Source organism: Globicephala melas, chromosome 8 (assembly GCF_963455315.2).
Source record: "Globicephala melas chromosome 8, mGloMel1.2, whole genome shotgun sequence".
Lineage (NCBI taxonomy): Eukaryota > Metazoa > Chordata > Mammalia > Artiodactyla > Delphinidae > Globicephala > Globicephala melas.
Window position 1 is genome coordinate 2,453,295 of NC_083321.1, and position 141,842 is coordinate 2,595,136.

Below are 141,842 nucleotides of genomic sequence, written 5' to 3' on the forward strand. Positions count from 1 at the left end.
AGGCAGCCAGCCCCCCAGGGGGGTCTTTCCTTAGGGCAGCACATGGGGGGGCAGGGATGGTGACCGCACAGACTGCCCCGAGAGCATGTGAAGCCTTCCCTGGTGGCACAGGATGGAGGCGAATCTGCATCCCTGCAGGTTTAGGTCCTCGGAATGACAATGACGGTGACCAGGAAAGAGAAATCTGGGAAATGGGCCCGTTTATAGTGAGAAGAATCATACACAAGGACAGAGGCAGAAAAGGAGACAGGGCTGCTTTGCAAAACTACAGAGATTGCAAGGGTGGGTGACGGGCGGGACGGTCCTTCTAGAACCACCCTCCACCCCCCAGGGCCTCCTCCATCCCCACCTGGAAAATCCTCCTTCAGCTCAGGTGACACTCAGAGGAGATGCTGCACAAGGGCCAGAGGGGCTGGGGAAAGCGCTCGCGTCAAGAAGAGGGTTTATATATAGTAGTCTGGGTGTGTCCATCCCAGTACCTGCTGTACAGCACAGGGAACGCTACTCAGACTCTGTAATGCCCTCTATGGGAGAAGAATCTAAAAGAGAGCGGATATATGTATACGTATGGCTGATTCACTTTGCCGTACAGCAGAAACTAACAGAACATTGTAAATCAACTATACACCAATAAAAATTAATTTTAAAAAAAAAACAGAAAAGGGTTTAAAATCGCATCCTCTTGTATTTCAGCCTTTTTTAAAGAAACTAGACCGAAAAGATCCCTCTCCCTGAAATATGTCAGACGGGGCTTGTCGACACGCCAGCCACTCCTGCACAGTCACCGGCAAGGCAGACGTAGCACGAGCATCCTCGCGGGAGGGGAGCCCTCTGTGCAGGACCCGGGCTCAGTCCACGCCGTCCAGGTCCTGATGCTGTCTGCTCTCCAGCTGGAGAACCTAGAAGAGAAGATGCAGCGTCCCCACGAGGACCCGAACGGCGAGGCCGTCACAATGCACCGATTCACCCGAAAGAGGGTCGCGGCCACGGGACTGAAAACGCAGGTCCTCCGACAGCATCTTCAGTGATGAGACGGGGGTGGATCCAGAGTCCGGAACGATGTGCCTTGGCCCGGGCACGGGGTCGCTGCTGGGCTAGAAGATTCCAGGTGAGTTCCGTCTTTACCCACATGTGTTTTTCTCCATTTGAGGGTCTTGGCACACCCTCTGAACCCCAGGCCTGATGTGAGGGAACCCACTCCTGAGTGCGTACTGGTGGAAGCGAGGCCCCACGGCTGACTAATACTTGGCGGGGGGAGAAGGCTGGGCTGTGCACTACGGGGTGTTTTGGCGGCATCCCTGGACTCCGCCCACTAGATGCGGCAGCACAGACCCCTCCCCAGGTATGATAACCAAAAATGTCTCCAGACATTGCCTGACGACCCCTGGACAAGGGCCACGGCCACGGACGTGCAGCGTTGCTTGCGTCCCATCTGTTTGCACATCATCTCCTCATGGTTGCTCCCCGCTCCCCACCGGCTAGCTCCGGCGCTAGCTCGTCACTAAAGGGATCCTGCCTATAAGCTTAAATTATACAAAATGGCCCACCTCTGGCCCAACCCTGCCTCCCAGGTCACGAACATGAAGCTAAAATACCTTTGTTTAGCTCACGGGAAACATCCTGACCAGGCCCACCTATGAATGGCTGCAGGGAGGAAGAAAAAAACACATCCCCTCTGGGGCCAGGAAATGTTTGACTCTAGTCCCTCCCCTGTTAGGATAAAAGAAGCCTGAATTCTCGGGCAAGATGGCTCTATTATTAGGTAATTAGGGGAGAAAAGGAAGATGTGAAGCCAGTTGGATACCCTGGTAGTCTAGAAACGACAGTGGTTGGCACCACACTGACACAGTGTTGTAGCCCTGAGTTTAGCGTCCTCAGCACAGCCCAAAATAGCTCATGCTCTGATTGACCTGAAACGTACTGGATCCTCTGCAGAAAGACGGACGCTAAAAAACGCCTCCGTATATATTAAAAAGCTTCTCGGTCCTCAACGGAAATGAGCTGATATTCCCTCAACAGACCTCTAACAGGGAGAAGAAGCATCTCTGCCTGATTTACCTGAGCTTCTATGCAGCGGAACTGCCAAGGCCAGCGGGCGTTGTACAGAAACGGCCGCAGGTCGAACCTGTTGTCGTCTGGGCTGTAGCTCTCGGCGTGATACGCGGGGGTCAGTGTGGTCATCTTGTGTCTGTTCATGGAATACTTCGAGAAAAACCGCTTCACTTTGTCGGCCACCTGGGAGGCGAGGGATGCACAGGGCCTGATGCTGGCAAAGCCGGAAAGACCCCAGGCTGGTGTCCCCGGCAGCACTGCCCTGGGCTGTGCGAGCTAACAGCACCCACCCCCTGCAACGCGGCTGCGTCTGGACCCCCCGAAGGCAGGAGTGGACCGGTGCCACTGCTCGGGCTGGGGCTGCGGGATGAACTTTGAAGACGCGGTCTCCTGACTCCAGCACCCCGGAAGCTGCATCAGGAGACCCAGTTAGGGGTCCCGGGAAGATGTATCTCACGAGGCTTCCAGGCGGTTCTGCGGGGACCGCTCTGTCTGTGGGCTTCGGCCCTGAGGAGCCTGACAACTCGCAGAGAAGCAGCGATATTCCGACCTCAGAGTTCGCCCCCTGCCCCCCAAAAAGGAGGAGCTTGCGCGTTACGATGGGGTCCAGCCCCACCCAGACAAACTGAGCCAGCGCAGAAGGAAGGCCTGGGCTGCTGGGAGCCTGAAACTGGACCGTAGCTCCTTAGAGAGAGAGACTGTTCTCATCTTAAGGTCACACCGTGGCCACCTGCTCCTGAGTCAACTCCACCCACAAGGTGACCTTACCTGCCGACTCCCTGAGGACACTGCACATGGCTTACCTGTCTGGGGGTGCAGACGTCCTTCCACACGTAGAGGAGTTTGCAGAACATGCTGTAGGGCCCCATCTTGGCGATCTTCCGGAGCCTCCCGTAGACCGACAGCTCCGCGTAGGTCACTCCCATGTCTTCCTGGGGACAAAGGAGAGGCGTCTCATGAGTGACAGCAAGTCAGCGCTGGGGGACATGGAGATGGAACCGAGCCCCACCCCCACCACTCGCCTCATCACCTCCCTCCCGGCTCCAACCTCGAGAGACCTGAATTGAACACTGAAGGCCAGCCATGGATGACGCTGAGCCCTGGGCTCCCAGGCCGGGACCCAGCGATGGAGCATGGCTTGTTGGGGCAGAAAGGAGGCCATGAAGGAACCCAGCAGCAGGGAGGTGGGGGAAGAAGCACAGTGACAAAACCACCGCCGTTACCTCGTCAGTCTGGGACACCCGTCCGTGGGCCAAGGGCTCCAGCTCGGCAGTGGCAGGCGCTACCAGGATGCTGCAGCCAAGACACGCAGAGGTCAGTCACAACACCTGCGTATTAACTCAACAGATACCATGAAAGCACCAGGCAGTGCTCAGCCCGAAGACGGAGGGATACAAAGACCTCCCGGCCTTACGACAGCGGGAGAAGGGTGGTGAGGGGAAGAGGGAAGCAGCGGCTGCCTGATCTGGCCAGAGCCAGGGCAGCACCGATGGGAAGGAAGGGGGTGCCTGGTCTCGGGACCCCAAGCGCGCCTGCAGGGCAGGACTGTTTCCATCAGGAGATGGGAGCTATGGAAGGTGGCTGATGGGGCGAGGGTGGCCCGGGGCTGTGCCGAGACGCATACCCGGTGGCTCAGGGGCCACGGCTGAGGCCTCGTGGGTGCACACGCACCTCTGCAGGGCGGGAAGCTGGAAGCGCTCCATGCAGAGCTGGACGAAGGCTCTCAGGTCCGTCTTGCTGATCCCGCCTATGGGGTTGATGTCTGCGCTGGAGCAGTCGTACTTGGTCAGGTAGCCGAGGAGGCTGCAGCAGGAGAAAAACGCGTGGTTTCCATGCAGCAGACCCGAGGGGCTGCAGATTCCACGAACCTGGGCCCTGGCCATCCAGCCCCTGGGCATCCGAAGACTCGCTTCTTCCAGGGCCCTGGGGCCAGACCCTGGCAGATTCAAGGGTCTTGGAGAAGCCTGATGTGCTGGGGCAGATTGGGGAAGGGGCAGAGGCTACGGACAGCCAAGGAGGAGGATCCAGCAAGCCGGACGAGACGTCTGGGCCGGGAAGCAGCTTGGGGACTGACCAGCAGCCACCTGCAAGCGGCCCGTCTGGGAGGGAGGGCTGGGGCCAGCAGAGTGCGGAGCTGAGGGATGGAGGTCCTCGGGAGGGAGGGGCAGGACCTCAGGCATGGACGCTGAGTCCACAGAAGCAGGGCCGCCTCCCCACTGCCAGACACCTCCTGCGGTCGGCAGAGTGCCCCCCAAATGCCCACATCCTAATACCCGGAACCTGTATACATACACATACAGGGTGAAAGCAACTCCTCAGATGAGGTGAGGTTGAGGACCCTGAGATGGGTGATTACCCTGGATTATGGGGTGGACCCTAAATGCAAGCACAAGGGTCCTTAAATGTGGAAGAGAGAACTGGCAGGCGGGGGGCGTCAGTCAGCGGGAGCTGTGGCCACAGGAAAGGCGCACAGATTCTGCACCACGGGCTCTGCAGACAGAGGAAGGGGCCACACGCCAAAGGATGTAGGCGCCCCCAGCAGTTGGAAAAGGCGAGTAGCAGCTTCTCTCCCGCAGCCTCCAGAAGGAACCGGCCCTGTGCCACCTTGACTCTGGGCCAGTGAGATCTGTGTTGAACCCCTATCCTACCGCACCCAGAAGGAACCGGCCCTGTGCCGCCTTGACTCTGGCCCAGTGAGGCCCGTGCTGAACCCCTCACCTACTGGACTGTAAGATAATTCATTGGCGCCTTGGAGCCACCGACTTTGTGCCCACTTGTCACCTCAACCCCACGACACTCACCCCTTCGATGCGTCCGTCCCTCTCCACCCCGCCACCACCGCTACCATATTCTCGCTGGACCACTGGATGACCGCAGCTCTCCACCCGCATCCCAAGCTCCCCCCCCACAAGGCCATTGCCGACCTGTGCCGTGGGTACTGTTTGGCCTTTGTCCCACCTGCACTCACACGGCTGACCTCTCCCCACTTTTCAAGAGAAAGACCAAACACTCAGCCCTCCAGGCTCCCACGAGGGTGCAAAGCCGGGGTGTAAGACCCCCTGGGTCCCAGACAGGGGGGATTAAAACCTGCACCGCCCTAAGCGGGGCTCCTTCAAGTAACCCCGAGGTGGGTGTAACATCACTCCCTGTCCCGTTAAACGGATGGCTGACGGAAGGAACAGGGTCCGGTCCGTGGGCAAGGGCCAGGGTTTACAGGCCAGAAGAGACCATCGTTTGCACCTGACCCCTGTGCCCCTTCCCCCCCTCGGCTGCTCTCAAAGGGGCATCAGGAGCTAAGGGAGATACAGACCCGGCCGGAGCAGCCGCGGGTCAACCAGGGGACTCGTGCAGAGCGAGGGCATACACACCTCTCATCCACGTTGGCAGATCCGAGCACGAGAAGCCTGCCTGGGGCGCCCCGGGACCAGAGGCTCAGCTGAGCGAAGAGGTAGGCAATGACCATCCTCACCCGCGCCTGGACCACAGGAGGGGAAGGTCATCCACGCGGGGCGGGGGCGGGGCACGCGCATGCTAACACCGCCTCCCTGCAGCTCGGGGCAGGGGCTCTCCCAGCAACCTCAGGAGCACAGGAAAGTTTAAGTGATGCAGGAGCTTCCAGCGTCCAGAGGGGCCGGGAGCTCGTGGTCCCCTCACCCACACCGTGGGCTCCTGCGCTTAGCCACAGAGATGGAAGGACCAAAGCCCGAGGCCGCGGTGAGACAGGGCTGCAAAGCCAGCGGGGGAGACCGTGGTCCCTCCTGTCACTCCCTGCACTGCTCGGCAAGGTCACCCGCAGAAAGGGGACAGAGAGACAGGACAGACCCAGGCAGCTGTAGCCCAGGCCCCCTCTTTCCCTCCACAGACCACGCAGGGTCCAGCTCCCCTGCAGCCGCCTGGAAGGTGGGGCTGCGTCTGAGCCGCCCCCCAAAGACGCAGAAAATGCACGCACTTGCACACACGCCACGTTCACAAACCCTCACGCCGATGCGCACACTCTCACGCACACGCACGCAGACCCCCATCCTTGTCGCGAGGCTGCACACTCAGGGTCTCTAAGGCAGGCTGCTGACCCCAGTGCCGGCTGTCCCCCGGGTTCCCTGCGGCCCCCGTTGTGGCCCCATCTGGGAGGCACACCTGTACGTTCTGCAGGGCCAGGTTCTCCCGGCTGCTTCCTCCGTGAGCTGCAAACGCAGGGCTTTTACCCGTCACCAGGCTGAAGATGCCCACGACGGCCTTCACGGCCGGGTCGATGTTGAGACGGATGTGGTGGCTGGGGAGAGGAAGGGAAGGCGTGCAGACGGTAAAACAAAAACACAGAACACAGAACTTACCATTTTCAAGTGCCCCACTCAGCAGCATCGAGGACACTGACGACGCCACCTCCAGTTCCAGAGCTTTCCATCAGCCCAGAAGGAAACCCTGTGCCCACGAGCGGTCTCTCCCCACCCCCTCCTCTTCCAGCCCCCGAGGACGCCTGACCCACTGTCTGTCTCTGTGGGTCTGCATGGGCTGGACATTTCAGAGAAATGGAACCACACAAGATCTGTGCTTTCGTGACTGCCTTCTCTCACTCAGGATGGTGCCCTCCAGGCTGATCCATGTCGTAGCCTGTGTCAGCGCTTCGCTCCTTTCTAAGGCTGAATACCGCCCCCTCGTAACCACCTCTTGGTTACCTACTCAGCTGTCGATGGACGTTTGAGCTGTTCTGCCCGTTGTGAATACACTGTCACGGACCCAAACGTGTAAATATTGGTTCACGTCCCTGCTCTCACTTCCTTTGGGCGTCTCCCTGGGAGCAGAAGTGCTGCGCGGGGACAGCTTTCAGCTGAGCTCCGCGTACAGAATGGGCAGACTCTTGTTTTTCCCTTGGAGGCAGAATAAATGGGACGTTCTGAATGGAGCCGAGTCTCCCTGTGTGGCAAGATGCCTTCTCTCCACCTTCCTCAGGCACAGAGGCCTCCAGGTGGAAGCGGGCAGAGGGCTCCCGGGACGGGCGAGGGCCTGCCTGTGCTCCTAGCTGGAGGGGGGTGAGGAGGGAACCCGCTCGCCTCTGGGGTGCTCACTGACCCACAAACGTGGCCTTGGGGGGAGCTGCCCGCCGTCACCGCCACCTGGCCGCGTCCGACGCCACTGACCAGCTACCTTCCGATCTGCTGGGCGAGATCTCTGGCTCTGTTGCACGTCTCCCGGGAGGAGTTCTCACTGGCCATGTAGCAGGTGGTCAGGATGCGGCCGCAGAGCTCCCGGGGGTCCTGGGGGGTGTAGCTGGTCTGGTTCACAATGGTCCGGACATCGGCCAGCACTTCCTGACCTGAAAACCACCGGACAGAAGCGCACGTGCCGTGTGCCAGGTGCCTGCACCACTTAATCCCTTCTCCACTGCCTGGCAACCTCACCAGATCGGCCCTGCAATGCCCATTTCTCGGCCGCGGACACTGAGGGAATGGCCGATGTCACCGCACAGAGCGACAGGGTGTGAACGTGGGTTTGTTCTTTCCTTGGGGCCACACTACCGACACACGGCAGCGACGGGCACCTGTGGCTTGATGGACACAGCCACGCGGGCCCTGGAAGGGACTTTAACGGCCTTGCTGTCCCCAGGCCCTGGGACTCGGGCGCGACGCTGTGACCTCTGAATACGACCTCCACCACGAGGCCCAGGACCTGGGTTTCCCCTCTGCTCCTCCCACAGGCTGACCCCCTGGAAACTGCTCGGGCCCCAGACGTCACCTACTTCCGCGCTTCACAGCCTCGCAGACCTGGTGGCACATGGAGTAGACGACACAGGCGGTGGCCCCGCTGTCCACCCCGCCGCTCAGGGGCAGGAAGAACCCCGCCTGGAACGGGCCGACCAGACGGGGGTGTGAGCAGGGCCTCTGGGAAGCAATGCGCCCCCAGACGCGCCCCCAGATGCTCCCCCTGCAAAAGTGAGCGCCCACAAAATACTCTCCCTGGGGGAGGGGAAAAGATGCCCTGCACATTCCAGGATGGACTTTCTAGAAGGCAAAGGGACCTCCACTGTGGAGGGTCTAAGGCTGGGTCTCCACGTTGAATTACAACAGACACGCACGATCACGAAAGCGGCAGGAGACGGGGAGTCTCGTAACTCAGTGTCATCAGACAGGACCCCAGAGACGGAGCCAGAGCTCAGCGGGACCTCTGGGCTCTGTCTAGTGTAGCTGAGGCTCCCGACGGAAGCAGAGCCATGAAATGCTTGCATTAAAAAAAAAGTCACCAGCCTGCCGCAGGATCAAACGCAAACCAACTGGGAGAAGCAGAGGGAGGTGGTGAGACACTGATGCCTTACCTGTTGGCTACGTCTTAAAAAATCCCAGAGCCAGCATGCGGGTCCGAGGCTGGGGAACGATGGGAAGCATTAGGATGGGGAACTGCTGACCTGGTCCACAGCTCACCTGGGGGCAGGTGCCAAGGTGGGCGCTGTGCCCGTGAGAGCCGCCAGCACGACGCCCAGGTCTCTGTTTTAAGCACTTCGCGTGAATGATTTCATTTGAAATCTCAAAACAGCCCCAGGGGGCAGATGCTATCATTGGCCCGGTTGTGAAATGGCACAGGAAGGCAAGAACAGCGTCTCTGTGCCCAAGGGCCCAGGGCAAGGAGTGGTAGGGCTGGGTGTGGGCCAGGGGTTCCGGCTGCAGCGTCAAGGGCAGGCTCTGGAGACCAGGACACGCTGGCCCCGCAACGCCACCTGGCGGTGCAGCAGGGGATGGGGGGTTCCCCGGGGGACAACAGGACCACCCCCACCCCCAGCTTCCCAAGGGCCCCACCTGATCTCCTCGGCGGGACTGTGGTATTTCCACTCAATGGGCTCAGAGAGCGGCTCCAGCAGGTCCTCGTGGCAGGACAGGGCGAAGTCCACCTTCACGCGGGGGTAGGGGCTCACTCTGCTGGCCTGGGAAGGACAACCCCTCAGCGCTGGTACCCGTACAGGCCCCTGGGATGACTGCAGCCAGTGGGGAACACAGCTCAGAACCCCACTGGGGACCCTTCACGGCCGCCAGGACGGCCAGAACAGAGACGGATGTAGCAAACGCTGGCAGGGATGTGGGGAACCCAGAGCCCTTGCACAGTGCTGGGGGGACGTGAGATGGGCAGTGGCTGAGGACAGCCTGGCAGGGCCTCCTACAGTCAAACAGGGAACCACCACAGGACGCTGCAGTCCAGTCCCAGGTATGTAACAAAGGACACGCAAACACGTCCACACGGACACCCGGGCATACGTCCACAGCAGCACAATTCATCACAGACAGAGTGGAAATGGTCCAGACGTGCACCGACAGACGAATGGACAAACAGCACGTGGTCTAGCCATTTAGTGGAATATTATTCTGCCGTAAAAAGGAATAAAGCACTAACACACGCTACAGCATGGACGAACCACAAAACATTATTCTCAGCGAAAAAAGTCAGACGCAAAAGGCCACATATGATATGATTCCATTTCTATGAAACGTCCAGAATTGGGAAATCCATAGCGACAATGCAGACTGATGGTTGCCGGGGGCCCTGGGGGAGGTGGACGGAGAGTAACAGCTCGTGGGTCCGGGTTTCTTTTGGGTGATGAGAATGTTTTGACGCTGATTGTGGTGATGCTGCTTGACTCCACGAATACACTAAAATCCACTGAACTGTGTGCCGAAATCAGTGAATTGTGTGGTAAGGGAATGACATCTCAATAAAGCTGTTATTAAAAAAAATTCTGGGTCTTTGATGCGCATCCCACGTGTGTGTCTATAAGCACTTACCGCCAGGTTTCGAGATGAAATCTCTGCCCTGTAGCTTCTGACATCCTCCAAATCCAACGTGGCGGTGAGGACTTCCTGGAGAAGGGAGTTTCAAAGAGAAATCGTGATTTCCTGTTCTGTTTTGTTTTTCACTCACACGTCTAATTTGTTTTCGTAGGTGTGCCAAATGGCACCCGATGAGTTATGCCTTCTAAGGCAGGGACTGGGGGTCCAGGGAGAGGGGACAGCCAGTGGTGCTGCCGACCCAAAGCCCTTTCCTCTTGTCGTTGCCACGGGAACGTCCACGGAATTGCCGGCGATTCGTTAATCACGGCACGGGACACAATCCTGTCAATAAATGTCTGCTGGGGCTTCTGAGACAGCTTCTTAAAAAGACACACGAGGAGCAAGGGCCCCTCTTCTGCCTTTGAACGGGGCTGCATGAAGATGCATGGCTGGAGCTCCTGCAGCCATCCTGTGACCAAGAGGCAACTGAAAATGAAGCCCACACAGAGGAAGGCCCAGATGGAGAGTGACGGAGGGGTGGAGCCAGAGCCCCGGCAGTCATCACGTTGGGGTCCTGGCCTGGACGTGCTGCCTGTGCTCTAGGAGATGATGCTTCATTCCTTCGAACCCAGATGAGATGGGGGTTCTGCCACTTGCAACAAATTACAGAAAAGGGAAAAGTTTTAACTCATAGACGTTACTCCTTCCCTTATGAAGAAAAAAAACACTAATCAAATTATATTATGAGGACATTGTCTCATACACACAGGTGCAGGACAGCAAGAACTGCTTCTGGGCACCACTGGGGGACACAGGGTGGCTGGGCCCCCGCTCCTGCCGCTGGGCTGTGGACAGCTACCTGTGTCAGCAGTGGGCCTAACCCAAGCTGGAAACACCCGTGAAGAGACAGAGAGTAAAGAGCTGCCGCGTCCTTTGGTTCTCCTGTCATTTCCCAAGTGACGGGTCACTGAGGCCGCCGGGCTGCCTTGACAAAGCCACAGAAAGTGAGGAGACGCCGGAGGAGTGAGCCCTTCCTGAGAAGAAGGCTCCAGTCCACTTTCCCCAGAACTCGGTTAGCCTTGCACAAAGGCTCGACCGAGGCTGTGAGAAGCATGTGCCCTCGAGAAGGTCAGCTGACCACGGAGGGGGTGGCAGGACAGAAGGGCACGGCCCTGGCCGCAGGGCAGTGATGCCCCCTCTGTCCCCAACACTCAGGCAAAATCAGAGAGTTCTGGCTCGAAAGCCCCCTCCGGGGGGGCGGGAGACAACGGTCCCCAGGTTTCTGTCTGGCGAAGAATCACCTGTGTGCTTGCTGAAATGGGGGCTCCTTGGGGGGCCTGGACGGGGTCCAGAACGTGTAGTGACCTGCACGCCTGCTCATCCTGGAGCACGTGAGCCCCCCAACCCACCTGCCAGTGAATCCTGCCACCGGGTGCCTGAGGCTCTGACGTTTGGCTGAGTGTTTTGGCCAAGCCGACGTGCACTGAAGCATGTTTGGAGCAGATGAACACCTAGCCGTCTGCATGGCCTTCATCTTCCCCTCCAACGCCCTTCCGTCTTTAACATGGTCAATACTGAACAATAGGACGCCTTTGGGGACGCAGCCACTTGGAAAGCAAGGTCTGAGGGACCACGATCAGGACGACTTTTGCAGGGAGACGGAGTGTTCCCGCGGCCGGGGCCCAGACTGCCAAACCTCGGGCTTCCCTCTGGGCAAGAAAACACCATGGGATTCTTTCCAAAGTTCCTTTCCTCGGCCCATTTTGAAACCGAAGTTTGGTTTCATAACCACTTCCTTGCCAACAACCCCAAGGAGACTGCGGAAGGCATGAAACATCACCTCATCTGCGTGGATGCCAAGGAGGTGAAGCGACAGAAGTTACAACAGAGGGTCCTGGAGACTTTCTTATTCTGTGACATCACTTGCCTTTTGCTCCCGCAGAGCAATCCCCGGAGACTTTTTTTTTTTTTTTTTTTGCTACCACCTGCCTCTGTGAATGAGCATTTCCAACACTTGTTTCCAAAAAAAACCCAAGTTGGATCCAAAGACAAGATGTGCGATGCCATGTGAAACCTGTACTGACCGTCTGAGCCCAGTAAGAGTGACCCTTCCCGGCAGCACTGAAAGTTACGCTGTGTTGCGTTTGCGGAAGTGGAATCTATTCCCATTTTTGGGGCAGTAACAGCCATTTTCCTTCTTGGGTGCTTAAAAAAAAAAAAAAACCAACAGGGAGAGCCACACGATTCTCTACAAGCACCTTTTCATCTCATCTTATTCTCTCTGTAAAGGAAACTAATGTCCAATCACATGGGAAAGCTCTGTACTCACGTTAATGTGTTTTCAGAAGCAGAGGGTGTGCAGTTTTCATATTTGTGGCTCCAGTGAGGTTACAACAACGTTGGGGGGACGTGCCCCCCCGCGCGCCCAGCTGGTCATCAGTCCAGTGAGACCAGGGCGCCCCCCAGAATGAGGAGGGTGGGGGTCTCCAATGCTGCTTCCAGAACCCACGGGGCAGGGCCCACAGGGAACGTGTGCTGCCTTGATTTCTGGGGAAAACCCCCTAATGGCCCACCTGCAAGCCCCCTCCTGGATCCGCCCCCACGGACGGGCTCTGCTCTCATCACGGGGACCAGGCTCGGTGTCTCCTCATTCCTGAGGACTGGCTCCAGTTCCCCGCCAGCCCCGGCTGTGGGATTCTTCAAACAAGCCCATCACATCCTCCCGGGAACCAGGGGTCACCCCTCTTGTCACTACAAAGCCCGCTCCTGCAGCTCCTGGCCTCTCCCTCAGCTCCAAGTGCAGCCTCGGGGGGACCCTGCAGGGCACGTGGGGCTGATAAACTGCTGGGGATCCCATCCGTCCAGCGTGCTGTGCGGGCGGTCCCCGTAACCTCAGGGTGAGAATCCCTCCCGAACCAAGGAGGTGAAGAGGAAGCAATCAAAACCAGCAGGACCCACCACGGGGGCCACGTCAGACCCCCCGTCATGGGGGAGAACAGAGAACACAGCCCCTGAACCAGAGACCCTCCCGCCATCCCACGCGGGCTGGTTCGTACCACGTCGTCCAGAGAGAACTGGGACCCCTGGGCAAAGATGCTGCCGTTCATGGCTATCAGGGCACAGCCGTCGTAGTACAGCCGGTCCCCGTCACAGCCCTTCTGATTGGCCAGCAAGTAAATCCCGCCGTTCTGGAAAATGCAGGGGACGGCAACGGTCAACTGTGGTCCGTCACCTTCACCCTCCTCCGGCCCAAACACACGAAGCTTCAGACGCCCCTGAGACTGTGTCATAATTAGCCCCCCACCGCAGCAAGAAAATGTGTGCCTCCAGGGAATGTCCGCAGCTATGGTGCTCTCGGCCTTCCAAGGTACCAGGCATCACACGAACCATTCATTCTCGCCTCCCAACTACCCTTCAAGGCAGGCGCTGTCACCTCCACCAGACAGGATGAGAGATGCAGCTTCAGAGAAGACAACCCCCCCAGGTCACGAAGCCGAGACTCTGTCCCAGGGAAGAGCAAACACGGCCCCTGGTGTCATGCTGCCAGCAAGAGGGGCAAACTCGTGGGCGTTCCCCGTGCCTTGCTGTGGTGCCAACGGGCATCCTGGTTCCCGGTCACCATGTCACTTGTCCTGAGACCAGTATGATATGATGGTCAAGAGCCCAGGAACCGGATGGCTGGGGTGTGAGCCCAGGGGCCACTTGACCGCCATGTACCGAGTGTCCTGCTCCAAAGAGCAGAGGTGTCAACAGCACCTGGCCCGTAGGGCAGTTTTGAGGGTTAAATGAGGTCAGGCAAGCGGGGCCCGGGAAGGGGCGTCACGCACACCGATCGGCTGCGGCTGTGACCAGAAGCACCGAGCATCCTCACGCTCAGGCCCCGCCCAGCGCTGGGCGCTGGGGTCACAAGCGTGAGACAGACACGCTCCAGCATCCCTGCCGCCACCTACCTTGGTGGTGGCCATGGTCACCAAGTCCACCCTGGCGTGGGCTTTGCGTAGCACGTGGTGGCTGCCTGAGGCATTGGTGAAGATCTCCACGCCGTCCAGGCCCATGTCCACGTGTGGGCTGTGGGCAGGGGAGGGCAAAGAGACCGGTGTCCCCAAACCACCCTCCCAGCCCCACAGCTCCCAGGGCATCTCCCCAGCCCCAGGCCATGACACCAGGAAGGCTGCAAACCTCCAATCCTCCGGGGCCCAGCGAGGATGGGATCTATGGCGCAGAGGGCAAGGCTGACCTGTGGGGTGTCCAGAGTTCCTCGCAGACCTCACTCCCGATGCACGTGTCCTGGGTGGAGAGGACAGCATCCCCAAAGGGCACGGTTTCCTGGGTCGGGAGACCAGAGCGCTTGAGACCCCTTGGCCATCCCGTCTGGGCCAGGTACTGAACCAGGACGCCAGATGTCACGCATGAGACTTGCATGAAGGCCACGATTTTGTTTCAAGTACTAATGAATTCCTCCTCGACACGGAGCGTTCCCAGCCCAGGGGCCAGCAGGCAGCTCCTCCGCTGACCCAAGGGCCTCAGTCACACCTGGAAGCCGAGCTGAGCTGCCACAAGCTTGAGTGTGGCTGTCGCTAACTGTGACTCGGTTCCTGAAGCTTCCACGGGCCCAGACGGCCAGCGGCAGCAGCATCGGCTGGGAGCTCTTCCGACATCATCTGTGCTCCTGGGGGTCCCATCCCCATGTCAGAAACGAACGGACTGAGCTCTTACAAAGTTCACGCCAGCCGACGGGTCATCCAGCCCCTGAACGGCAGGGCTGGGGCAGGACGCAGGGTCCCTGTGTCTCTAGGAGCTACGTTCGTGTCCCCCGAGGGGTGGGAGCTTCCAGGGCAGGGACGGAGCTGCCCCTGAGGTTGCCGCACCGGTCTGAGCAGTCACTGAGATGAGCAAGTGCTGACAGGATCACCTGGGCATGGGGCCCACCTTGGCCTCCTCTCTCGGGGACCAAGTTTCAGCCGCGCTGCCATTTCACTGAGCCAAAAAATCATCCTGGCGGGCCTGGACCGCATCCCAGCACTCTTGGTTGGGTCCCCTGACGTGTGTGTTAGTGGGTTCAACTCCCTTTATCACCAAGGGCAAGAACCGAGGGGCAGGCCTGGCATTTCCTGTTCTGATGCTTCTTGCCACGGACACAGCCCTCAGCCAGGACCCCGAGCTGGCCGTCCCGGGACCCCTGCACACCCTGCAACGGGTGCCTCGCATTCCTTATCACAGGGTTAGGGCTGGAATCCTGACCCCACCTTCCTGTGACAAGACCAGGGCTCGGGGCAACAGGGTGATAAACAAGCATGCAGGGGGGCTCTCGGTGACGGGCCCCTGACCTGAATTATCCAGGTTACGGCAGTTACGGGGCTGGTTTGCCCTGTGTCTTGAAAACTCCCCTGAACTTTAATCCACTTGCACCCAGGGCCAATTTCTGCAACTTGCTCTCAACCAGGGACACCAAGCAGCGTCCTTCCACCTGCAGGCGGCCCCCACGCTGGTTTAGGGGGGTCACCTGGCATGTTTTCTAGGATATCAAAGGGTCCTAGAAGAATGAAATGGAGGATTTCTCGCAGCAGGGGGACTGCTGCTGAAATGTTTGTTTCACACACACACACACACACACACACACACACGCTCACTGTGTCTGGATCACGATGCACTTAAATTGTTCCCATTGCTGCAATTCACGGTCAGAAAATTTTCCAGGTCACATGGGAGGCGACCAGACCTGGCTGAGAGCCCCTGTCCCCAACCTCAGCTGTGCCCAGCCCTGACTGCCTCGCGGGGGGCACCAACCCAAGCTGGCCCCCCGGACATCCTCTCTTAGGGATCAGAACCAGTGCCAGTGACTTAATCTGGCTCCTGAGCAGCGGTGATCTTGGCCCAAGGGCCAGGGAAGTGAGAGGCAGGCGGAGACCCCTGGCATAAAGAGGAAGAGGGTCTGGGGGCTGGTGGGATCGGGGAGAAGGGCACTCCTGCCCCCCCCCCCCGATCCATCCCCGAGGTCCAGATGCGTCCCTGCTGACCTGCTCCACTGCGGAGGTTCAGTGTGTCTCCATGAGCCACCTTGAGCGCAACAGTGAGGGGTGCAGAGAATTGGGTGTCATGGGCTAAACCGTGTCCCCGAAATTCATGTGCGGAAGCCCTAAGCCCCAGCACCTCAGATGTGGCTGTGTTTAGAGATGGGGATCTTTAAAGAGGTGATTAAGGTAAAATGAGGTCACTAGGGTGGGGCCCTAATCCAATGTGACTGGTGTCCTTATGAGAAGAGGAGAAAAGCACACAGACACACACAGAGGGACGACCCCGTGAGGACACAGGGAGGAGACGGCCGTCTACACGCCAGGGAGAGAGGCCCAACCCTGCCCACACCTGGATCTCAGATTCCAGCCTCCAGGACTGGACACAGTGAATGTCTGTTGTTTAAGCCACCCAGGCTGTGGTGCTTGGTTATGGTGGCCTAAACAAACTGATACACTTGGCAACCAGAATGGAAACTCAAGCAGGAGCCAGAGAAATCAGGACCCCCCGAAACACCCGCTCTGTGCCCCTGGCTCTCAACGCCCCGCAGGAAGTGGACAGCACCGGGTCCCAGCTGTCCCACCGCAGCAGCTTCCAGGACGAAGGGGATGGTCGAGGTCCCCAGATAAGGCTGCAAAGTCAAAGCTCTTCAGGCCTGGCCAGCCAGGTGCAAAAGATAAGACAGGACAAGACAGATTTCTGGTGCTGAGTTTTCACAGAATGAACAGGCAGCCAAGGAAAGTCCTTCATGAGTTTTATAACTAGAAACCCTCCAAACCCGGCTTCTTGAGCAGTCCCTAAGCCCGAGCCCCAGCCCAGCAGGGAACAGCCGGCCGGCCGAGGTGGGGCAGGAACCCCTTCCCCCAGGCTCCCCTGAGCCCTCTACCCCGTTGAGTGAGCCAGAGGAGAGGAGAGGGCAGGGCCAGGACAGGCATGACACAGGGGAAAGGAGAGGCCCACCGTCCCCCCACCTCTGCTCCCGGGACCCTCCCCACTTGTTACAGACATCACCCCTTTGTCTGTGCTCCTTACACGGGCCATGGTGATGCCCGTTACTTTGACCCGACGGGTCTTGCCCCCACGGCCCACCCCAGAGCGACGTCTGACCGAGAACGGGTTTTCTTCTCTGAGACTCACCTGCTTTGTCAGGTCCTGTATCATCCGGGGGAGAAAATATTCCTCTGTTTGCCTGGAAAGGAAACCACCACAGATGTGAGAAGGACCGTCCAGGAAATACGCAGAACGGCGCCCAGACGCAGAGCAAAACGAGAGCTTGGAACGGATGAGCTGGCAAAGGAACCATCAATTTAAGGCAAAAAGGCAAGTATAAGCCTGCGCGATGAGGCTCCCAGGCCACGTGACAGCGAGACGCTGGGTGCTCTCCTACCATCGGCCTGGCTTCCCCACCCTTTTGTAACTGACCAGGACACCATGGGGGCCTTCCTGGGACAGGCCTTCCCCCATAGCCTCTGCGTTAGCTCCTCTCTGAAGTACCTAGATAACAGTAGTTGATGCCCATTTCCTGAGTTGTTTTACAGATGTGAACACCCCCCACCACCACCGCCAAATGGAAGAACTACTCAGTGACCGTGAACACGTGGCCCCAGGTCTCCTGGAGCCTAAGGACTGATCATATTAACCCTGTGACAGCACCCTGCTGCCTCACCGTCAGCCAATCAGAGAACTGTGCACGAACTGATCGCGTACCCTGCAACACCCTCCTCTCCCGGCCTTTAAAAACGCTTTGTCAGAACCCTTCGGGGAGCTTGAGACTTCTCGGGGCCTGGGCCACCTCGTCTCCTTGCGCGGCCCTGCAGAAAACCTTTCTCTGCTCCGAACTCTGACATTTCAGTTTGCTTGGCCTCGCTATGCCTCGGGCACACACTTGTGTTAACACTTTCACGCGCGGCATCGGAGAGGCATGTCACGGCGATTATCTGAAAAGAAGTCGTATTTCCCCACGGAGACATCCAGGTGGACTTCCTGTTCAAGGGTCCTGAATCAAAATGATCACACCGCATGAACCCAACGTACGGTGACAAACGGATATCATCACTGAAGTAATAAAATAACGTCCCAGATTGTATGAGCTGGACACAGAGTTTAATACACAACTTCAGTACAAGCCGTCCCACGGTCTACACGAAAAGGTAGAATTCGAACAATAGATGGTTTCCAAATCTGACCTCAAATAGGCTGTTACCAGATGCACCATTGAGACATTTAATTAACTAGATTTCTTTTTGCTTTCTTGGAATTCACAAGAACCTTCTGCGAGATTTTTGTGGCTTTTACTTAAGTAAATTTTAAAAGCAGAGAAATGGAGAGGACAGTGCTGTTTCTCCCTCACTAATGAAGGGAAAAGAAACTGTAGACGTCCTCTGACCCCCGAGCTGCCTTGGCATCCCATAATGAGCTCACCATCGGTAGGCTCGGTGATGGCGGTGCCGCTGCGTCACAATTTGTTTTAGAGGGAAGAGCCGCCCCAAGGTTTCTCCCTTCACCCTCGCCTCTCCCCTCAATTTGCACGAAGATCCATTCAGAACCAGATGCAGGCAAGCTCACCAGGGAACGACGCAGGTTCCCCTTTGCTCCTCCCCACGCCCTGCTCCAAAGCCAGCCTACACCTAGCGGATGGCTCATGAGGTCCGCACAGTTCATTAAAGAACCAGAGTACCGACAATAAACCCTCCGGATCGGCGGTGAGTCATTCCGAGCTGGCTTCACGCTGGCCCGACCCGTCTTTCCAGCTGCCTCCACACCGGAGCCCCTCCTGCTCTGCACAGCTCCTCTGATGGGCTGTTCTTCTTCCTCAGCGAACATCCCCTGGAGAAACTCTAGCGGCATATTTCTGCCGAGAAACCACTCCTGGCCATGCTAATTTCAAGTCTTTTCTGGCCCTCTGGGAGCTACAAGAGTCCCCTCGACACCCCCGCCCCCCAACACCCCCGTCTTGCTGGGCTCAGATTTGGGGCATCCACCTAAGAATCTAATGAAAGTGAACCTAGATTCTTAAGTTCTCTGCAGTCAAGAACTGGGCCTTTTTTCTGTTTTCCTACAAAAGCCTGAAATAGCATCTTGAAGCTGTGACGGACTCATTACTAAAGCAGGGACACAGTGACAGAACCATTTTATTGTCACCATTTTGGCACAACTCCCGAAGGGTAAAAACTCTGTTTTAGTTTTTTAACTGCACCAGAATGAAAGCTTCTGGTTCCAGCTCAGTATCCACTGCCACCCTTTCTACAGGCACCATTAAATGAGTGATGGTCTGAAAGGATTCAACATTTCAACATTAGAAATGGAGGAAAAAAAAAGTGAACTAGAGATCTACACTGGCATAGAGTTAGAGACAACAGAAGCCAATGCAAGATAGCAAAGATAATCAGACAACAGAAGATAAAAAGTGAGCTCAAAACTAAGAAAATAATTTGAAAAATTAAGACATTTGAAGATATGAAAACATATTAGGTGCATCAAAGAACAGAACAGAGAGGGAACTCTTGGGTACTGCTGGTGGGAATGTAAGTTGGTGCAGCCACTGTGGAAAAGAGTATGGACGTTCCTCAAAAAACTAAAAATAGAGCTACCATATGATCCAGCAATCCCAATCCCGGGCATATATCAGAAGAAAACAAAGACGTAATTTGAAAAGTTAAATGCACCCCAATGTTCATAGCAGCACATTTACAGTAGCCAAGACATGGAAGCAACCTGTGTCCACAACAGATGAACGGATAAAGAACATGTGATACACAGACACAATGGAATACTACTCAGCCATGAAAAAGAATGAAATGTTGCCATTTGCGACATTGTGTATGGACTGGGAGGGCATTATGCTTCGTGAAATAAGTCACACAGAGAAAGATAAACACTGTATGATATCACTTATATGTGGAATCTAAAAAATAAAACTACTGAATATAACAAAAAAGAAACAGACTCGCAGATATAGAGAACAAACTAGTGGTTACCAGTGGGAAGAGGGAAGCTTGTTTCAGAAGCTGATCACAGGAATCTCTCTTTGGATGAAAATCAGAGGCCCCATGACCTGCAACCAGGGATTATACATACTAAAAAAGTCATCATTTCGGGCTTCCCTGGTGGCGCAGTGGTTGAGAGTCCGCCTGCTGATGCAGGAGACACGGGTTCGTGCCCCGGTCCGGGAAGATCCCACGTGCTGCGGAGCGGCTGGGCCCGTGAGCCATGGCCGCTGAGCCTGCGCGTCCGGAGCCTGTGCTCCGCAACGGGAGAGGCCACAAGAGTGAGAGGCCCGTGTATCACAACAACAACAACAGCAACAACAACAAAAAAGTCATCATTTAAAGGACTCTGTCTCCAACTTAGATGAAAGGACCCTTATCAGGTATTCATAAGTCGCTCAAGCATAGTACAACAAGGGAACTGACCCTTGAGTTCATATTTCCCACTTACGAGGGGTCTCTGCATCAGACTGGTCTACAGAAAGGACTGCTGAGCCAACAGCCACCCCAGGATGAGAAGAAGACAGCAGTTGTAGACAGCTGACCCAAGAATCTGGACCAGACCCATTCTACTAATTCAATTTACTGTTTACCAAATGTCTGTCTCCCTTATCAACATTAAAGTTATTGCTTTACTTCGAACCATACCTTTGCCCCCAAAGTTCAGATGGAAAGAAAATTCTCTAGTGAAGTTGTCACAGAGTATACGTACTCGTGACAGGTACCAGTGCTTGCTTTAAGTCTACTGCTAGAAGCACATGTAAAATGTTTCCTTGACAATTCAGTATAATTGGTAAAATGTATAGCCTATAAAAGGTTTCCTTGCTAGCATACTTCTGTGCTTGTTCACTGAGTCTGATTAGTTTCCCCAACGTGGATAACTAGGCATATATATCTGTTTATATCTATATCAAGCTGCCCTAGCACCGAGTGATATGATGGACCCATAGCAGGCAGCAACCGCCCTGGCATCGAGGGACAAATATTTTGATCATAAATGCTTTCTATCAAAAGATCTGCAGTCAAAAGGGGAAGATGGGGCTTCCCTGGTGGCGCAGTGGTTGAGAGTCCGCCTGCCGATGCAGGGGACACGGGTTCGTGCCCCGGTCTGGGAAGATCCCACATGCCGTGGAGCGGCTGGGCCCGTGAGCCATGGCCGCTGAGCCTGCGCGTCCGGAGCCTGTGCTCCGCAGCCGGAGAGGCCACAACAGTTAGAGGCCCGAGTACCGCCAAAAAAAAAAAAAAAAGGGGAAGATGATGGAGGACATTTTCACATGTTGAGGTATGGGGAAGTCACTCTAGCTTATACATGATTTAACTTAAACTTTATGCTAACCAGAACGACCTGTTTTGTGGCCTATGAAACATGCATTGTACGTCTGCTTTAACCACTGAGGAAAAGAGTGGATTCAAAAATCAAAATAGAGTAACTGTGGTTCAGGCATCCAAAGCAGAGCTGGATGGCCATGGTGGGTGTGGTTTCAGACATGCCCCAGTATCACTGAGAGCTTGAATTTTCTGAACTGTATCGGACTCAAGGACACCACCAGCTGTTCTCAAAACAGTATCTGCTAGCTGCCAATCGCAAACTTATGTCCTCAAGGTCTCCTCTGGTAACTACGAAATCTTTTACTTTAGGAACATCAGCAAACGAGACAGCTCAAGCCATAGCTTCCCAGCAGAGGGCTCTAGATCCTCTAGCCAGAAGGCTCCTGGACAATAAAATTGCTTTAGGTTATATTTTAACAGAAAAAGGGGGCGTGTATGTAGTGGCCAAGAGTTCCTGCTATGTATGTATTAATATCACATCCGAAGTTAAAACCTGTTTAGAGAAAATCAGACAAAAGCCAGCTTGGCTCCAACAAATGTCATCCCCAAAACCTGGATTTGATCTCTTAAGAAATATCTTCTAATGGATCCCAGCAAGAATAAGGTCTATGTTTGAGGGGCTGGTTAATGTCATTTTGTGTTTGCTAGGATTTATATCCCTTTTTGTCATAACTCTCCACTTGCTTTGGGACTTAAGCCCAAAGTCTTGGCCTCATCTTGGGATTGGTGAGTATTTCAATCAAATTCGAAACAGTTTCATTCGTCAAAGCTTTGTTAGGCCTACATCCCTCTTCAGTAGGAAGCAGCCAGAGTGGTCATGGCCCCCTTCCCTCAAGACTGAGGAATGTTTAGAAGGTTCGGGGGACTGAAACCACGCCCCCTAGAGTTCACAGAGTTAACAGAAGCTGACGGCTAAAAGGAATTCTTGAGGTTGTCTCGCAGAGCAGCAGACTGGGGAACAGCTTGTTAAAACCCCTCTGCTTGTAAACCGCCTTTACTGAGGTAGCTCACTTTAGTTATTTTTTTCTTTCTTTCTTTTTTTCCTCTCTTTAATTGAATACGCTCCCAGCTTCGTGTAGCCCAGTTGTTTTACAAGAACGTGGAGGTTGGCTCATCGGTTACCAGGGAAACCAGCAAAGGGGCATGTCCCTCACCGCCCCTTTGATAAACTGTCATAGATAGTTCTGATCTAAAGATTAGAACAGTCGTCACTAGCTGGGGCCAGGGGGCAAGCATGTAGGCATTTACTGATTAGGCTCTATGACTAAGAGGGAAGGTGAGTCAGGTGAGCGGGGTGTAGGTGAGGCAGGGACTGGTCCAGCGGGGATGTACAGAGAGCCAGAGGGCAGCCACCTAGGGTGGCCTGAATGCACAGTTGCAAACCTCAGCATCTCGGCATTTGGTTTGCTGCACGTTGGACAAATGGATGTGTCCACAGCAACAGACTTGTGACTGGCAGTTCAGTGGGGCTGAGCCCTGAACCTGTGGGGTCAGACACTACCTCCAGGTAGACAGTATCAGCACTGAGTTCATTGCCTGCTGGTGGTAGAATCATAGAAAGCTACTGGGTGCTGAGTTTCAGCAAATGAGCGGCTGACAGGGAAAGACAGTCATCTAGGAGGCTGAGCAAACCCAGGAGGGAAGAGAAGTCCCAGAGAACTGTGACAGGGAGGGGGTGCCGGCTGTGCAGCCAGCCTGGGGGACAATAAGCAGACTGGGGCAGGAAGTGCCTGTCTGTCTGTGGGAGGGGTGTTGGGCGAGAACAGAGATTGAAAGCAAAGGAACTTGACACTGGTCGACTCCAGGCAGGAGAAATGAGCGAAGAAACATGGATTCAGAACACAATCTGCGGCTCAGCTGTGAACGCAGATATCGGCCGATCGTGAAACCCTGAGCTGTGACTGGTTAGAGAGAAACAGCAAGCCCAAAATGGAGTCATCTGCACCAACACAGGAAACCAAGACTTCACTGCAGTTTCAACCTCTGAGAACAGTCAGTCTGACGTCCTGCTCACACTGGGGAGGCAGGCTCTGCACGACGAAGACCCTGCTGTTACTGTTCACAAGGGCCAAGACATGGAAGCAACCTCAATGTCCATCGACAGATGAACGGATAAAGAAGAGGTAGTGTATGTATGCAATGGAGTATTACTCAGCCCTAAAAAAGAATGAAATAATGCCATCTGCAACAAAATGGATGGACCTAGAGGTGATCGTACTAAGTGAAGTAAGTCAGACAGAGAGAGACAAGTACCGTATGGTATCACTTATGTGTGGAGTCTAAAATATGACACAGATGAACTTACCTACAAAAGAGAAACAGACTCACAGACATACAGAACAGACTTGTGATTGCCAAGGGGGAGGGAAGGATTGGGATTTGGGATTAGCAAATTAGACTGTTACATACAGAATGGATAAACAGCAAGGTCCTACTGTACAGCACAGGGAACTATATTCAATATCCCGTGATAAACCATAATGGAAAAGAATATATTTATAACTGAATCACTTTGCTGTACAGCAGATATTAACACAACATTGTAAATCAACTATACATCAACTAAAAAAAAAAAAAAAGACCCTGCTTGCTGTGTCCTCCGTAGCAAAGAGGAAGGCCTGGCCTGAAACTTTTCTCTCGCTAATATCTTCTCGTCCTGTCCTTCTTCTGCCTATAAAAACCTTCCATTGTGTACAGCCCCTTCTATTTACTAGTGGGAGGCTGCCCGGTTCCTGAATCATTGAATAAAGCCAATTAGATCATCAAATTCACTCAGATGAATATTTGTTTTTTTAAACAAACTTAACCAGAGAACTGTGAAGTGCCCATGTTAGGAAGAGGAGGTCAGAGAAACTAACAGTGAGGGCTGAATTGTGTGCCAAGTCCTGTCCTTCCAGAGCAGGAGGCCACGAAATGGCAATGTTTGCACGAGTTAGAAATACCAAGGCGGGGGCTTCCCTGGTGGTGCAGTGGTTAAGAATCTGCCTGCCGATGCAGGGGACACGGGTTCGAGCCCTGGTCTGGGAAGGTCCCACATGCCACAGAGCAACTAGGCCCGTGAGCCACAACTACTGAGCCTGCGCGTCTGGAGCCTGTGCTGCACAACGAGAGAGGCCATGATAGTGAGAGGCCCACGCATCGTGATGAAGAGTGGCCCCCGCTTGCCACAACTAGAGAAAGCCCTCGCACAGAAACGAAGACCCAACACAGCCAAAAAAATAAATTAATTTAAAAAAAAAGAAAAAAAAGAAAGAAATACCAAGGCGAAACCCAGAGGCTACAGGAGAAAGGAGAAAAATGGAAAATGGAAATGGACAGCTATGGGGAGCAGGGCTCGGAGACGGGGCAGATTGGGGGCGCGGGTTGTGTATTTCTTTTTTGTTATCAAGCTTATAGAATTATTTATGAATTACAAAACCATATTATTATATAAAAGGGCAAACTATTTGTACTATGTATAAAGGAACAAACCATTGGACGAATCTCAAAAGCATCATGTTAAGCTAAAGAAACCGTTTCCAAAGGAATGTACATGGTGTGACTCCATTTGTATGAAACCTAAGAAAGGAGAAGGCTAACCCTGGGGGCATCACCTGGAGAGGGGCAGGGGTGCCGTGGACATGGCTCTACCTTCTTTAGGGTGTGATTGCACGAATGCACACAACGGTCAAAAAAGAAAGCTCCTAAAATCTGCATATCTTATTGCATGTTATTTATGCCTCACTGAAAAAGTGTAAAAGTAAACACTATTTGATACAACATTCCCAACTGTAAAGAGAAGTTCTGTCATATTATTACTTGATATTACATGATTTTTGTAATATTTAAAGCATTCAGAGCACAGAAAAAAATGTTTTTAACTAACATAACACTGGCATATAAATTTAGAGAAGAGAGGGGCTTCCCTGGTGGCGCAGTGGTTGAATGTCCGCCTGCAGATGCAGGGGACATGGGTTCGTGCCCCTGTCTGGGAAGATCCCACATGCCGCGGAGCGGCTGGGCCCGTGAGCCATGGCCGCTGAGCCTGGGCGTCCGGAGCCTGTGCTCCGTAACGGGAGAGGCCACAACAGTGAGAGGCCCGCATACCGCAAAAAAAAAAAAAAAAAAAAAAAAAAAAAAAAAAAATTTAGGGAAGAGAGGGAAATCCTGAATAGATACTAGCAAACGGAAACAAAGTTTAACATTCCACATCCATTTGGAGCTTATAAAGACATGCAAAGACTTACCATGTTCATCTCAACATATGCTAAGAAGAAATTTGATAAATTCAACAACCATTCTCAATTAATTTTAAATCCCCAAAGTAAAAATAACTAAGGATGGATATAAATCTGAAACCAAATCAGAAACAGGAAGAGCTTTCCAAGTCAAGTTGGGAAAAAGACAAAAATGCCTGTTATCAAAGACATTTGTTCTAGAAATGATCTAGAATATTGTTCTAGAAACGCTGGCCAAGAAAAGTAGTTTCAAAAATGAACTGAGGGATGTAAATATTAGAAAGAAGTAAAATTAGTTTTCTATTATAGAATTTCGACCTGAAAAAAAAAACGAACTAAGAAAATCAACAGAATAACTACTAGACCCAATAAGAGAATGTAGTAAGGTGGCCAATTACAAAAGCAACACACAAAATCTCAACTTTTCCTACATAAAATTCCACTTGTAACAGCAGCAACAATAAACAGACAGGAATAACTCTAAGAAGAATATAGGGCAGGGGTTCTCAACTGGGGAGGATTCTGTCCTCAGGGGACACTTGGCCATGTCTGAAGACAGTTTAAATTGTCACAAATGGACGTGTCTATCAGTGGAGGCCAGGGATGCCACTATACACCTTTCCATGCACAGGACAGGCCCCCACGACAAGAAGGATCCAGCCTAAAGCGATGGGGCTGGAGCTGGGAAACCGTGATATACAGGGTCAGATGTACAATGACGGAGGATGGGTGACTGGTGACTGAGAGTTTCATGTGGTCTCTGATAAGTGGGCTATAAATTAATCGGCAGGGTCAAAGCAGCTATAGCTAAGTGACAGGTACTGCGGGGCAGGGACTCTGCCCGGAATCCTTGTCTATCTCCCCCGCGACCTGCACAAGCTACGCGCAGGAAGACGCTTCACAAGCGTTCGAGGAGCAGTCACAGACCTGGCTCCCGGCATCGGGCAGCGACTCACCGGCTCCGGGACCACGGGGTGAACCAGCGCAGCTCTCGGTAGTTGCCCTCGTTGGCCAAGGCCATTTTGGGTCTGATGAGCAGGATCTTCCTACAGGCAGGGGGACAAGGCCACACCTGAGATGAACACGACCCCTGCCGAGAAGCAGCTGCCGGTCCGTGCACCCCGACAGTCGACGGGCACAGGGCAGCTAAGACCCGGCAGGGGCGCGAGGGGACATGACAAGGCCTCTCTCCCTGGACTGACCTCCCAGCAGTGGGGCCATGTGTCCCCACACCCAACCCCATGGCCTCTCTCTTTCTAATACCTGAAGGTGTCCGTGGTGGCGGAGACCAGGAGCAGTGCCACTCGAGTCACCCGCCTGGTACACCAGCCCCCACTAAGGTAGTTCCAGAAGAAGCCTCCCTGCACAGGGCCCCCAGGGACCGTGCCCCAGGGCACTGGCACGAGTGCCCGCAGGCCCCTAGAGCTCAGCGGAGGCAGGCGGGTCACTGCTCCCGGCGGTCACCTACCTGTTGAGAAAGATCACCCTGCAGTTGTAGCGGACATTTCGGTGCATCACGGGCCTGTGGAGAGAGGGGACCACGCGCTCGTTGGCAAAGAGCAGAGCTGTGTGTCTGCTTCGATGTGAAGCTTCTCCGTCCTTTGTGAGAATCAGAAGGCCCCCCTGTGGCTTTCTCAAACCAAAGTTAACAACAAGCCCAAGTGTTTCCGCCACAGCGTAGGCCCTAAATGGGAGAGCGTCTTCTAAACAGAGCACCAGGTCCCTCCCTGCTCAGGGCTCCTCCTCTCCTTCGGGAAGGTTCTCGGACCTTCCAGTGGCTCCCTCCCTCCCCTTCTCACACCCCTGCTGTCACATCACCTCTTCGTCCCCTGCTGGCCTCAGGCACTAGCCCCTGTGCCTCCCCAATTCTCCCTCCCAGCACCTCTCCTGACCCGAACACCCCCCACCCCAGAATGCAGGCTGCAGGGCAGGGGCCACGGGTCCGAGGGGCCGGGGCTGGGGTGGGGAGTGGTGGGCCCTGAGCAGATCTACTCACCCCTCTGTCTGGACCCTTCTCAGCATAGACATTGTGTTTACATCTCCTCCCGGACCACCTGGTACCCTCCTGCTCTGCAGGGGAGGGGATCAAAGCTCCAGAGGCTGGGGTGCTCTGGGGCCAGTGACTGGGGCAGAACTGGGGCACAGCTGGGTCGAGACGGGGCAGAGGTGGGGCAGAGCTAGGCGGAGCTGGGCAGAAATGGGGCAGAGATGGGGCAGAGCTGGGAAGAGATGGGGCAGAGCTGGGGCAGAGCTAGGCGGAACTGGGCAGAAATGGGGCAGAGCTGGGGCAGAGCTGGGAAGAGTTGGGCAGAGCTGGGGCACAGCTGGGCAGAGCTGGGCAGAGATGGCAGAGAAGGCAGAGCTGGGCAAAGCCCAGGTGCTGGAGCCCAGCTCAGGGTGAGAGCGCAGGCGCTCAGGGCAGAAGGCATCAGGCACCACGGGAAGATGGCCTTAAGGGGTACCTAAGACGATGGGTTGTCAGATAAAATTAATAAGGCAAATAAATAAATGCCCTGGGACATGAGTGATGGAGGAGGAAATAAAACCAGCCATTAATAGTGTGCGCTATCAAGTCAGGTGGCCAGGTCCCAATCCCGCTTTGCACTGGCTAAGTCTCGCTACCCTGGGTTCCTCCTCCCAGAGGGACTGAAGGACGGGATGCAGGCGGGGGTGCCCCCAGTTGTGGCCACGACACACGGATGCCACCAGCAAGGACTCCCACCGCTGTGGTTTCTAATCCTCCCCAGGCCAAACCAAAAACTGCCTGTGTTCACATTTATACAAAAATGTGTTCAAGGGCTTCCCTGGTGGTGCAGTGGTTGGGAGTCCGCCTGCCAATGCAGGGGACGCGGGTTCAGGGCCTGATCTGGGAGGATCCCACATGCCGCGGAGCAACTAAGCATGTGCGCCACAACTACTGAGGCTGTGCTCTGGAGCCTGTGAGCCACAACTACTGAAGCCCACGCACCTGGAGCCCGTGCTCCACAACGAAGGGTAGCCCCTGCTTGCTGCAACTGGGGAAAGCCCGCGCGCAGCAACGAAGACCCAGTGCAACCAAAAATAAATAAATAAGTAAATAAACTAAAAAAAAAAAAAATGTGTTCAAGGCAGGAGGTAAACTTATATTTTAAACAAAACAGAGACCCTCAGTGAATATCCGATTTCCAATTGGAGTAAGCCTCTTGAACAAAAACAAACAGAAAATTGAAAGCTCAACGCATAAAGTTAAACAGCAAACAACATACAAGTAAAAGTATTTTTATCGTATGTGGGGATGGGTTGATATTATTCACACATAAAGAACTCTTAAAATAAATTAGACACTTCAACTGTAGGCTAAAGAACAAGTGTCGCAAACGGCCAAAAACAAACAAGAGAGTTCACCTTCCTCAGTCATGAAAACAAACAAATAAGATCTTTTTTTTAAAAAAAAGTTATTGTGCGTTTTAAGATTCTATTTTGTTTTTTAAGTTTTCTTTATTTTGAGCTAGCCCTTTGTGATCAGCTAAGGATAATACGCCTTCAGAAACAGGGCAGGAAGGAGGCTCAGCACCTTTTTCCTGGAGGATAATTTGTAAAGACAATTTCAGACGGAGAATATCCATGACATCATGGTATGACGGTTGTTTTCTTCAGTGGTGCTTACAGATCCAGATAAATGCTGGATTTCCAAAGAAAAATATGACTGTTAGCACTTCGAGGACAAAAAGCAGAAAAATTATAATCGGATTATAAGTTCAAGGCCAGCAGAGGAAAGTGGAACAAAGAAAACACACAAAAGACAACAGGAAAAACAAAAAAGAAAAAGCCATGATGACTAGGACATTTAATAAAGTGGCCAGAGGTGGGAATGTGAATTGGTACAGCCACTATGGAGAACAGTATGGAGGTTCCTTAAAAAACTACAAATAGAACTACCATACCACCCAGCAATCCCACTACTGGGCATATACCCTGAGAAAACCATAATTCAAAAAGAGTCATGTACCACAATGTTCATTGCAGCTCTATTTACAATAGCCAGGAGATGGAAACAACCTAAGTGTCCATCATCGGATGAATGGATAAAGAAGATGTGGCACATATATACAATAGAATATTACTCAGGCATAAAAAGAAACGAAATTGAGCTATTTGTAATGAGGTGGATGGACCTAGAGTCTGTCATACAGAGTGAAGTCGGAAAGAGAAAGACAAATACCGTATGCTAACACATATATATGGAATTTAAGAAAAAAAAATGTCACGAAGAACCTAGGGGTAAGACAGGAATAAAGACACAGACCTACTGGAGAACGGACTTGAGGATGTGGGGAGGGGGAAGGGTGAGCTGTGACAAAGTGAGAGAGTGGCATGGACATATATACACTACCAAACATAAAATAGATAGCTAGTGGGAAGCAGCCGCATAGCACAGGGAGATCAGCTCGGTGCTTTGTGACCACCTAGAGGGGTGGGATAGGGAGGGTGGGAGGGAGGGAGATGCAAGAGGGAGGAGATATGGCAACATATGTATATGTATAACTGATTCACTTTGTTATAAAGCAGAAACTAACACACCATTGTAAAGCAATTATACTCCAATAAAGATGTAAAATAAAATAAAATAAAATAAAGTGGCCAGAATCAGTCCATGTGGTGGGCTGCGTAAAGGCCCCCAATGATGTCCCCATCCCTATACCTAGGACGTGCAAGCATGTCACCTCATGCGGCAAAGGGTACCTCGCCGATATAACAAAGTTACAGACCCTGAGATGGGAGATTCTCCCGGACTCTCTGGGGCCCTCATCATAACCACAAGGGTCCTTCTGTGAGGGCGGAGGGACAGTTGGAGGGCACGTGGCAGTGGAAGCAGGGGTTGCAGTGATATGATCGCTGGCTTTGAAGAGGGACGGAGGGGGAGGGGCCACGAGCCAAGGGATGCGAGCGGGCCTCCTGAGCTGGACTCTTCCAAGGAAACCGATGCTCCCCCAACAGCCTCCAGAAGCCCAGCCCTGCTGACCCGTTTCAGACTTCTGAGCTCCACACCCACAAGGCAACAGATTTGTGTGGTTCTGTGTGTCGCATCTGTGGTACTCTGTCACACAGCAGCAAAAGAGGACACAAACATGGTCCGTGTGTCAAGAATGATAGTAAATGTGAACAAACGGGGTTAAAAATCTCATCTGTTCACTGCTCAAAAGAGACCTACTACACAGATGTCGCAGCAGGTTGAAAAGGCAGTGCAGCCCACGTGCAGGGCCGAGGAAAAGGAAGCAAACTCGGCCACATCCACACCACGTGACACAGAGTGAAGGATGCAAACAGAAACAACATAAAGGCCCGCCAGTGGGCTCTGGTTACGCAAAGCACATCACAGACACACTCAACAATAGTCCTAGGCCAGAGCCCTACCCACGTGACCTGCACCCGTGGAAACTACACGCTATGGACCTACAGGCAGACCTCGTCTTATCGCACTTTGCTTTACTGTGGTTTGCAGGTACTGCTTTTTTTTTTTTTTTTTTTTAATTGAAGGTCTGTGGCAACCCTGCATTGAGCAAGTGTATTGGCGCCATTTTTCCGACAGCTTTTCCTCACTTCCAGTCTGTGTCACATTTTGGTAATTCTCGCAATATTTCAAACACTCCCCCAGGAAAAAGATTACAACTCCCTGAAGGTTCAGATGATGGTTAGCATTTTTTATCAATAAAGTATTTTGTAAGTAACGTAAGTACGTATATTTTTAGACATAATATTGCACACTTCATAGACTACAGTATAATGTAAATGTAACTTTTATATACACTGGGAAAGCAAAAGCTTTGTGACTCACTTTATTGCCATATTTGGCTTTACTGCAGTGGTCGGGAACCAAACTTGCAAGGTCTCCAAGGTCTGCCTGTACACCACGCGGGCCTACAGCCATGGAACCTACATCATATACATCTATACTTATGGAACCTGCATCTAGGGAACGTACACCATACGGACCTACACTTACGGAACCTACACCTATGGACCTATATACCACATGGACCACATGGAGGAACCTACACCTATGGACCTATATACCACATGGACCACATGGAGGAACCTACACCTATGGACCTATATACCACATGGACCTATACCACATGGAGGAACCTACACCTATGGACCTATATACCACATGGACCACATGGAGGAACCTACACCTATGGACCTATATACCACATGGACCACATGGAGGAACCTACACCTATGGACCTATATACCACATGGACCACATGGAGGAACCTACACCTATGGACCTATATACCACATGGACCTATACCACATGGAGGAACCTACACCTATGGACCTATATACCACATGGACCACATGGAGGAACCTACACCTATGGACCTATATACCACATGGACCACATGGAGGAACCTACACCTATGGACCTATATACCACATGGACCACATGGAGGAACGTACACCTATGCACCTACAGCTATGAAAGCTATATATACCTACACCCCCTGGAACCATATGGTCAGCAGGTCGATATGGAGTGATGTGGAACCATCCCAAGACTTACCGTTAAGTAAAGAAAGAGCTATACATGTGAAAGGGAGACCCTGTGCTCCCAGCTGTGCAAAGCGTGCTCCCACATGCACAGTAGCATCTGGAAGAACATACAAAAAAATCTCCCAGGAGCGGCCTCCGCTGGGGGAGTTGGTACCTGCAGGGCTAGAGAGGGAACAAAGCCCACTCCTCCACAAGAGGCCTTCTGTATCTTTGAACTGTGCAGATTCCACCTCCCTGATGTTAGGATGGCTCCAGACATACGACGCCCTTGAACTTGCCTCTTTCCAAGCCGGCCTTTCCCCATGCTCACGCCAGCACTTACATTCCCACATCACAGATGATATCCTGAGTGACTGGAGATTCCAGAAGGGCAGCCAGGACCTGGAGCGAATGCAGGAGGGTGTCCGACTCGTAATAATGATCCCAACAACCGTAGCCACTGCAGAGGGAGGGAGCAGGACAGTGAACCCCTGAGACACACCGGGTGGGCCCGGGGGCAGGGGTGGGGCAGGGGCCTAGGGGCCTAGGAGTCAGAACATGCAGGGGTGCAACCCAGGCCTTGGTATCTTTTTTTTTTTTTCTTTTTTTTTTGCGGTACGCGGGCCTCTCACTGTTGTGGCCTCTCCCGTTGCGGAGCACAGGCTCCGGACGCGCAGGCTCAGTGGCCATGGCTCACGGGCCAGCTGCTCCGCGGCATGTGGGATCTTCCCGGACCGGGGCACGAACCTGCGTCCCCTGCATCGGCAGGCGGAGTCCCAACCACTGCGCCACCAGGGAAGCCCCTTGGTATCTTTATAAAGCCTCCCAGGAGATTCTATTGTGCAGCCAGACTTGGAATCACTGCTACAAAAAAAACCCCCAAAACGATGCTCTTTATTGGAAATTCATGGACTGGGCCCCATCCACTTCTCAAAGTTGTCAGTTACAATGAGAAATTCTCTCTCATGTCAAAAAGTGTCTGCTCTTGGATTTTTTTTTTTTAACCTTCAATGTAGCCCAAATCCCACTAATCTACAAGAAAGGGATGCGAAAGAAACAAAGCTGGACCCAGAGAAAAACATTCCTCGGGCAAAGGGACCATGAATAATCATTCGAATGCCACTCACACAGCTACTCCTGAGTTTCTTGCTATAGATACGGAAGCTTGTAGGGGGCTGAATGGTGTCCCCCAAAAAGATGTGTCCATGCCTTAACCTCCAGAAGCTGTGGATGTGACGTCATTTGGAAAAAGTGTCTTTAGAGATGTAAGTGAAAGATCTGGAGATGAGATGACCCTGGCCCTAAAGCCAGTGACAAGTGTCCTTACATGAAACAGAAGGAGGAAACGCCATGGAGAAGAGACGGGGCTGCGGCTGGAGGGATGCGGCCACAAGACAAAGAACTGGGAACCAGAAGCTTGAAGGGGCAGGAAGGACCATCCCCTGGAGGAAGCAGGGCCTTGCTGACACCTTGATTTGGGACTTCGGGCCTCCTGAACTGTGAGAGAATAAATTCCTGCCGTTTTAAACCATCCAGTTTGTGAAACTTTGTTACAGCAGCTCCAGAAAAAACTAATACAATGCTCAATGAGGTCCTAACAGGGGAAGCGGGTGGAGAGTAATTTCTGAGTCTGGGAGTCCCAGTAACGAAATGTACAGAATTTGTGAAGTACTATTTTATGTTGTTTTATTTATTTACTATTTTATCTTATTTCACTTCATTTTGTCTTATTTCCACACCGCATGGCTTGTGGGATTTTAGGTCCCCAACCAGGGATGGAACCCCGACCCCCGGCAATGACAGCGTGAAGTACTAACCGCTGGACTGCCAGGGAATTCTCTGTAAACCACTTTTAAATCTTCACAAGGTCCTTCCCACTACGCATGGCCCGGAAGTGATGTTGCAAACGCCGAGCAAACTTTGCACACGTGAACACAAACCCCCAAACTGGCCTTTGCCACCCTTAATGCCTTGAAAAGCATTCCTCTCAGCCTCTGGTTCTGATCAGGGGGAGAGCCTGATTCTTAGATGAAAATGGGGTCCAGACCTGGGATGCCCTTTCCTCTCAGGACAGACTCCTGCCTCAGAGGCTGTCACTTCCGTACCTCCCAGGCCACATGTGATATCAAACATCAATGCAATGCCAGACGTCCAGCCAGCTTTGACATCAGCCCCGGACTGGGAAAAGTCTGCCTCTCTACGAGCTCCTGTGTTACCCGACATAGGAACCTGGGATCACCCAGCCTTGCTGGGCCTGCTCTTGTTCAAGTGTGCCAAGCACGCACACTCACGGGCTTCTGATGGTCTCCTAGATGGGCCTGCATGTCCGCAGTTCTCAAGGCCCGCCACCTCCTTCCTTGCACTTTCGGCGGAGGAGAGCTGATATAGACGCCTCTACCTGCCCACCCTGGGGTTTCTGTGTGTTCTGCTCTCACCATATTTCCAGTTCTGGTCCAAGCCTGTATCTTGCTCCTTTGTGCTTGGCAATTTCAATACCTACATGTACAGAGAGAGAGAAAGAGGGGCAATTTCAGCACCCACAACGGGTCCAAAGGCAGATCCAACTGTCTCGCTGCCATAGGTGTCGTAAAAAACAAAAGGGCATCTCCCAGACCCTGCTGACACCTGCAGGAAATGAGAGACACAGGCAGGGCCTGCAGGGCTGACCCTCAGCACCAAGAAGGAGCAGGGCGGGGCGAGGGGGGAGTCACACACTGGTAGTTTATTAACCAGCAGATGCAGAACACCCTGTGTAGGGAGAAGACGGGACCCAAAGGCACCAGCAGCAGGTACCAGCCGCCTCTGGGTTTGAGCAGCAGGCCGGGGAGGAAAGGCTGGCCAAGTGGAGACTCAGCCCTGGCCACCGAGACTGCCTCTCTTCACTCCAACTAGATTTGCTCTGAGCTCTGATGAGATGAAAGCAGGTTGAGATCGAAAAAAACAAGAAGGATGAAGGTCCGAGGCACATGGCTGCTAAGATGCCCTCACCTGAATCATTATGTTTTTACTGCGGTTGGCAACTCTGCTGCAGTAACCAGCTTAGGACAGCCAGTCTGAGGCGGCCGAGCCTGTAGGGTCGCCCAGGGCAGCCCCACTTCAGGTGTAGATGTCAACAGTGCAAACTTGCGCTTTCAAAGGTGAGCTGGTGCAGGTGACAACTGTATGGGGACCCCCGTCACACACACACAAGGACCACACCTAGTCTCTAAGCTGGGGGGCTCACCCCTATTCCACTTCCCTCTTTGGGTCGGTTTCAGCTCTAGAAATGTCACATGCGACCCCGAAGATATTTGAGGACAGGTTCACCCCAGCCCTCCCACCTCCACCTCCACGGCCAGACTTTTCTTACCACGCGTACGTACCACGTGTCCCCAGGCACTGTAACCCACTCCGCACCCCCATTCATGAGGAGGACCCGGGCACTTACGGGCAAAGGCGTGGTCATAAGATAGCTTATCTTATCTGTCCCCATGCCAACGGCCTAGAGTTTCTCCAGAGCAAGGCTGCGTGTGCGTCACAGCAAGCCTGGCGGCCAGAATGGACCTTCGCCCCTCTGCCCCACGCCGCCCCTAGACTCACTCTTTAAAATCCTTTGCAAATTGCCCTCGAAGTCCAGGGCCCACTGGTTGAGCGCGCAGGTGGCTACGGTCACCTTCCGGCCCATCCTGGCTGCAGTCTCCTGGGCAAAAGGCCGGCCGGACGGTGGGTCTTTCTGTTCTAGGGAGACAGGCGGCCGCGGCTTGTGTCCTTCCGGGTTGCCCCGTCCCGTCCCGCCAGGCCCTGCAGGGACAGGACAGCAGAGCCCCAGCGTCAGGCCCCGCCGCGATCTCCCCGCCCTCGCCCCGCCCCGCCCAGCCCTCGCCCCGCCCCGCCCCGCCCTCGCCCCGCCCCGCCCCGCCCCGCCCGCCGAGCTCTCCGCCGCGCCTGCGCAGGAGGGAGGCCCGCGGAGCCGCGAGTGCTCGGCAAGGGTGCCAGCGCGCTACCCCCGCCCGCGCCGCCCCGACTCTGACCGGGCAGGTGGGACGGTCGCCAAGTCCTGGAGCGCAGGTGGAGAGGGGCCGGCCCGCCCGCGTGCCCCCATACCTCCCCGCAAACTGCATCTTAATACGCTTGTGCAACTTTATTTTCCCCCGTGATATTAATTACGTTCTTTTGGTTATTTCTGCATTTGTCACTGCACTGTAGGAATAAAGCCCACTTCATCCGTTCATTTAAGTTAGCAGCGCTGTGCCAGCACACACGCGCACTGCTATTTTCATTCCTGTAATGCATCCCGTGTGAGGGCAGCTAGTTTCTCTACGCCGCCTACCGTTGCCAGTTTCCCCTGGAGCTGCACTTACCTGCGCCTCGCTCGCCAGGCGTAGGATATGCACACGTGCAACTCTACTAAATGTTACCCAATTTCCTCTCTGAAGCATTTGAACCTATTCACTACCAGCAGTTTTTCAGGTTTTGTTTTCACATTTCACCCTTTAGTCCCCTTAGGGTAGGAATTCATTTTTTTCCCCTTGTGAATAAGTAGCTGGCTGACCATCGTTGATGGAATAGGCCATCCTTTTCTACTGGTTTGCAATGCTGCCTCTGCCATACGTACTGTACACGTTTTCACATTTCAGACAAACGTGTATCCTGTTTATAAAGTAATGCTTGTTCATGAGCTTCCATTTGGAAATTTCAGAAAACCACAAAAATGTTTATATGTTCATTTAATCCTCACTTCGACCCTTTGGGGCAGTTTTCATTGCTAGAAATACCTCAGTTCTTTCCAGTATGCTCAAATATCTCCTGCCAACCATGGCTGATTCTAGGCTTTGGGCAGGGAAGGAGCAAATCCTCCAATGTCTGGTTGGAGCAGAAAATAAGGACGTTCTCCAAAAATGATGGGAACGTGTTATTTGAAAAGGAAGAATCAGTTTGGAGGGGTTCCCACTGGCCAAGTATGGGACAATATGGGAACTTTAAAAAAAAGTAAATGACAGTACAGGATCGTAACTCAATGAGCAAAAAATCTATTCGTCCATTCTGACAAAAAATTAAGAGAGGGAAATCCTTTACAGAAAAATGCCAACAAATAAATATTGAAAGGTTGAGGAAGTTAGATCACCCTTTTTGCATCCAGTAGTTTGGTTCAGGCAAGAGTCATCATTAAATGCTAGATAATTGGACCGAGGGTTATTTGTGAGCAGTGTATTTCCAGTCTCAAAGTATCACTCCACAGCTTACGCGTTAATCATGAAAGGAAAAATGGAGACCTTTGGCGGATACCACCTGAACCACACGATCAAACTTACCATCAACAAAGGGACAAAGTGACAGCATGTTGCCTCCTGCTAGGATGCGTGAAGATACGACATCTGGGTAGCATATCATCCTGCCCCACAATGCATAACCTAAAAGCAAGGACAACAGCCAAACCCAATCAAGAGACTTGCTGTGAAAAGCCAGCCTTGACTCTTCAAAATTGTCAAGGACGGAAAAGAAACAATAAAGCGAACTAGAAAGTACTGCTGGGGCAGTGGTGTAGATGAAGGCAGGCTGACGAGCTCAATGCACAGTGTGGTTCCCCGATTGGATCCTGGGTGTTTTTAATGAGCAACAAACAACATGACTGGGACAACTGCAGGAAGCTGAATATGGGTAATATATTAGACAATAGCATGGAATGGATGTTAAATTTCCAGCGTGTGCTCATTCTATTTTGGTAAAGTAGAAGAATGTCCTTGTTTTTAGGAGCTGGATACTGAAATATTCAGGAGGGAGGTATCATCTGTAGCTAATTAGTGGTTCGGGGAGGGGGGGAAGGAGGGGATACACACACCTACAGAGCGAGCGAGCGAGCGAGCGAGCGAGAGAGAGAGAGAGAGAGAGAAATTAAATATGGCAAACTGTTGACGGCTGCTGAATCTAAGTATGTGGGTGTTCACTTTACTATTTATTCAACTGGTTTGCATGTTGGACATTTTCAAAATAAAAGACTACAGGGGAAAAACATGTCTCTGTGAGGGACACAGAGATGGCCATCCAGATCCCTCTGCCAGTAAACCGATGCCCCAGATGTTGGAAGTTGGGGTCAGCAGCAGACACCTTCAGCTCCCCTCCCCTCCAGGGGCTGCCTGGGTTGCACAGCTGCCCAACCCGAGGTCATGCCCTTGCTAGGGCAGGGGTATATGAAGGAGGCTTGGCCATTCCTGCTGTCCACAGAAATAATCAATAAACCAACCTATAAGAGGAATAGAAGAGTTTTATTTGAGGCAAACTGAGGATTAGAGCCCAGGAGACGCTGATTCAAGAAGCGATTCAGGGCTTCCCTGGTGGCGCAGTGGTTGAGAGTCCGCCTGCCGATGCAGGGGACGCGGGTTCGTGCCCCGGTCTGGGAAGATCCCACATGCCGCGGAGCGGCTGGGCCCGTGAGCCATGGCCACTGGGCCTGCGCGTCTGGAGCCTGTGCTCCGCAACGGTGGAGGCCACAACAGTGAGAGGCCCGCGTACCGCAAAAAAAAAAAAAAAGAAGCGATTAAAACTATAAAATGGGAGAAGCTTCTAAAGGCAAAACCCCCCAAAATGAGAAAAGTTGTTTGTTAAGAATTGAAATTGCAGTTGGCAAGAAGTAAGAGCGCTTGTTAAGCAAGGATTGGTTGGGGTCCAACATGGTTGCATAGTTACAAGAGGAGACCTCGAGCCTTTCAAGGTTACAGCGGGCAGCCAGCAGCTATCGTTCTGAGAACAGCTGGTGGTGTCCTCGAGGCTGACACAGTCCAGAAAATTCAGGTTCTCAGTGATGTAGGAACAGGCCTGAAACCATGTCCACAAAGGCCACCCAGATCCATTTCAAATGCCTGAACCATAGTCACTCCCTTTTGATTTTTAAACGCATTCTTTTCTTGAATGGTTAAAGCAGATGTACAGCACACGTTTAATGGGCCACAAACAGGCTGTTTTGGTGAGCCTGGAGTTCAGGGTGAACCACGTGCAAGCCGGAATGACCCCCTCACACCTTGACCTGTGAACATTTCTCTTATCACTGCCCAGGGGACAACTCTGAGGGGCTGTCTTATTAGGGGGCTTCCCCACGTGGTTGACCTAAGCTGCTGCTCGCATCCCCACTCAGCTTCTCTCTCCACCCAGCCCTGCACACTGTGAGCGCACCCTAAACTCCACCTCCCTGTCCCTTCCTGGGGAAGGCCTGGGGTGGCCTCCTAGCGGCGGGCTCTCCCTGACACGCCTGAATAAAACTGCTACCCACACACCCTGTTTTGATCTCCACACCACTTTCCACCATCTGACACCCTATTTGCCTGCCCGATTGTTTATTGATTACGCACCACCACTACCGCGCGTGCGCCCCAAGAGCAGGGATTTTGGTCTGTTTTGTGGGTTGTTGTGGACCCGGCAATCTGTACACCACAGGCTCAGCGTGGGCTGCGCGCCTTTGAAGCCCCATTGGCAGAAGAGGAAACTGAGGCTGGGGATCTAAGCCGCTTGCCCACCACCACCGGTGGGGACGAATCCTCTCCCCACCCCCCCTCCCCACCCCCCTAGCCTGGGCGGGGCTCCCCGGCCCTTAGGGAGGCTGTGCGCGGGACGGGCCCTCAGCTGTCAATCTCGTGCCCAGCGGCTGCCGAATGGAGCGCGCGGTGGCCCGGAGTCAGCCCAGGGGGTGGGGCGAGGCGCCGCGGCCAATCGCGGGGCGCGAGGGCGCCGGGCCTCACAGGGCCCGTCTCCGATTGGTCATCTGCCATTACGCCACATCTTGGGACGACCGGCCTGGAGCGCGCGAGTAGGAGCGGGTGGGGAGCCGGGCGCGGAGACTGGCGCTCAGGTAAGCGGGCCAGCTGCGCAAGTGTGAGACGCGCGCAGGGGAGCGGGGGGCGAGCAGGTCCGGGGGCGTGCGCAGGTCAGGGGTGGGATGGGTGCGCGCAGGAGCGTGGAGGGGGGCTAGTGCTCTGGCGAGGAGGAGATGCGTGCTCAGGTGGGCAGGGGTGCGTGCGTGCAGGTGAGCAGAGGCCGGAGATCTAGGGGCGCAGGTTGGCCACCCGAAGACGGCCTTTCGGAGATGCTCCGTCCCCCGGTGGTCGGGAGATCCCGGAGGAGCCGGGGCGGAGCCAGGTGGGTGCTTCCTGCGCCGAGTGGGCCGGTTCCTTCTTCGGGTGCCCCGCGTGAGCGGATGCAGTTTTCTGTTGAGGAAACGCGGATAATTTGTCTTTGCTCACTGAGAAGGTGGGAGCAGGTAGCAGGAGACTCTGAATTGCTTTACTAGGAATAGATTAATGGGGGGGGGTGAGGGGGGGTCGATGCACGGCGGGCAGGGCAGGGAGTGCTCACAAAAGACCAAACGCTCCCTCTTTTCTTTTCCAGCTTTCCCGACTAACTTAAATAATGATGTATTGCCTCTTTCCTGGACATTTTATAATTTTATGAAAAAGGTTTTTAAGGGTAGGAATTGCTCTGGTGAGATTCCCGACAAAAGGTAAAGAAAGGAGACAGGAAAGTTGGAAATGAGGAATCGTGTTTATCAAAAGTGGTGTGTGAGACCTGTTATTTACTGGGTGTTTCCTGAGTGTCCGGCACTGGGCTGGGTGCTTAGACCTTAATTCTGAGAACAACCTGTGTACTTGGCATCGCCCCCATCTTACAGATGAGGAGACTGAGGCTCCCGAGAGGTGAAGTGACGTGTAGAGTCGTGTACTTAGCGGCAGAGCCGGGGTTCAAACCCAGAGATACCGGCTACATGACTTTGGTTTGGGGGGAAGAGCCCCGTCGGCAATGCCTGCATTTAGTAGGGGGGTGGGGGTGGGGATGAGAAGCTGAGAAGCTTGGGGTTTGCAGAGGCCAGGTGGTGGTTGAGCAGCCCCAGGCACCTTGAAGGTCCCCAGGAAGGCGGCAGGAACAGGCCTGGGGAGGATGGAGTTACCCCACCTGCAGGACACTCGCCACTCAAAAACCAGGACGGTTTGCCAGGCAGAAACCCAGAAAAACCATGCACAATTAATTCTTGAAAAACTTCCCACAAAATCCTTTTATGTAACTACTGCTGCTAAAAAAAAAAAGTGGCAGATTTATGCAGCAGATCTACCTATTTACATAGAAGATCTACCTAGTAGAAAGCTGCTTTCTAAGATCAGAGAAAGTGAAGAAGCAAACTTACAAAAGAATTTAGAGGTAAACGAATTTTGGGGGAGAAAAAGGAGGGAGAGTGGGTGTGTATCGTGTGACAATCCGGAGAATACACAGCAAAATTCAGTGACCCCAGGGGCTGGATTGAGGGGATTTGTCTGACTTTCAGACTTCTGTTGCAGCGATGGTGTTACAGTGAGTGTATATTTTGCAGCTTTCAAAAAACAGAAACCCTGTACCTGCAGTCAAAGCTGCAGTTTACCCTTTCGAATCAGAGGTCATCGTTTCTGGAATTTCCTTCCAGGGCTCACATGTATTTCTGGAGGCCTCAGAAGCGCCCCAGGAGCGGGTTGCCATGCCCCAGCCAGGACCTCAACCCTCCCCAGAGAAGCCAGGCCAGAGCTGTCCAGTGCCAAGAGCAGCCTCTGCATTTGACCACACCATCGGCAGAGGGCTGGGGGGGGGGGATGCAAAAAAGCTGCAGGTAAACCCAAGAATGACCCCCGAAATCACTCCCCTATGCCTTGAGAGCAGATGACCTCCCTGACCCCGGAGAGAGCCACAGATGTTCCCAGAATTGTGGCTCTAAGAACTCCAAGAGCTGTACCAACAACTCATTTCATCGTTGTTAAATTCTTTTATTATACAAGTGTCCACTAGACAAACTAGGAAAAGGCGGGGCGGGGGGGGAAGCCCACGTGGATGTCCCACACTACTGAGGGTTTGGGTATACGGCTTTTTGAATAGCTTTTTAGTGATAGACCGTCTTGCGGCTTGCCCTTGTGCTGTAACATACCAGGGAACTTTCTGCCACGTTAAGCTCATTCTTTTTAACAGTTGCTGAGTATTCCCCTGCACCGGTGTGTCAGTGTTTCTCTCACCTGTGGGTTTACACAGCCATCTGTATGTGTCCCAGGATAAATTCGTACAAGTAAATGCTGGGTCAACCTGAAGGTCTACCTGGCCTCTGAAATTGTTCTCCCACCAGGAGAGCAGCTGCCCAACTCTCACCGGTTCTGAATTGTATCATTCCTTTAAGTCCAAGTTGGGGCATGTCTGTATTTTTCAGTGTCTACCACTCCTTGGACTAACAAATTTCCAAAACAGAACCCCTGCTGTTCCGATAACATTCCAACTAAATGTTTCTGTATGTATGTTAGGATAGTACCTGATGCAGGACTCAGAAAGGTTGGCTCTTGTCATCACTACTCTGAATTTTACTCCACAGTCTCCCAAGTGTGTCACAGAGGGTGGCGTGCACGCAGACCCAGCTCTGTCCCTGTAGGTCTGTGCTAACAACTTGTTCCGCTTTCCTCGCCTCAACCCCCTCATCTGTAAAATGGGCCTAATGATGGCAACTCTCCAGGATTGGGGTGGGAATTCTATGAGCTGATGGGTGCTTGGAGCTTGGTAGATGCTCAATAAATAGTCGTCACCTATGATAGGTTGTATCATCCAGGATCTCACGTTCTTTTAATACCCTGCGGCTTCCCCATCAGGAGTCAGAGCCTGCTTCCCCTCCCCTTGAAAGCTGGTGGGCTTGTGACTCAGTGTAGCCAGATGAATGTGCTGGGCTGACGCGGGGAAGAAAAGGCAGCTCGGGCACCTCCTCCCACTGCCTTGAGTCCGCCATGCTGGGAGGAAGCCCAAGCTAGCCCACACCGAGCGAGCACGTGATGAGCCGCCGCTCCGGGACACCCCAGGCCATAGCTACTTAGTCAGCCTCCCCAGATTCCCAACCCACGGGAACAAAGGACGAAAGACTGTTTGTTTGTTTTGTTTTGACCACACCCCTCAGCTTGTGGGATCTTAGTTCCCTGACTGGGGATTGAACCTGTGCCCTTAGCCGTGAAAGCATGGAGTCCTAACCGCTGGACTGCCAGGGAAGTCCTGATAGATTGTTGTTTTAAACCACTACGTCGAGGAGTGATGAGCTGTGCAGTGGGTAACAGAACCCTCTGGGGTTGGGCCTTGCAGGTGCATCCCCCTTAGACCTCTGACAGGCCAAACGTCACCCCGATGCCCTGTGTGAGCCCCACTGAGCCTTCCTGAGGCCTGGGTGGTGCTGGTGGTGGTGTCAGCAGTAGCCGACTCTCTGGGGCGGACTCTGATGGGGCTTGGGTGGGGCTCTGAGCACTTGGCCCCGTGACCTCATTTACCCGACAGAGTAAGTTACTTTGCGGATGAGGAAACCAAGCCTAGTGGAGAACTTGCAGCCTTGAGGGTGACATCTGGGCCTCCTGGGGGTTCACCATGCCATCCCATCCCTGCCATGCATCTCCAAATACCAGACCCTCGAGATGCCGAAAGCACTGCCACGGGGCTTAAGCCTTCTGTTGTGTGCACCCCGAGCTGTCGATGGTGATGTTCTCAGCTATAGAACATTGGAGGCACTCGCCTGGACTGCTTTGCTGTGAGGAGCCCACAGACGTCTCCCCCGCCGGGCCATGTAGTGGCCAGACTGGCCCTTGAGGTTCTCACCATGATTGCAGGACGCCTTCAGCAAAAACCACCATGGAACGTTGAGGAACGAGATTTATTGCTCACGGGTCCTGTGGGTACACGCAGCCAGATTGTGGGTAGAAAGAGGGTGCGGGTGTGGGGCTGGGCTCTGCCTTTATGAGGGCGTGAGGGCCTGAGGGCGGGGTGTCTAGGGCTTCACGGGGTCACTCTTTATTGGTGAATTTAAAGCATAGGAACAGGAATTAGGGTGTGGGAAGGGAGCAGCGCGGTTACTCAAGCTGTCAGTCGCTAGGTTACCCCGGACTTCCTGAGTGAGGGCCCTTCGTGGGTTGGGGGACGCCTCGGTCCTTATCTGGTGGTTCTGCTGGTGGCTATGTGTTTATTCAAGGTGGAGGGCTTTTGAAATGGACGCTTACTGTCAGGCACTCACACTACATCATCCCAAACCCTCAGGAGAAACATCCCTTTATCTTTGGCCTGTGGAACTCAAAATCCGGCCCAGGGAGCTGAGCAGGGTGCCCCCCGGCATTTCCCTGGCTCCTTCCCGGGTGTGGACACGAAACCTCCTTTATCCAGCTTTAACAACAAGCGCAGAACCTCATGTGTGTTTGTGGTGGGGGGGGGGCTTTGATGCCCCAAGACACTCAGGAAGGTCCCAGGTCCGGTACGTCTGCTGAGAACCAGCCTCCGAGCCCAGATTACTGTCAGCGGTGCCCTGTATTCTTGGGAGCTCACTGGCTCCTAGAACGTGCGGTGGGAACGTGCAGGCTCTAGCGGGGCGTGATCCGGGTCACTGGCACAAATGGCTTGTAGAAACGGTTCAGAGGCACGTGCGCTGCCTGGCGTGAGTCTGCAAAGAAGCCAGCTTTGGCTCGTTGCTGTTCACCGGCTCTGTGTCTGCCGTGTTAAGGCTCGTCTGCAAGACAACTCCTCCCTGAAGCCCTCCATCCAGCTCTGCCCGTTGTTGATCAGTGCTTACTCTTCGGCAGACGGTGTGGGTGCCAGGCAGAGAAGCTGCGTGATGAGATTGCCTTCTCCTGGGGGATCCCCACCCGTGGGGGCCTCTTGTGCTTTAGAACCCCTAGGCGCTGAGCTTGCGCCTTTCACTTGGTCCCAGCGGCGGGCCTCGAGAAAATACCATCTGGGTCCTTATCTCCCTTTGTTCCCCTGAGTCTCTTCGTGTCCCCTGCAGGACATTGCTCAGCGGGTTGAAAAGGATCAAGCGGGCCTTGTGGAGCGTGGGAATCTAGTGACTTGAAAGGGGGCAGTTCGAGAAGGAAAACCTGCGTTCTGCCATGAAACCGCTTGGTAAGAGGTTGGAGGTAAGCCCATCTCAGCACTGCTGCTCCTGGGCAAAGGCAGGGACTTTTCAGCTTTGGAGAAGTAGAGGCAGCTTGTCCCTCAGCTCCTGGTATCAATTCTCGTCTGACTCTTAGCAAAACAATAAATTACATCCAGAATGCCACCCTGTGCCCTATTTTCAGCCATCTCCTGCCAAGGATGTTACTTACACCTTTATTAAAAATTCAGTGCTTATGACAGAGGGGTGAATGAACGCTATTATAAGCTCAGAATAATTATCTGGGCTTGTTTTAATCCCTAGAAGATACGCTTCTTCCTTTCGGCTTTCCACATTTCGTTCTCAGCCTGTACATTTCTGGCCCTTTTGCAACTTTCCAGCACGTTAGATCAGAGTAGCTGCTATGTACCAGGCTCGGTGTTCTGTGTTTTGGGGCTGTAAAGATGGGTGGTCCCCGCCTATAAAGAACTCTTCAGCCTGCCTTGTACATCGCAGATGCTCCACAAACTAACCTGTGTAAATTAACTTATGTGGCTGCAGTTTTCATTACTGAAAAATTGTAAATGAATACACAGTTGTATTAAAGTAATTCATGTTCCCATTTAGAATAAAATCAGTGTTAAGAGGCTTATATATAAAGTGAACAGTTCCGTGACTCATCTCATAGCCTCACTTCCCAGAAGCGAATACTTTTCATTCCCTTAGCTACTTTCGTGTGGTTTTCACCTGCTTCTCTCTAAACCATTTCCTTTCAGCGCTCCCAGCTTCACACGTTTCCTTCTATACATCTAGTAGTCAGTCAGTCATCAGAGTTTACATGGTTCTGGCAAAGTTATTATTATTTGCTGTTAAGCTAAGTAATGTACTATCATATGGTTTGGGTGTTTTTCCCCCTTTGTATGGCTTTTTGATCTTTCTGGAGTCAATGGTCGCCTCCCTTTTTCCATACACTCAGGTTTCTGTGTATCTATCACTAATTTTTTTTCTGCGTGTTTTAACAGAGCCATCGTACATATCAATGATTGTTCTACACACTCGAACACAACAAAATGTGTCATTTCCTCTCCTCCTCACCCCTGTAGCCGTTCGTCTTGTGCCGGTGTGGACCGGTTACTGTCTGGTCCACTGCACAGCTGTTCTCTTGGGACTTCCTCCTGTCCTTTCACTGGGCATTTCTTTAGCAGCTTTCTTGGATCCTGTGTCTTCTCTGAATAATAGTTAACCTGGGAATAGAACTGTAGGTTGAAATAAGTTTCCGTCAGAATTTTGAGTTTTCCACCCTTGTTTTCTAGAATCCAGCCTGCTGCTGGTGTGACTCTTAATCCTGGATTTTTTCTGAAAGCTTTTAAGATCATCTTTTTTTTAATGCCTGATATTTGGAACCTTGACAATTGTGAACTTGTTCTAGACGTGGAGACGTCACTGCTTCCCGCATATTATGACCACTGGTTGGCTTGTATGTTGGTACAAGATGAGTGGCTATGGGTGGGAGAGAGGAATGGAAATGATAAATTGTGTTGGGAGTATGTAGAAAAATTATTAATATGTATGATAGCTCTGTTAGAGCATTCAGAAAAAAAAGTTAGTGATAGATGCATAGGGACCTTAGAAAATGGAAAAAGTGAGGCAACCATTAACTCCAGGAAAAATAAAAAGTCATATACTGAGGAGGGGACATTTTATAGGAGACCTGAACGAGGAGACCTGTGAAGCGTGTTCTAAGCTGAGAAGTAGCGGGTGTCATGAACAAGATAAACCACATTTAAGGATTGGTAGGGAAATCTAGAAAAACGGTACAGATGAACCGGTTTGCAAGGCAGCAATAGAGGCACAGATGTAGAGAACAAACGTACGGACACCAAGGGGGGAAAGTGGCCGGGGAGGTGGGGGTAGTGGTGGTGGAGTGATGAACTGGGAGATTGGGATTCACATGTATACACTAATATGTACAAAGTAGATAACTAATAAGAACCTGCTTATAACAGATAAATAAATAAAATTAAAAAAAAAAAGATTGGTAGAGACCTCCTTGTGCCTGGAGCAGAGGGTATGAAGGGAGAGTGGGGAAGAGGGGAGGAAGGAGCACATTGTGGGAGGGTTCTGAGCCACAGGTGTCTGGGTTCACGTAGTAAGAAGGATGTTCTGCTGTCGTTGGAAAATGAATGGAGACAGGCAAGAGCAGAAGTAGGGCCATGTGGGAGGTTATTGCGGGTTCCAGGAGTGAGTCTAAGATGCACTGATCTCTTCCCTGCCTGGAATCTCCCATCTAGGACAAGATAAAGAATAGGTGAATGAAGGAGGCCAGCCCTGTGGGGCCCGTGAACAGTGGCAGTGAGGTGCAGTGTCCGTTTGTCACGGGACGATCTGAACGCAGTGTCTCCTTCCCTCAGGGCCCAATGGCTGCAAAGTCACAGTCCAACGATCCCAAAACCAAGAGTCCTGGCAGCGTCAGCAAGGCCGCGACCCACGGGCAGTGGGGCCGTGCCTGGTAAGGCTCTCACCCATCTTCCCAGCTAGAAAGTAAAGTGGAATCTCAGTGAGAGGTTGCCAGCCTTTGGGATTTCATGAACCTATTTAAAAAATTCTTTTTATCAGCAAGACTATCATTAGTAGCAGTTTCCCCTTTTAGAGAGTGAGGAATTACAAGAAGAAGAAACTAAAAACTGATTCCAAGGACAGCTGGTGCCCTCGTACCGCCCTCACTGTGCAGCGCATGGGGGTCATGGTTGTCGAGCGATAGAGTGCTGGGGACTTGGTGAATGTCCCCCATGGCCCAGAACGGGAAGCCTCTGGCCACCTGGGTTGTGAAAGGCCTTCTGCCTTTCGTGCCCTGGGCCCTGGGCTTTCTGGGGGTGCCCACGGGTCTGTCGGCCTTCAGACTGCTTACAGTGGAGCATGCAGGTGGGGTGCCTTCCCCAGGCAGTGGGGGCCTTTGCGCTGCGAGCTGACAGCCTTCTCTTGGGAAGCGCTGGCGGGTTTGCACGTGGAGCAGAGCATCCCGTGCGTCGGGTCGGAGGGTCGGGAGGGCGCCACGTGACCTCCTACCGTCCGTCCGCCCCGCAGGGAGGTGGACTGGTTTTCCCTGGCAAGCGTCACCTTCCTGCTGCTGTTTGCACCCTTCATCGTGTACTATTTCATCATGGCCTGCGACCAGTACAGCTGCTCCCTGACGGCCCCCTTGGTGGACATCGCCACTGGGCAGGCTCGACTCTCAGACATCTGGGCCAAGACGCCACCTGTGACGATGAAAGCGGCCCAGATCTACGTGGCATGGGTCACGTTCCAGGTCAGCCCTCCCGGCCACCGGCCACCATGGGCGGGGCTCCGCCTCTGCAGAGCGTCCCCTCCTGCCGGGACAGTCCTGGCCCCTTGTCAGGGGTGGAGTCCTGGCTCACACTGGCGTCCTCATTCCCGGGACCCAGCAGGGAATCACCTGCAGCCCGAGGGACTTAGCTCTGTCTTCAGATCAAGGGCACCTGGTGGCATTTCAGTGTCTGACTCGCTTTCCGCGGAGCCTCCTCGAGGTTCAGGGCTGTGCCCAGCCCTGCGGGGACCTGCCGAGCAGGAAGCAGGACCCCGTGGCAAAGCGTGAGGGCGTGGCCCACCAGGGAAGCCCCACGCACAATGGGGAGCTTATCCTAAAGGGCCGCTCTCAGTCTCAGCAAAGCCAAGGCTGTGTCCCCAGCAGGTGGTTGCACAGACCTGTCCAAGGACAGCCTTGGCTCTGCTGTGACCCCACTGGCCTCCCAACCAGGAGGAGTTCATCAGAAGGCTGTCTGCACCATGAACTTGGTGAGCAGGTGGTGTTTATTATCTGAACCCAGGAGGTTTCCAGGGAAACGGTGCTGTGAGATGCCACCCCCTCCCCGCCCTGGGGTTTCCTGTTCTAAAGGAAGACTTTGACCACTACTAGCTGTTTCTCCCCACATTCCCAGCTTTCGAGCTTCAGATTCCCTCTCATTTCAGGTCTCTTGGTCCCTTTGGGTAAAAAGTGATTCAGAGCAGCGAGAGGCACAGTAGCCTAAAGGCAGAAACAGCCCACGTGTCCATCGACAGTTATGGACACACACAGTGTGATCCATCCACGTGGTGGCATGGTGTTCTGCCATAAAAAGGGATGAAGGTCTGACTCAGGCTACAGCGTGGACGGACCTTCAGAACACGATGCTCAGTGAAAGAAATTAGCAACAAAGGGATACATCCTGTCTGATTCTGTTTATGTGAAAAGTCCAGGATGGGCAAATGCATAGGGACAGAGAGTGGGTTAGTGGTTGTCAGGGGCTGGTGGGCAGGGGCCGAGGGGAGTGACTGCTTGTGGGTGTGGGGTTCCCTTTGGAGGGGGTGAAACTGTTCTCTAAGTAGACATTGGGGAGGGCTGCACGAGCTTGGGAGCGCACTGAACACTTCCGGCGAACACTTTCAAAGGGCGAGTCGTCCAGAATGTGAACTAGTGGGTTCTCCCGAGGGGAGTGGCCGAGTCCCGTGGGGAGGCGGCTTGGGCGCTCTGAGTAGTGATGAGTTTCCTGTTCAGGGCCCCCTTCAAAGCCCGCAGTCAGCCTGCAGCCAGAGCTCCCGGAGCTATAGACTCTCCTGGAAGGAATGACTGGCTGTGAGTAGGCTCTCTCCCGTTCCTTCGGCGCCTCCCCATTTATCATCTCGGTTAATAAAGCAAGGCTGTGTCGAAGCACAGCGGGCCCCCAGCTCACAGGGGATTCAGCGGAAAATCTCTGTGTCTCAGGTGCTTCTGTACGTGCTGCTTCCTGACTTCTGCCACAAGTTTCTGCCGGGCTACGTGGGGGGCGTTCAGGAGGGCGCCATGACTCCTGCAGGTGAGCTGGGCCCCGCCCCTGCTGCCCACCACCTGTGGCAGCTCTGCCCTCCCTTCATCTCACGGGGCCTCCCCCCAGCCCCGCCCCCGCGCAGCTTCCATCCCAAAGGCTGCCCCTGGACAAAGTAAAAACTTTGCCTGAGAATTTCCACACCCCGGGACCGCCCCAGATTCGAGGTGGGAAGTCACCTTCTCAGTCGGAACGGAATGCGCCCTGCCCCACACTGGCTGTGTAGCCGGGCTCATGGAGCTTCTCCCCGGCGGCGACGCTTCGAGTCCCCCAGGGGCACCTGGTGGGACGGGGCTTTTGTTAAGGGGTCCTTGGGGCTGCCTGGCCCGTTCATTCCCCGCAGTCACTGAGACCCCACCCCAGCACACAGAGAGCACCTGGTCCCTCAGGGAGGCTGCTGGGTCCCCCACCAGGTACCCTAGGGGACGCTCGTCCGCTTCTGCTGTAGCTCAGCCCCAGCCTCCGGCAAACTGCAGGCTGGTGACTCAGCCTCTGGCTGGTTCCAGACATCCTGCACCCTCTCACCCTTCCAGGAACTCGGCAAGCAGGAGCGGTTAGTTCCCAGCTCACAGCGTGAGGTGTGCCGCAGGCATTTTGACCCTAGGGGCCCGAATGGCAGCAGCAGCTGACTGGCTATCAAGCCTGGGGTCTGGGGACCCCGGCAGCTGAGGCCCAGAAAGGCGGCAGGGCCGGAGCCAGGAGCTGTTGCAGCTGGGGGAACGCCTCCGATCTTCCCTCTTCCCTCCGCAGGAATCGTCAACAAGTATGAGATCAACGGCCTGCAAGCCTGGCTCATCACGCATCTCCTCTGGTTTCTTAATTCCTACCTCCTCGCCTGCTTCTCTCCCACCATCATCTTTGACAACTGGATCCCGCTGCTCTGGTGTGCCAACATTCTGGGCTACGCCGTCTCCACCTTCGCCATGATCAAGGGCTACTTCTTCCCCACCGATGCCCGAGACTGGTACGTCCTCAGCGGCCGGTCGAGCCCAAGATGGAGAGCAGGTGCCTTTTTCTGTTACCTTGGGCTGGGAGGTTGCAGAGCCCTGAGGACTGAGAATCCTTGAAGGAGGAGCTTAAGGGAACCTGATGGACTCTGGGAAGCATCCTTTCCAAATGTCTGGGTGGCTTCTCCTCCCTTAGGGAGGATGCAGTTGAAGACGGCCGAGTCCATCTCTGGTGGCCGAGCTGTGTCGTGTAGGGCTGTCAGGGAGCAGGGGGGTGGAAAAGGCATATTCTGGTTGGGTGGCAAAGACAGTCCATCACCTCTTTTTCTGGAACGTCAATGTGGCCTGAAACAGTCTTAGTGAGGAGTCCTGTTTTCTCAGTGGCTTTAATGTAAGAACTTCCCAGGGAGAGCCTTACTGATGGGTGTCCATTCTCATGGGGCCCTGGGTTGGATAGTTATCAACCATGCATCCATCTCTCCTTCATCTATCCATCTATCCAGTTCTTCGTCCATTCATCCACCCACCCATCCACCCATCTGTCCATCCATCCACCCATCCAACTCATCCATCCATCCACCTACCCATGCACCCATCCACCCATCCATTCATCCATCCATCTCCCATCCCTTCCTCCACCCCTCCCTCCCTCCCTCCCTTCCTGTCTCCCTGTATCCATCCATTCACCCATGCACCCATTCATCCAGCCCATTTATCCATCCATCCACTCTTCCCCCCATCCCTCCCTCCCCACCTCCTTCCATCCGTCCATTCATCAAGAGATGTTTGTTGGGTTCCTCCTGTAGACAGGTGTAGGCAGTGGGGCTTTAGGTGTAAACAAGATTCTTATTCTTGGGGTGCTTACATTTTAGTTTGGGGGTCCAAATGAAAATAAAGTATGTTTCCTTTACTGTTACACCTAAACTCTTAGGTTGGTTGGTGGTACTTTGAGCTTGTGTGATTTTTTTATCACATAATGAGGCTGGTCTTCTAGGACTCATGGAAATCATTTTCTCTGCTTTATAATCACATCCCCTATTGTAGACTTTGTATATTTGGCTTCTTTCTACTTACCCTACCTGAGGGAAATGGACACGAAAATATGTTTCTCTGACTAGCACAGAAATCCCTGTGTATGTACAGCAAGTTATACTTAATGAAGGTCTCCACAAGGGTTACTATGGCTGATTCTCTGATCGCTCCTGGAGAGGGCTATAGGTCAGGTAACCAAGGTAACGAAACATTCAACTTGCCCAGCAAGGGATGGGTGTGGGCCCTGGAGCCAGGCGCCCGGCTCTGAGCAGCACGCTTTCTTCCACATCTACCTCGGCATCACGTATAACTCCACTTGCCCACGGGAGACCTGAATGCCCTGTGAGTCTTTCAGAATAAAATCTCTGTCCAGTCGAGCCAGTTGGGCAGCTCACCTGTGCCGTGCCTCCAGGGAGCCTGGAGTGGGGAGGGAGGACCCTGGGCGCTGGCCCAAGGGAGGTGCACAGATACAATCGCCCCACCTTCCCTGGAGCAGAGCGAGCAACTCAAGGGCCAGAGGTGAACGTGGAGTGAAGCTCTGAGTCTGCGGGGAGGGAGGGAGGCTGACGCGACCTCTGCCTGCCGCATCCCCGCAGTTCACGGCAGGTCTCCCCCCAGGTCGTCTCTCTTGGGCCTGCCGTACCCAGGCTGGGCTGGGCACCTGTGTCCGTGCCAGCCGCGTAGGCCACTTGTGAGATGCGCTCGTTAACGACACGCATCTGTTCTTTGTATTTTAAAGCAAATTCACAGGCAATTTCCTTTACAACTACATGATGGGCGTTGAGTTTAACCCCCGAATTGGGGAGTGGTTTGACTTCAAGCTCTTCTTCAATGGACGCCCCGGGATCGTCGCCTGGACCCTCATCAACCTGTCCTTCGCAGCCAAGCAGCAGGAGCTCCACGGCCACGTGACCAACTCCATGGTCTTGGTCAACGTCCTGCAGGTAGCCTCTCTGTGGCCCAGGGGGGTGGGAGCTCTGACACCCAGTGGGCGCTGGGGAAGCCTGAAAGCCAGACAGTTTTCAAAAGACCGTAATCTGCCGCCTTTACGTGGGGGTCGGCCCCCTTCCCACGTGTCTCTGGTCAGTACACGGCCGCTCCTGTGTTGCAGGCCATCTATGTGCTGGACTTCTTTTGGAACGAAACCTGGTACCTGAAAACCATTGACATCTGCCACGACCACTTTGGGTGGTACCTGGGCTGGGGGGACTGCGTCTGGCTGCCGTACCTCTACACGTTGCAGGTGAGAAGCAGGGGCAGGGAGCCCCCTGTGACGCATGCCCAGCACAGCAGCACACTGAGCTGTAAGGTCCCCGGGCACCCTCAGCGCTGCCCTCGGAGCAGACACAGCTGAGCACGTGCCGAGCCTTGTCGTCACCCAAGTGTCTGTTGTTTTGGGGGGTGTGGGGTGGCGCCAGAACCTGGAGAAGGGAGGCTGCTCCCCTGTTTTAGGAAGAAGAGAAGGCTTAGTGTACGAGTCAGCACAGGCCACTGTAACAAATACCACGGACCAGGCGGCTTAAACAACAGCGTTCATTGTCTCCCCGTCTGGAGGCTGGAATCCGAGACCCAGGTGTGGGCAGGGCTGGTCCTCCTGAGGCCTCTCTCCTCGGGGTGTAGACGGCCGTCTCCTCCCTGTGTCCTCACAGGATCGTCCCTCTGTGTGTGTCTGTGTCCTGACCTCCTCTTATAAGAACACCAGTCCTGTGGGATCAGGACCCACCCTAGTGGCCGCATTTTACCTTCCTCACCTCTTGAAAGAAAGACATGCAACTCCAAAGACAGTCACATTCTGGGATGCTGGGTGTCAGGACTCCGACATGTGAATCTGGGGGACACAGCTCAGCCCATAGACTGAGAGAAGAAGATGATACGGAGTAAACTTTGGGTCAAAAGAAATGCTTTGGGGGATCTGGGTGGATGGAGGTGGGTATTAGTATTCATGTGTGTTCAAATCTCAAGGCTGAAAGGATGAGAGGCCTTCTTTCCTTCCGTCATTTGCATTTAAGCTTTGAGTATGTACACGCAAGAGTGGAGGAGATGCAGGGGGCCCTGCTCTCTCGGAGCTCACAGCTGGGAGGGAAAGTCCCTGACACAGGCAGTCCAGTGCGGGGAGGGGGAGCTGGACAGGAAGTGGGGTGCTGACCCCTGAGAGAGGGCCAAGGAGGAGACCCCAGCCAGCAGGTGGGGGTCACAGCCAGGCTGAGAGCAGAATGATGAGTCTGAGGGTAAGAACATTCCAGAAAGGTGGAGTGGGGAATATATCAGGGTGGGGGGGAGGGCAGAGGGGGACATTTAAGGCACAAGACAGTTCAGCGTGGCTGGGACACAGGACGTGGGGGTGGCAGGAAGCCTTGCCCAATTGGAGGCTGGAGGATCAGAGGCCAGCACCGGGTGGGAGGCCTACAGGAGGGGAGTGTTCCAGGCGAGAAGAGGATGCTGGGGGTTGGGGGGCACAGGCTCTGGGAAAAGTTCCCACGAGTAATGAATCAGGCCGGGTCCCCAGGAGAGCCTCGGCACGCGCTGCAGAGCCGAGGGTAGAAAGCCTGACTGGGGAGCCTGAGGGACCTGGGTTTGCACCTCTGTAGGGCTGCCAGCCGCGGGAGGGGGCCTTGAACTCGTCCCTGAGCATCTCTGAAAAAGTAGGGCGGACGTCACCTCTGTTAGGGCTGGGCATCCTCGTTCCTGCACCCGCTGTGTTCTGAGGCTGTTGGGGAATAGGGGAGAGGCCTCATCATGACCCCCCCGCACCCCTCCCAGCTCACAGAGAACAGCCCCGCTTTCCTCTGCTTGGCACGCGGGCTGCTGTGTAGGGTGGCTGCTTCAGAGGCCTGGCCAGATGCCCACCTGCCCGTTCTGTGAGCAGGTATGAAGGGGTGTGGCGGGGGGGGAAGAGCAGGTTCTAGGGCACTTGAGTGGTTAGCGGTGGCCTGCCTTAAACAGGGCGCGCAGGAGTGGAGAGGACCAATGCTAACAGACCTTGTCGGCTGGCCCGGATGTGCGCGGGCAGGTGGCGAGTGGTTGCAGCCAGTCCTGCAGGCGATGATGACGGGGCCCGTGGTACCTGGCTGACTACCCTGTGCAGCAGCGTGAAACAGGATCACTGGGAGAGGAGGAAAATCACAGCAGAGTGAGCAGGCTTGAGGGGAGAGAGCCCTGGGCTGGGGGCCACAAGTTCTGGACTCTGGTCCCCACGCTGGATCCTCTGGACGGACCCTCTGGACTCATTTCTCTGCTTGGCTGGTTGCAGGCTCACTGATTCCCTGATTTTGTGAACACCATTTTCCAAGCACGCAAAGCATTAGCAGTAGATCACACACACACACACAGACACACACACAGACACACACACACACACACACACACACGTATGTGTGTTTATTTGATTATGTGACTGGTGCGTTCAAGTCCCAAATCTTCAGGGCAGCCAGCAGGCTGGAGGTCCAGGGAAGGGTTGGTACTGCAGCTGGGTCTGCAGGCCGTCCGCTGGTGGAATTCGCTCTTATTCCAGGGATTCTTTCATTCTTAGGGCTTCCGCCGATTAGACGAGGCCCACCTGCATTGCGGAGGGTGGTCCGCTTCATTCAGTCTAATTGGAAACATTAATCCCATCTAAAAAGTACCTTCGTGGGGCTTGCCTGGTGGCGCAGTGGTTGGGAGTCCGCCTGCCGATGCAGGGGATGCGGGTTCGTGCCCCGGTCCGGGAAGATCCCACGTGCCGCGGAACGGCTGGGCCCCTGAGCCATGGCCACTGAGCCTGCGCATCCGGAGCCTGTGCTCCGCAGCGGGAGAGGCCACAACAGTGAGAGGCCCATGTACCGCAAAAAAAAAAAAAAAAAAAAAACCTTCGTAACAACTAACGTTTGACCAAGTGTCTGGGTCCCGTGGCCTAGCCAATGTGACACATTAAATTAACCATCACAATATTATATTCAAATAATCCTTCTAATATTGTTATATAATATGTATACTATATATGATACACATGTGTATGTATGTACGTGTAGATAGACAGACAGATAGGAAGGCAGCTAGGTGGGTAGGTAGGTGGACGTGCAGATTTGCATAGTTACCTGTCTGATCCCACAGCAACCCTCCGGGGCAGGCGCTTCTATTTACAGGAGAGGAAACCGAGGCAGGGCACGGGGGCAGCCGGTCAGGTGCACAGCAGGGCTTTGCACCCAGGCCGTGCTCCCGAGCCCGCGGTCCCGCTCAGCCCGCTGACCTCTCCCACTCGCCCTGCAGGGTCTGTACCTGGTGTACCACCCCGTGCAGCTGCCCACCCGCTACTCCCTGGGCGTCCTGCTGCTGGGCCTGCTGGGCTACTACATCTTCCGGATGGCCAACCATCAGAAGGACCTTTTCCGCCGCACGGACGGGCGCTGCCTGATCTGGGGCAGGAAGCCCAGGGTCATCGAGTGCTCCTTCACGTCGGCCGATGAGCAGAAGCACCACAGCAAGCTGCTGGTGTCCGGCTTCTGGGGCGTGGCCCGCCACTTCAACTACACCGGCGACCTGATGGGCAGCCTGGCGTACTGCCTGGCCTGCGGCGGCGGCCACCTCCTGCCCTACTTCTACATCATCTACATGGCCATCCTGCTTACCCACCGCTGCCTGCGGGACGAGCACCGCTGTGCTAACAAGTACGGCCGCGACTGGGAGCGCTACACGGCCGCCGTGCCTTACCGCCTGCTGCCCGGAATCTTCTGAAGGGCCGCCCCGGGAGGAGCCCCCAGCGGGGCAGGGAGGAGAGCTGGAGTCAGGTCCGCTGGGGCAGCAGGATCTCTGCGCCGCACTCCAGGAGCCTCTGCGTCCTCACCTGTAAGATGCAAACAGCCCGGCACTTGTCCTGAGTGGAATTCCGGGGGCTTACACCGACTGCCTTCTCGCCAGCAGAAGTGACCAGCTTTCTCCGTGCAGTGTCCCCAGGGTGGGAGGATGACCTGGCTGGCTCACAGATGACGCTGTTTCTTCTCTGGGGTCTGAGCTGCCCGCTGCCCAGACAGCAGGAGTCCGACACTGAACGGGATGTCTTCCAGCCCCCGTGGTCAGTCCTGCCCTTACTCTTGCTAAATAAAGTAGAAGTGGACACGTAAGCTGTGGCAGTTATCAATTGACAGCCTCTCAGCCCCAGGTGCAGTCCTGCATCGCCTGCTCTGCGGTAGTGAGCTGTGCCCTTCAGACTTCTCTCCTTCGCACGTGCACCTCGTTACATTTGTCTGTAGAGGGCGCTAAGGGATGCTGCATCTTCTGGTTCTGGGTCTTGTACAGACTTGGCCCAGGCAACCCAGAGAACTTGGCCACACCATCCGGGGGCCTCACCCAAGCCTTCCCCAAGGAGACCTGAACCCCAGCCTCGGGGACGGGACACCCTTCACGTGTTTTCTTACCTTGGGCACACTCCTTGACCTGTAGGTATTCTGGTTTTTTTTTTTTTTTCAATTTACTTATTTATCTTTGGCTGCGTTGGGTCTTCGTTGCTACACGCGAGCTTTCTCTAGTTGCGGCGAGTGGGGGCTACTCTTCATTGCAGTGCACGGACTTCTCACCGCAGTGGCTTCTCTTGTTGCGGAGCACGGGTTCTAGGCGCACAGGCTTCAGTAGTTGTGGCACGCGGGCTTCAGTAGTGGTGGCTTGTGGGCTCTAGAGTGCAGGCTCGGTAGTTGTGGCGCACGGGCTTAGTTGCTCCGTGACACGTGGGATCTTACCGGACCAGGGCTCAAACCCATGTCCCCTGCATTGGCAGGCGGATTCTTAACGACTGCGCCACCAGGGAAGTCCCCACAGGTATTCTTGACAGCTCTCTTTAGACGTTATGCCCTAGTCGAGTTAATAATTCTTTATTCAGGTGTATCTGGGACGTATTGCAGGTTTGGTTCCAGACCTCCCCAATAAAGCGATTATCACAATAAAGCGAATCACACAAGTGTTTTGGCTTCCCAGTGCGGAGAAAAGTTAGGTTTACATGATTCTGTACTCTTTTAAGTATGAAATAGCATTGTCTTAAAAGACAGTGTATACACCTTGATTTTAAAAAGCTTTATTGCTAAAAAATGCCAAAACGGTGACCATGGTAACATCACAGGTCACTGATCACAGATCACCGTTAACAAACAGAAAGAAAAGTTTGAAGTACTGCCAGAGATGCCAAGATGTGACACAGAGACGCGAAGTGAGCAAATGCTATTGGAAAAGTGGCACCGGTAGACTTGCTGGATGCAGGGTCACCAGAAACCTTCAGTCTGTAAAAAGCGTGATGATCTGCGAAGCACGACGAAGTAGATGTGCCTGTTTTAAACTTTCCCTGTTCAGACTTCTTTGTGGTTTGTCTCCCAGTGGGGCCTGGACATAGACAAGGGCTCGATTTCTGGTGTGTAGAGGCGATGCCCGGGGAACTTTGGGTCAGATGCTTGGGTCCTGCCTCAGAGCTTTGGGTACCGATCACGGGATTCAGGGGAGGGCTCCACACTTTCCCCACCATTGGCCCTCTGTTGGGGCCACTCTTGTGCTGGGTGTGAGAATCCATTCCGTTTGCCAAAGGAAGAAATTCCAGTCTGGCCACCTGCCCCCCACAAGAGAGCGGAGAAGCCACAAAGATGGCGGTGCTAGGCTTGCTTCACACCTGGAGGAACCGAGGACTGGAGTGTGCTGGGGGCCCCGCTCCCTGGGCAGGGAGGGCAGGTGCAGGGCAATGCCTCCCCTGCTCAGTCTACAACTGGTTGAGCAAAGACAGGCGGCCTCCTGAACAGCCAGGAGGGGACCGGAGCTTGGGGCCCACCTGGGCTGACTTAAGAGCCGTGATTTTCCAATGCTGGTGCCCCACCCCTGCCCATGGAGCTCATGGGTCAAAGGGGGTCCCAGGTGTTTGTATTGTCACCAGCCACACAAGTGGTTTGAGTACCAAGGCCGGAGCAGTGAACTCCCACCGGGATGGCGCTGAGTACGGTGGGCCCCGCCGTTTCCTCCCAGTCACTGTGTGAATTCATTTTAAGGAGGCTGGAGGGTGGTGGCTGTGAGCTCAGACCCTGGCTTCCCTATTCAACAGCTGTGTGACCACGGCCAGGCAATTTCCCTCTCTGTGCTTTGTTGTCCTTGTTTGAAAACTAAGGGCGATGATTGTCTTCTTGCCTTGTGTGAGGTTCCTCAGCCAGATTTCCTGGGACAGCTCTGGGTTTGAACCTTGGATCTGCCCCTCAGTTTGCCAAGTTTCGTTCGCGTGTTAGCGTCTTGGAGCTGGGCTGCGCTTTGACCTGTTTTGTTCCGCGTGCTCAGCTAACACAGTGAGGCAGGGCGCCCCGTGCCATAGGGTAGGTTTATCTGCCCTCCCTCACCTCCTCTGCATGTGGATGAAGCCCGGTGCCCCCTCTCCGGGCAAGCACTGGGGAGCCCGGAGCTCCACCTTTGTGCATGGTGAGTTTGGCGTAGGTGGTGGGGGGAAAGGATGGTCCACACTGGAGACGCGCTGCCCATGGCGATGGGCTTGGCTTCACTGCTGTCTTCAGGGAGAGCTATCCCAGGAGGGACAGAGGCCTGGGGGTGTTCCTCCAGTTCTTGGCGCTCTCCTACCTGGATGTGGGTGTTGTTTCGATCATGAGAAGGCAGGCCAGGCAGTGACCCAGCCAGGTTCTCTGGGTGAGAGGCTGAGTTGAATAGAATATGCAAGATCAAGATGTAAGTCCACACCGCACGCTTCTTTTCTAGAAAGGGCAGGTCGTTCTCACACTGCACAACCACACTCTGCCCCTCACCAGACTCAGATCTCCACATCTATTGGGAAAGATGTCGAAAGCATGCCCTGGAGTGTCACGTGGGCAGACGTGATTAGGAGGCAGGGACGGGATGGCTTCAGTGGGCGCCAGAAATTCAGTACCCCACGTGTGGCTGTCCACCAGTGACCCACACACAGACCTGCTCAGGCCGCCAGTTCCTTGTCCTGGGAATACAGGCAGGCCTTGGAGATTGGTGTAGGGCCAGCTCACTCACCTGGACAAACAGGGATGTGAAGAGCGCTCTCGGTAAGAGGCAGGTAACCAGGGAAGCTCACTCACCTGGACAAACAGGGATGTGAAGAGAGCTCTCGGTGAGAGGCAGGTAACCAGGGAAGCTCACCTGCCTTGGGGCCTTAAATACCTCCATAAGCACCGGCGACTACAGAGGTCCCCCTCCGATGCCTCTCTGGCCTGAGTCCCATCCATGTGTCCAGATGCCTCCTCCCTGTCTCACTTGTGTGGGTTAGGGTTAGGGTTAGGGTTAGGATTACGTGGGTTTAGGGTTAAGGTTACGGTTATAGTTTGGCGGGTTAGAGTTAGGGCTATGGTTAGGTGGGTTAGGGTTATGGTTAGGGTCTTAAAGCCTTCTCAAAACTTCACGGATCAGCAACTCCCACGTCTCCCCCAGAAGTTGCTCTCAGGTGATGGCAAGTCCAGACCCACTCGTGGAATTATCCCTTTCTCACCCAACCGGCCTGTACTCCTGCAGGCTCTCCTGCAGAAGGCATCCGGCATCCGACCACTCCCTACCGTCTCTGTGCTGAGCCTGTCCCAGCCCCGCCCTCTCTCGACAGCAAGAGGAGCCCCAGCACTGGTTTCGTGGCCTCTGGCCTCTCGGCCCCAGCCTGTTCTTAGCACAGCACAACAGTCAGACTTGTCCTGTTAAGGTGTGAGAGTCAGAGCATGTCACCGCTCTGCTCGGAACTCCTCAAGGCCTCCTGTCACTCACAATAAACATCAACGTCATTTCCAGAACCTAAGGTTTGCCTCGCTCCTTCTCCCACATTTGCCCAGCGACAGCCATGCCGGCCGCCTCGCTGGCCCTCCAAGGCCCCAGGACTCTTCCACCGCAGGGCTTTTGCACAGGCTGTTTCCTTTGCCTGGAACACTCTTCCCCTTGGCATCCGTCTGGTCCCTCAACAACCTCCTAGACGTGGCTTAAATATCACCTTCACAGGGAAGCCTTCCTCACACACGCATCCCAGGACTCTGCTTGGCTTTTCTTCATAGACCCTACTCTCCAGTTACAGATTATAAATTACCAATTTATCTTGCTCATCTGTCTCCCCCACAAGAACACAAGATCAGTGAGGGTAAATTTCTGATTATTTTGTTCCCAGATGTATCCGCAGCCCCAGAACGCCGTCTGCCCTGTGTCAGCAGCTGACTCTTCCAGCTTCTACTGTGCACCCACCACCGCTGTGAGAACCTTACATATACTCTCTGACCCTCACAATAACCCAGCTACTAAATACTATCGTCATCACCCCCATTTTATAGGTGGTGAAACCAAGGCACAGATGGACAGTGGGACCTGCCCAGGGTTCCATGCTGATACGTTGCAGAGCTGGAACTCAAACTCCCTCTGGCGCCAGAGTCTGTGCTCATTACCACCTCCCCTAGAGCTTCATCTCCTCTTGCTCTACTTGTTAAATAACTAGAAAGCCTGTGTCTTGAAGCAGGGCTGGGCCAGAGGCAAGCTTTCCACCAGTGCTTTCAAGGACTTTGGGTTGCGACCCACTCATGGGTCATCAAGTCATCCCCAGGGTTATGTATTATCTGTCGCCATGTTATAAGTGACCCCTAAATTGAGTGGCTTAAACCAACAATAAACATTATCTCATGCAGTTTCTGAGGTTTAGGCATCCAGAGGCGGCTTAGCAGGTGGTCCCGGCTCAGTGTCTCTCATGGTGTTGCAGGCAAGGCGTTGGCTAAGGCTGCATCATCCGAAGGCTCGACCGAGGCTGGAGGACTTTCTCCCAAGGCAGCTCCTCGTGTATTTGGCAACTGGTGCCGGCTGTTGGCTGGAGGCCTCAGCTCCTCACCACGTGGGCCTCTCCACAGGCTGCTTGAACATCCACACAACACGGCGGCCCCCACAGTCTGATCCCAGACACACGACGTCCTTTATGCCGAACCTCGCAAGTCCTGCTCCCCCACTTCTGAGCTATTCCATTGGTTACACAAGTCAGCACCTTTCAACACGGGAGGGGGCTACACAGGGGCTACCAACAGCCAGGGGTGCATCTCAGAGGCTGCCTGCCATAGGTGACTTGACAATAAAGGAACCTGCAAAAGTCCCTGGAGAGGGGTGCCTCACTGACGGTGGCATGTCTGATGGGTGGCAGAGTTCCACTCAGAGGCAAGAGCGTGGGCCTCGTCAGCTTCCCCAGGCTGCACCTTCCCACTGAGGTCCAGGGCTCCTCGTGGTGTGTAGCTCCTGCCTGGCTCTGCTTTCTGGCCCAGCACCTAGGTTGTTCTCAACACCCATTGCTTGATGAACTTGATGCAAAGACGAGGACGAGAATATGGCAGGTTCAGCTAAGAACATGGGAGGCCGGGGACTTCGCTGGTGGTCTAGTGGTGAAGAATCTGCCTTGCAATGCAGGGGACACAGGTTCCATTCCTGGTCAGGGAACTATGATCCCGCATGCTGCGGGGCGGCTAAGCCTGCGTGCCACACCTACTGAGCTTGCGCGCCTCAACTAGAGCCCGTGTGCCGCAAACCACAGAGCCTACGTGCTCTGGAACCCGCGCGCCACAGTCGCTGAGATTGTCCTCAGTTCTTTTCATTCTTTTTTCTTTATTCTGCTCTGCAGTAGTTATTTCCACTATTTTATCTTCCAGATCACTTATTCATTTTTTCTGCCTCAGTTATTCTGCTATTGATTTCTTCTAGAGAATTTTAAATTTCATTTGTTGTGTTGTTCATCATTGTTTGTTTGCTCTTTAGTTCTTCTAGTTCCTTGTTAAATGTCTCTGTATTTTCCCCATTCTATTTCCAAGAGTTTGGATCATCTTTACTATCATTACTCTGAATTCCTTTTCAGGTAGACTGCCTATTTCCTTTTCATTTGTTTGGTCTGGTGGGTTTTTACTTTGCTCCTTCATCTGCTATGTATTTCTCTGTCTTCTCATTTTGCTTAACTTACTGTGTTTGGGGTCTCCATTTCACAGGCTGCAGGTTCATAGCTCCCGTTGTTTTCGGTGTCTGCTCCCAGTGGGTAAGGTTGGTTCAGTGGGTTGTGTAGGATTCCTGGTGGAGGGGACTGGTGCCTGTGTTCTGGTGGATGAGGCTGGATCTTGTCTTTCTGGTGGGCAGGACCACGTCCATTCGTGTGTTTTGGGGTGTCTCTGAACTTAGTATGATTTTAGGCAGCCTCTCTGCTGATGGGTGGGGTTGCGTTCCTGTCTTGCTAGTTGTTTGGCATAGGGTGTCCAGCACTGTAGCTTGCTGGTCGTTGAGTGGAGCTGGGTTTTAGCGTTGAGATGGAGTTCTCTGGGAGAGCTTTCGCTGTTTGATATTACATGGAGCCTGGAGGTCTCTGGTGGACCAGTGTCCTGAACTTGGCTCTCCCACCTCAGAGGCTCAGGCCTGACACCCGGCCGGAGCACCAAGACACTGTCAGCCACACGGCTCAGAAGAAAAGGGAGAAAAAGAAAGAAAAATAAATAAATGAATAAAATAAAGTTATTAAAATAGAAAAAAATATTAAAAATAAAAAAGTAATAAAAAAAAAGAAAGAGAGAAAGAAAGAAGAGAGCAAACAAACCAAAAACCAAATCCTCCAATGCTAACAAGCGCTAAAAACTATACTAAAAAACTCAAAAAACAAACAACAAAAGATGGACAGTCAGAACCCTAGGACAAATGGCAAAAGCAAAGCTATACAGGCAAAATCACACAAAGAAGCACACACACATACACACTCACAAGAGGAGAAAAAGGAAAAAAAAGAAAAAAATATTTATAAAATAAAAAAAGGAAGAGAGTAACCAAATCAATAAATCTACCAATGATAATAAGCTCTAAATGCTAAACTAAGATGAACATAAAACCAGAAACAAATTAGATGCAGAAAGCAAACCCCAAGTGTACAGTTGCTCCCAAAGTCCACCCCCTCAATTTTGGGATGATTTGTTGTCTGTTCAGGTATTCCACAGATGCAGGTACATCAAGTTGATTGTGGAGCTTTAATCTGCTGCTCCTGAGGCTGCTGGGAGAGATTTCCCTTTCTCTTCTCTGTTCGCACAGCTCCCGGGGTTCAGCTTTGTATCGGCCCCGCCTCTGCATGTAGGTCACCTGAGGGCGTCTTTTGGGAAGCCTGAGGTCTTCTGCCAGCGTTCAGTAGGTGTTCTGTAGGAGTTGTTCCACACGTAGATGTAGTTTGGATGTATTTGTGGGGAGGAGGGTGATCTCCACGTCTTACTCTTCCACCGTTTGAAGGCACAAACAGGCCATTATCAATAAAAAAATTTTAAATTAAGAATTAATAAATGCAGACTTTTGGGTCAGATGAATACCCAAATGGAGAAAAATGAATCTTGACTCCAGCTCACATCATACAAAACAAAACAAAACTGAGATGTAAAAGGTAAACCAATAAAATCTTCTTTAAAAATAAAAGAGAATCATCTTGGTTAGGCAAAGATTTCTTAAAAAGGACAGTGAAACAATAAGGTCCTACTGTATAGCATAAGGAACTATATTCAATATCCTGTGATAAACCATAATGGAAAAGAATATAAAAAGGAATGCATATATATGTATAACTGAACCACTTTGCTGTACAGCAGAAATTATACGACATTGTAAATCAACTATACTTCAATAAAATAAATTTTTTAAAAATATAGAAATAGGAAAAAAAAGGACAGTGAAGCACTAACCACAAAAAAAGAAAAGAAACTGGATTTCAGTGAAATTAAGAGCTTCTTTTAATATTACTCAGCCATAAAAAGAAACGAAATTGTGTTATTTGTAGCGAGGTGGGTGGACCTAGAGTCTGTCATACAGAGTGAAATAAGTCAGAAAGAGAAAAACAGATACCGTATGCTAACACATATATATGGAATCTAAAAAAAAAAAAAGGTCATGAAGAACCTAGGGGCAAGACAGGAATAAAGACACAGACCTACTAGAGAACAGACTTGAGGACACGGGGAGGGGGAAGGGTAAGCTGGGACAAAGTGAGAGAGCGGCATGGACATATATACACTACCAAACGTAAAATAGATAGCTAGTGGGAAGCAGCCGCATAGCACAGGGAAATCAGCTCGGTGCTTTCTGACCACCTAGAGGGGTGGGATGGGCAGGGTGGGAGGGAGGGAGACGCAAGAGGGAAGAGATATGGGAACATATGTATATGTGTAACTGATTCACTTTGTGATACAGCAGAAACTAACACACCATTGTAAAGCAACTATACTCCAATAAAGATGTTAAAAAAAAGAAAAAGAGCTTCTTTTCATCAAAAGGGAGCCTTCAGAGAGTGAAAAGGCAATTCACAAGGAGGGAAAATGTATTTGCAACGATGCTCCTCCCACTGGAGGACTCATGGACAGAATATATAAGGGACTCCTACAAATCACTAAGACGGTGATTGGCAAGCTGATTTGTATCAAGGAGGAAGAGACTTGAACAAAATGACCAATAACTATATGAAAATGTGCTCAGCATCTTTAGTCGTCCGGAAAATGCAGATGAAACCACTTCCCCCTGGATGGCAAAGGTGAAAGGGCTCAGAAGCCCACCTGTTGGTGAGTGTGCAGCCCCTGGCACTTCCGCCCCTGGGATGGGGGTGCAGGTTAGAACGGCCCCTTGGGGGAAAGAGTCTGGTAGCATCTCTTAAAGCCGAGCGTCTGCGTCCCCTGGACGCAGCTCCCCTTGGCCGGGTTGGACTGCCAGGGACAAAGCGTCTGTACTCACAAGAGTGTTCACAGCGGCATTGCTCATCAACAGTGAAAGAACCCGAAAGTCAGTCCACAGTAGAGTGGGTGACCAAGGTACAGCACACGGCAAACACCCCGCCGCGGGGGCTACAGCGCACGGGAGACTCCTGTGCACGCTGGTGAGCGGAGGAAGCCGGACCCAGGAGCAAACACTCTCGGAATTCCAAGGTCAGGCCAGCTGCACGATGGCACCAGGAGACAGAGGACGGTTACCTCTAGGAGTGGGTGACCGATGTGGCGGGGGCAGGGCAGCTGTCCCAGGAACCAGAAACACCTGCATCTCCATCCCGTTACACAAGGGCAGCGAATGTCAAAGTCCTCCTGGTGTGCCCATAAGGGCACGAACTTCATTGTCTGTACAAAGTCACAAAGCCCAGGGGCTAAATTGTGAGCGGCATTCACCACGCTCGTACACGTAAAGTCCATCCCCTGCAGCCACTCGCTTCCCCCTCACCCGACCCTACCAGATGGGCCTGTGCGTCCAGGCGGCCGTTCGGAGGCGTTCATGGAGATGGCGTTAGAATCTTGGTTCTGGACCCAGGGAAGCAAGTCTGTTACAGTTTAGCTACCCCATCGGGGTCCCCAGGTTGGCATCATGACTGGCAGAGGCAATGCCGTGGTGCCCCGAGTGGGTGGGATCCAGGCGTCCCCGTCACCTCTTGTTAGCGTGGCATGTGGGATCTCAGTTCTCCGACCAGGGATCGAACCCACGCCCCCTGCATTGGGAGCGCAGAACCTTAACCACTGGACCACAAGGGAAGTCCCTTTTTTTTTTTTTTCCATCGTTTCAATGAAGGTGCTACATGTTCTGCTCACAGAGGAGAACTCCATCGCTTCTGTCCCTGCCTTGTCCAGGCCAGGACATGTGGGCTCTCCTCCAGCCTGGACCTTCCCTGCCCAGGGCTGAGGGCAGCTCTGCCCAACGGTCAACTCTCCTCCGGTGCCCGAGGCTTCCCATCCAAGGGGAAGGCCTCAGTGTTCCGGCTGGGGCCTGGGTCTCAGCAGCAGGACTGATTCCTGGAGGACCCCATGCGCCAAAACAAGTGTGAGAGTGGATATAGCAAAAGTAGAAGGGAGGTAATAAAAACTAGAGGACGTGCCGGGCCCTGGCAGGCTGACCCTGATATCGGGGGCAGAGCCCTGAGGTCACAGCTGTGTCACAGCACAGCGCACTTGCTCTGCATCATGATGGCCGCAGGCCACCAAGACAAGGTCATCCCACACCCAGCACTCTTGGTGAAGCAGGCAGAGAGGTTTGTCATTTCCTTGAGAGTCTCACGTGTTTAAAAACGTCGCGTTCCTGAGGTTTCAGTGGTCCGGGTAGCTCAGCTGTACAGAACTGCCTTTCCCCAGTGGACGGGGTTGGGGAAGTCGTTAGTGGGTTGTCTTGTCCGTCATGTGCATTCAGCTCTTTGTTTCAGTAGCTCTGGTTTGGCCTAGATGCTTTCGCTGTTATTTTTTTTGATTTATTTATTTTGTTTATTTTTTATTTATTTTTGGCTGCGTTGGGTCTTCGTTGCTGCATGCGGGCTTTCTTTAGTTGCGGTGAGCGGGGGCTACTCTTCGTTGCGGTGCGCGGGCTTCTCATTGCAGTGGCTTCTCTTGTTGCGGAGCACGGGCTCTAAGCGCGCGGGCTTCAGTAGTTGTGGCTCGCGGGCTCTAGATTGCAGGCTCAGTAGTTGTGGCTCACGGGCTTAGTTGCTTTCTGGCATGTGGGATCTTCCTGGACCAGGGATCTAAACCCGTGTCCCCTGCATTGGCAGGTGGATACTTAAGCACTGTGCCACCAGGGAAGTCCCACTTTCACTGTTTAATTAGAGGCTTTTGAAATCTTTTTTTGGCCACACCGCGCCACATGCAGGATCTTAGTTCTACAACCAGGGATGGACCCCGTGCCCCCTGCAGTGGAAGTACAGAGCCCTAACCACTGGACCACCAGGGAAATCCCTGAAATCTTCTTTTAATAGGAAGAGGGACGTCGCTGAGCAAGACCCACGGTTGCTGAATAAACGCAAACCCCCTTGAGAATCAGGCCTGCAGGTGCCACATCTCTTCCTCGGGGAACTTAGAGGTGAGAGCGGGGCAGTTGCTTTCCAGGTAGGAAAGTGTGCTTCGGGAATTTCAAATTTCTTACGTGTAAAAATGAATGGTTTCATGTTTTCTCTTGATGCTTTTTTTTTTTTTTTTTTTTGCGATACGCGGGCCTCTCACTGTTGTGGCCTCTCCCGTTGTGGAGCACAGGCTCCGGACGCGCAGGCTCAGCGGCCATGGCTCACGGGCCCAGCCGCTCCGCGGCATGTGGGATCTTCCCGGACCGGGGCACAAACCCGTGTCCCCTGCATCGGCAGGCGGACCCTCAACCACTGCGCCACCAGGGCAGCCCTAGGTGCTTCTTTTATCTTCTTCCTCCAGCTATTAATAAAGACTTTTTAGGTAGGGATTGAACCAACTTACTTCTAAAAGTGTCTGGAATTCAATTCTAAAGGTGTCGGGAATTCCCTAATTTCTGTGGGTCTGGACACATGGGCAGGCTCCTGGGCCCCAGAGTCAGGGGCTCCTGGCAGAATACATAGCAAAGCAGCCTGGGTTTCTGTTCCTATGTCTAATCACAGCCCGGTACATCCACATTTAAATTAAGATTCTATTAAGGAGAAGGGTCCACCTTGGGCTGCTTATGGCCACGGGTAAATGAAATATGTTGGAGTTTTCTTCCAAATATGTATTAGAAATTCACAAGCATTTGCATTTCTCACCAGTGACACCAGCCAGGGTAATACAAGTGAGGAAATCCCTAAAAGATCTCTAAAGCCTTGAGGGAGCAGAGCCTTGATTTAACAACAGGCATGTAGCCAGACTCAGGTTTTGCCAAAATGCCCTTTCTTCTCCCCTCCTGTGGGCACTGGCCAGGCTGGAATCGACACATCATTAAAAAAAAATTTATTTATTTATTTATTTATTTTGCGGTATGCGGGCCTCTCACTGTTGTGGCCTCTCCCGTTGTGGAGCACAGGCTCCGGACGCGCAGGCTCAGCGGCCATGGCTCACGGGCCCAGCCGCTCCGCGGCATGTGGGATCTTCCCGGACCGGGGCACAAACCCGTGTCCCCTGCATCGGCAGGCGGACTTTCAACCACTGCGCCACCAGGGAAGCCCGACACATCATTTTTGATATGCTCCACAGAAGACAAAATTTGGCTTCCAGCATTATCAGGAGAAACAGGCGAATGTGGAGATGGCGCCTATATAAATTTCAGTCCAGCAAAGAGGAGGTGTCCGTGCTGAAAGGGTGAAACTTTGGTCTAGATGGTGGGTTCGGTGGTAGAAGCCAAAAAAAGTGAGGAGATGTTTTGGGTGGAAAATGCTGGTAACTGATATGACTATTGTCCAAACTGAAAAATACTGGAGCTCTCCAAGTTTGAAAACATCAAGAATCTTTTCTGGCCAGAAATAATGTCTGGCACACAGTAGGTCTGCAACAATTTTTGGAATGAATTGATGAAAAATCAAATCCACAGAGGAAGCTTCTTTGCAGGCTGACAATAGCCCATTTTATAGGTGCCTCCGTGAACCCACTCACCCAGGAGTGGGCAAACTTTTTCCAGAAAATGCCAAGTAGGAAATACTTTAGGCTTTGTGGGCCAGACAGCCTCTGCCACAACGATTCAACTCTGCTGCTGTAGTGAGAAAGCACACAGACAATATGTAGACAAATGGGCTTGGCTGTGTTCCAATAAAACTTTATTTACAAAAACAAACAGGGGGCCGGATGTGGCCCATGGGTCATGTGTGCAGTCTCCTGCACTAGATGGACTCATCGGTTCTACAGGACAGAGATGGCACCTTTGTATCCTCTCAGGACCCAGAACTGGATATTTTAGTTAAGTACAATGTATTAAAACTGCCTCTCCCAAAGAGAACCCTCCTACACTGTTGGTGGGAATGTAAACTGGTGCAGCCACTATGGAAAACACTATGGAAGTTCCTCAAAAAACTAAAAATAGAGTTGCCATATGACCCAGCCATCCGACTCCTGGGCATACATCTGGAGAAAACCATAATTCAAAAAGATACACGCACCCCAGTGTTCATAGCAGCACTATTCACAATAGCCAAGATATGGAAGCAACCTAAATGTCTATCAACAGATGAGTGGATAAAAAGGATGTTGTACATATATACCATAGAATATTCCTCTGCCAATAAAAAAGAATGAAATAATGCCATTTGCAGCTACATGGATGGAACTAGAGATTATCGTACTAAGTGAAGTCAGTCAGACAGAGAAAGACACATACTATATGATAGCATTTATATGTGGAATCTAAAATATGACACAAATGAACTTATTTACAAAACAGAAACAGACTCACAGACATAGAGAACAGACTTGTGGTTGCCAAGGGGGGAAGGAGGGTGCAGGAGGGATGGATTGGGAGTTTGGGATTAGCAGATGCAAACTAGTATATATAGAATGGATAAATCATGAGATCCTACTGTATAGGGAACTATGTTCAATATCCTGGAATGAACCATAATGGAAAAGCATATGAAAAAGAATGTATATATACATATAACTGAATCACTTTGCTGTACAGCAGAAATTAACACAACACTGTAAATTAACTACATATCAATTTAAAAAAAGGAGAAAAAGAAAACAAAACCTGCTTCTGCCTCTTCCTTTCACTATTGTACATAAAATTTTTTTTTCATGTTGTCAAATTACTGTGTATTGTGTTAGGGGTAAGTTGAAAGGCTGAAAACCTTTCTTTGCTCCATGTTTCCTTCCTGGACGTGGATTTGAGAGCCGGGTCCATGAGCATTGTGGTCTAGTGAGCGGCCACCAGGGGACACCCCGGGCACACAGGAAACTGAGCTGCTTTGCACGAAGAAACAGAAAGCGGAATCGAGTCTGGAAGGGGTGTACCGTCCCAGGTCGCGTTGTGTGCGCTCTTGAGGCGCAGGGCTTGGAATCTGGATGGGAAACGCTGAGCCAGAAGCGTTCTTCAATTGCCACACTCTGTGGAAGGTTTGCTGACGTGTATTACTCGTGCAAATAAATACTTGATTGTAAATATGAACGTGTGATGTCCTCTGGACTAGACCAAGAAGCGTGACATCCTAGGAGAGCAAGCCGAGACCCCTTCCGGCCACATTATTTAAATAACTGACCTGAACATTTGTTTAGGGGAGAGGTCAAGTGCTATGAGGGGCACATGGCGGGGCTAAGCCTCACCTGGATCTCCCCCAGATTCAGCTCTGTCTCCGACCTGCACCTCCTCACGTCCTCCAGAGAAAGGGGGCATGCTCTTCCTCGTGCCACAGGTTGTCAGCCACCTGCTGGCATTCAAACACACCCCTTGGCTCAGATGAGCATGTATCCACACAGTGGAATAGGGAATACTCTACAGTGGTGAAAAATGAACCACAGTCATATCACCAATGTGGGGAGATCTCCAAAGACTGAAAAAAAAGAGCAAGGCCCTGAAACATCCAGGGTGATCATTCCCTGCATAAGTTCAAAAGCAGGCAAAACCAAAGAATACCTTCTTCAGGGACAGATCCAGGTGTGGCAGAACTGAGACAGGAAGCAAGAGAATTATTAACACAAACTTCAGGGTGATGGTTGCCTCTAGGAGGGAGGCCGGAGTGGAGGGCGACGCAGAGGTTTGGATGATATAGATGCCTCGCGCTAGGTGGTGAGCTATTAACTTATTTATTAAAATAAGTAGTCGTTGCTAAAACGTGCGTATACGTTACATGGATCTTGTATAACATCATCATAAACTAGTACAAAAAAGAAGACTACTCACCCCTTCCCTGTTTGTATCTCAGGGCACAGCTTCCTGGGGGAAGGGAATAGTGTAGAGCTGGGGCCCCTCAATTTCTGACCATTAGGGGTTGCAGTGTGCTTTCCTAGAAGCTGTAGGGGATGCACTGCTAATTCTCGTCTCAGCCTGAAGACCTGCACCTCGTGTGAAGACCCGGCTTCGTGGTCGCATGGGAGATGTCACAGGGGACAGCCTCAATGCCAGGGATGCTGGGTCCAGGAGCACAGTGGCTGGCCCGGATGCCCCTGTGGGTCCCCACGGCTCCCAGGTCCCCAGTCCAGTGGAAACTAGAGTTTCTGCACAGTGGGGGTAACTGCCTTTGGCTGCCTCTGAGTAGCCCCTCAGCTCCCAAGCCCCAGGGCCCCACCTGTCAACTCCTCCCCCAGCACAGGCACTTAGCATCAGTAAATGTCATCAGCCTGCACATGCTGGGCTTTTCTGGGCTGCAGGAAACATTGTCTTTTAAATCCCAGACGTGGAGGGACCAGTTGTCCCAGTCTTCCCAGGACTGGGGTGTTTCCAGGGACATGGTTCTTTCAACGTTAAAGCTGGGAAAATCTGGACAAACCAAGACGAGCTGGTGATTCCGCCCGGACTTTGTAACTTAGATATAAGGCTTGTTTTTTTTTTTTTCATCTTTATTGGAGTATAATTGCTTTACAATGTTGTGTTAGTTTCTGCTGTATCACAAAGTGAATCAGCTGTATGTATACATATCTCCCCATATCCCTTCCTTCTTGCGTCTCCCTCCCACCCTCCCTATCCCACCCCCCTGGATGAAACTTCAAAGCTTTTGCACAGCAAAGGAAACCATAAACAAGATGAAAAGACACCCTCAGAATGGGAGAAAATATTTGCAAACGAAGCAACTGACAAAGGATTAATCTCCAAAATATACAAGCACCTCATGCAACTCAATATCAAAAAAACAAACAACCCCATCCAAAAATGGGCAGAAGACCTAAATAGACGTTTCTCCAAAGAAGATACACAGATGGCCAACGAACACATGAAAGGATGCTCAACATCACTAATCATTAGAGAAATGCAAATCAAAACTACAGTGAGGTGTCACCCCACACGGATCAGGAAGGCTTGGTTTTGTTCCAATTGATTTCATGCCGTGAAAGCACTCCAGACCTCCTGCATGCCTTTCATAAACGCCGGATTTATTTTGGAGGGGGGCAGGAAGGAAGGTTTGACTTTATCCTCCACTGCCCCCAAACAACTCCTTCTACACCTTCGGCTCAGTCATGGCACTGGGGGGGACGGCAAGTGTTTTGGTGGGTGACTGTGAGCTGGTGCTGGGGGCAGATTAAACTAGTCAAATAAGGATTCAGGGCAATTATTCCTCTTCCAAAAGCTGGGAGTGGGAAAGAAAATGCTTTTTAAACTGGGGAAGCAAGCATTATACCAGATTTCTGTCGTCAAAGATGGTTGTGTTGTCTGATCTTGAAGCCATGGAGATAAGAATCACTGGGAGGGCTTCTTAAACAAGAGCATGTCTGATGGTGTCAATCTGGGGTAAGGACATAGGACTGCATTTCTAACTAGTGAAGTTAATTCTGCTGGCCTGGGGGCCACATTTTGAGAACTATTGTCGTAGTGTTAAGGGCATTAAGTATGGACTAGGGGTTGTCAAACGTTTTCTATAAAGGGTCACATAGTAAATAATTCATTCAGGCTTTGTGGCCACCTGGTCTCAACTACTCAGCTCTGCCATGGTAGCCCCCCCTCCCCAGGCAGCCATAGGCAATATGTAAAAGATAAATGGACGTGTCTGTGTCCCAATAAAACTTTATTTACAAAAGCAGTCAGTGGGCCAGTTTCAGCTCATGGGCTGTAGTTTGCCAACCCCTGGTTTGTGACTTTTGATAAAATGTTGAGCTTCTCTGTGTTCTTTATCCCTGTGTATTGGTGAGCAGATGACTTTGACAGCAGGCCGCGAGGGTCGCGGGAAGGGCCATTTATTAAAAATACAAAGGCAGAGTAGCAGAGTGTATCAGTCAGCCTTTGCTGCATAACAACCATGCTAAGACTTAGTGGCTTGTGACAACCACCATCTTATTTTTAGTCATCAGTCTATGGGTCAGCTGCGTGATTATTCTGGTCCGAGCTGGTTTGGTCTCTGATGGGCTCTCTCATGTATCTGGGGCCACCTAGCAGACCCTCTGGTGCTGGATGATTGAGGATGGCCTCCTTCACATGTCTAGCAGGTGGTTGGCTATTGGTTGGGTGCCTGGGGTTCTCTTCCCAGTGGCCTCTCCTCCTCCAAGAGGCTAGCTCAGGCTCTTTTACCCAGTCTTATCGGAGCAAGAGAGGGGGTCACAGTTCCTTTGGATGGATGACTACTAACATGATGTCATCTCCATCAATGTCACTGGTCAAAGAGTCACAAGTCCCTCCCAGATTTGACAGTGGGACAATAGGCCCCCTCCCTTAGTAATAGGGGAAGCTGCTTCCCCTGACAGCTCAGACTGAGAGCTGCGTAGGGAGTCAAGCTCCCTGAGACTGAGTTTCCTCTCCACCTCTCACCAGCTGGAGCTCTTACTTTATTCCCCTGTGCCTGTCTCCTCATCAGGACATTGAGGCTGGTGCTCCCCAGGCCCACACCATTGCTGGGAGGCTTAAATGAGTTAACTTAGAACCGTGTCTCGCACAAGAAAGTCCTCTCCACATGGTGGCTGTCATTCATGTCTAAGTGAAGCCCCACACTTGTGACAGCAGTGGGGACACAAGGAACGGAAGACCCAAGGCCATATGGAGTGTCCTTTCATCTTTCAAGGACTGCCCCACCCACCCTGGACGCCAGGCTTTTGCTTCTCTGCTCCCCTGTCTGGAATCTGTGCAAGTTTTCCAAGGCCAATTCATAACATTGCCTCCTGTTTACAGCCCTTATCACACTGGATTAAAGTGACTTTAGAAAACAAGTGTGTTTCTCCTGTAAGCTGGGAACTCCCTGAGTGCAGAACCAGTGTCTTACTCAGAGCCTGCAGTAGTGTCTTTGAGATCATCCAATCACAACCCCTTTAAATCATGTGGGGTATGTGTCTCCCCATTGTCTATTAAAAACATTGAAAGCCAGCCAGGGTCTTTTCCCACTAAAGGAAGGACCTGTAACAGGAAGTGTGTAAACCCTGCCTGTCCTGCTCCCCTTCAGCTGAATGCGGTCTCTTTACGGGGACACCACCGCATGGAGTTTGGGTAATTTTCTTAAGAAAAACAAACAGTAGCCACATTCCGTGGATCCTCTGTGTTTCCTGTGAGAAGAACAAATCCCGTTCTGAGGCATCAGGGATGGTCCAGCTCCATGTGGGGGGCGGGGGCGGCTGGGAGGAAGGAGTCTCTTCCTCCACTTAGACCCAGGAACTTGCTAAAGCAACTCACGAGTCAGTATTCCATACACGCTTGTGGGATTAAATGGTTTTATTATAGAAGAGAACCAAGACTGTAGGAATTTTGCAGAGGCAGCAGAAAGATACATCATTTCTCCTCCGGCAAGGACCATTTGGAGATGGATTTCTTTACTTTGTTTTATTGATTCTTAATTGAAGTATAGTTGATATACAATATTGTGTCAGTTTCAGGTCTACAGCAAAGCAATTCAGATATATATATATATATATATAATTTTCCATTATAGGTTATTACAAGATGTTGAATACGGTTCCCTCTGCTGTACAGTAAATGCTTGTTGCTTATCTATTTTAGTAGTTTGTATGTGTTAATCCCACACTACTAATTTATCCCTACCCCCGTCCCTTTCCCATAAGTTTGTTTCCTATGTCTGTGAGTCTGTTTCTATTTTGTGTATTGATTCACTTGTATTATTTTAAAATTCCACATATAAGTGATAGCATATAATATTTGTCTTTCTCTGTCTTACTTCACTTAGCATGATAATCTCTAAGTCCATCCATGTTGCTGCAAATGGCCATACTTCCTTCTTTTTCATGGCTGAGTAATATTCCATTGTCTATATGTACCACATCTTCTTTGTTCATTCCTCTGTCGATGGGCACTTGGGTTGCTTCCATGTCTTTGCTATTGTAAGTGTGCTGCTATGAACATGGGGATGCACATAACTTTGCAAATTTGAGTTTTCCAGATGTATGCCCAGGAGTGGGATTGCTGGCTCACATGGCAACTCCATTTTTAGTTTTTTAAGGAACCTCCATACTGTTTTTCATAGTGGCTGCACCAATTTCCGTTCCCATCAACAGTGGAAGAGGATTCCCTTTTGGAGATGGATTTCTTTTTAACAAATGGACTAGGTGGAGATATGGTTGTCTGAACTTTGAGAGGTATAAGAGATGAAAGGCTAGAAATGATTATATGTATGTCTATCTATCATCTATCTAATCCATCCATCCATTCATCCCGGGGCTCACAAAACTCTTTACAAATACTTTAGCCCACAGACTTATCTTCCAATTCTATGCTACTCCAACATCCCCTTCACAAACACACACACCACACATACACACACACACACACACACTCTCACTCATCCCAACCTCTCCCATTTGGGAAACTCAAATTTCTCAAACTATCATAAGGATAAACCCTTGTTTTTAAATCATCCGCTCCTCAGGTGTCACAGCATTTATGGTTTATAAACACGAGGCTTTACACTACTGCTCTCCTCCGTAGCTACACCACTCACACAGACACAGGACCCGTCAGGCACACCAAGGTCACAGGTGGGAAGAACCTCCTCTCTTCCATCCTTGGTAGACGGGGGTGGGCATTGATGCACCTGACAGTGAAAAGAACAAGAAAATGTCCTGAGAATAACCTCCACAACTCGGTCATTCTGATTTTTGCATTCCTCCTCGTGATGGAGTTGGTTTGGAGGAAATTGCTTTGCATAAAAGGGAGTAAAGCAATCACTCGAATCTGTTGTGATCTGGGTAATCCGGGACCTGGGACACCTGGTTCTAACTGCTTCAGAGCTTGGGATTGTCTTCCCACATGCTTTCATAGGTCTCCGTCATGAAGGTCCTTCCCTCCACCAGGGTTTTTCAGCCACAGCTATTCTGTCCACCTCCCTCTCCCCAGGAACATCTGGTGGTGTCTGGAGACATTTTGGGGTGTCACAAGTGGGAGGTGCTACTGGCCTCCAGTGGGTAGAAGCCAGGGTGATGCTCAACACTTTACGATGCCCAGAATGGCCCTCGTAGCAAAGAATTATCCAGACCAAAATGCCAATCATGCCAGAGCTGGGAACCCTCGTTCTACACACTCACCTGTTCAGAGCTGACGGGCCCACCTAACTTGCTTTGGAGGAGAAGAGTATGCAGCACGCTCCCTCTGCATGACAACGTTATCCTGCGATGTTTGCACACTACAGTCACAGCTCAATGTTCAGGCAGGGCAGGTGGTCCCAGGCAGCCCACTTCAGTTCTGATGCAGACCTACAGGGCTCTGGATTCAAGGAGCTCGAGATGGGGAGGAGATGCAGGTAGGGAATCTCACAGGAGAGGAATAGAGGACCAAAGGTAGGGATGTGATCTGTGTACTCAGGGGACGTGAATACTTTCGGCAAGATTGACAGGCCATCCCTGAGAATTGTACATCATCAAAAGCTTTGAACGATGTAAAAAAAATGGTGGCAAATCCTACCTCTGACAAGGGTCTAGTGTCTGGAATGTATGAAGATCTCTCATAACTCAAAAATAAAGGCAAACAAGACATGGGAGCAACCTAGGTGTCCACTGACAGATGAATGAATAAAGAAGATGGAATGGAATACATACACAATGGAATATTACTCAGCCATAAAAAAGAGTGAAATAATGCCCTTTGCAGCAACTGGAGATTATCATACTAAGTGAAGTAAGTCAGAAAGAGAAAGATAAATATCATATGATATCACTTATATGTGGAATCTAAAATAGGACACAAATGAACCTATCTAGGAAACAGAAGCAGACTCACAGACATAGAGAACAGACTTGTGGTTGCCAAGGGGGAGGAGGGGTGGGGGAGGGAAGGACTGGGAGTTTGGGACTAGCAGATGCAAGGTATTTCATTTAGAATGGATAAACACCAAGGTCCTACTGCATAGCACAAGGAACCGTGTCTAACATCCTGTGATAAACCCGAATGGAAAGGAATACGAAGAAGTATGTATATCTATATCCCTATCTCTCTCTCCCTCTCCCTCCCTCTCTCTCCCTCTCCCTCTCTCTCTCTCCCTCTCTCTCTCTCTCTCTCTCTCTCCCTCTCCCTCTCTCTCTCTCTCTCTCTCTCTCTCTCTCTCTATATATATATATATATATATATATATATATAACTGAGTCACTTTGCTGTACAGCAGAAATTAACACGACATTGTAAATCAACAGCATTTCAATAAAATTAATTAAAAAATAAAGGCAAACAGAGCATTTGTTTGGGCAGACTATTTGAGGAGAGATTTATCCAAAGAAGGTATGTGAATGGGAGATATACAACTATGCACATGAAAAGATGATCAATGTACGTAACCATCAGGGAAACACAAATTAAAACCACAATAAAATGTCACTTCACACCCACTAGGATGACTGTAAAAAAAGACAGACAATGACAGGTGTGTGGTTAGGGATGGGCAGAAACTGGAGCCCTCAAACGGTGCTAATAGAAATGACGATGGTGCAGTCTGGCAGCCCCTTAGGAATTTTAATCATAGAGCTACCATATGACCCCGCAACTACCCGAGAGAAATTAAAATATATGTCCACATAAAAACCTGTCCATGAGTGTTCGTAGCAGCGCTGTTGACAAGTGGCGTGATCACCTCTGGGGCCAGAGTCATCCGAACCGCAAGAAGGGGGATTTGATGGAAAGAGAGAAGCAAAGGCTCTTAGAGAACTTGGAGAAGACTAACTGGGTCAAGAAGATGCCGTCTCTGCCAATCACATACCAGTGGCTTCATCAGAAGCAATGACACAGAGGGACGCCACCTGGGCTACAGGTGGGCTCCACCCTTTACATCTCTGGACCTTCTTGTCTCCAGTTCTCACTGGTGCTAGCCGTGTGCTTTTAGTATATTTCCTGAAGTTTGGGAGCAATTCAATCTTCCCCTTCCTTTTGCACGTCCATCCTGTGGGTAAGCTGAACGTTTCCCTTCCCATTTCCATCACACCCTCCCTTAGACTTCTGCTTCTGTGTGTTGATATGACTATTCAGACTTACAAGGGAGTCCCAGCTCCATAAGGATTTGGAGCAGAGCAGGAAAACACCCCTTCGTGGAATGTTGCATTCTGGGCCCAGCGGCCCTGCCCTCCTTTCCAGCGACCGGCAAGCTCAGGGAGTCAACCCGTTAGAGGCAAATCCCCTCCCTGCTCTGAACCAGTTATATTCCACTCAAGACACCTACATGAAAATGTTCAGGCTTGGAAAGAGCTGTGCAATTACTCGTGGCCTAATTTTCCTCCTTTTGCTAAGTAAATGGACACGGAAGGCAGCATCAGATGATTTTTAGAAAACCAAGGAAAGGGGCTTCCCTGGTGGCACAGTGGGTAAGAATCCGCCTGCCAATGCAGGGGACCTCGGGTTCGAGCCCCGGTCTGGGAAGATCCCACATGCCGCAGAGCAACTAAGCCCGTGCGCCACAGCTACTGAAGCCCACGTGCCTGGAGCCCGCGCTCCGCAACAAGAGAAGCCATCGCAGTGAGAAGCCCGTGCTCCACAACAAAGAGTAGCCCGCGCTCGCCGCAACTACAGAAAGCCTTCGTGCAGCAACGAAGACCCAACGCAGCCAAATAAATAAAATAAATAAATTTATTAAAGAAAAAAGAAGCTACATGAAGATACGCAGCCAGCAACCAGACATACAGGACACCCACGAAAATGCCCAAAGTCCTGCGTAAAGGACAGACCAGAATTCCAAAGCAAATCAACAAACAGTAGCTGGGCATCCGGTGGAGCGACAGGTGCTTGGACGCAGACGTTAACTCTGCCCGGAGGAGCTCGTGACCCGTCAGGGAGACCGGGGCAGGTGGAGGTGGTGGACGGGGTGGAACGGGCCTCGACGTGGCAGCAGCAAATCAGCCGATGTTTCTGGACGGCAATTTGCCAACATGTTTATGGAGCCTTTCAAAATTCTTGGTCTTCCCACCGGTCATTCTAAGGACGTACAGGATCAAGAGTTGGTCCAGGGTTCAGGACAAAGCAAGAGGAGTAAGGAGGCTCATCGCAAGGTTATTTATAAAAACCACAGAGATTGGGTCTAAACCTTCCACGATAGGGGTCAGTTAAAGGGATGAGCAGATAATAGCTATAGCTATAGATAATATTTTAAATACATGTTAATATTTTATTTTCTAATTTTTATTTTATATTGGAGTAGAGTTGATTAACAATGTTGTGTTAGTTTCAGGTGTACAGCAAAGTGATTCAGCTATACATATACATGTATCTATTCTTTTTAAAATTTATTTCCCATTTAGGTTATTACAGAATATTGAGCAGAGTTCCCTGTGCTATACAGTAGGTCCTTGTTGGTTATCTATCTTAAATATACTAGTGTGTATATGTCAGTTCCAAACTCCCTTTTTATCCCTCCCCCCACTTCTCCTTTGGTAACCATAAGTTTGTTTTCTAAGTCTGTGGGTCTGTTTCTGTTTTGTAAATAAGTTCATTTGTATCTTTTTTTAGATTCCATATATGAGTTATCATACGTTATTTGTCTTTCTGTCTGACCTCATTTAGTATGATACTCTCCAGATCCATCCGTGTTGCTGCAAATGGCATTATTTCATTCTTTTTTATGGCTGAGTAATATTTCATTTTTTATATATATATATATCTCACATCTTCTTTATCCATTCATCTGTTGATGGACATTTAGGTTGCTTCCATGTCTTGGCTATTGTAAACAGCACTGCAGAACATTTGGGTGCATAAATATATATGATATTTCCTATGCAATGCATGCATACAATAAACACATAGCTACACCACATACCACTGCCCCCGGGAATCGTACCGCACATGGCTGTTCACAAGGCACCAGACAGAAAATGACCCCAGTGACCCCTATGCTATATGTAGGAATCGAAAGGGTAGATGCCCACTGTTAACAAAGGCTGTCTATGACTAGTAGGATTTGGGGAGACTTTTATGTCCCCCCATTGTTTTCTCTAGTGAACATGTTGTCTTTAACTGGAAAAGAATTAAAATCACTTTCAAAATGAAAAAAACATTTGTTACAGTAAAGGTTTAGTTAAAATGCAATATTCAAAAGGGAAAATGGATTCATTTATTTTGAGGGTAATTAATTTTTTTTAATCATGTATACAAGCAAAGTTGAAACAAATATCACAATAGAACAGGGCAGCGGTGGGTGGTAGGACTCTGGCAGATAGGGATTTCCTTCTTTATACTTTCTCATGTTTTCCAAACTTGTAAAAACATGGAAGAAGTTGTCTAGAACCAAGTGGAGGGGGGGATTCATCTCGACCCTGGGCCGGGAGGCGGGAGAGGTCTCCCAGGAGAGGCAGTGTGGGTGCTGAGCTTGGGGGCCTGGCCAGGACACCAGCAGGCAGACCACCAAGACCACGGTGCCTACCAGGGTCCCCCTGCCCAAAGCCCCCGGCTGGGTGAATGGTGAAGGGGCTGCTTCAGGGCACCCCAATGAAGCAAGTCACGGGCCACACCAGGTAGGAGAAAAAGCCTTAGCCCAGTGCAGACACATGCAGGTGGCCATCTGAGAGCCTGGCTGCTCCAGCAAACTGCCCAGAGCGGCCAGATGGTGGCTCGCCCCCCAGGCGTGCCCGGCTCTGGGTGCGCGGAGCCAAGATCGTACCTGACACCTCACCTACCCCGCAGGTGAGAGCCTTGCGAATGGCACAAATAACCGCATCTTCTGTCTCTCCCTGCAGCCGCATCTAGGTCACGTGCAGCGCAATGAATGTGCCCCTCATCTGCGACTGCGGCTTGGGCGTCAGCAAGGTGGGCTTCGCGGGGACCGAAGCGCCCCTGGCTGTGTTCCCAACCGTCCTCGGGAAACTTTGTCAGGATGGGAGTGCCGGGTGTCCTCCCTGGGGGCCGCAGCTCCTCCCCCACACAGGCCGGCCACGTCAGGTCCGTAGAGAGGGGTGGCTGTGGCGAACGTGCATCAGACTCATGGGGCGCTTGGCTTGGCAAAAGGCAGGGGGCCAGGCCCGCCCAGAGCTTCTGCTTCAGCGGGTCTAGGGGAGAGGCTCAGGGTTTGTACTTCCCGCCACTTCTCAGGGGATGCAGAGGCTGCTGGCCCGGGGCCACACTTTGAGAACCACAGACTTAGAAAGAACAGGCCGATTACATATGATAGAAGAGCAGACAGTTGTCAAAAATAATCATGCCCATCTATTTACTGTTTGATTTTCCCACTTCTGAGAGGGGAAGGAGTTCTCCACCTTTAGGAAAAACGTCAGTCCACTAGTACTAGGAGACAACTGACACTCAGCCTCCATGACAGGAGGACAATAGGGATGGGTGGGGACTGAGGCCAAGGCTCTGCCTGAAAGGGCATCTTTGCTGCCTGTTGACATGCAAGAAAGCAGGCCCAGTATTGCCAGATTCTCCTGCTCTTCAAGAGAATTTAGAAATTCAGGGTTTTTTATTGTGATAAAAAATATATATAACATGCAAGTTACCATTTGAACTTTTTTTAAGCATACAATTCAATGGCATTAAGTACATTCACCTCATTGTGCAACCGTCACCCCCATCCACCTCCAGAAAATTTTCATCTTCCCAAATGGACACTCTGTCCCCATGAAACACTCACTCCCCATCTCCCTTCCCCAGCCCTGGTCCCACCACCTACTTTCTGTCTCTATGGATTGAACTCCTCTAAGGACCTCACCTAAGTGGGACCACACGGCATGTGGGGTGACAGATTTCTCTGTCACGTAACAGGGTTAACAAAAGTATATACATACATACATTTGGCCTGAAGGTTAAACAAGATGGTGAATGTATGATTAACACAGCTTCTGGCCAGTAGGAAGTTTCTAACCATTACCTCCTGGGAAATCGGGGTGATCTCATCTTGAGGTCCTTACCTTAATTACATCTGAAAAGAACCTTTTTCCAAATAAGGTCACACTCACGGGTTCCGAGTGGACACATCTTCTGGGGACACCACTCAGCCGACTACAGTGACCTCGAGAAATTGAAGCCTAATGCAGCCTCTGTACCCCGACACTGAATTGATTCTCAGAGACAGAGTTTGGGGTGAAGTAGAAAAGATTCACTTCATTGCTTTGCCAGGCAAAGGAGGCCACAGCGGGCTAATGCCCTCAAGGCTGTGTGTCCCACCCTGGAGGGGGTAGTGAGGAGTTTTATAGAGATGGTTCAAAGAGGGCGTGGTCAGCTCACGGGCATTCTTCTGATTGGTTGGTGGTGAGGTAGTCGGGAGGGCATCATCAACCTTCTGGTTCCAACTGGTCTGGGGTCTGTGTGCTTGTGGGCAGCAGACAGTTAACTTCTCCCACCTGGAGGGGGCTTAATATCTGCAGAACAGCTCAAAGATATTGTTGTTTGTATCCCTTGATGGGGAACCAGGACCCTGCCCCAAGGCTGCGCTATTGTTTCTCCTAACTGCTTCTCCCTTGTCTCTGCATCCACTCCCTTCCCTAATTAACAACTGGTTGAACCTGCTTTTTGGAATGCAGGGAAGGTCATGGAGGCCGAATGAAGCCTATTTCCTGTAATCAAGAAACGTAGGGGCTTCCCTGGTGGCGCAGTGGTTGAGAGTCCGCCTGCCGATGCAGGGGACGCGGGTTCGTGCCCCGGTCCGGGAAGATCCCACGTGCCGCGGAGTGGCTGGGCCCCTGAGCCACGGCCGCTGAGCCTGCGCGTCTGGAGCCTGTGCTCCGCAACGGGAGAGGCCACAACAGTGAGAGGCCCGCGTACCGCAAAATCCTCAGTGTGGGCTGGCAGGCTGGAGACCCCGGGAGGAGGTGGTGCTGCTGTCTTGAGTCCCACGACTGACCGGGAGCAGAATTCCTTCCTCTTGGGGGACCTCCGTCCTTTCTCTGAAAGCCTTCAATTGATTGGATGAGGCCCACCCACATGATGGAGGGCCATCCCCTTTACTCAAAGTTGACTGATGTCAATGTTAATCTCACCTTCTCAGCAACACTTAGACCAGTGTTTGGCTGGGGACGGGTCAAGACACACCCAGGAGAACAGTTGGGTGTGTTAATTTCCTTGGAGACTGAGCCGTTAGACTTCCGAGAAGGGCCGCCCAAACTCCCCAGATGAAGCTCTTGTTGCTAGCGGTGGCCACTGGCTTTCAGTCCCGTAGGCTCTGGAGTCTGCAGCAGCATGAATGCTGGAGATAAGAAAAGGCCTGGAGAACCTTCCTTCATCTACTGACCGTGGCTGAGCTGAGTGAGAGAGGGGCCTCGACACCCCTCCAAGCCCCTTCCGACGCACAGCTATAGACTGAGCTTTATCCACCGGGACAGCTGCCAGCCACTGCAGCAGGGGGAGCGGAACGTTCTGAAAGCCCCTGCGCATCCCCCGCTGCATCTGCAGAAGCAGGAACCCAGTCTGGCCGCCCCTCGATCCTTCCTCCCAAAGTTTCGCGGTCTCTGAGCCTCGTCTGCTATCTGCTCTCTCAGAAACTGAATTCTCTCTGAATAATTCCCCACCAACAGGACAGAATGCATTTACTTCCCACCTCTCCCACCCCACTTTTAGGGGTTTAACTACTCAGTAGCTTGGAGAGGGGGAGTGAGAATAAATTGGGGGGCAGGGGGCAGGCAGTGGGGGGCTTATACTTCCCCTGTTGTAACTGCTGCTGGGTTAGTGCCCTGGGGCGGCCGTGACCAAGGGCTGCTGTCCTGGTGGTGAAACAACAGACATTTAGACTCTCCCGGTTCTGGAGCCCCAAGTCCAGAATCAAGGTGTCGTCAACTGAAACAAACAAACAAACAAACAAACAAAAAAACCCCGCACAGGCTAAAAGCTGAGAGATATGTTTTACTTGGCAGACTTGCTGAGGACTCGAGCCCGGAAGACAGGCTCTCAGACAGCTCTGAAGGACTGCTCTGAAGAGGCAGGGGAGAAGCCAGGATATATAGGGGTTTCGCAACAAAAACCAGGTCGTCGGTATGTCAAAAGATTATTGCTAATTAAGGAAAAACACATATCTCAAATGAACGAATTTAGCGCTTTTCTATGTATGGGAAGATGCAAGCGTCTAGGCTCACTGGAATCGTTCCTTTGATGTGCACCTCAGCTATCTCGGGCCAGATTCTGCTTTTCTCCACCCTCGAGGTGCACGGTCGGGCGGCTGCAGTGACTGATGGCTTGATGGCCGCGACACCCTTTGTTTACTGATATGACAGGCGACCTTCTTCATCTGCGGTGTTTCAGGGCCACACTCTCTGAGGGTCCAGGGGAGGATCTTCCCCGGCCTCTACCAGCTTCTGGTGGGTGCAGGCATTCGTGGGCCTGGTCTGTCTCCATCATCACGGGGCTTCTCTCTCCCCTATTCCCTTCTCTGTCCCAAATCTCCCCTCCCTTCTCTCTCATAAGGACACTTGTCATTGGATCTCAGGCCCACCCTAAATCCAGCATGATCTCGTCTCCAGATCCCTAAATGAATCACATCTGCAAAGACCCTATTTCCAAATAAGGTCACACCAACACAGGTTCTGGGGGCGGCCCGTGGACCTACCTTGGGGGCCACCAGTCAACACGCTGCAGCTGGTTTCTGCCTCTGCTCTGCTCTGCGGTGCCCATGCCGGGGCTGGGGCTCCTCTGGCTACTGCTCCCTGAGAGGTTCTGCAAATAGAAGGCGGCGGGAGGGGACAGTCTTCCCGTTCTCCTGCCCCGTTCAGCCTCCCGCCAGCAACAGCGATTTCCTGCATCCTCCGGCTCCATCCACACAGCGCCCAGTGGCCATGAAAGAATGGCAGGGCAGAGCCCCTCCCAGCCCTGTGGGGCCTCCTCTGAGCCCTTGTTCTGCAAACCCACTGCCCGGTTCTCCCTGCAGCCAAGCAGCGTCGGGTGGTTCTACTCTCTGCCCTGTTTGTGCTTTCGAACCCCTGATGCTGTGTGACCACCTCCTTGTATTCAGTCCCTCTGTTTGAAATCCCTGCTGTGGCATCTCTTACCCCGACACGTATAATAATTTGTCCTGCAAGGTCAAACCTTCAAGCTGCATTCTTTTCCAGTATGGTTTAGAATATTGAAAAATAATGTAAAAAAAACCAGACTAAATACTACAAAAAGTAAAAAAAAAAAAACCAAAAAATTCCAAATAACAACTTAACGTTGCCCCATGGAAAATATTCCACAGCCACAGGGGAGGAAAAAATACTTGTTATCTCTACAAAGAGGCACAACAGGAAACGGAGTGTATATAAAGCAGGTTCCATACCTGGGGAAGCATAAGATCAGCAAAAAACCCCAAATTCCTCACCGAAATAGCAACGTGTGACCGGGACGAATGATCAGGCAGCAAACCATCTATCAGGACCGCAGCCGACCGGGCCGTCTGTCTTTGCTTTCCGTGAGACACCTCGCCTGCATCCTCCCAGGCTTCGGGCAAGCCCCTGGGTGGCAGGAAGGAAGTGTCTGTCTCCAAGAGGGGTCGGCATGTAACAGGATGCTCTGCGTGGACTCATTTCCATCCAAGCGCCATGACTCCTCCTGGGCACTTCGGTGTAGCAGCAGGTTGGCAGTGAGACCCCTTGTGGGGGACCTGCAGCCACGGAGAGGCAGGACGAGGCTCAGCTCGGAGTCACCCAGCCCGCTGTAACCAGAGCGGTCGGCAGACCTGAGCACCGTCCATGTCGAACCAGGATGACCCTGCTTCTTCTTCACCGCCGCAGGCGCGGTGCCCCAGAGCACCCACCCAGCCCTCCGTCCTGCACCGAGCCTCAAACCTGCACAACGGCCCAGTGTCTCTCCTCGCCTTGTCTGGCGTGCTCCCTAATAAAATCCTCATACCTTTCATCTCTTGGTGTCTGGTTCTTGGTGGACCCAGATTAACACACAGCCGACTCTCAGATCGTTTCCGAATGATAGAACGAACGGTTTAATCCGCATGAAAGTAGATAGATTTATCTTCCTAAAAAATAACAGAAATTAACTTAAATCGCACGCTTTCCCCCACTCACTTTCCAAAGCAGATGTAGAAGCCAGTGTGTCCCTCACCCCATGGTTCTTTCCTCCCCCGCCTCTCTCTTTGTGGCCTTAGTGTCCTCACCTACAAAGTGGGCAACAGCGTGTCCCAGCAGGGGTTCCTCGGGTACACTTCTTCCCTGCAGGTCATTTGCTGAAACCCCTTAGTGGCATTTTGACACAGTGCACGGGTCTGAGAAGGCCATCGATGGCGGTGCTGTGACCCAGAGCCATCCCCAGTGGCACGTCGGGGTTCCCCGCCGTTCACTGCGCACTGACACACGAGAGCCCAGTGAGGCGAGTTGCTCCTGAGGGCAGATCTGGCCTGGCCTACGTCTTTCAGAAGCTGTTGGTGGGAAAGGAAGAAGAAGACTGGTTCATCGGAAATGAAGTTCAGAAAAATCGAGGGAAACTCAACCTGAAATATCCCATCACCAGCTGGCACAACATGGAAAAGGTAGGCTGCAGCTGCTGTTGGGTGGGACCCGCTCCCAGGGCCCCCATCGACGCCGAATGGCAGCCCCGCTGCCTGGCACCTAGGAAGGGATGAACCGCCAGCATCCGGGGCTCTCTCGGCGCTTCCTGGCTCTGGGTCCCTGGAGACACTACACAACGGTACTAACCTCATCGATGCTAGAGTCGGACCTGGGCCTGAATTTTGCTTCCACCGTTTATGATCTGAGTCATTTTGGACAAGCAACTTGGCTCTCTGGTCCTCAGTTTCCTAATCTGTAAGAAAGGGGTATAACTTTTCCTATCACACAGTGCTGTTGTGAGGATTAAAGCGGACGATGGATAAAAAATCCTGAATCCACTCCACACCTATTAGGATGGCTGTTCCTTAGAAAACCAACCAACAAACAACACTCATGCCCCGCCCCAAGAAAATAACAAATGTTGGTGAGAAGGAGGGATTAGAAAACTGAGACTCTGAAACACTGCTGGCGGGAATGTAAAACGGTGCAGCCTCTATGGAGAACAGTATGGTGGGTCCTCAAACATTAAGCTAGAAGCACTGTATGGTCCAGGATTCCTCCTTCTGAGTGAATCCCCAAAGAACTGGAAGCAAGGACAGGAAGAGATATTTGTACACTCATGTTCATAGCAACGTGATTCACAACAGCTAAAAGGTAAAATGACCCAAGTGTCCTTCAGCAGATGATTGGATGAGCGCAATGTTGCCCGTCCCTAAAATGGAATATCATTGTCTTAAAAGGGAAGGAGATTCTGACATAGGCTACAATGTGGATGAACCCTGAGGACATAATGCTAAGTGAAATAGGGCAGTCACAAAGGGACAAACAATGTGTCATTTCACTTCCATGAGGACCTAGGGTCAGCAAATTCTTAGAAACAGAAAGTAGGCTAGTGGGGGCCAGGGGCTGGGAGGGGTTGGAGAATGAGTGTTTAATGGGGACGGAGTGTCAGTCTGGGGAGATGGGAAGTCTCTGGAGATGGATGGTGGTGACGGTTGAACAACGATGTGAATATACTTAATGCCACTGAACTGTACACTTAAAACAAGCTTACAGTGGTAAATTTTATGTTCTGATGTGCTGTTTTGCCAAAAGTTTTACTTTTGTTTTAGGTTCGAAGGGTTTGTTAGCAAAAAGACACCACTCGTCACACAAATAGACAATGTCAATTTAACTTTCATAGAAAATCATTAGAAAGGAAGAAATAGAAATGAAAAGGGATAGAAAAGTAAAAGCAGGTACATCACGAGATGGGGCGACACCTACACCCAGACTCGGCGCTGGGAAGTCCTGAAAACAGCGATCTGGAGTCCCAGCTGGGAAAGGTCCCAGGCAGTGCGTCCACCCCGTGGGTGAGACTTCAAATTGCAGTTTAGGGGACTGCCGCTTATAATACCAGGCCGCTAACTGATATCATCCATTTGCATGCAAATATACAGCTCTCGGTTTCCTCAGCAGTGCTGTTTATCTCATTTTGTGTATCGTGCAAATTTCTAGACCCCCAGGAAATGACCAGGTTGAGGAGGCTCAAGAAATTCCACGATCCACTCCCTTCTTTTTCTTTTTTTTAAAGTTTTAAAAATTAATTTTATTTATTTATTTTTGGCTGTGTTGGGTCTTCGTTGCTGCGCGCAGGCTTTCTCTAGTTGCGGCGAGCAGGGGCTGCTCTTCGTTGCGGTGCGTGGGCTTCTCATTGCGGTGGCTTCTCTTGTTGCGGAGCACAGGCTCTAGGCGTGTGGGCTTCAGTCGTTGCAGCACATGCGCTCAGTAGTTGTGGCTCGCAGGCTCTAGAGCGCAGACTCAGTAGTTGTGGCGCACGGGCTTAGTTGCTCCGTGGCATGTGGGATCTTCCCGGACCAGGGTTCGAACCGGCGTCCCCTGCCTTGGCAGGTGGATTCTTAACCACTGCGCCACCAGGGAAGCCCCTCCCTTCTTTATCTTAAGTGCCGCCAGACTTGCTGGCGGCAGCTCACAAGCAGGCGCGTAGTCCAGGCAAGGTCACGAATCGGTTCGAGGCCTAATATCGCCTCTGAAGCCTGAGCAAGACGACTTCCATTTCAATCCTCCTAACACGTGCCCCCCACTCTCCTCAGATCTGACACTACTCCTTCTACCAGGTGCCGCACGTGCCCCAGAGCAGCATCCTCTCATGCTGACAGAGCCGCCCTTGAACCCGACGTCCAGCAAAGAGAAAGGGTCGCAGGTAAGAGGCCAGGTGGTGGGCAAGGGGGTCAGGGAGAAGGCTGTGTGGCGGGCAGCTCGGGCCTCCCCCCAGCCTCGGGCGCCCTGCGGAGAGACTGAGATACCAGCTGAGACCCAACCTCTTTGACATTAGCGGCAAGAGTGACGGCAGCCTCTGGAGAACTCGCCAAGCAGTGTGGTACGGACGAGGTGTTTAATCTGAATGATTTCATCTAGACCTATGGCTACTCTACGGGCAGGGCGATTATTAACCCCTTTGCACAGATGAGGAAATTGAGGCTTCTGGGAGTGGAAGTAACTTAGCTGAGGTCACCCAGCGAGTGGCCTGTGGACCCGCCCAGACCCCGGGGTCTGAGTGCACAGCCCCATTCTCAACACTGATGCCTGGTGTGTCGTGCCTGCAGGTCTAACCCTGACTTAAAAGCTCCCAGACCTCCTCCATCTCTGGGCCTCACGCGGGGCCTGACATCCCCGCACCCCAAGGAGTTGGTGGTGTGTGCTGGTCGGATTGCCCCAGATTGAACTGGATTGAACTGGGTGGTGGAGCCCGTCAAGGCTGCTGGGGAAAGGGGGGTGCGCCCCCAGTACAGTGGCAGAGTACTCCTCAGGCTGGAGCGGGGTCCAGGTGAGGTGGGGACCACAGGGGCTGCCTTATTGAGGACTGAGGTGAGCCAATTAAGCAAGCAGCCATGTCCCACCACCTGGCCCCGACTCCCTGGAGCCCAGCGGTGCCTCCCGCCGTGAGCGGTGACCCAGCGGGCATGCCCAGTGGCCCATGCACCACCTGCACACAGAGGAGGCTCGTGCCATGTCCCAGAAGCAGAGCACCGCCCAGCACAGCTCAGGATGCGTTACCTTATGCCGCCTCGTGTAACACAGCACTCAGGGGAGCCAGTGAATCTCCCCTGCATGTGGGCAGGTCGGTCACAGATGTGGGCCCCGCGGGCGCCATGTGGACCTGGCACAGGCCTGCAGCCTTGCCACATCAGATACCAGCTCCGAGAATGCCAGTTGCCCACTGGGGCCCCTGTGAGCTGGAGAGAGAAGACAGAGACAGAACTGTCCCTCACCCGAGGGAACGTGCCACTCCAGACTGCCTTATTCGGGGTCCCCCAGAGAAACAGCACCCGTCGGAGACGCACATAGAGAAGGAGGTTTATTATAAGGGATTGACTCACGGGATTATGGAGGCCAGCAAATCCCAGGGTCTGTAGTCGGCAGCGTGGACCCCAGGAGAGCGGATGGTGTACGTTCCAGTCCAAACGCAGGAAAAACCGACGTCCCAGTTCAAAGGCCACCAGACAGGAGGATATTCCCTCTTATTCAGGGGAAGGTCATGCCTTTTGTTCTAGCCAGAACTTCACTGATTAGATGGGGCCCCCCGCTTTGGGGAGGACAACCTGCTTCACCCAGTCTATGGGCCAAAATGTCAATCTCACAGACAGACCCAGAGTCACGTTTGACCCAATGTCTGGCCCTTCCGTGGCCCAGGCACGTAGACACATTAAGACACCCTCACACAGACTGCACTGCTGGCCACACAGCCTGTCTTGGGCACTTCCCCACCCTTCCCGGGCCCACTGCCTGCCTTTCTGTCCTGACTGTCTCCAAATTTACCCTCTAATCGTATCAGGATCCCAGCAGGAAACCAAAGCACACTCACGTCAGGTAATGTTGGTGAGGGTTTGTTAAAGAGATTGCGTACCAAGGTGAGCATGAGTCTTAGAAAAGCAGCACGAGAGGGCTGCAGAGCCCCCGGGTGGTGACGGGGAGCGTCCCCTCGCCTCCACTCCCAGGGCTGAAGGAGCAGCAGGGGGATACCTGCATCTGGAAGGCTCAGCAGGTAGGAAGAGGACCCCTCAGGTCTCCAGCACCCTCTCCTGCATCCCCCGGCTCTCCTTCTGCACCCCCACGGGCAGATCCCGGTGGGTCACCTCGGGGGGAGTCTGTGACTACAGCCCAGGACAGAGAGAGGTGCCGAAGAGCGGAAGCTCCTGCAGGCTTCTGAAACAGCAGGCGATGGGGGTCCGCACCGGGGCACAAGGAATGCCACCTCACTGTGGACAAATGGGCTTCCCCGCATCTGTGGACGCCACGACGAGCTCCCCAACATGCAGGCCCCTCCGAGCAGGGTCCCTTCCCTGCCTACGTCCGTCTGTCCAGCAGTCCATGTCCAGGGCTCCTCCCGGAGACTGGGACAGGCTGAGAAGTGCAGGGTTGATTTTTTTCCTGGAATAAACCTGTATCTGAAGAGGATTTCTGGGGGCCGTGTCTCAGAAGAGAAGCCAACGGGGGAGCAGCCCAGCGTACAAGGAAGGGCCCAGCCTGGCCTTAAGACCTCTGGCTGCACCAACGTGTGTGACCTCAGGCGGCTGACTGGTCCTCTCAGTGTCCTGGTTTCCTCCTCAGAAGGATGCTAACGGTATCGGCCCTGGGGTCGCTGTTGAAATGAAATGAGTTAATGCTGTAAAGCGCTTGTCCCAGTGCTTAGCGCCCATTGAGCCCTCAGTAAATGCTGGTTCTTGTCCCCTGGCCTCAGTTTTCTCATCTATAAAGTGGGAGTTTGACCGCAGGAACCCTGAAGACCCTTCCAAGCTCTGTGACCTCTGGCCTCATGCCAGGCCAGGGGGAGCGGAGGTTGGTTTATGTCTTTGTGTTTTTAGGGGGAGCGGTCTCTAGTTGGAGCATAAAATATGCCCTCCCTCCTCCATCAGGATCCAAATTCCAGGACTTTTTTTTTTTAATTCCAGGATCCACCAGGTTCCAATGTGGGGGGCACCCAGGAACAGCACAGACTTACAGGCTAGTCTTTGTATGGACATGTGTTTTCACTTCTCTTGGGTAAATCCTCAATCCCCCCAGACCCTGCTCTGCAATAACGCACTTAGTGGGCAGCACGCTTGGTGAGTAATGAGCTCGGTGGCGTATCCTGGCCGTGTGTAATACTGTGTTTTAGTAGAGACGTGGATGGACCTAGAGACTGTCATGCAGAGTGAAGTAAGTCAGAACGAGAAAAACAAATATTGTATATTAACACATATTTGTGGAATCTAGAAAAATGGTACAGATGAACCTGCTTGCAAGGCAGAAATAGAGACACAGACATAGAGAACAAACCTGTAGACACCAAGGAGGGAAAGGGGGGTGGTGGTATGAATTGGGAGATTGGGACTGACATATATACACTAACTAATATGTATAAAAGAGATAACTAATGAGAACCTGCTGTATAGCACAGGGAACTCCACTTCACAGTACAGTAGAAACTAACACAACCCCAATCAAAAAAAAAAGTGCTGTCTTGACCCGGTTAAGAGGTCTTTGCTAGAGGCCGGTTAATTTCCCTCTTAGGCAGCTGGTTAAGTCTGCACCTCAACCGCTCCCCTTATGGTCCTGTCACACACCCCAGGGCCACGATACACCTGCCCTAATCACTTCAGAACCGGGTACCAGACCATTAGGGACTGCCCCGATGCACAGAGGCCGTGAAATTATTCAAACGAGCCAATCCAAGGAACCCGTGCAACCTAGCAGAGCACCCTGCTGGCCACCCGTGAGCTGCCCCCGGCAGCTCCAGCTCACTGCAACCCCGTCCTTGGGTGCCGCGCCCCCGTGGCCCAGCCTGGCAGCTGTCCCTGCTTTGGAGCTGTACGTAACAAAATCCGCCTTCCATCTGTCTGAGTGACACCGTGTTGGGTCCTGCCATCAAAAGAACCTGTACTCCTATGGCCCCGTGTCACCATCTTGCAGGAGAATCATTCGTTCACCCAGCCAGGTTCACAGAGGCAGTGCCCTGCCGTGTTCAGCAGCCGTGTTCACATCCCACTTTTGCCACCTGCTCCCTCGCATTCTTGTCCAGTGGTCTCTCCTGTGGATGGGGGGGGGGGCTCCAATATCACATACCCCCGGGGGTCACCACGGGCTGTAAACGCAAGGCTGTGCCTACCCTGTTCACTCCTCCCACCTTGTATACAGTCAGCACCCAGGAGAGATTTCCTGACCAAGCCACGTCTGGACTAAGGGTCTGGCGTGCAGTTAACACACAATAACGGTTAGCTTTCATTGTTCCGTTTTAATAAAACAAATGAATCCTCCCACGTGTGAGAATTTCTGTAACATCTGCCCGCCCTCACAGAGCAGAAAGAAGGATGTATTCAGTGGAGGGACCGGTAACGGTTTCACAGAGACACTGGGAATTCAACTGCATCCCCACTGTGAGAAAACGGTGGTTCATAAGATGACGTGATGCCCTGTGATCAGTCCTGAGACGGTCCATAAGGTGCTGTCCCATTAGTACCTGGGAAGAACGCGAGCCCATTTTACAGACTGGGAAACAGTGTGGCAGCGCTCGTCAGGGCAGCGCTGGCATTCCTGACCCTGTTGTCTGGATCCCTCAGGGGGAGCCCAGGGCTTCGGGCCAGTCGGCCTCATGTGCTCATGGAATTAAGGGAAACCCGCCCCCTGAGTGTTCCGCGCTTTCCCGCAGAGCCTGTTTGAGACCTCCAGCGTGCCGGCCCTGTATTTAGCCATATTCCCTATATGGCTCGTGGGTAGGTGGTTCCAACCTGTGCTCACTCTCCACCTTCAAGGACGTGTGGGTCACCAGTGAGGAGTGTATAAGGACATCGGTTCCTCCATCGTCAGGAGGATAACCCTCTGATTGTGACTGTCCGGACCCCATCGCCTGTCTCATCAGCACAAGCTCCAGGCTGAGCCCCAGCTTGGCTGGATTGATCAGAGCTCAGAACCAACTCAAACGTGAAGGCGGCCCTCCCTCCCCCAGACTTCGACAAGAAGGGTCAAGAAAGGACAGACAGCATCTTGGGAAACGCTCGCAAGGCACTCACTATGTCGGAGCAGAGTCACGAGGGGAGGGAATTTCCGGCGACCCCTGTGTATTATTTCGGCGTGGCTAAGCTGTGCTGCCGTAACAAACATTCCCCAAGTCTCAGTGTCATAAAACAAAAGTATATTTCTCACCCGTGCTACACGCCCATTGAAGGTCACAGGGGCTCTGTCCTGCTTTACCCTCACGCCATCTAGAACATTGTCATGCATTGTGGGTGCACATAAGGGTGCCCTGGAGGGCCTTTCACTGGCAGCAAAGGGACACATGGCACGTCTGCTCAATTAATTGTCCAGAACAAGTCACGTGGCCCCAAACCACCACGGAGGCTGGGAAGTACCACTCTGCCGCGGACCTGGCCTCCAACATGGGATAAACAGCGCAGATGCTCTGGTTCACAAGCGCACAGTTAGGGCACATTCATGCAGGGGGCATTACGTCCTTCACGGATTTATTCCTCATCACGTTGCCGTGAGGTTGGCCTATTCAAGCCGACTTCGTGATGCCGGAGCTGAAGCTGAGAGACGTTTATGAGTTTGAGCGAGGTCATTTCAACAGGGACGGGGAGTTTACACCTGTAGAGAACTCCTAGTTGGGACACCAGAGGGTGAGGGCAGAGAAATAAGGGGAGAAAGTCAGCACGAGCATCTACGAAGAAGTTCCCACCCTGGAGGCCCAAGTTCACCTTGTGAAGGACCGTGGAGGGCCGAACAGAGCAATGGGGCATCCCCTCGGCGGACGCTGCCTGGGGAAATCCCACAGTGTCAAAAGTAAGAGCAAATTCTAGAGGCCGTAGGAGAAAACAACAAAAACCAGGTAAACTGTAAAGTAAGGTTACCAGAAAAATCCAGGCTGCCCAAGGAAATTGAATTTCAGAAATGCAACACATAACTTTATGGTATAAGCGCGTCCCAAAGATGGCACGTGTTCTTATTTGCTAAATCTTTCAACCTTACTCTAAAATAAAGAGGCTTTGATCTGCACCAGAATTCTTACCTGCAAAGCTGCTACTACAAGATAAGAGGACAAAACCACGAGGAGGAGAGGAAGGATGCTCTTGAGCTGGAAATCTCATACCTCCCCCGACTGGGGTTGGAATGTTGGGAAAAACATCATTTGGCCACCGGCAAAGACTCAGAAAATTTACCACCCACCTGCCCTCTCTCTCTAATAAAAAATCAAAGATTATCTATGAGATGAATAAAGAAACAAGCTAAGAAAGGAACAGTGGGGATTAAGGAAGACCAAAGTGGGAGTTACATCTAAATAATTGTTTATACGGAATTTTTAAAAAGCAAAGCAATGTGGAACCAAAAAATCTCAGAGCATCTCAACATGGGGGGTGGAGCGGGGTTAGAGGCAAGAATGAGGAAGAAGATGAATCTGTGGATAATATGGACATGATTGAACTCCGATATTGCTGGGAAAGGATAAGCTTCGATGTGCATGTTCGTGATGTAAGGGTAACAGGCCACTGCGCCATCCAGACCCAGCCTGAACCCGTGAGATTCTGTCTACTGTCCTCAGCATAAAATAATGGCCACGCAGCCTGCCCTAAGCCCTGCACCTGCCCAGGTACCTCAGGCCCTGGAAGGGAACCGTTCTAGCAGCCTCTGCTGCCTGTGAAAATCATCTCCCTCTTGGTGGAATGCCATTGCTTACGGCAAACAGTGGTTGGTTTGTTTCAGTTAGCAGATGTTCCTGTTTTTTTTCTGACCTGAAAGCAAGTATCATTCTTTCCATAAATTTGGAAATAGGAGCGAAAGTTGCTTGCCGTTACCTTTCCGTTAGCTATTCACCCGGCACGATGCCTCTGACAGGGCATTCCTGTGCCCTGATCTGTAGGCTGAAGACCACCCAGACATCCCCCCTCTTGATGACAAATTTCACTTTGAATGATGGTAGTTGAACGAATAGATCAGGATACCTTTATGGTAGTAAACCTTCAAGTAACGCTTTTAATGACTTGTAAGTGGACGATGGAATCTAAACGAATTCCCCTTTATAATATTCTGAATTTTGTACTATCTGCGTTCAACTTTCAACCATTGTTTTGATTAGCTTAAGGGAAACCCGGGAGAAAGTAGCAATAAATGGGACTCGTGTAACATGAAATTACAAAGGAAAGTGAAAATATAAGTCATGAATCTTCTCACCTTTTTAGGTGCATTGAGCTTCCAAGTACATCAGGCAAAGGGTATAGTGCCTAGAAAGTGCTGAGAACTCCGTCAGAATTAGCGTGCCCCAGTCAAACCCCTCGGTTCTGTCCAAGTAAGGAATAGCGCCACTCAGAATCTTTAAAGTAATTCTTGTCTTTTCTCTTTCATGGCCCACATAAAGTGTAGCAAATCTTAATGATTCTACCTCCAAACGCTATACAGAATCTAATCATTTCTCACTGAGCTCCTCCTCTCCCTGAGGCTTTGTCACTGTCCCCTCTCGCCTGGAATTTCCAGCAGCCTCCTGCCTGAAGTTCCTGCTTCTGCCCAACAGCCAGAGTGACCTTTGAAACACACAGATGAGATCACAGCATCCTTCTGCATAGAACCCTCCGTGCAAGCCCGATGAGCCAGCGCTTCGCGCCCAGCTGGGTGGTTATAATCAAGAAAACAGACAGCAAATGTTGTCGAGGATGTGGAAAATTGGAACCTTGTGCATTGCTGGTGGGAACGTAAAGGGGTACAGCTACGATGGAACACAGTTTAGAGGTTCCTCCAAAATCTTAACGTAGACTTACCGTGTGATCCAGCAATTCCACTTCTGAATATATACCCCAAAGAATTGAGAGTAGGGACCTAAACCGTATGTGTACAGCGATATTCATAGCAACATTATTCCCAACAGCCAAAAGGTGGAAACACTCCCCGTGTGCATCGATAAACGCGTACTTACACAAAATGTGGTCCATCCATAAATGGGTTTTATTCAGCCATAAAAAGGAAGGAAATCCTGACAAATGCTGCCACATGGATAAACCCTGAGGACGTGAGGCTGAGTGAAAAAAAGTCACAAAAAGGACGCATGCCGTCTGATTCCACTCGTAGGAGGTCCCTAGAGGAGTCATATTCACAGAGACAGACAGTAGGGTGGTGGGGGCCAGGGGCTGGGGGAGCGGATGGGGAGATTGGTTTAATGGGGAACTGAATTTCAGTTTTGCAAGATGAGAAAAAAAGCTCTGGAGATGGACGGTGGAGATGGTTGTACAACACTGTGAATGTCCCTGACGCCACTGAGCTCTCCACTTAAAAATGGTTAAAATGGTCAATTTTACTTTATGTATATTTTACCATAGTAAAAATTTTGAAAACTCCCAATGGGCTCTCATCCCAGAAGGAAACGTACAGGCTTTACTTGAGTCTCTGCCTGTGTGACCCGCCCTGCTGCCAACCCTGTGACGTCACCCCCCCCATGCTTCCCGTCACTCACCCACTCTGGTCACACCTGCCTGCGGGCTGCTCTGCTCAGACCCACTCCCACCACAGGGCCTCTGCTGCCCCGACACAGTGGCCCCAGAGAGCTCCTGGCATGACTCACTCCCTCACTGTGTTCAGGTCTTTGGGGAAACTCTCTTTAGCAGAGAGCCTTGTCCCGCCCACACCACTCTGTGTGTGTCCTGCTCTGTGTGCTTTTCACGGCTCTGATCTCTCTGCAGAGTTTTCCTTTGCTTCTGTGTATCGTCTGCCCTCCAGCTGGGAAGCCAGGCCCTCGAAAGCAGGGACTGTGTGTGTTTGCTCACAGCTGAATCCCGGCACGTTGGTCCACCATGGTTGTTCAACACGTATCTGTTGAACAAACGAGTGAATGAATGAAAGAAATGGACAAAAAATAAAGAAAACTTATAGAAAGTGGGCAAACTACAGGGATTGGCGATGCCCAGCAGAGAACAAGCAGATGATAAAATTATGAATCAATGCTCCAACGCACTGATGGATTTCTTTGGATTTGGTGGAATTAGAAATTCTACAGGGCTTCCCTGGTGGCGCAGTGGTTGAGAGTCCGCCTGCCGATGCAGGGGACGCGGGTTCGTGCCCCGGTCCGGGAAGATCCCACATGCCGCAGAGCGGCTGGGCCCGTGAGCCGTGGCCGCTGAGCCTGCGCGTCCGGAGCCTGTGCTCCGCAACGGGAGAGGCCACAACAGTGAGAGGCCCGCGTACCGCAAAAAAAAAAAAAAAAAAAAAAAGAAATTCTACAAGCTAAGAAAAACAAAGATGGGAGTGAGATACTGCTCGACACCTGCTAAGTAACCAGGTACCACGTACAGAGGAAGCTCGTGGGGAGAGGCGCCCTGGAGCCCAGGCACAGCCATAATCTTCGCCTAAGCTTCACCCCCACCCCACCTGTGAGGGGACATTCCTGCCAGACTCCCTGCAGTGTCGCACGTGCCAACGGAGCCTTGAGCACTGCAGGTGGACATGGGGACAGACCGGGGGAATCAATATATAACGCTCGGTCCATACAAATCCTCTATTTCTATGTGGTGGTTAAAAGCAATGAATTATCCATAGGAGATTTTAAGATGCTCTGTCTTAAAAATCTGTGTTGAATTTTTTAAAGTAAAAATGGAAATCTATAGCTCGAGAGATCTACTTTCTATTTGTGTAAAGTTATAAAAGCACATGGTTTAAAGAGTCAGACTATTCTAGGGAACTTCCTGCAAAGGGCCAGATAGTAAACACTTTCACTACACAGTGTCTGTCGCAACGACTCAACTTTGCCTTTGTAGAGCGACAGCTGCCCTTGACGATGTAAATCAATCCATTTACGTTACTTATGATGCTGGATATATTTATTTATTTTTATACTGCTCTTTTGAATGCTTTTCGTTTCTTTTTACATTTTTTACATTTACGGTTCTTCTACTGAACTGACTTAATTTTCTTCATTCCCCAACTGATTTGGGAGTATGTATGTTATTTCTTTTCTCTTTTGGTTACCATAAAATCTTTACAGGCTTGCTAAACGTAAAGTTGGGGATGAATTCGTTCCTACCGCTACCTCTGGAGAGATTGTAGAACACCCGTGTTCCAGTCTCTCCTCCTCTATTTTATTTCTGTCTTGGGTTTGAATTTGACTTTGTTTGTTCCTTTAGAAGTCCTCTTAGCGAGGGTATGCTGGTGGCAAACTCATGCCTATCTGAGAATGTCTACGTTTTGCTCACACTTTGAAAAAATCTTTGATGTATAATCCACATGGCATAAAAATTCATCCACTTACAGTAGGTAATTCAATGTTTTTAGTAAATTTATAGCATCGTGCAACCATCACTGCAATGTAAGTTTAGAGCATTTTCATCAACCCTAAAGGAAACCCTGTATCCCTTAGCAGTCCTTCCCCATCCTCCCCTCCCCCAGCCCCTGGCAGCCACGCATCTGCCTTCTGTCCCTGTGGATTTCCTTATTCAGGACATTTCATAAAAATGGAAACACACAACACATGGTCTTTTGTGTGTTTTCAAGGTACATTCGTGTTGGAGCGTGTGTCAGTAATTCATGCCTTTTTATTGCTGAATGATATCCCATTGTACGGCTGGACCACCTTTTGTTTATTCACTCATCTTTGATGCTCACCATTTCCGGGTAGACCCATAAGCACCACCCCCACACACCCCCTCCCTCCCTGCTGCCTAGATTGGAGTCGACCTTCAGCTGACCTTGGGAGCTCTGGGTTGCAGATGGAGCCTGGGTCCTGGAATCCCCTCCTCAGAGAAGAGGCACTGAGGCTGTTAGATGCTCAATAAACAGACTTGTGTTGGATTAAGCTGCTGAGACTGAGGGTTATCTGTTAAAGCCGCTGGTGTTTTAACTGATGTATGTGTGAAGCGTGCAAGTTGGGGGAGAAGGAATAAACTGGGCTTTCATCCTTTGAGACCTGAAGCTAGCCAGACCTCGATTTTTCATTTTAATAAGATAATAAATCACACACTCCTTTTTTGTTATAAATGTTTGAATTGAGTTTTTCTTTATCACTTGGGAGCCAAAATACCTATACGTGATGCAATCTACAATAACCAATTAGAAAATAAAATTGGGAAAAGGCAACAAATGCTATAAAATACCTAGAGAAGAAAAGTAGACTAACAAGAAATGTACAAGACTTAACATTAAGAAAACCATAAACCGCTATTGCTAAAGAAGACTCAGATAAAGGGAGAAAATAACATGCTCAAGGATGAGAAACAATATATAGAACGTCAGCTCTCCCCCGTTCACCTAGAAATTCAGTGCAACCCTCATCACAACCCAATGAGACCTGAGTGGAATTTGACGAGATGATTCAAGGTTCATTTGGAAGAGAATATACACAAAATACCAAGAACGGCCCCAACAAGCCCTTGGGGTGTCCAGAGCAGCCCCCTTTCACAGCAGCCAGCAGCACACCCGGGCCGCGGGCCCAGCTGCACCTGAGTCTCAGGTGTCCCTCAGAGAGCCACTTCCCAGCGCCCTAGGACGTGGCCCTGGCAGGTCGAGGGCGCCAGGATCCGGGGCACAGCATGTCAGGAGTGATACCTTTATGGTTCAGCGCTCTTTCTCCCTTCTGGATCTCCCTTTGGTGTTGGTTTGGATGAGGTTTATAACCACCCTCTCATGCAGGTGCGGGCATGTGCCCAAAGCCTGGCTGACCCGTCCCAGTGGGATGTTACCCAAGGCAGGCCAGTGAGGCTCAACTCCAGGATGCTGGCTGTTGGGTAGCAGCTCCTGTGAGGGAGCTACCCTCTTAGGCAGAAGTCTGAAGCTGCTGGCAACCCTCAAGCTTCCACAATGGGGAACCTGCATGAGAACTAAGCCATTGCAGGAGAACCCCCAGGAGTGGGGAGGGGAGAAAGAGAGGGAGGGAGAGAGACAGAGAAAGGAAAAGAAAGGGAAAAGGAGAAAGAGATTCTGAGTCCTCACAGCACGGCTTTAACCAACCAAGCCTGAATTCGATCACGGACTCATTGTTTGGGAAGCCAGTAAAATCCACTTTTCTTTAATCTAGTTTGTACTTAAAGACGATTCTTTAAAACAGAGGAGGTCTGGGACCCAATCTCAGGGCTTCTGGATAAATAGATAAAAATAAATAAAACCCTTTTTCTTGTCAGTGTATTTGGGACAGAATTTTGCATTGGGATTTAGACTTGGATAATCTTTTCCAAATACCCAGCTTCAGAACAGGTCTCCTCCCGGGGATGTATTAGCCACTCCCTCCCTCATTTTCTCGGTCACCAAAAAGCCCCTTTCTACCAGGGGCTGAAGTCAGAAGGTCCCCTGCCATGCAGCTGGCAGGTTTTGTGAGGCTCTATTTTCCTAAGGAAGAGCCCCGTGCATCTGCCCGGAGCTGGTAGCCCTTGCTGTCTTGACATCATCACTGCCAGCACCGTGAACCCAGGCTGGCTCTCCGGCGATGAAGCCACCCGGCAGCAGAAGGCCTCCAGCGGCTCTCTATCCAGTCCCCACGTCTCAGCCACCAGAACAAGCCACAGGCTGTGACTAAAGGAGCGGCCTCCCTTCCCTGGGTCTCTTTCTTGCCTCTCTTCACCCCGTCATCCAGCAAGCAGCTTGTAGTGGGTGCCGTGCTGAACGCTCAGGATAGAGACGAAAAGCATTGACCCTGCTCCCCAAACTCCCCAAATATCTAAGAGAGGCTTCCAGTGGAAGGGATGCTGGTGAGAGGCTCAGAGAGAAGATTCCCACCTTGTGTTCCACGTGGCAGAAGAGAAATCCACGCTGCAGATGCATACAGAGGGCGTGTCTCACTGGAGGGGTGAAAAACCCATTCAGTGGAGCGGGGGCCAAGGCGAATTTAAAATAGAAATAGATCCTTCTGGAATTCCAGGAGAAGCAGGATCACCGGGCATCAAGAGGGGCGAGGTCCACACACATTCAGGAGCCGGGGTGGCAGAGGGTCTCCTGAGCCTTCTCTCTGGTCTCCCCCGACTAAGACTTGCTGTTCAGAAAGGGGGCATCTGTCAGGTGCCTCGTCAGCCAGTGGTCAGCCTTCCCCGGGGCAGGTGTCCACACAGCCAGGTGGCAGGAGGGGCTGACGCCCGGGGCTGCGGACACGGGCTTGTCTCTGTCCAGTGCAGGCCACCCCGCCCCTCCCCGCGACACCACCGTCCGTCTCTGACCCTGCCCTTCGCCGGTCAGGAGTCTTAGTGTGGTCAAGGTCCCCAGACATTCTTCCCTTCCTGTTACAACCTCAAAGCCCCTCACCAAGCCTGCACGGAGGCTGCTTTCTGAGTGTCCACGCCAGGACAGAAAGTACACACAGGAGTAAAGGCAGGTGTGGACAGAGCTCTGAAGAGCCCGGGGCAGCTCCGGAAGCCCTCCCCTGGGAATCCCCAGCTCCACCTGCCCAGAGAGGCTGTGGAGTCCTTCCCACTCCGGTGCTCTGAAGAGCTCTTCCCAGCATAACTCCAGATGGCACTCCTGGAACCTTCTAGGCGGTCAGCAGGGCAGTGGGAGATTCCAGAGGAGTGTCCAGACAATGGCTCCTCTGAATGTAACAGGATGGCGTTAGGGGCCTCGGGCCTGAACTGGGGGTGACTGAGAAGGAAAGAGCTGTGTTCTCCGAGCTCAGAGGACCCCAGGCTGCTGGGCCACCGTAGGGAGGGGGTGCTCAGGGACAGACTGATACCACCCTCCCCCCCCCCACCCCGCCCACCGCCAAGCATGCGCAGCTGGGAAGCAGGTGGGCTTGTCCGTCCAGGAGCTCCGTGTGCATCCGGAGAAGCCACGGCCCCTCTCAGCACCATGGACAGGGGGCACCTCCCCTCCCCGAGGCCAGGGACCCCGGCACCCCAAACTCCCACGTGCTCCGAAAGGGCAGAGGGGCAGTTCATCCTCCACTTGGGTATTGCTCTGCCCCCGCCTGATGCTGTGCTCGGGGCTGTCGGGTACAGCCTGCCTCGGTACCCCACGTGGGCAGATGGGGCAGCACGCCTGAACCCGGGGGCCCGAGGGGGCCCAGAGGAAGGATTCCCCTGGCCTGGGAACGAGGGGTGATGGAATGTGGAGTCTCCCTAGGGCCTCCTTTCCCAGGGGAGATGCCTGGATGGGAGCCTGGGGGTGGGGGTGGGGGTGGGGGAAGAATCCATGGAATTCACACTTGCCCACAGCCAGGCCAGCCACAGCAGCCACCCAGACCAGGGAAGAGACGGCTCCCTCACCCTGGACAGTCAGGTGAGGAGCCGTCTCTTCTGCCTCCCTCCTCCCCACCCACACTGAGCACCCAGCGCAGCAAAGAGGGTGGAGCACGAGAGAAACTGACTCTTTAACTCTCCTCACTCAGCTGCTCCCCTGGCAGAAGTTAGGGCTGAGGCAGCCAGAGGGGGACATAGAGGGAGAAAGACTTTGAATCAAATATTACCTTCATCTGTCCATCCCTCCACCCACCCCTCCCTCCACCTACCTATTCATCCACCTACCCATCCATCCATTCACATATCCATCCCTCCATCCCTCCCTCCACTTACCCATTCATCCATCCACATATCCATCCCTGCACCTACCCATCCATCCATCCATCCATCCATCCCTCCCTCCACCTACCCATTCATCCATCTCATATCCATCCATCCATCCACCCATCCATCCATCCATCCATCCATCCACATATCCATCCCTCCCTCCCTCCCTCCACCTACCCATCCATCCATCTCTCCATCCATCCATCCCTCCATCCCTCCCTCCACCTACCCATTCATCCATCTCTCCATCCATCCATCCATCCATCCATCCATCCATCCATCCATCCATCATCCATTCCTCACTTGGCCAGAGCAGAAGTCAGGGCTAAGGCAGTGGGGGAGAAAAAGCCCTTGAGTCACATATGACATTAACATTTAAAAACAAACAGGACCAAGTTGTTGAACAAATAATGAGACTGCCTCAGTCCTAATAAAAGCACAACTTCCTTGATGCCAGTCCTGCCCTAAGGACCCTCCATGTGTTGCCTGCCCCCGTCTGTGCTGTAATCATGGAAGAAGGAGCTTAGGTGCTATGATTATCCCCATTTTAGAGAACATGAAGGGAAGCGCCCAAGGTCACACAGCTGAGGCTCAATGCCAGGCAGTTGACCAGCGTGGGTCTGTCTTTCTGCAGTAACCAGAGGTATCCAAAGGGTGTCAGAATCGGGGTGATCTAGCCCTCAGGTAACCTGCTGATGAAGAGGAAAGAGCAGGGGTAAGATGGGGTCTGACAGCACAGTCAGAAGTAATTACTGGGAAAACAATCTGTATTTATATCGAGTCCTCAGTGATGGGTTTCATATACATGTACCTAGAAATCCAGCTTGCCTGTGTCGTGTAATTACCAGCATTCACCAAGTGATTTACTTTAACTACTCGAGAGTGAGTTTCTCTTATTAAATACACAACAATTAGTGATCCTAACAGCCCATTACGACTTAATTGGATGCTGAAAATTGCTTTGTTAAAAACAAATTGAGAGGGACTTCCCTGGCGGTCCAGGGGTTAAGACTTCGCCTTCCAATACAGTGGGTGCAGGTTCGATCCCTCGTCAGGGAACTAAGATCCCACATATCTCGTGGCCAAAGAGCAAAACAGAAGCAATACTGTAACAAATTCAATAAAGACTTTAAAAATGGTCCACGTCAAAAAAAAAAACAACACGCCAATTGAGAGATAGGGGTAAATAACTGTAAACTCAGCCCCCAGATGACTTTCCTGCTCCTGGAGAGTTGGTCTCCACCCTTGGCTGGATTTGCAATCCCAGTCCAAGGTATCACGTGCCATGGGCAGCTCAGACCCCATGCACAGTCACACCCAGGACGTCAGCTTGACTTCAGCGCTCAGATTAGGCGATCCCTTCTGCTCCAGTCTGGGCAACAGCAGTGAGGGAGGATGGGAGGAAGGTTCAACTGGGGCCATCCTGTCACTCCCAGGGCTTCCTAACCAGTTGTAAGTTCAACTGCAGCACCTTCTTCAGCTCACGCAGGATGACGCTGCCGCTCTGGGTGCCCAGCCTGTATCCGTGCACTTAGTGCTGGAAGCTCAGGAATATGGACGCCAGATTATTTATTCTCTATGTTCATCCATCCATCCATCCCTCCATCCAGCCATCCACTCCTTCAATGATCCATCCACCCACCACCTACCCATCCACCCATTCCTCACTCATTCATTAAGTACTGAGATCGAACCTCATCAATGCACAAGTTTGCAGTAAAACACCTGTATTTGAAGCCTGGTTCAAGCAAGCTGTATGACCTTACGCAAGTTACCTAACTTTCCATCTAGCACAGCTTCTTCATCTGTAAAGTGGAGAAGATAAAACTGCGGTAGATTCAAAGAGTCGACCCGTACGAGGGGCTTAGCAAAGTGCCTTGTGGGTAATAAGTGCTCAATAAATGTTAAGTCTTGTTTCATTCTCATCATTATTAAATATTCACCAAGAGTTACTGTAAGCCAGATGCTGTGGTTTTAACGAGAGGTCCAGAAAAGGTTCTGGAGTTCAAAGAAGTTATTGGGGAAGGTTTCATGGAGCTGGTAGCATGCTTAGGAATTATCTAATACTCAAGTTTGTTCCGATTTCAGAAGAAAAAGAGCTTAACTTTGGAACCTGGTCATTAAACGTTCCCAGAGGAACCTTTCTGCTACTTTGAAATATGGACAATACTGTGATTTCATTCTTATGTTTTATTTCTGTTCGAGTCATCACTAAAACTTGGTAATTTTTAAGGCAGATCATGACACTGTGTTAAACTAAAAAAATTCTCGATAAGAAGACTGGTTGAACATACTGTTACTCTTAAATACCAACATTTTATTTTATTTATTTATTTATTTATTTTGCGGTACGCGGGCCTCTCACTGTTGCGGCCTCTCCCGTTGCGGAGCACAGGCTCCGGACGCACAGGCTCAGCGGCCATGGCTCACGGGCCCAGCTGCTCCGCGGCATGTGGGATCTTCCCGGACCGGGGCACGAACCCGCGTCCCCTGCATCGGCAGGCGGACTCTCAACCACTGCGCCACCAGGGAAGCCCATTAAATGCCAACATTTTATTGAACAAAGCAACTCTCCGTTTCTGTATCTCCATAAAGAGTCAGACCCAGATGATCTTCAAGACATCTTCCAGCTCTGGCCAAAGTCAGCGTCATGTAAGGCTTTCCAGCACCAAAGCTCACTGATTTGTAGAAGATGCTGGAATCTGTGACTGTGTGTCCCTCGAGGAAAGGGCATAACTTAATAGGAAAATGGATAATTAAAAAATAAAAACTAAGCCAAGTAGTAGTTGAACTGAGTTGGCAAGGATTATTGAAGCCTTAGAGTTTGCTGTCTGTCTGCCCCCGGGTTGGACTGGCCGTCAGGCTCAGCAGTCGGGGGATGGGAACAGGAGGGGAGCGGAGTGCTGGTCTACTCGGAGAAGGACGCGGGCACGGGGCGCAGCGGGTCATCACGGTCAGGGTGACCTTGCAACCTCAGGCTCGTGGTACCATTTTGCTGCACTCCAGGTGGGATGGAAGCCTGAACTTTAAGGAAAAAGTCTACGCGCTGCAGAGGAGAGACCACTGGCTTCTCCTCCTTTCACGTAACCTCATCCTTTCTGAAGGAGGATGGAATGATGGGGAAAGAGGAACTTGGCAGTCCTGGCTCAGCTGTGTGACCTGTGACCTCAGGCAGGTCACATGACCCCTCTGAGCCTCCCTCTGCTCGACCTCATCTTTTCTGACCGTCTGCTCTGTCTCTGTCTATACGTCTACCTTATCTCTGTCTCTATGAGCAGAGCCGTTATAAGAATGAATATGAAATGGCATGTACAGATGGTAAAGGTCTCTGCAAGCACAAGAGATGGGCATAAGCCAGTGATTCTCTAACTGAAAGTATATCAGAATCACCTGGAGGTCTTTCGGATGGCGGCCATTCTGGCAGGTGTGCGGTGGTATCTCCTTGTGTGTTTTGATTTGCATCTCTGATGATTAGTGATGTTGAGCATCTTTTCATGTGCCTGCTGGCCATCTGTATGTCTTCTTTGGGGAAATGTCTATTCAGGTCTTCTGCCTGTTTTTTAATCGTTTTTTTTGTGTGTGTTGAGTTGTATGAGCTGTTTGTATATTTTGGATATTAACCCCTTATCGGTCATATCATTTGCAAACATTTTCTCCCATTCAGTAGGCTGCCTTTTCATTTGTTGAAAGCTTCTGTGCAAAAGCTTTTAACCTTAATTAGGTCCCATTTGTTTATTTTTGCTTTTATTTCTTTTGCTTTAGGAGGTGGATGGAAAAAATATTGCTGCAATTTATGTCAAAGAGTGTTCTGTATACGTTCTCTTCTGGGAGCTTTATGGTTTCAGGTCTTACATTTAGGTCTTTAATCCATTTGGAGTTTTTTTTTTATATCAAAAAGACCACAAATAACAAATGTTGGTGAGGTTATGGAGGAAAGGGAACTCTAACACTGCTGGTGGGAACGTAAACTGGTGCAAAGATCCGGCAATTCCACTCCTGGGTATTTATCCGAAGAAAAGGAAAACACTAATTTGAAGAGATACATGCACCCCAATATTCAGAGCAGAATTATTTACAATTGCCAGGATATGGAAGCAACCTAAGTAACCATCAACAGATGAATGAATAAAGAAGATGTGGTATATGTACATAATGGAATATTACTCAGCCGTAAGAAAGAAGGAAATCCTGCCACTTGCAACAATGTGGATGGACCTAGAGAGTATTATGCTTAGCGAAATAAGCCAGACAGGGAAAGACAGATACTGTATGTTATCACATGTATGTGGAATCTAAAAAATAAAACACATGAATGTACATAACAGAACAGAAACAGACTCACAGATATAGAGAACAAACTAGTGGTTACCAGTGGGGAGAGGGAAGGGGGGAGGGGCAAGACAGGGGTACGGTATTAAGAGATACAAACTGTATAGAATAGATGAGCAGCAAGGATATTCTGTACAGCACAGGGAAACATAGCCATTATTTTGTAATAAATTTAAATGGAGTATAATCTATAAAAATATTGAATCACTATGTTGTACACCTGAAATGAATGTAATATTATAAACCAACTATACTTCAGTACATAAAAAAAGAGTCACCTGGAGAGCTTCTTAAAACACAGACTACTCCCCCTCCGCCATCCAGCATTTCTGAATCTGCAGGAATTCCACTTCTAGCTGAAGTTCCCAAGGCAACGGCTGCTGCTGCTGGGCCGGAGAGCACACTTTGGGAATCGCTGGAATGAATGTTTCTTGTCAATCTCTAAGTTGGCTGCTATAGGTTATACTCCAAGAGGCAAACACCTCCTGTTCATCTCCACCACAAAGCAGGAAATATTTTGTAAAGATTTGGAGATTTTTTAAAGTGTGTTTGTGAATCATCGTTATGCTATGAAAAAAGAAGACGTTATATTTATTTAACAGCTGAACTTAAAAAATTGACTCAGAGTACTTTTAAGGTGCTCAAAGACAGAGTAAAAAGTTCTAGAACTGCAGTCTAAAGCATGGCCCTGCCCCAAACTCGCCCAGATGAGAGGCCCCCTCAGTAGCTTGTCCCATCCCTGTTGGGACCCCAGGAGAGAATCCTCGTCCCCGGCCAGCTACAAGCCTTAGCAAGAGCCCCTTTGCCACGCCCTCTCTCTGCGCCCAAATTGTTATCACTGACACAGTGTCCTCTCTCCCGCCTCCCTCCTCCCTCCTCCTGAATAAGCTTAGAGCAAAGCTCACATCTGCCCCCATTGACATTGTATGCCGCCTTCTTCAGGAAGGCTGTCAGCAGGAGGCTGGGCGTCTAGGAGGGGGCACTCTGCGGAAAGATGCATAAGCAACCCGTTTCTCCAAAAACAAACACACAATCATAACCCTGACTCCACTCTCTTTAAAGCACGGCCAAATTCAGAAATTCGGACCCAGTGATCATACTCTTACTCTACCGCCTGCTTTGCCCTAAGGAAAGATTTCACTCTGATTCGGAACCTGTAATAACTATTGGAACTATGGCATCTTAAAGTTGTTCACTTGGGGTTCATCTGCTACAGTAGGTGGTAGGGAGCTGATATTGTCTGGGAAATAGTGAGAGAGAGAGAGAGAGAGAGAGAGAGAGAGAGGTATGCGGTGGTGGTGGGAGAGATATGTGGGGCGGGGGGGGGAGCAAGAAAGGACATCAGGACCACCCTCCATTCTAACCTTCCCTAGTGTCTTCCTGGCCTGCATTTCCCACAATCCTTTTCAGTGAGTGGTCCAGCTGTGATCTGGGCGTTACCCACGGATAAACTTCCATCCGACTGAAAGTGCGTGTAAGGCAAAGGCTCCACCACCACGGCTTGATGCTCCTGAAGGTGAGAGCACAGCTGTGTGGAATCCTGATTCTGCTGCCCTGTACCATCCCATGATGAATTCCTTTCTACTTAAACTAGCTGGGGGGGATCCTGTTCTTTGCAAGAGTCCCCATACATACAACACGGGAGTGCATTTTCCGGGGAGAAGGTCCATCATTTTCCTCAGCTTCTCAATGGGGCTGTGACCCAAGGGAAGCTGGGAACATCCCCCATTTGTGATCCCCAGGACATTCTGCTGGGTCACAGCAGGTGTCCCAGAACATGGGCAGGGAATCAAATCTCTCTGAACTTTTGGTTTAAGGGAATGCTTCTAAAAAGCGCTACTAATTTGTATGCTGCCCACCTGGAGTTTCACATCCTGGGTCTAAGTAATACATTGCTCACCCGCAGCCATTTTCACTTTCAATTCAACAAATTCAATGACTTGTTTAATAAACATTCACTGAGTAAGACTTCACCAGACCCTTTGCTAGGAGCTGGGGAAATAGAGACATTTGCCATAATTCTTGGGAGACCTCCGCCACTGTATAAGGAAGAGAAACCCAAAAAAACAAACCCTTGCAACGTGGGGCCACTACGGCCACAAGACACACGCACCAGAGGACGAGAGATCGCAGAGGAAGAGGGCAACAGACACCCACGTTTGTGAGCGCCTATCGTGGCCGACTGCAAAACTGGCCACAAATTCTCCCTCTCCCATCAGGGGGCGGAGTCTGTCTCTAACCCTTAATAGGTTGGTCATGTTGGGCCAATGAGGCAATGGCGGGCAACGGCAAAGATGACGCAAGCAGGGGCTAGAAAAGCTCGCGTGCCTTGGGCTCGCCCTTGGAAACGCTGCTCCCGCCACCTTGTGAGTGGCGGGCCCACCTGGGATGCTGGGAGACACAAGGCCCAGTGACCCCGTTCCCGCCAGCTGACTACCCGCCAATCACCAGCCAACCGCCGAACCGTCTTCTCTTCAAAATGTGTACAAATGAGTACTTCTCTTCATCACGTGGGTGTTTGCTTTACAGTAAAATGTTTGAAATTGCTTACCAACTAAATTCCCTAGCTCTTCCTCAAAAGAAGAGTGGAGGCGGGGGGGGGGGCGGGGAATGGACGTTCCGGAAGGCTGCACCCCATCATCCCGTGAGTCCCGACCCCCCGGCCCCTGCCGGTCCACCCAGATCAAGCACCCTCCCGTCTGAGGGCAGCAAAGGCAGCGTGTCTGAGTGGCCTGACCGTCACGCTGCAACTGACGTCAAACTTACGCTGATGGGATGGTTTTCAACCCCTAGATCAGGCGGAGGTGTTTGTACTGGTGCCGGTGTTGGAGGGGGGTTGGGACAGGTCGTTCGGGATCACAGCGATGTTTTGGCTGAGACTTTAGGGGGACAAGTGGATGGCCTGGAATATCGGGGTCACCGTATTTCTCCTCACTTCTCTCCTTGTCTCAGAACTGGACCGGCATCCAGGAACAACCTGCTCAGACCCACCTTGTTGGGGAAAAGTGAGAACAGTGGTAAGTCTTTGAAGTCGTGTTTCTGGAGTCCTGTGATTCCTCTGAGCGGCCCGGCATTTCCCTCCCCCTCCCCCCTTTTTTGTCTAACTTTAAGTATCTTGCGGTTTTATTTGACTTCAGACTTAGAGACGAGTTTTTTGGATTTGACACCAGAAACGAGGGCAACAAAAGCAAAAATAAACAAGTGAGACTGTGTCAAACTAAAAAGCTTCTGCACAGCAAAGGAAACCATCAATGAGATGAAAAGGCCACCGACCAAGTGGGAGAAAGTATCTGCAAACAGTGTATCTGATAAGGGCTTAATATCCAAAACATATAAACATGACTCAACAGCAAAATACAGACAATCTTATTTAAAAACAGGCAGAGGATTTGAGTATTTTCCCAAAGACAGAGGCCTGTGTGCAGTGCCCAGCAAAATCTTCCTTCGGGAAGGAGCTGATTGGGCCCAGAACGAGGGCACGGCCCTCTCCTTGAGAGGCAGATTCACCATCGAGGCAGATTTTATCAAGAGAATTCATTGCAGCCCGCCAGCTCGTTGCCTTCGCCGACACCTTCCACAGCTTTCTGCAAGACAGAAATGCCTCCATCCCTGGCACGGGGCAGGGGGCCTGCTGTAGCAGAGGGCGGCAGGGATGCAGCGTTCTAAGTTCTGAGATTCCACCTCCTCCCCGTGGGACCAAGACCAGGACGGAAACCAGCTCCCAGCGGCAAAACGAGGCAAGGAGGCTGGCCATCCAGGGTCCCTGTGAAGAGCCCCCCGCGTGTGCTGGGGACTCCACCACTGCCCCCCGCCACCCCTGCCGGGCACGCACCCCGCCTCTCTCCTGGGCCTGTCCGTCAACTCGCGGGGCCGACTTGCTCCCTGCGGGCTTGCCGCGGCCTCCTCTGCACGGATGTTCGTCGCTGGCTGAGTTTCCGCCCAGCTCAGCGAGGTCCCCGGCCCAGCAGCACGGGCTGGGGTCGCTCGGGCTTGTGGAAGTGTGGATTCTCCACCCGGCCCGGCCCTGGCCCGGCCTCGGACTCCTGCGCAGGGGCCGGGCCAGCACGTAGCGGCACCTGGGTCTCTGCCCAAGTGGGGCTCCGGCTGGCGCCTGGTCCCTGTGGTTCGGAGCCGACCGGCGGGGGTTGCCCTGACACCAGGTTGTGGGTCTGGCCATCCCGCTGCGCTTGGCGAAGCCGGGGAAGGTCGGTGGGTGGGCAGGGCCATCTTCTCCCAGCCTGGGCTCTCGAGGCGGGACCTGGCCCCGGAGCAGGACGGCTTGTGTGAGTGCGTGTGTCCGTGTGTCCGTGTGTCCGTGTGTCTGTGCGTTCAAAGAGGGAGCGGGGGTCTTCCCTGGTGGCGCAGCGGTTGAGGGTCTGCCTGCCGATGCAGGGGACACGGGTTCGTGCCCCGGTCCGGGAATATCCCACATGCCGTGGAGTGGCTGGGCCCGTGAGCCATGGCCGCTGAGCCTGTGTGTCCGGAGCCTGTGCTCCGCAGTGGGAGAGGCCACAACAGTGAGAGGCCCGCATACCGCAAAAAAAAAAAAAAGAAAAAAAAAAAAGTAGGGAGTGGGATCCACAAGCGCGTCCCTGGCACACACACCCCGAGGTCAGTGCTGGGGCTGGGGGTGGGGAGATGGCTCTCTGGTCTCACCCACCCCAGCGAGAGCCTGTCACCCTGGGGAGGCCCTGTGGGGACTCGGTGTCCCCAGCACACGGGGGGCGGGGGCCGCCCCAGCACGGCGGGGATGAACACTGGCCGGGCAGGTGTCGGGAGCCTGCGGCCTCGGTGAGCATCAGTCCTGGTCACCGTTGGTGGAGTGTGGTCACCTTTCATCCGGCAAACTCTCTGAGACCCATCAGGCACCAGGCACGTGCTCGGCTAGAGCTGGAGAGAGACGCTGCCGCCTGTGAGCTGGGGCCCTGCGGAGTGAGGCAGGCAGGGCCAGAGCTGGGTGGAGCCCCCTCCTGCCCCTGAGGCCCGGATCCCACCCGACGCTGCCCGGCGTGGTGGCGGCGCCCCATCCGCCGTCTCTGGTCCTCCCGGCCCCCGTTCCCTTTGCTTGCCCGGAGTTCCACACCCAATGCTTTCATCAAGGTCTGGGCGCTCGAATCACTTCCGGACCCCGTCTGTTTCCTGTGAGGACCCCGATCCACACAGCGAGCGCATCTGGCGGGGTTTCCGTTTCAGAACAACTTTCTCAGCAGCGGCCTTTTGGTGGAGGATGGATTGGGGCCGAGGCCGAGGGCCGCTGTGAGCCCGCGGGGGTGCCTGTCCCGGGTGGTGGGGCCCGAGAATGCAGGAAGCGCGCCAAGCAGCCCGCTCGGCCGGCGCTGCTCCCGATGTTCCTGTAGCTTTGGAATCTTTCCCTAAAACACGGAGAGGCGCTGCTTGCTCCGCTGAACCTGTGGCCTGGTGCATTCCCTGGCAGGAAACTCCAAGACAGACAGACAGGACCCCACAGCACGGGGTCTTCCTGCTTTGCCCGGCCCTGCTGTTACCCGGCCGTGTGACAGGTCCCACCACTGCCCCTAGGAAAGCGGCCCCGGCCTTGGCGGGCCAGTTGACGAGGGTGGAGGGCAAGGACCCCAGGCACCGTGGGCGGGAGGTCTCGCCCCTGCCCAGGAAGGCGACGTGGGAACAGTTTCAAGCTGTCCAAACGCCGAAGCCTGGACCACACCGGTGCCTGTGTTACCGACCAGGGCTCTTGGCCCCCTTAATCAATAGAAATGGATCAGAGGCCAGACGAGAGATTCAGGCAGGGCTGTACTGGGGCCCCCGCTGCAGCAGGGGGGAGGGAGAACAAGTAAGAGGTTCCCTCGCTCACTTCCCGATGGGGGGCAGCTGGTTCCCTCTATGGGGGGCGGGTAGGGGTGTGTCCTGGGGTGACTTAGGGGGTTCGACCAGCCCTTTGGTGGTGCTGTGTGCAGGGGTCACGCGCAGTGCCCTGCCTTTGCTCTCGGCTCTTCAGAAGTGGCAGTTGGGTTTTTGGTCTTTTGTATCTTCTTGTCCATAATTTGCCCCAACTGCACAAGCACGCGGTTACTTTTAGTGCCTTATAGATTCTGTGTATTTTGTTGCTCAAGGAGATGTTTGTCCAGCTGCCGGCGCTGCAGCACAGGAGCAAAGCGTCCCAGGTCCCAGGTCCCAGCCTGTCTCAACTGGAGTGCAGATCTCACCGAGCCGTCAGGTACATTCCACGTAGAGCCTCAGCTGGAGGTCGAGGGGGTAGGAAACCCTCCGTGGAGAAGCCGAGACATTGAAACCAGCCATCCTGCGCTTGAACTGTGGCTTCATGTGCTGGCAGCCAGGTGACAGGCATCCCAGCCCCCTGGGGCTCAGTTCTCCCATCTGCAGGTTGAGGACAGCGTCAGCCCCCGGGGGACTCACGATCCCGCCTGTGAGATGCCCAGCCGGTCATGGGGTCTGGGGGACCCCCGTGTGTGCCACCCCTCTCTCTTCCCTGTGGGGCGGCAGCGTTCCCCGGACCCGTGAGTGACCACAGACACACAGGCCACAGCCCCTGCGAAGACTCCGGTGCGGGCCATGTGTGATGACAGTCGAAAAACTTAACTTTTCTACTGACTGTACCTGTTGTGTGAATATCAGAGGGCCAGGGCTGGTGAGGAGACGCACCTTCCTGCTTTGTGTTGGAGCCGAGACCACCGGTGACACTCCCAGGGCAGCCAGCAGGGGCACAGGGAGTGCAAGAGACAGAACACAGAGGGACTTGCTGTCACCAAGGCTTTAAAACACCAACATCGCCGTCACCATCTCAAAGCAAACGGTGCTCTGCTCCCCCTGGGCAATCGGCTAGGTCTGGCCTCATGACAGTGGCCCCCTTGGTCCCCTTCTGCGTGGATTCCCAGCTGGTAAGGACCCAAGCCCCATTCAGCTGGGGCGGGCCAAGGGCACAGGAATCAGCAGAGTGGATGCAGCTCCTTTAATGTGTGATGGCCAGTGAGTGAGTGAATCCAGTGACCAGAGCATCTTTTGGCTAGAAGACAGGGCGGGAGGGAGGCGAGGCCGGGCAGGTGTCCACTGTGCCGGTTAGACAGTTGCCTTTCCTCAGGACACTGCACGGCCACCTGCAGGAAAAATGTCATGAGCGATGCACAGAGCTGCGGGGACGGTGGTGCCTTTGTGCAGGAAGGATGCCGCAAGGCTGTCTGTCTCCAGGCGCCCCTTCCTCCTTGGGCCGTTCTCACATTACCAGTCTTGCTTTTTTTGGAGAAAAAAGGCGGGAAGTCTGGCACAGGGTGGGGGCAGGGCTCAGAGGAAGGACTGGCCATCTGCGTCCAGCCGGGTTGACCAGGGCCTGCCAGATGTGAGGCAGCTGCCTGACTGGCATCCAGCTGGGCCTCAGCTCAGGACATCAGAACCAAGCTTCCCTGCTGGCTCCTGGGGCTGACTGCCTGGCGAGCCTCTCTGGGGTCCAATGACCAGAGCCGGGTCCTGAGATGGGCTCTCCCAGCCCCCCTGTGGCCTGGCTGGGACAGTGCCCCTACACAGGGCTCTGGGCCTCCCAGCATCGGAGGGCTTGAGCCAGAAGAATCCTGAGGACAAAGGAGAAAGCAGAGGCTCAGGAGAGGCAGGTGGGAGGCCGGGTGGGTGGACAGAGAGAGACATTGGCTCAGAGCCGCCCCCCAGCGGCATGGCAGGGCCTGGGACTTAGCTGCTGGACCTGCCTCCTCGCTGGTGACCCAGGGCCAATGGGATGGCCCTGCTGAGAATGATGGCCACGTATGAAATGTGCGACACGGCGGCACTCGGTGACTCACAGCTGTCACAGGAGGGGCCCAGGGACGTGGTAACAGCACTGGCTTTCTCCCAACCGAGGCCCCCCGGGCTCAGGCAGCTGGTCCAGAGGAGCCCGGAGTCCCCGGCCACCGGGGCTCAGGTGAGGCGCCTGTCCACTCAGGTCCAAGCCAGAGCAGAAGGTGACACTTCCTGAGGGCCTGCTCGTGCCAGGGAAAGCGCCAGACACCCCATGAGGATCCAGGGTCCCCCACATCACTCAAGCACTAAGGACATGGGGACAGATGTCCAGGTCCCTCCTCCTGGGCCAGCAGCCACCAGCAGCTCAGAGCTGCAGGGCGCTTGGTGTTTCTGAACAGCAACTCGAGGTCGGGGGACCCACGGGCACTCCGTGAGCGAGGCTGGTGTCCAGCTGCTCTGCTGCTCGGGGAACAGCCTACATCCACCTGGAAAAGGTGGCTTGGTGGCTTCCGTGGGGGCTCTGAGGGGACCCGTAGGCCGCGGACCGGTTTTTGTCCTGAAAGAGAAATGTTTTCATTATGGAAAGGGGCGCACACACGCACCCCTCCACTGTCCCTTCCCATGGAGCCACTGGGCTGGCTTCAAGCAAAGCCCAGCTGAGGACCATCTCAGCCCCGCAGCCCTTGACCCTGAGCCCACGGGTCCCAAGGTGCCCCATATGCCCCATACGGCTTAGGAAGCACTTTCATGGCTGTTAGCTCAGGTGGCCCCTCCAGGCAGGTGGTAGAGGGACGGGTGTTGGGGATGAACAGGTGTGGAAGTCAAGGCAGAGGGCTGGTCTCTTTGCAAGCTCACCCAGCAGGTCTGTGGTCGAGGGGTGCCCTCAGATTGGGTTTCCACCCCTCCGTGCTCCAGGCTGAGCTTGGATTCCCCTAAAGGAGCCCCACATGGAGCACAGGGCTGAGCTCCCTGAGCTCGCATCCCTGGGAAGCAGCAGTGCAGGTGTTTATTTCTCCTTCATTCAAGTCGCCATCCTCCATGAGTCAAGAGGTCAGGACGTGGCCCTCTGTCCCCCTGAACAGGTGGCCTCACCTTCTGCTCTGTGACCCTCTTCCCCAAACCAATGTAGAGATACCTGTGATGGAGGGATAGATTGAATGAATAGATGGATTAGATCGCTAGCTAGAGAGCTGGATGGATAGACAGATAGATAGGATGGATTAGGTAGAAAGAGAGAAAGGTAGTTAGATATAGATAGATTATGGAGAGATTGGGTGGACTGATGGATATTGGAGTAGATTGATTATTGATAGAAAAGTAGATAGGTAGATAGATGATAGATAGATAGATTATGGAGAGATAGATTAGATGTGTGGACAGATGGATGGATGGATGGATGGATGGATATTGGAGTAGATAGATAGAAAGGTAGATAAGTAGATAGATCGTCAGGCAGACCTGCAGGCGTGCACCGTGAAGACCATCCCAGCCCCCTGGTGCAGGCTTCCCCTCCCACCCCGGGCCCAGGGCCCCTCCTCCTGCCTTTTCTGCAGACTTGGGACCTTTTCATCACGTTTCCCTCGTGCGAGGCTTCTCTGTGTGGATGTGATGATGAGGCCCGTGGTGGAAACTAATACCGAGGTAATTATACTCACTAATGACACCCTTCATCAAGGCCAGGCTGAGAGCTCACGATAAGCAGAGCTAACCAGTAAGTCCTCCTGCCAGGAAGTCTCTGCAACTGCAGCCCGGCCTGGAGTCCAGGCTGACCAGGGCCAGGGGTGGAGACAGTCATCTCCAGACTCACCGAGTCCTCGGGTCCTGTGCCTCTACCCTGATCAGCTGTGTGACCTGGGGCCAGCCGCTCAATCTCTCTGAACCTCAGTCTTCCCAGCACCTGCTGTGCTCCTTCAGTATGTTGTCAGGAACAAAAGGGACCAAATGCTCCGTAAATTATACTGTGTTTGGCAAATTAAGAGATACTGGTTATTATTACTCTGCTGCCATGTTCAGTGATTGTCCCAAGACCAGTTATAAGAACAGTGACGATGATGATGATAATGATGCGGATGGTGGCGGTGACAATGACAACATGACAACAATCGTGTTATTTCCAGATGTTAGGTCGCACCCTATTGGGGAGGCTGTCAGCCCAGTGCTTGCCGTACATTATTTCATTTTATCCCCATGGGGAGTTAGCGACATTATCCCGTAAAGCAGGTGGGAAAAGCAGACCTCCAGGAGATGAGTCTGTGAATGACTGCTGGTCTCCAGGCCCTGCCTCTAGTCTGGGGACTGTCTGGCTCTCCTGAGTTGGCCCCTCATTCTGATCCCCAGAGACCAGTGGGCTCCAGGAGAGATTCCATGTCTTCCCATCCCCGGCCTCAGGATCTGCCTTTGAGAGGGAAGCAGAAACCACTGGCCTGAGATGTTCAAGGCCCAGCTGGGTCCGGATCCTCCTTTATGGACCGCATTCAGTCAGGCCACCTGTCATGACCCTGGGAGACTCCCAGCCTGGCGGGTCCATCGTGACTGGTGTTTCCTCTCTTCCAAGGTGGAGGAAGGTGAGGCGCTGAGCGAGGTCACCATGATTAATTGGTGAGCCCAGCTCGTCCCAGAACTGGAGAGGAAATGGGTCACTCTGCACATGTCACCAGCCAAGGGGAAAAATTTCTGGGAGGAGTCAGGAAGCAGGTGACTTTGAGGGAGAGTCGACCTAAAACCACAGGAGGGTGGCGGATGGCAGGTGACACCGGCAGGCGTGATTACGGCTGGCATCGAAGTCTCTGCTCACTCTGTCCAGAGGCACCCACACCTTCAGTAAGACTTGGTTTAGTCTCTAAATAAGTCTGTAGGTTCAAGACATACAGATATTCACATACATATGTTCAAAAGAAGTTTGAGATAAACGCTTGTGAGACCTTTGAGCAGTTACCAAGGTGACGTGGAAGAGTAGAGAGAGCTTTGGGTTTGCTCCTTGAAAGAGGTATAAACCCAACTAAACCAGGCCAAAGTAATAAAAGGGAATTTTTTTGGTCTTGTGTAACTGAAAGGTCCAGACGTCAATCTTGGGTATTGGTTTAGTTAGATTTGCTGTGTGACAAAACATCCCCAAACTTAACAACCACCAGTGTGTTATTGCTCATGAGGCTGGAGTCCACTGGACAGTGTGCCCTTAGCCGAGGCCGTTAGACTGGAGACCAGTGGTCCAGGATGTCCGGAGTCACGTGGTGGCCAGTGGCTCTTGCTGTCAGTTGGTGTTGGAGGCCAGTGAGATGATGGGGGCAACTGGGCTGTGTGTCTCTCACCCTCCGGCAGGCTAGCCCAACAGCAGTAGAGAGGGCAGCCCTACACACAACCACTTTCCCAGTCTCTGCTTGGGTCGCATTTGCTACTGTTGCGTTGGCCGAGGCAAGTCACGTGACCCAGCCCAGAATCACGTGGGTGGAGGAAGAGACTTGACCCCTTGACTGGGGGGACACTAAAGTCACAACGCAAAGAGGCATCTTCCAGTGATGGGAAGGATGTATGGCCATTTTTGCAATCTACCGTATTGGACTTCAGGCTAGGCTGGATCCAGGGACTCAGGCAGCATCTCTGCTTCTTCCTTGTCAGGTACACTCTCAGTCTGGGTCTCCCGGTGGCCTAGCAAGCTGGCCACCAGCAGCTCTGAGACTCTGGCTTCCCAGCTCAGGTCCATTAGGATGAAACACTCTCTCCCAGAGTTCTAAGTCCTGGAATTGCCTCTCCCTGGCTCTGATTGGGTCACGTCTCTGAGCAGACTCTATGTGTTAGAGGAATGTGATGCTCTCTGATGGCCTCTTTCAGGGACCGGAAAGGAAGTGAGGTCTTCCCTGCCACGTGGACATTGAGGAGAGGGGAGGGGTTGACCAAGAAAACCAGGTGCCAAGACCAGAAGCCAGGGGATGCTCAGACGGTGACTGACACTAACATCTGGAGTGTCAGACGGCCAGTGAAGTGTCTGTGCATGTATTTTGTCCATTTTTATTTGGGTTGTTTGTCTTTTTTTTGAGTTCTTTATATAGGCTGGATACAAGTCCATTGTCAGACGTATATTTTGTGAATTTTTTTTTGAGTCTGTGGCTTTCCTTTCATTTTCTTAATGGCGTTTTTTTGGGTTTTTTTTTTTTTGCAGTACACGGGCCTCTCACTGTTGTGGCCTCTTCCCCTGCGGAGCACAGGCTCCGGACGCGCAGGCTCAGCAGCCATGGCTCACGGGCCCAGCCGCTCTGTGGCATGTGGGATCTTCCCGGATCGGGGCACGAACCCATGTCCCCTGCATCGGCAGGCGGACTCTCAACCACTGCGTCACCAGGGAAACCCTTAATGGCGTTTTTGATTTTGGTAAAGTCTAATAATTTAACTTTTTTGCTGTTACCGCTTTCTATGTCCTGTCCAAAAAGTGTTTTGCCTATCTCAAAGTCACAAAGATATTCTCCTGTGTTTCTTCTAGACAATTTTAGGGGTTTTGATTATATATTTAGATCTATGATCTGCCTTGAATTAATTTTAGTGTAATATGAGGTAAAGGAGGAGTTTCATTTCTTCCAAGTGTGTATCCAGTTATCCCAGCACATCCAAACGACCTTCTGTGGCCTCGATGGTATTAGAACTCAGTAACTGGAAGACAGCTAGAAAAACCCAAGTAACGCATTTCTAAATAACCCATGCGTCAAAGAAGAAATGACGAGGGAAATTAGAGGAGAGAGACAGCCCTCATCGCCAGGCCAAAGCTGGGACTCAGCGCCTCTGGTCTCCATCGCTCCGTCCACACAAACTCTCCCAGAGCCCCCTTGACAAAGAGGTAAGCGATGTGCCTTCCAGAAACCACAGCAAGTTTCCAAGCAGTGGTGCTGCCGTGGAGTGGCTGGTATTTCAGAAAAGCACCTGCAGTTGAGGTTCATTTTCTCTTAAGTCCTCTAGTTTTTAAAATTCCAATCATTCGTCCCCACTTCCATTCAATAAATACAAGTGGAGAACTTTCCTCAGGCACTGGAAAAACATGAGTCCTTGTTCACAAGGAGCTTCCAAGTGAGGGACACAGACAGAAATAAATCGCCGGGTAAATGAAATGATTGCAAACATGCTGCATTCTATAAAAGGAAACACAGACCTCCTTGCCGGGGAGCAAGGGAAGCTGGAGCTGCCCAGTGTTCCCCTTGGTTTTTGATTGATCCTGTAAAAATACTGGCTTCTCTCTGCCTAATATTTCGGGGGACTTTCTGTCTCTCCATGGAAACTGAGAAGCCCTAGAGGGCAGGGAGTGGTTCCAGACCTGCACTGGGGCGACAACCCTCTTCCTCTCAAGCCCAGGGCTGGTCAGGGCCCCCCTCAGGGCCTCCTGTCCATCCTATTTCTGCTTTAGGTGAGAAGCCCATAGCACAGGGCCTGGTTCTGGGGAGATGCTCACTCACTGATAAATGTCACTGAATCCAATCCCCATCCTTGAGCCCGGGTCACTTAGGGGCAGAGTGGGAGACAGTGCAGAACAGACCACTGCGGGGATCAGGGAGTCGGGGCATGGACTGGGCGTCCCTGAACTGGAGTAAATTTTGTCCTTGACCCCTTCAGCCTCCAGCATAGCCAGGACCTCCAGGACCGGAAGGGAATTTAGGGACCACTCAGCCAAAATGTGGGAGACCCCTTCATCACACCCCCAAGTGGCCATCCAAGCGCCCCTTGATTACTTCTGTCAATAGACCACTCTCTGATCCCCAAGGCAGCCACACCATCTTGGAAGATGGCTGGGAGCCTAAAGTGAAGGAAACAAGGCATTCCGGGGTGGGGTAGACTCTTCATTATACAGTCAATGCTAGGAAAAAAGTACTTTATATTTTTCTGAAAATTTATCAGAAAGTTCTGCATTTTCTGTGTCATTCAATGGACGACTCGGAAAAGCCAACCAGAGTCCTTCTTCTAAGATCCCGGCATGAGCCTCTACATTGAGTCTGGCCCCATGGATCTGGTGAATTCTAGAGGTGTCCCGGGCCCCTTGCACGGATTTGGGCAAAGTGTTGCATTGAGTTGAAAGTCGAGACAGCTGCCACCTGAGACCCAAGGGTCCAGGTGAACGATCTGGGCCAGGCGGCTCCCACACCACCTATTTTGAGAAATGGGGCCACCAAAAATAGAAAGGCCCTCATTCCACCGCCTGAAACTCTCATCTAGCGAGCTGGCAATAAGCAAAGACGATAAGTCCCAATCCTGTGACATTTTCACAACGGAATCTTTTTGTAAGTGCTTTGAAATCTTTGAGAAAAAAATTGGCTAAGTTGTCTTTAAAGACAGAACAGACGTTGCCGGCGGCTTCGGGGCAGAATAACCTGGCAAAGGCATGAAGGAGGGCCGTGTTCACATTTCCACAGCGAGGCTGGCATTTATCGGTCCGAGGGAGCCTTATGCCCTGGTTTGACATGGCAGCCTATAAAACTGTTAGCAGGAAAGGGAGGTGGTTTGGGAAAATTCTGGTAGAAACAACTGAAATCAAATGTTTCTACTAGTGCTTGGTCATTACTGCCCCAAACCCAGGAGAGTGTCCTTCTTAAGACAAGCAAGAAATATATTTTTAAAAAATTAGAAGGTTTACAAGCTCTAGAATTCAGGGTGTTTTAGGGATTGTTTTTTCTCATTCCAGACATATCCCGGGAGACTTAGTTTTGGCCAGGCTGAAATGTACACAGAGCTAACACTGAATGAAAGATGTTTGCCAAAACCCGTGTGAATAAGGGGCATCCTTTTTCTTTTTTTCTGATTTCTAAGAGCGCCGTCTGGGGGGAGATCTGTTCCGAAGACCCCTCACCATGACCCTAGAAGGATATCAATCAGTACTTATGAAATATTTACAGAATACGGGCTTTGGGCAAAGAATTGCGGTAGATGCTATCTGGGTTTCCGGCAGCTCACATTCCGGGAGGGGGAAAGACTGTAGGCAGGTACAGCAAGCGGTGTGCGGTGGTGGGAGGCGGCAGCGCAAAAGGAAGCTGGTCCGGAAGCAGAGGAGAGGCAGAGGCTGACCTCCACGGGGAGGGGGCTTAGGATTTCTGTGGCAGGGATGGGATGGAGGGGCCATTCAGGCAGGGGCACAGCAGGGGAGGAGGAGAGGTGGGAAGGTGAGTCGAGACAGCAGTTATAGGAAGCTTGCCATTCCCTGGAGTTACTCAGAGATGCTAATTTGTGCCAGAGATGAGCCTGACCTATGGATTAAAAATATTGCCAAAGTGAGAGAATATGGCAGGGGTGAGGCAATGTACTGAAAGCAGTGCCTCCAGGGTCTGCAGACTGAATGGGGACCCCTCTCCCCACCAGACCTCCATCTCTGCCCACAGGCCCAGTTCTCAGGCCTAAAGAGCAAAGATCCGGATTAAGTCAAATGGCTGGAGGGAACCAGAAGAAAGGCTGTAGCAGAAATGGAGCTGAGGGTAGCTTGAGGGGCTGGATGCCAGGGGCAAACTGTGTGGAGAGGCTGCTGGAGTGTGGGCAGACTTAGCCATGCGTAGATATGATAAAAAAAAAAAAAAAAAAAAAACACTAAGCAACTTAGGGAAATAAAGGCAAATATTAACTCCAGGAAAAACAAAAACTGTATACGAAAAAAGAAAATTTAGTCATACGTGACTCAAAAGCAAATAATCTTTACCTAGTTGCCATAATGCGAATCCTGAATAGTGATCTGTGCAGAATTTGACACGCGGCTACTTTGAGAGACTAGGAGAGGAACTGATAACTTAAAGAGATGTGAGTACTTCACCGTTCTGTAGATATTGCCTAAAGCTGGTGGATCAAGAGATTGCAATGAAAGTAATATTTGTTTAAAAGTATAGATGATGTCAATACCTGGAGACTTACCTAAAAGAGTAGAAAATCAAAGCCCCTGCGGAGTGGGAGTGGGAGTGGGGACAGTTGTTTATCTTTATACGCCCTTTAGCGCTCTTTGACATATGCGTATTCTTAGATGTATTCATGTACACACACACACACACACACACGCGTGCATGCATGTATGTCCTACTTTGAGTTACAAAAAGATAAAAAGGAAGAAAGGAAAAGAACAAGCCCTTGCCTTCTACGAAGGGAGTGTGATGAAGGGTAATAGAGTATGAAAAGGAGAGAAGATGCTCGCAAGGGCATCTCTGGAAAAGCCCCAATCTTCTCATCGCCAGCAGAACATGCCATTTTTAATCCTCATTTTGCCTTTAAACTTTCCAAAACCATGAAGGAAACCATGAAGCCCCCGGGGCAGGCACCCATGAGACCCAGGAGCCGCTGGAAATTTGGGTTCACGTTTTTGTTTGCGTGTTGCCTTCTTAGCTGGAAAGCCAGGGTCCTGCCCCTTTGCCCCACAACACACCTGCTATCAGGGACTGCCACCAGGGGCTGCTGGGCCCGTCACAGCAGGTGAGGGGATGCATTTGATCATCCTTCTGAGAGCGCGCAGCCTTGCCTGGGTAGCTCCACAGTCCCCCTGTTCGCGGCTGGGGGAGACTGTTGATGTCTCCAGAGGGCTGGGCACCGCTGGGACTCGTGGCAGGGACGGGGGACCCCGAGCCCCAGGTGTATTGGGGGTTCGACAGGGAACCTTGAACCCTGTCTTTGCTCAAACACAGGTGTAGAGGTGGAGTGCCCACTGCAGACGTTTACAGGGGAGCACAGCCCTTGGCCAGTGCTGCCCATCCTTTGATAACAAAACAGCACTGTTATTTCCCAGCTGCTTCCAGTTCCACTTCTCCGGAAAATCCAACCCTACTCCAGGTTCAAAGGCAGCACCATCAGACTCACGGCTCCCTTGGGAGGTCGTGATGGGATGAGAGCTGGGGTTTGGCAGCCGCGCAGACATGGGCAATTCCCAACTCCGGATGGTAGCAAAGCCCCAGGGCCCCAGTTTCCTCTGCGAAGTGAGAAGAAAACACAGCTGCCGAGGTTTTGGTTGCAAGGAGGCTTAAAAGCGAGGGACTCTGCGAAGCACGAGCCCCGAGATCACAGAGAAGCCCCTCCCCCGGCAGCCCTACCAGCCGTGCCATCCTTAGTGGCTGCCTTTTTACTCTCTCTTCCTCTCACAGTTTCTCTTGGCCTTTTTTTTTTCCCCTCTAAGATAATCCTCGATATGATGACGAATTTTCAGAGGTAAATGCACAGGCGAAATCACACATTTCCAAAACACCATGTGTCACATGGGGGGAAGCACGATGGTATTTTCTAACACGTTTCTCTCTTGGCAGGAGATGGCAGAAGAATGACACTGCAGCTACAAGAGCAGAGACTCTGGGGCCCCAAGATTGCAGGGCACAACTCCAGCCGAGCCTCTTCATAGCTGTAAGCCCTGGAGCTCCAGAGAGAGGCAGGCAGGGCGGGAGGGGGCAGAGCAGGAAGGGGACCTGGACCTGGGAGGTGGAGGCAGGGGGATGGGAGAGGTGCTACCCTGGCCCGGAGCCTACAGAGCTGTGGCAGCCTTTCAGGGTGGACCCCAGTCCCCAGTGGCCTCGAGATGCCTGCTTGAGGACGAGGCGGGTATTCACGCTATTTGCCTCGCCTGGAATTAGTTCTCCTTCGATGATTAGGGCTTTTGTTTTGGTGCTGAGCTCTTTCTCATGGGACAGGTGGTGTATGACTGGTTGGATCTGTTTTCCAAGGGAAGCAGCAAGACCCCGGAGGTGGCCTTGGGGGCAGTGATAAGAACCGCCTAGAAGAGCTGTCCCTTCCAGCCCTTCTCTGCTCCAGGTCAGAGGATTCTGTGATCAGCTCCCCAGAGGGGTCTAATCTCGCTGACTCTACTGTCTGCACCTCCCCCCCTGCAGCTGCCTTTCTTCCCACCAATGCACCACAACTTCCCTTGTCGATGTCACCAACCTCTGCATCTGGGCAAATCCAGGGACCGATTCTCATCTCACCTTCTCTCCAGTACCTGACACGCTGGTCACTCCTGCTGGAAACGCTTTGTTCACGTGGCTTCTAAGACGCCATGGTCTCCTGTGTTGGGAAAAATAGGGAAAGACTTTTAAATGGGCACAACTTCCCTGAGTGTCCCGTCTACCGCACCCGTCGGGTTTTCCCTGCCTTTCATGGAGCTGTTTTATACGTTGCATTAAACTCTTGTGGATTCCCTTGCTTGGAAATGCAAATTCATTGCGGCTGCTGGAATGCAATTGCTTTTTGTCCTGTGAACAGAACTGTCAGGAATATATGTAAATTTATTTCTGGATTCCTTGAGTCCTCTGTAATGTCCTTTGAATTCTCCTCGGAGCTGATTGTAACATCTGATTGGTTTCCTCGTTAATTAGTGAGTCCGACAAAATCTTAGGTGTTCATTTTATATTCACGTGAGCGTCATGATTTTGCCTTTTGTTTATTCTCTGCTCCTACCTTCCTGGCCATTCCTTCACCTTCTTTGCTGACCCCTCCTCTTCTTCCCAGCTTTACCTGAGGCCCTTGCCTTTTCCTTAGATCTCTGTGCTTATCTATCTACCAGCCTCCCCAGGTGATGCCGTCCAGCCACTGGCTTAACGACCAGAGATGGTAGAGGTCCTCAGATATCCCCCTCCAGTCCCACCCTCTACCATGGGCCCCAGACCAGCAAATCCAGTGTCCCCCACACGGCCGATTGGTCATCTAGCAGAGGCTCCATCAGACAGGCCACCACTGACTCTTGTTAGTCTCCCATGTCCGTCACCCCCAGCCCCATCTACCCGCTGACTCTCGGCCAGAGGGGTCTCTGTGGCCCCACCCACCTCTCCAGCCTTCCTGCCTCAGTCTCCCCATCTCTCACTGCCCTTCCCACCTCAGGCCTTTGCACTGGTCACTCCTTCTGCTGGGCATGCCCTTCCCTGCAATGTCTGTGTGGTGAGTTTCTCGCTTTCTTCAGGTGTCAGCTCAAATGTCACGGGCTCCCAGGCTTTTCTGCACCTTCCTTTGAAAACAGCATCCCCTATCACTTTGCGGCCCTTTCCCTGATTAGCTTTTCTTCAGAGCAACTAGCACATATCACATTACTTGACATCTTCACGTACTTTTCTGTTGCCATCTTGTCCATTAGAATGTGGACACTTTTGTCTGTTTTGTGCATCACTGCAGACCCAGAATCTAGAAAAGTACGTGGCCGTAGTAGCTTGTCAGTATGTAGTTATTGTGTGATTGATTACTTTCCCTACACGACACCCCCCTTACAGGTGGGTTTAAGCATAACAGGCATAGATGGGGACTCAAAAGATGAACTAAAACACTGCAAGCAGAGGAAGACATATGAGCAAAGTCACTTGGGCAAGACAAGTCTACCGCTGGTCTCCCATGTGCTTGTCTGTCTATATGTGCCCATTTCAGTTCAATTCAACAACTCTCTCTTGAGGGCCTCCCGTGTGCCAGGAGCTATTTTGGACCTGAGATCCAGAGATGAGTGAGACCTAGTTCCAGCCCTTGAGAAAATCAGTGCAGTGAGAGGAGCAGGCTGCGTAGACAGCTGACGGCCAAGGAGGCATTGCTCTGATAGGGGTGCCAGGCAAAGAAGAGGGGAGACATGGGGTCCATTCACCCTGAGAAAGTCAGGACAGGCTTCCCAGGGGACAATCAACTTGAGTTTTGAAGGATGGACAAGAGTCTGATAATGGACAAGATTATCTACAGGAAACGGTTTGTTTAAAAAAATTAAGTCATTTTATGGGACTATAATATTTGTTGAGAAGCATTGTATCAGTCAGGGTAACCAAGGTTACACTGAAGTAACAAACATCCCCCAAGTCCCAGAGGTCTTAAACAATGCCAGATGATTTCTCACTCAGGTAGCACATCTATCACAAGTCAGCAGGGATCAGGGACAGAGAGCAGAGAGGCTCTGTTCATCGTAGTCACCTGGGGCCCCAAGCTCAGGGAGCAGCTGCATTCTCAAACCCCGCCAGCTGCCGTGCAGATGGAAAGAGCCCTAGAGAGTCGCAGGCCAACACTCCAAATGCTTGACCTACGTCTATGCACAATTCATTTGTCAGACCTTGTTCCATGCCTCCCAGTCCCCACAAAGAAGACAGGACAGCAGCCCTGCATGTCGAGGAGAGAGGACACACATGGGTGTGCACAGGCAGACTCTGTTGGTATCCAGGACCCATTCTTAGTCTCCTTCCTATAACAGAAGCCCATTGGGGTGGGAGGGGGCTGGCCTTCAGCCCGGCTAAAAGGCTCTGTTTCCCAGATCCTGTCCCTGCCAGGTACAGCCATGTGATGGTTATGAACAACGAGATATAAGTGATGTGCTGGGGGAGGTTCTGAGAAAAGGGCTACAAGGGGCAGACCCAGCTGGCCCCTTTTCCCCTCTTCCTGCCTGGGACGCACGTCCGTGCTAGAAGCGGACGGTCATCCTGAAAACGTACGGCGGCCAGAATGAGGGCAAGCTCTGCACACTCGGCTGGCTGAGCAGCTTTGCTAGAAAGCATCCTGGGCTGTTTTCCTTGCACTTCTCATCATGTGGGGAGGACAGATCCCTCCCTCATTAAGCCCATGTTTATAAACAAGAGCCCTGGATCCAACACCCAGAGATTCTGACTCATGGGTCTGGGGTTGGGTCCAGGAACCTTCTCTCCTAATAAGTTCCTGAGTGATGCTACTGACTGTGGACCACACTTTGAGAAGCAAACTAATGGCTGAGGGGGAGGGAGTAGGGGATGAGCCTGAGGGCGGAAGAGGGAGGCGCAGGCGATCCTGGAAAATCGTGTAAGTCTCGGCCATAAACCGATTAGCCCGTGAGCCCTCCCAGGGTGGGGACCGTATTCTGCTCATGACCAGGCCCACTCACCTTATTAACCTTTTCTTCCTCCAGCCCCTCCTGTATCCATGGGCGTTCTAGTCCACATAACATGTGCTGTCCACTGAACACAATGACGTCATTCCCTCTGCTGTCCTTTTTTTTTTTTGCGGTACGCGGGCCTCTCACTGCTGTGGCCTCTCCCCCTGCGGAGCACAGGCTCCAGACGCGCAGGCTCAGCGGCCATGGCTCACAGGCCCAGCCGCTCCGCGGCATGTGGGACCTTCCCGGACCGGGGCACGAACCCATGTCCCCTGCATCGGCAGGCGGACTCTCAACCACTGCACCACGAGGGAAGCCCTCTACTGTCCATTTTTGAATTCTGCCATGGCCCGGCACTGCGTCCTGTGCCCGGGCTGGGCCTAGCATTTGGCCTTAGAGCAAGCGCCCAGATGACACCAGTGCTGCTGGTCACAGACCACACCTGGAGTAGCAGGGGTCAGGGCGTGCCCTCCCCACCAGTCAGCATGCAAGTCAGGGCTGAGCCGGTGTGTGCCCTTCTGGGGCTGGCAGGCAGGAGCACGGCGGCCTCTTCGTGTGCCTCCCCAGGCCAAGGAGGGCTGCCTGGGATGCCCCCCGGCACCTCCATCTCCCTCTCCCCAGGCCACGGCTGACAGCACCTGTGCACTCGTGCTGTGAGGACTCACAGCAGTTTCTGGAGTTAATTTCTCAAAGCCAACAACTCAGGGCCACCTAGTTCCCTCTTTAAATCCCAGCATCCCTGTGCCCTTCGTGGTGCCCCGATTAGGAGGCTACGGAAGAGGGAGCCGTCCAGCCACGCGGCAGCAGCTGCCGGGAGCCCGAGGATGCCGCGGCTGCTCTCACGTTAACTGGACTTTGCGGCCCCGGCCCCTGGGCTGGGAAACAGCACGGACCTTTTCCCCAGGGAGCAAAGGTTCTGGACCCCATGCAACCTGTAGAAAAGGTTCATCACCGCTGGGGAGCGCTTGGGGAAAGGGGCACTCAGATAGGGAGTGGGGGCCAGGAGCAGATTTGCCATCAAAGATGGGTGGGCACTGGACCCCTTCACCCTGGCCTGGAGCGGGGTCCAGCTCCCTCCAGGAAACGGGCCCTCACTGAGCTGGAGCCTCTGCAGATTTGGGTGGGGGGTCAGGGGAGGGGCAGGGGATGAAGGAGAAGGCGAAGGGTGGAAGGACAGGGAAAGAGGGAGGAAAAGAAGGGAGGAGGAAGCAGCCGTCACAAAGGCAGCCCTGGGCAGGAACAGAGCCGGGTCCCCCGCACCCTGTGAGGAGCAGTGTGTCTGTGAGTCCCGCAGAAGGGCAGGTGGAGGCTGATGGGTGTAGGGATGTGCCTAGCGCCACACAACCCTGACTGGCACTGTTCAAACTTGGGGCCCCCCAGATCCCCTGCAGAGGCCCCTGAGGAAGCAACCTGGTGGGGGGCAGCAGGTGCTGGCTGAGGTATGAGGCTCAGGTGTGGGGCTCAGGTACAGGGCGCAGGTACAGGATTCAGGTGCAAACTCAGTTCGGGTTCAGGTCTGAGCTCGGGCCTGAGTCTGGACACCATGCCCATCCCCCCTCTGCAGAGGGAGCATGTGGACAAAAGACTCGGAAGCCAATCAGATGGGCTGGGTGGAGAGGAGAGGACGGAGCACTTACTCAGGTTCTGCGGTGGGTCCTCAGGGGGACGGTGACACTGTCTTTGAAATAGAGAATCGGGGGCCGTTGGGGACAAAGGGCGTGGTGAGTTCAGGTAGAGTGCGGTGGTTTGGGGATGTCGGGGAAGTTGGGGGAGTCTGACGTGGCCTCTGAAGAGAGGCTTATCTGGAAGGGGCTCTGTAAGCCTCCTGCGTGCAGGTGGGGGTGAAGGCCCTGCCCCGAGTGAGGGTCCAGAGCTGGAGGGGGCGCCAGGAACAGCGGCATTGTGGCAGAGGTGGGGGCGGGAACCACAGCAGGTCATGGGAACAGGGGGCGAGTTCAAGATCAGTGTATGCGTCAGCGCAGCTGCTATAACAAAACAGCACAGACTGTGGCTCAAACAGCAGACACTCACTGTCTCCAGTCCTGAGGCTGGAATCCCACAGGTGTGGGCAGGGCTGGGTCCTCCTGAGGTCTCTCTCCTCAACGCATAGACGGCCGTCTCCTCCCTGTGGCCTCACGGGGCTGTCCTCCTGTGTGTGTCTGTGTCCTGATCTCTTCTTATAAGGACACCAGTCCTATGGGATTAGGGTCCACCCTCGTGACCCCATTTTACCTTAATCAAAGACCCCATCTCCAAATACAGCCGCATCCTTAGGTCCTGGGGGTCAGGGACCTCAACATATAAATTTGGGGAGACACAGTTCAGCCCATCCGGTCAGTAGCTGCTTGACCTTGAGCTCTAACATGGCTGTTGGTCTGAATACTCTGGCTTTTCCAGCTCTGCGATTCCCTGTGACATTATCACATTATCCAACCAAATCCTCAAACTCTCTACCATGGTTTCTCATGGGCACCTCCAAGTTAATGTGTCCCAGACCTAGCCCGACCTCCCCCACGCCCACCACACATTCACCCCTCTGCTAGGAAAAGCACCTTCTCCTGGCTGTGGGTGACCAAGACCAGGAGCTGTCCTTGACTTTCTACCCTCCCCAGGTCATCCTGCGCCAGCCGGTGGGTCCTTCAGTGCAGACCTTGCGTCCAGCACTGTCTTCGTCCATCACGTCCTTTCTTGCCCAATGACTGCAACACTGCAACCTGGTCTGTGGGTCCACCCTTGCTCCACTCCCTCTTGCTGCCCACAGAGCCACCTTTTGTTCTTCTCCTTTTTAAGTTTTATTGACCTATAGCTGATTTCCAATGTTGCGTTAGCTTCAGGTGTACGGTAAAGTGACTCAGTTACGCGTGTATATATCCATATGCATATTCTGTTTCTTACATTCTCTTCCATTATAGGTTATGACGCCACATTTGTAAAATGCAAGTTGGGCTGTATCACTCCCTTCCATGAAGCCTTCGCTGTTTCACCATTGCTTTTGGGACGAAGACTGGAACTCAGGGTGTGGCCTCCAGCCCTGCCCGCCGTGGTCCATTTTCCTCTCAAGCCTCGTTGGAATGACTGACCATGCACTTCGACATCCCGAGCCCCGACCCTATCCGTCATCTTCCCGTTTCTTGAATGTCCCAAGTCATCTCCCTCATCCGTGATTGGGCCAATGCTGTTGCTTCCTCCTGGAATGAACTCCCCAGCTCCTCAGCTGGCCAACTCCCCGCCACCTGCAGGAGTTGGCTTAGGCACCACTGCTGCATCTGTGCTCCTTCATCCAATTGTCTGTGCAAAGGTATTTACGGAGCGCCTGCTGTGTGTCAGACAGCGTTACAGGAGTCAGGATAAGACATGCACTGGAGAAGGACAGATAACAAAGAGGTAAAAAATAAACCCACCGCAGTCAGGTGATGCTATGTAGAGAGCAGCCCACCTCTCAGAGGAAGTGGTGTTTAAGCTGAGATCTACATGACAAAGGAGTCAGGCATTTGAAGGCCAGGAAAGAGCGCCCCAGGTGGGAGGAGCAGCTTTTGCAGAGGCCCTGAGGTAGGGATGGGTGTGGTTCGTTTGCAGAACAGACAGATGTGCAATTGGCTGGAGCTTGTGGCGACAGGGCAAGCACCAGTGAGGGTGGCATGAGGGGCGAGGCTGGTACGCCCCGGGCAAGCATTCTAGATTTTATCCTGCGTGTAAGGGGAAACCACATGGGAGGCCATGATTCGGTGTATATGGTTAAAAGATCACTCTGGCCGTCCTAAAGAAAGAGTACAGACAGAGAAGAGGGAGCAGGGAGAGGCGGCAGGTTATGTGGACGCAGGAGAGAGCCGACGGCAACCAGGGCGAGGCCGGTAACTAAAGACGGAGAAGTGTGGTCAGACTAAGTCGTTTTTTTTGTTTTGTTTTGTTTGTTTGTTTTTCTAACTGGAGTCTAGTTAATTTACGTGTTAGCTTCAGGTGTACAGCAAAGGGAATCAGTTATGCATACACATATATCCACTCTTTTTTAGATTCTATTTCCATTACAGAGTATTGAGTAGAGTTCCCTGTGCTATACAGTGGGTCCTTGGTAGTTATCTATTTTATATATGGTAGTGTGTATGTGTCAATTCCAATCTCCCAATTTATCCCTCCCCACCCCCTTTCCCCTTTGGTGACCATAAGTTTATTTTCTACATCTGTGACTCTATTTCTATTTTGTAAATAGGTTCATTTGTACCATGTTTTAGATTCCACATGTAAGTGAGATCATATGATATTTGTCTTTCTCTTTCTGACTTACTTCACTTAGTATGATCATCTCTAGATCCATCCATGTTGCTGCAAATGGCATTATTTCGTTCTTTTTTATGGCTGAGTAATATTCCATTGTAAGTCTCTGTTTTAAAGGAGATTTAGGAGAATTTGCAGAGGTTGAATAAAGGTCGTGAGAGGAGAGGATGCAAGGATGACTCTGGGGTTTTGATCTGAGCAACTGGGTGGACCCTTTCCTGGGAGGGCAAAAACACGGGGTGGGGCAGGAGGACCAGGATGGGGCGGAGCTGGGAACAGCGGGCCCTCTTCCCTGGCGGCCGTGTAAGCGCAGAAGCTGCCAATCAGAGCCCCTCTGCACACGTCCCTGGTGCGTCTTGTTCACAGCATGATCATTTCTATCAAGTATGGCCTGTGATTCCTCGTCCGATGTGCATCCCTCCCCCAGACCGTCAGCGGCACCCCGTGGACCCTCTCTGTCCCCTCCTCATTGCCACAGCGGCCCCAGCACCGAGGACAGAAGTCTCGGCACATGGTGGGCGCACAAGAAATGGTTTTTTTTTTCCTTTTTCCTTTATTTATTTGGTTGCACTAGGTCTTAGTTGTGGCAGGTGGGCTCCTTAGTTGCGGCTCGCTGGCTCCTTAGTTGCGGCATGCATGTAGGATCTAGTTCCCTGACCAGGGATCGAACCCGGTCCCCTGCATTGGGAGCACGGAGTCTTAATCACTGCTCCACCAGGGAAGTTCACAAGAAAATTTTCTTGAGTGGGTTGATGAAAGAGCAGCAGGACTGAAGCCTGAATGGACTACCGTCTCCAGGTTCACAATGGAAAGTCAGCATTCTATGACTACTTTAAAATCGGCTACAGGGGGGACTTTTTTGGGCATGACCATCTACATATTTTATGACTTATTCTAAGAAGCCAGCATCACAGAGCCCAGTGAGCAATTACAGTAATTAATCTAAATCACGCTCTGGGACAGCCCCTGTTAGACACTCCCTTTCAAGGCTGCTGCATCCCCTTCACAGCAACAGTGAACCACATGAAATGCTTCCCCAGAGATGCTGACAAGCCCCCCGAAATATGCTCCACAAAGGCCCCAAATCACGGTTAGGAATCCTATTTGAGTCACCAGCTCTGTGGCCTCGGGACAGAGCCCACAGGCAGGGGTAGCTTCTGACACAGGCACCTGGGGCTCTGTTCTCCACATGGCTACAAGTGACCACGTGGCCGCCACCAGGTTCTACCCTAGAGGCGCCATGTTTTGGAGGGAGAGTTTTTTCCAGGCAATACATTTCAGGAAATGGTCTCCCTCTCTGGGTGTTACCTTAGAACTCCCAGGAAGCATCCACGTCTATGTGAGGGGGAAACTGGGATGTCGAGGCTTATCGAGCAAATGTGTCTCCTCGTTGGAAAATCACTGCTCCCTGGCAGCAGTGGACAGAGCTGAGTGCATAATGGGCCTGGGCTGAGCGGGGCTGTGAGTGAGGAGGGAGGATCATGGCACCCACCGAGAAACAGGCTCTTTGGGACACGAAGATGAGCCATAATGAGCTGGAAAGGTGTTTCTGCTTCCTACTGGACTCCCTGTGGTGAGGTGCGTGAGAGTGCTGGTAGTTTTGTTATTGAGACACCATTGATTCTGGAGCACGGCTGTGTGTGCCCGCGTGTTCCTCATGGCCGTCAGAATGGCTCGTTCTAATAAGCTCGGAGTAAACGCAGCAGGCTTTCAGAGATGCATCACCTAAAAGCCATTTGATGGTCAGCAGAGCTCCCGCAAAGCAAAGCAAATGCAGGTTACGGGGAGGCAAGAGATGGATTCCCAGAGGAGGCCAAGGTGCGGCGTGGCAAACAGAAGTGCAGGACACCCAGGTACATTGGCATCTCAGATAAGCAACGAACACGTTTTTAGTATAGTATGTCCTGAATATTGCATGGGACATATTTATGCTTCAACAAATAGTTGTTTGAGAATTCTCTGGTGGTCCAGTGTTTCGGACTCGGTGCTTTCACCGCCTGGGACCGGGCTTAATCCCTGTCAGGGAACTAAGATCCCGCGAGATGCGCAGTGCAGCCAAAACTAATAATAATAATAAAATAAAAAATGGTTGTTTATCTGAGAGGCCAATGTACGTGAGTGTCCTGTATTATAGCTGACACCTCCACCTGGGAAGCAAAGCACTTCAGTGGGCCCTTAAATGGGTTTGACATATTGTTTCCGATTGACTTTTTGTTTCTGAAAATGTTAAGCTCTTGACATAAAGGAGACTGGTTTAATAAGTAGGCTAACAAGCTACAATTTAGCAACATGGGTCTGCTGCTACGCTCTTGTCAACACTGCACTCACAGTTTCTCCAGGACCGTGTGGTGTGGGTGGGCTCAGGGATACACATACAGCACACGTCTTAACCAAACCTGCAGGGCAGGGGAGCTCGTCCCCTTTTAATGATGACTGTGTAAGGCTCAGAGATTGGCAAGATTTACCCAAGCTCACACAGCCTATCAGTTAAGGTGCTTTGGTTGTAGGGAAGGTAAAAACGGGTTCTGACGAGTATAATCAGAATAGAAAAATGAAGGGCGGTGCACAACATTGGCAGAAGGAAGGGAAAATGCTGCTCCACAGCTGTGTAGCCAGAGCTGCAGAACTGGTCAGGGGAGGAGGGCTGCGGCCGGGACCCTGAGGGACAGATGTCCCAGCCAGGACACCTGCAGACTTGCCCAGAGAGGACAGTCACACCGGATTGGCCAAGTAATTCATGGCCGGTACATCTGATTGGCTGGGAAGTGCAGGGGAGTCATATGATTGGCTAAGAACTTTAAGACACTCACATCTGATTGGCTACATGATTCTGGGCAGATGCATCTGATTGGCTAAGTAGTTCAGGGCAAGAACACCTGATTGGCTGGATCAGGCCACATTCCCACACCAAACTCCCAGGAAGACTGGTAAAGCCAAGGTCTGCTGCTTTTGCTTCCTTAGTGCAAAGGCCTGTCCTCCCCACCAAGACTCAGGAGTGCAGGAGTGGAGAAGATCTACGCCAACAAACGTCTTCCCTGCTCGGCCCGTGAGCTGTGGGAGTGGGAACTGACCTGAACCCTGGCGGGCTCAAGTCTGCCGCCCCATTCTCTCCGTTTTAGCTGCTGCCTCTCTGCCAGGCTGGCTCCGGGGTGGGTACGCGAGCTGCAGGCTCTCTCCCTCTGTAACTGCCCCCAAGGCCACGCGGCCAGAGCTCAAATGCAGAAAACGCTGCCTGAAGGACGGACGAATCGGCCACAGAGATGGTGGTGTCTCCACCTCAGCATCTCAAATGTCCCACTGACGGGGGTGCCATCCCGGGTGCACGGACCTCTCGTCTGTATCTCGTCATCCCTGAAAATTGCACAGACGCTATGGCAGCCGTAGGTCCCCGTTTACCAGCACCCTCCCGGCTCTACACCTGCTGCCCGGTGTGATGGCTGGTAGCACCACCCTCCTTCTCAAAACCGTCCACTTTGGATGACAAAGGGTCACCCCCCCCAGATGAGAAGTATTAAGGGAGGCTGTCACAGATGGCGCGTTTCATCGTGTGTACCGGGGTGTGCACCCTGCTCGTGATTACTTTTGCCATTTGTATGTCCAGTATTTCCTTTTTTATTTTTCCCAGAAACATACACGGAGACTAAGGGGAAAGACGTCTCGCCTCTGGCGCAAGCTCGTAACTCAGGATTTCTCCGCAGGGTTCTGCGTACAGCGACGCTTTTCTGAACCGTCCTCCGGCTGCCTGTGGCGAGGCAGCGCAGAAGGTTCTGGGCCTGTCCTCCAACTTCCCGGTTCTGTTTAGAGTCTGGAACAGCGAGGTTTTGCAATGTTTACTCTCGAAATCAATAGACTGGCTCCTCCCAGGATTTGTGCTCAGCAGATGACATCCACCCACCGCACCGTGCTGGTTCCCAGACGGCAGCCATAATGCCAGACGCATCCCTCTCCCTACCCCATCCGTCCTCCTTCCCACACAGGCCAGAAGCCCCTGCTCAGCCTGAGCTCTGCCCAAGCCAAGCAGGAGAGCCAGCTGACTAGGGTGGAGGTCTCAGGCCAGCCAGAGGCCCTCAGTTCAGAAGGACTGAAGGGCGGGCACTGCAGCTGCAGACCCCAGAGGACAGCTAGCAGAAGCCAGCACTGGCCAGAGTGACCCTGCATGCATCCTAGTGTGCAGGCCAGGTCCTCACTTCTCCGGTCAAGTGCAAGCTCTGGGCTACCAGCCACGTCATGAGCCACTGCTGGGCTGCATTAACAGGAGTATTATGTCCAGGACAAGGGAGGTGAAAGCACAACTGGTCTTACAGTCCTAAACTCTGTGGAGTACAGCATCCAGTTCCCAGCACCAAACTCTGGAAGGGAGGTAGTGTATAGGAACAGATCCAGGAAAAGTGGCCCCCGGGGCCAGGAAAGACAGGGACCCTTGAGCCTGGAGAAGGGTCGCTTCAGGGTAAAGCTGTGTTGTATAAGAAATGCTGATTCACTTTGTTGTACAGAAGAAACTAACTCAACATTGTAAAGCAATTATACTCCAATAAAGATTTAAAAAAAAAAAAAGGAAGAAGTGGTCCCTGGTCATGGAAGAGCGAGTAGGCCTGTCCCGCACACTGCAGAGAACCGAGCTGTGGGTTGGGTGTTCATTTCTTCGTAGCAACAATTCCCGCAGATGGAGCAATTTCCTCGGCGCTTACCTCCACGGGGACTGTTGTATACACAGTATCTTTTGAAGGCTGGTGACCTCCCTGCACTGTTGGTTTTGTCTTTCCCCTGAGCAAAGTTTCTTTTTTTGAATTTTAGTTAATTACTTTTTTTTGACCTTGTCGTGCAACTTGCGGGCTCTTAGTTCCCCTGCCAGGGATTGAACCCAAGTCCTTGGCAGCGAAAGCGTGGAGTTCTAACCACTGGACTGCTAGGAAATTCCCACGAAGTTTCTGTAATTCATCCATATCGTGCAGCCGGCACCCACAGTGGGGTCCAGCTCAGGCTCTGTCCATGCTTGGAACCACCGGTGCCTGTCTGTGAGGAGAACCTTCTAGTACTGAAGTGACCTCATCCAAGTGACTCGTCTAAGCAGCTGACGGGTCTGTGCCGCTTGCCCTCCGTGTGTCTTCAGTTACAGTCCCTGGGGTGACTGAGGACATGGCCCTGGTTCACGGAGCGTCCAGGTGGGCCACAGAGCGAGGGGTCTGGGGAGGCATGGCTACCCCGCTGCGGGGGATGCAGGTGATGGGGGCTGAGCACAGGGATTTGTGCACCTTGCTGGGCCCGCAGGTGGCTTCTCAGAGACACTTCCACATGGGGACCCTCTGAGAAGCTTCCAGAGAATGCAAAGAGCTCCCACCCCCCGCCAAGCATGGGTGCCCAGGCGGGACTGAGGTGGTGCTGACCCTCTGTGAGACCTGCCCAAGGCTCTCCTCCGGGGCTGTGAAGGTGAGATGGAGAAGGAACCTGGACCACCTGGGAGGCTGGTTAACAGGCGCGGCATGCAGACCGGCGGCCAGGAGGGCCAGTGGGAGGGGCCTCCTGGGGCCCGGGGTGCAGGCTGGCCAGCGGGAGATAATTAGCGTCTGGGCCCTTTTCAGCATGCGTGGCGCAGCTGGGGCTGGCGGTACCCATTCTCCCCACTCAGACCAGCTCTGCAGAGATGGATGGGGCGCTCCTGGGGTCCAGCCTGAGCTCTCAGTCCCTCAGCCTGGTGCTAAGGCCGTCCTGCTGGGATGCTTTAAGCCAACAGGTCCAATGGCTGATTCACAGATGGGGGTGGAAACAGGGGAGAAACTTCTTTCGGGACAACTCGGAAAGGTCCAAAGCCCAGGCCTTCCAATTCCCACCAGCCCTCCGTCCAGCACCGCACTGGCCTCGTCCTCATGGCCCTCCGTCCAGCACGGCTCACGTTTACCGAGCCCTCGCTGTGTGCCGGGCGCTGGGCCAGGTTCCTGAAGCGCCGTCTCCTCTATTTCTCCCAGTAGCCTGTGTATGGATGTACTTACAGAGGCTTGGAGGGAGGGAGACCTCGTCTCCCTCCCCGCCCATCGCAGGGAGGGAGAGGAGGTTTGGAGCGTTTGTAACTTGCAGCACCGGGGAAGGTGGAGCCCAGGTCTGACTGCGGATCCCGGCCCCCCATCACCCTGCCCTCGGTTGCTCCCAGATCTGAGAGAGGTCGTGATGTAAGGAAACACTGGCCGTTCACAGCACAAAGAGCCAGAGTGAGTGGAGTTGCATCAGTCTTTCCTGAGCCCGGCGGTGCCCTGCTCACCAGGTGTGGTTGGCCTGGTGCACTGACCCTCAGCTGTTCCGGCTGCCTGCCGGGGAGCCTGCCTGTGTTGCAGAAGCAGGGAAACTGAAACTACGTTCCCCAGGTACCCTTGTGAGGCAGGAGATAGATGGGCCCCAGGCTGAGCAGCTGGAGTTTGTCCCCTGTGGACAGATACTCCAAATTAGCAGGAGCCAGAGAGGAGGCTGGGCCCTGCCCGGATAAGAGATAAAAGACCACACGCTCCTCGTTCTGGAGGTCAAGGAGACCTTCCCGAATACGCATGCGCAGAAAGACTCCCTTGAAGGTCAAAAAGGGAGTGATGGGGCTTCCCCGGTGGCGCAGTGGTTGAGAGTCCGCCTGCCGACGCAGGGGACACGGGTTCGTGCCCCGGTCCGGGAAGATCCCACATGCCGCGGAGCGGCTGGGCTGTGAGCCATGGCCCCTGAGCCTGCGCGTCCGGAGCCTGTGCTCCGCAACGGGAGGGGCCACAGCAGTGAGAGGCCCGCGTACCACAAAAAAAAAAAGGGAGTTAAGTCAACCTACCCATAGGCTTCTTTGCTAGAATCCGTCTTGGCTAAGAGATGTGCGTGTACACATGGGAGGACCCTGAGATAAACCAAATATAGACTCAGAGCCAGGCAAAGCAAAATGATTGGCCAAAGGAAACCTGGAAGAAATGCCCCATATGAGTGATTCAAACCACTCGTGCTCGAGAGAGCACGACTCTCTCTCTCTGAGTTAGCCCGTGTGTCTACCCACGCATGCCCTTTTCCTCCTAATAAACACTTTACTTGTTTCACTGCTTTCCGCCTCTTTGTAGAGATTCATTTTCTGCAAAGCTGACGGGCCAGGGCCTTGTCACTGGCCACTGGTCCCTGGTGGTCTAGTGGCCAGGATTCAGTGCTCTCACTGCCGCGGCCTGACTTCAATCTCTGGCCGGGGAACCGAAACCCTGCTTCAAGCCACTGCAGGTCGAGGCCACCCGAGATCACTTGCGGTTGGGGCTCTGAATGAAAACTTTGCAGTATGCAAATTAGTGTTCTCCAATTATACATTTGTGTGAGCCATGGACGGCCTGTGTTTCTGCTGATGGACACAACCATGGAGCAGTGGGTTCCTGCAGTCTGGCCACTGGCTTTGTGGGTGTTGAGGGGTGGAGGTGCAGGTGAGAGCAGCCGACCCCCACATCACAGTCCCGGAGAACATTCTAGAAATCAGCACTTCCAAGGACAGCTTCCTGATTGGGCACCTCCCTGGCTATGGGCTCTTCTGGACAGGCTTGCCTGGAGTCCCAGCCTGGAACTGTGATTCCAGCTGCTCCAAGATCCTTTGTTTTAAAACCTAAATCGAGAGTGGTATTTGTTTCCTGCAACTAAAACTTAACCGATGACCCTGGTAATTTTTATAGCAACCCGAGAGTCAGAGAAGAAGCAGATGTTGAAATTGTGTCCATTTTTACAGACTAGGGTCTCCAGGCAAGAGAGGATAATCAACCCAGAGTCCCTCATGGTGCTAAGGCTACTCCTGGGCTCTTAACTCTGGGCCAGGAAGGGGTGCAGCGCAGACTGGACTAACAGCAAAACGTCCTGTCAGCATTTGGACCCCTGCCTTCCTTGAATCCCAAAGTACTTCCTTCCCAGAGGAACTTGGCCAGCAACTCTTAGTCTAGAGTCAATGTGACCCCATTGTAGAGCGCCTAGATAATGGGATTCATGTCATTTGTAGGAAACGAATAAAAATACGGTAGGACAAAACCCGATTGTTTTGAGTTGATGATGCCACTCATGACCCATTATAATATATGCATATGATATGCAGATTTATGCGCACACGTCTGAATGTGAAATTGCGTAGTACCCTGCCCTTCTAAATCTCTCGGCAAAACGCAGTGCTGTCATTGGGGTGTGTTCGGACACCAAATTGAGCTCGAATAAGGAGATTAGAGACAAGGGAACTGCCGGCCTGTCTTTTTCCATCTCATTTCGTGGCAATTTCGTGGATCCATCTTCAGGATCAGGGCACGATGCTCTTAACGTCCTTAATGCAGGAGAAGAGCCTAGAAAGCCCTAGGTGGTCCCATTTGCTGCTGTGGCCACAGCCATGTCTGCAATGACCAGTGACCACGGTGCCCATCAGGCCTGACACCGGCTCAGGGCCCCGCAGGGCAAGGAGCCTGCGGAGGAGGGGGGCCTCCTCTACCCCACTGCTTCAGTGGGTTTCCAGCGTGGGGAGCAAGGGGCAGGATAGGGGATGCCTGGCATGGCGGCTGGAGGGGAGCCCCAGGATTCGCACTGAATCCAGTGCCGGCTCAGTCCTCCCGGGCACGGGCTGGGAAGATGCAGCTCTCACTGCCCCCGACCCCAGGTCCCCGGAGCCTAAGTCAGTGGCAGGAGGGAGCTAGTATCTGGCCCCCCTCCCCTCCACTGTCTGCCCTGCTGCTGACTGTCCTGGAGCCCCTCCTACTGCCCTTTCCACAGAAGCTCTTCCCAGTGGGGCCCGAGGACTCCTTTCTAGACAGGAAGGGTGCTGAGCTGGCCCCTCTCTGCGGGTGGGGAGCCAGGTCAGAGGGATGGCAGGCCTGGGGTGTGTCCCTGACTCTGCGTCTGCCTGCCACAGCCCTGCCTGTTGCTTCGCAGAGGCTCTGCTCTCCCCGCCCCGCGCCCCTGCCCTGAGCTCCCGCGTTAAGCCCGACCCCCCTTCCCTTCCGTCCATGGCTGCTTCTAGCAAAATTGCTATTTCCCTTCCTTCACGTACCCACTCCCCACTGGCAAAAATATTCACAACCTAAAAGTTGAGAGTTATGTTTTATGTGGTGGACAATTCCAAGGACTTAAGCCCTGGGTACAGCATCTCAGATAATTCTGAGGGGCTGCTCTGAAGAGGTGAGGGGGGAACCAGGATATAGGAGTTTTTGCAACACAAGTCCAGCTGGTCGGAACATCAAAAGATTACTGTTAATTAAAGAAAACCAGATATCTCGAGTTAAGGAATTCAGGGCTTTTCTGTGTATGGGAAGATGCAAGGGTCTGGGCCCACTGAAATCATTCCTTTCTGTGCACCTCAGCTCTCTGGGGCCAGCACCCTGTGTTTTCTCCTCCTGAGTCGCCTCAGGGCTCACCTTCTGTCCAGGCGGCTGTAATGCGATGGTGTGATGGTTGCAACATCCTTTGTCATTGAGATGGCAGCCAACATTCCTCATTCACACCACCCTAACCCGGGACCGTCCAAGCCTCGAGCTCAGAGTTCCCCTTAGAGTCGCAGCCCCGAGTATCTTCAGGCCTCTGTTTCCTCACC

The 141,842-nt window shown here is 52.4% G+C and overlaps 2 protein-coding genes across 16 annotated transcripts; one reads left to right on the forward strand and one right to left on the reverse strand.

Annotated features, from left to right (window-relative positions):
• Positions 1-247: 247 nt before the first annotated feature.
• NADSYN1 (NAD synthetase 1) lies at positions 248-35,688 on the reverse strand. Of its 4 annotated transcripts, none has more exons than XM_060302787.1 (22): positions 35,440-35,518; positions 34,296-34,356; positions 33,188-33,357; positions 32,204-32,320; positions 26,813-26,866; positions 26,301-26,390; positions 16,950-17,001; positions 14,038-14,126; positions 13,751-13,868; positions 12,857-12,988; positions 9,816-9,890; positions 8,838-8,962; positions 8,360-8,408; positions 7,787-7,889; positions 7,195-7,363; positions 6,187-6,322; positions 5,421-5,527; positions 3,724-3,855; positions 3,276-3,345; positions 2,856-2,984; positions 2,059-2,235; positions 248-899 (listed from the first exon to the last, which is right to left on the reverse strand). In XM_060302787.1, the coding sequence occupies exons 2-22, from the start codon at positions 34,296-34,298 to the stop codon at positions 849-851; spliced, it is 2,148 nt and encodes a 715-aa protein (XP_060158770.1). In that variant the 5' UTR covers positions 34,299-34,356; positions 35,440-35,518; the 3' UTR covers positions 248-848. The 4 variants fall into 4 exon arrangements, 3 of the variants coding, with proteins under 3 accessions (XP_060158770.1, XP_060158769.1, XP_030689061.1); XM_060302786.1 differs by having other exon boundaries at positions 8,838-9,013; XM_030833201.2 differs by lacking the exon at positions 33,188-33,357 and having other exon boundaries at positions 35,440-35,688.
• A 3,899-nt stretch (positions 35,689-39,587) lies between these two features.
• DHCR7 (7-dehydrocholesterol reductase) lies at positions 39,588-99,614 on the forward strand. Of its 12 annotated transcripts, none has more exons than XR_009564730.1 (12): positions 39,588-39,679; positions 44,630-44,759; positions 47,128-47,225; positions 47,801-48,023; positions 49,476-49,566; positions 50,326-50,539; positions 52,294-52,498; positions 52,666-52,797; positions 55,800-56,965; positions 67,137-67,346; positions 80,978-81,047; positions 88,792-96,843. XR_009564730.1 is itself a non-coding variant. In XM_070046072.1 (9 exons), exons 2-9 carry the CDS (start codon positions 44,733-44,735, stop codon positions 67,258-67,260), a joined length of 1,008 nt encoding a protein of 335 aa, XP_069902173.1. In that variant the 5' UTR covers positions 39,588-39,679; positions 44,630-44,732; the 3' UTR covers positions 67,261-67,456. The 12 variants fall into 12 exon arrangements, 2 of the variants coding, with proteins under 2 accessions (XP_069902173.1, XP_030689066.1); XR_009564733.1 differs by having other exon boundaries at positions 67,243-67,346; XR_009564732.1 differs by lacking the exon at positions 39,588-39,679 and adding an exon at positions 39,840-39,966.
• Positions 99,615-141,842: the final 42,228 nt, after the last annotated feature.

What these genes read in the sequence shown, in the direction of transcription:
- NADSYN1 (XM_060302786.1), bottom strand. An exon ending in TACAGGACCTGACAAAGCAG is followed by an intron (nt 14,127 to 16,949) that starts GTGAGTCTCAGA and finishes CTCCCGACCCAG; the next exon opens with GAAACCGTGCCCTTTGGGGA. An exon ending in AGTTCTCTCTGGACGACGTG is followed by an intron (nt 9,891 to 12,856) that starts GTACGAACCAGC and finishes TCCCTTCTCCAG; the next exon opens with GAAGTCCTCACCGCCACGTT.
- DHCR7 (XM_030833206.2), top strand. Translation starts at nt 44,733, where the DNA reads ATGAAACCGCTTGGTAAGAGGTTGGAG. An exon ending in GGGCGCCATGACTCCTGCAG is followed by an intron (nt 49,567 to 50,325) that starts GTGAGCTGGGCC and finishes TTCCCTCCGCAG; the next exon opens with GAATCGTCAACAAGTATGAG. An exon ending in CCCACCGATGCCCGAGACTG is followed by an intron (nt 50,540 to 52,293) that starts GTACGTCCTCAG and finishes TGTATTTTAAAG; the next exon opens with CAAATTCACAGGCAATTTCC.